The 144,179-nt window shown below is 39.3% G+C and overlaps 1 protein-coding gene across 1 annotated transcript; it reads left to right on the top strand.

Annotated features, from left to right (window-relative positions):
* Positions 1-38,243: 38,243 nt before the first annotated feature.
* LOC107194087 (protein zerknuellt 1-like) lies at positions 38,244-99,802 on the top strand. Its single transcript, XM_015583651.1, is given in 5 exon segments — positions 38,244-38,360; positions 38,363-38,537; positions 87,504-87,676; positions 98,655-98,858; positions 99,062-99,802. Coding segments are annotated over 5 exon segments (1,410 nt in total).
* The last annotated feature ends 44,377 nt before the right edge of the window (positions 99,803-144,179 follow it).

Raw genomic sequence — 144,179 nt, 5'->3', positions numbered from 1 at the left:
TAGGGCGCGCGCGCGTACACGCTCGGGGTACAGAGAAATAACAAGGATGCTCGCCATAATGAAGACCTCAAGGCGCCGCGCCTCGGCGATAATTACAGGGAGCCAACCTTACAACCTTCTAAAGGCTTAAATGTTAAACGTTATACGTCCCGGCACCACTACGGTAGCTTTTATGCCCCGGCAACGCGCTCCTCGTTCTACCTCCCCTCCAACCCACCGCGTCCCTTTCACCGTTTACCCCCGTTCCGCAGCATCCACCGCCCCAAAGCGAGATTCAAGCCTCGTGTTTCTCCGGTGGCAACTCAATGGACATATTTGGACGTCAACTTTTCACTGGATGATGGAACCAGTACTTGGTAATATGAGTTGATTGGAAGGTGGCAAGCGAAAAGAATGAGGATTCGAGTGACTGTACCCCGTAGGCCTATCTTGTCTGACGAAATTGTAGAGATAGGGCACACATACTTTGATTATTGGACGATACGGTGACATACACATTTGGATCATATAGCAAGGTGTAACGAAGGGAGCCAACGGGACATACCGAGGCTTAAATACAGTAGACTCGCGTTAAAGTAGCGCACGTTAACGTAGCGGGTAGCACACCACTATTGGTCGCCTTCTGTAACCAAAGTTCTGATCCACTTGGTGGATCGACCGAACTGCTACGAGATCCTGCGTGCCCATTGGCTCATGTTAAAGTAGCATTTCCAGGAAAAACCCGCCTCGAGAACCCCGACAGCGCTACTTTAACGCGAGTCTACTGTAGATCCCGCAGCTTGGGTCTTTAATTACGAACGTTCTGTTGGCCTCGCAATTACTCGGATGCGCTCGCAACGATCGCGCCTCTTGAAGTCAAAGCTCCTGAGGGAGGGTCCAAGGTGGTGGATAGTGTACTTCGGAATAGGATGGAACATATCGCGGAGCGAGAGCGATTCTTCGAGTAGACGATGATGATTGATCGATCGTTTAAAATGATGAATGGGAAAAGGGTGTCGTTCGGCGAGGGGATTGATAATGAGAAGGCGCTGCCACGGGGGTTGGGGGTTATTCGGGCCTCCGTACATCTTGCTTTGTTAATGAAAACCGTGATCAAAGATTTTTCTATCTTGGCAAGGGGCTTCTGGCAACCTGTAATAATTTTAGATACGGAACTTTGTGAAGATGCAGTTAAATTATAGATTCTACGCAATGGGACTTTAAAGTCTTGTTAGGAAAGTAATGTTCCATAAAGTAAGTCATTGTGGGAAATGAGTAAGGGATTTGGAAGCACATAGAAATTTTATGAAACTTAGTTTCAATCGCTTTAGGTAAAGGCTGTGTCGGAATGTCGTCATTAAACTGTGGATGTTTATGCAAATACAGATTCTTGTTAGGTAATTGAAGGAAACTAGTATTCAACATTTCTTTACCTTATCATGGGTTTTCTCAAAGTCCAAATGAAATGAACATATCATTGTGCTTCACTATATTTTTCAGTATACTGACTTTTAGATAGTCGGGTATTCTTATAATATTAGTTTCATTCGCGATAAAGCATCATAAACTGCCAACAACTGGTGTAAAATAATTTCTCACCAATATGTTGTAAATTAATCCTCGAGGATTTAAATTTTTATCATCTCATAAAATACACGTAGGATCATTAATCATCTATACTGCCCACGTTATCTAAAAAAATATTTTGTATATACTGTTTACTACTGACAAAAATTGAACACATGGAATTTAAATTTTGCAAGTTTAATTTTCTTTCAAAATAGGGTTACGACTCCAAAATCACATGAGGCAGTGTACATAGTACGTTTGGAAATGTCTTATAAATTCTTCCATTGAACTTAAATTTGTCAACCGTGTAAAAAGAATCATTCTCATTTGTCTATATAATAAAACTGTTATCCACTGGGCAGTAGGGGGTTAAAAATAAAAACTTCTTATTTCCTTACTTACTAAGATAAAAAACGACATAAAGTACATTGCAGTTAAATACGTAAGACATTACCAATTCACTATTTACAAATAAAATATACACAAAAATAACATAATCTTTACACTTTTCGATGATTAAAACCCCATGCAACGTGCCAATTTTATACCTTTGAGACCGACACGCGTCTCGCAGCTCGTGAATCCCTTCCCTAACGTTATATATTTCCAGTTTCTAACGATCGTCAAAAGCGGCTCGTCGATGGGACGTTCCGCGAGGTGCATCGGGGCGTAGAACGACGCCGTGGTTTGTAGGAAAATCATGTTCCGGGCAGGCAGGAGAAATTCGTACGGGCCGCCATATTTCAGTTAAAGCGTGCCGAGGGGGGTGGCGTTCAATGCCACCGCTCGGCGTTGCCATGGCAATTAATTACCTTCATCCCTTCCCGGGGCATAGGTACGCCTATAACGGGTGTACTGATCGCATTCGAAAGATATCCGGAATCTGTCTCGACGAGACCGAGCGCGCCCCACCCTTGCACCCCCGCAAATACGTTAATTACCGTGGCACTGTTTCCGTGGAAATTACTAATGAGATTTTCACGGCAGGCTGTAAGAAGTCTCCTAAAAATTCCGAGCTGTCCTTGTAACAACAGGATGCTACAAAAGTTACGGACTGAAATTTTTGATTCGGTGAATTATAATGAAGAATCAATTGTCTGTAGACGAATGGAGATAAATTGTCTTTAGCTGGCAAGATTTATCTAGAACACTTTTTCGATTATAGTGGGTGTAAGTGTTAATTTGGTGGAATTTATTCTCGAGAATTTGTGGAGGATTTAACCATTTAGAAAACACACCCCGTCTCAGCATACGTAAACACCAGCCTGTGTATTGCAAATTGCGATTTTTAATTTTTGATGATTATGAAGTTGAAGAGAATAAAAGCAAAATGAACTTGTAACATATTTTTGAGGGTAAAATTTCCCCAGTAATTGAATGGTAATAATTGTTCTGATTGTAACATCTTGAACTAAGTGAAGTGAATGGAAAAGTATGATTCCAAAAGCAAACAATTGGAAAAATGAAATTTATTGTAAATTAATTGCAATAAAACATTCGATTTCAAATAATCGTAGATTACGATCGTTGTGACCTCGTAAAGATTTAGGATGAAGGAAAGAGATTTCTCTGTATCTGATTCATCACCTTGTTCTGATAAGATGTTTCTGACACACCCGATATAATGCGAGCAGAGCAAATACAATCGTGGCTTTCCCCTACAGTTAGTAGCTACTGCGGATAATAGTGTAACTGATAGTAGTGGCTAACTAGAACCCTCCCTCTCGACTTTCCCGCATTCCTCTTACCATTTTCGACCTGTCCCTTCTCCTCGAGTAATTTTCGGTTTCCCAGAGCTATCATTATCGACCGAAGAAATCGTCCGCACTATCTGTCTCTGTATCTTCTTCAATTTATTCCCGAGCATCCTGTTTCTAATCGACGAAACATCTAATCCATGCAATTATCCAATATCTTCATTACAACATCCAATTAACTATTGGAGACCTACATTATAAGTACAATTATCTTTCTTATAAACGTTCGTTATTATATTAAATTCAGTCGTAAATACCATCTATACTTCTTTAATTATATTATTCTCCCTTGAAATAATTTACAATTAGTGGTAGTCTATTATGCAGGGCGATACAATCAGGAACGGATTGTAGAAGTGATTTCACTGAAGAAATGAGTTGAAAATATGGAATACAATTTTTTTCAAACCTACTTTGTGATAAAGATTAATTTGTCTAAAATAAATTTGAGTTTGTGGTATACATACATAGTCCGAAAATAAAACCACAAAATTTTGTTCCCAAGTAAAGTACACTTTGATTTCATTTTCTAGAGGCACATGAATCACAATCTTCATAACTTGACGTTTTTACATCAACAAGGAACAGGAACAGTTAACGAAAAGTTGCATAAACCGTTTTCATAAACTTTCTCGCCACTTGTCTCATCAACGATCCGCCACGGCGTCAGGGTCGCGTCTCAATAATGGCTGCGGTCTTTCACATCGTCGCGAGTAAGCGTAAAATCGTAATCCAATTTGTCTGCTGAGGCCAGAACGGACGCAGCCCAGGCCAATGAAGTCGTCGCGCACCTCCGGGCCGGACCTGAGCGTTTAATCAACATAAATTTCGCGAGGAAACCGCAGACCATCGTTCTCCCTTACGTCGACTTTTGTTCCGCTCCTCCAAAGCTTGCTCAATACTTGTCACGACATTCCTCGGGTATTTTTTAACGATTCTTTTGTGTATCACACCCCCGCCAGAAAAGCGTCGTAATATTTGTAATATAATAATACTCTGCAATAAAGTAACTTTATTGATTATTTATGTAAAAACATTGAAATTGCTTTAATCTGTTCAAACGTGTACAAATGAAAAAGTTACAGTAATGTCTCGATGAGTACGACGTACTCGGGTCCACTTCGGAGCGTTCATGGCAAAGAGGAATATTGAAAATGTTTAAAGAGTAGTAAGGATACACCTGAAATTACTTCGAATAGAATAGTCTGCAATCAAAACATGCGAAGATCATTAAAGTCTCCAACGAAATAAACGAGTACTATTTAGCAAATAAACCTGATCACATTCACTGGAAAATATTCCCAATAATTATTTACAATTAACTGTTCTAAACACACAAAGAAAACTATTACCAATCTCTAAATAACACCATCGATCGAAGTTGATTCTCCAAGTCCAGATATCGTTCCTCGTTCAATCAGAACGATCGTAAAATTTTCTTTATTTCCCCGGTCTAATTGGGTCTGTTCGAATCACTTCCAATGACGCTATTAAATAAATAATAGCCGGCTGTCGTACGAGTCGAACACCTGATTAAGAGACGGCGGTTCCGTAGAAAGAAGAGTCATTTATAGACGTGTAAAATAAAATGTTCGCGCTTCGTTGAGACCGTTCCTGCGGATAAACCAACAATAATTAATGAGAGTAATTTATAGAAGTATAATTAGAAGAATGATTTATAGAAACTCTAATTTGCAACAGGCAACGAACGGTAATTTGTACCGCGGGAAAACGTGTAAATCCGGTTCGAATGTTACAAAAAGAATTAAAAAAAGAAATACACACATACACACACGACAGCCCGGGCAAAAATAGATGTTCCACTTGTTTCGCGTGTTCGGAGCAGCCGCCGCGCGCTTTTGAACTCGATATTCAAGCGCACAACAGGTTACGGCTCTATCGTCCGCACCTACTAATTATTCAGTCATTGCTGTCCGTTCGTCGAGCGGATTTTTACGCGGCGCGCGCGCGTGAAAAATGTCCGTGGAGCGTTAAAGCGGCAAGGGTCACCGACGACTAAACACGTTGGACGTCGGGTACTTATTATCTTAATACATTGTAAATCGTACGCCACCGAGCATTGTGTTCACGTCACAAGATAGACACTTTTGGAAACTTCTTGTTGGATGCAGCAATGATTACCCCTGTGGCCTGATGCACCATATTATTGCAGAAATCAGTGCACTATACTTATTCTTAAGTAATCCTTAACTGGCGAGAGGGGGTCTGAAGAACTAATTCTTAGGATATTTTATTTTTGTTCTAGATGCTTAGGGTAAGTGTTTCAGTTACTGTGCCCATTATGACGAAGTTCAAAGTTTTTGGTTAGATAAAAAGCTTTTTTTTTATATTTTGCTCTTTGGAACATTTTTAATAAAAAGCGAAATCTCATCAAATCGTTACCACATAATTTCAATAATTATTATTACTATTTTCATACATTTTCAGTTCAATTATATTGTTAATTAAATTTTTGCTGATGGTTACGATAGGAAAGTATTTAAGTTATTGCTGTGTATTTGACGCAAGGTTTTAATTAATTTTGATATCACCGATCACCGTTGACTCCCATGGCGTGATTTGTTTAGTCACGTGCTAGTCGCTGGCAACCCCTACAAATCATTATTATTATTTATAATACCTATCTGGTTACACTTGGTTAAATTTACACTCAACTGTTCATAACTTTCACTTACTCGAGCTTTATATGCAAAATATCGTAAGTTAGAGTGCAATCAGTTACTATTACAACTAGTACAACCGTCATCGTAATTAATAGGCTGCAGGTACCGGTGTGCAGCCGGTCAATATAATGTCGAACGAAATTGCTATGAGCAAGAAGGAACTTTTAAAGTTAAGTTCGCGCGAAATAAAGCATTCTTTCGTTCGGTCGATGATAATAACACGTTCGTTGTGCACTGTGGTTAATTATGAGGATTCCGTGTAATTATACCTTCAGGTAACTTGACTGTCAGTCAATTTATGGCGCACGTAAGACTCTCTCGCCGGTGAATATTAATTGTTTTATTCGACCGACTGCAACGGTCGGGGTAATCGTGTCGAACTGCAGTATCTATGCGACCAGAATTCAAGAATTTGTTCTAAAAAGTAAACGAAAAATGATTACGACTCATCGTATGGAAAACTTTCAATTTCCAAGATAAGTGGAGATTGTTCAAAAAATTCTGTACAACAGTTTTTAAAACTTCTTCGTGACAAACTAAAATAAATAAATCTAGATCCTCCAATTCGCATAACTGAAACTGACACCGCCTATCATAAACTAAAATTTCTTTGCATATTAAGTATGATTAGCACTAAAACTATCAAAGCAGTCAAAATGACGGGTTCCAAAAATCTTCTAAAACTAACTAAAATGATATAACACCTCAATGTACGATCACTTTCGCAACTTCTGTGACAATATACAAATGAAGAAATTCATTACCTTGTAAATCTGTATAATTTCGTAAGATTTTTGCAAAATAAAGGTCACAAAATTATGTGTTCCGTACTCTGTTTAATTAATTTTTTGTCATTTTAAGGGTTGTTAGGTTTCTGCCCAACTTGGCCCAATTGTCTGTAGTTTTAGTATTATCAATTGATTTTCTTTCTACAATTAAATAAATACTTTTCAATGAACAAAGGGAAACAACGCAAGAAGAGTCAAAAGAAATACGCCACGAGCGACGCGTACACGTGCTTACGAGAATTGTCTTCGTGAGTTTGTTCGCCATCGCAAGAAATCCTGATCGTGTAACGCCAGTGGCGTCACCCGGTGTCATCCGTCTGGCTGTAAATTTCGCGGGCATTGACGTGCAAACAAATGATTTCTCGAAACTTTTCCAAGCGCGGCAAACGCGCCGACGAGGGCGGAGGACATGCGTTAAGGGACGCCGCGGCGTCGTATCAATCTAAATTACAAATTCCATTCGTACTGGTCGAGCGTGGAACGCGTTAACTTAATTTATTTGTCCTTTATTTGGCTGTCAGCCACGCCGCCAGACGTCCGCCAGTGGCGTAGAGACCGGGGCGATCCTCATTCTTAGGACACAATGCGTCGACGACGAATGCACCGCGACCTCCGAATGGCCGGGGTCCGTGAATTATGATCTTGTGCCTTTCGAGGTAGACAGGAGGTTGAATTAATTATCGTTCGCGCGATTACTCGTCCACAGTGGTCCATGAACTGATGGGAACTACTCGAAAGTTGAGGATGCTTTCGACAAAGTATGATTTTAAACGACTAGTTTATTTTGGTATCTGTGTGATTTGTAACGCGTATTCTATTGGTATTGTTCGTCTCCTATCCTAGGATACGAATAATTTCTTGATAACGAGGAGTTGAAATATATTAAGTATACAGGGTGGGCATCGAAAACGGGCTACCTGGATATCTTGGCTGTTACTGGATAGAAAAAAATGCTTTGTACTGACTTTTCTCTTTAGAATTTTGGTTTCGTACAGGCAGACTCCATTTAGAGGGTTTTCATCCGCATAAAGTCCGCGCAAATCGAGGAACGGGTGTATATCCTTGATAAGTAGACTACAGATTTTATGTATTTACAGTAAATTCGGGTGTCGAGAATTCTGTATAGCAAAAAGTTCGATAAAACACGAGGTTTCTATTTTATCTGGAGCATAAAAGATCCTTAATCCTGCTGTTCGCCTTACCTTCCCCTCACATTTATATTCTTTGAAATAAAGTTACTTGAAATGTGAAAATGATACACAAAACGTAGACGGAAAATTTGAATGCGTTGAATATTTAAAATAAATATTTCTAACATGGCACCTATTGAAACAAAATTCCTTTCAGGTCATATAGGCCTAAGGAGAATAGTAAAGGTAATAGTGTAAGAAATTTTGATAAGTATTACACTTTGTAGAAATGAAATTGAATATTAATAGTATTCGTTATAAATCAACACAAGTGGACTGTAAATACATGAAAATCTCCCAATCGTCACAGTGGAAAAGATAGAATAAATATTTTCTTAGCCTCAGTCAACTCTTTTATCTCATTACATTTTACACCCTCGTACAATTTACGAATGCACAAAATCCGACAGTCTAATCGTCAATTAAAAACGCCTTCAAACTTATCGAAATGCATTCCCGTTCTGTTTTACCTATCGACCGTAGGGACAAAGCCCCCCCAATCAGAAGTAACAAGAAATTCGATGTTGTAACGGTGATAAGCGATTGCGGGGGTTGGCCTAATTTCTACGTCGCTCCGCGTCCTCTCCGCTGTAGCGAGCTACGTAGGGATGAATAAGCGAAAACCCCAAGCAATTTCGCCGCCATAAAAGTCAAGTTCATTCCGGGGCGATAATGCTTGTAATCCAAATATAATTCTTGTCGGAGGGGGCGAAACCCGTCGAGTTAGCGCTCTCCACGGGGGTTAAAATCATCCCCCGGACTGTGGATGTGTATCCACCGCCACCATTTCGCTGGTGGCGTTGGTCTTTGTACGGCTCTCCTCCCCATCCCCCACACCCCTCCCGTACCGAAATCACAGAAGCCAACCCCTGGTTACGACCGCAAACACGCTCGCCACCCTCCGAAAAGTTAACGGGAAGTCGAAGGTTCCCGGTGGTTATTGCCGGAGACCTCTTTATCGTGGTTAACTGGATTCCACTTGGACCAAAGTTCGCCTGGACAAATTGTTTAGACCGGAGGAACGGAAATGGACTGTGGTTTTCTAACTATTTTATGGAACGTGATTTTTCTCGTTCGATTGGACGATCTTTCTCTTCGTGAAAGAGTTTTACTGGGTTCCTAAGGAATTAGAATGTTCATACATTGAATTCATGGATGCTTTAGGAATTAAATAGAGCGAGAACTTAGAAATAGGTGTGAAGTTTGGAGAGGTAGAGAGAATAGAGACTGTGAGATAGAGATGGGGAAACGTTATTCACATAAAGTTTGAATGACGAATGAAAGATGAATAAAAGTACTTTGCCATTTTCCATTGATTAAACGTGGAAATTCCATTTTTTGTAACATAATAGTTCTTCTTGCACGACTAGATACTTGGCGAACGTTTATTTAATCTTATTATCTGTGTTATCTTTAGGCTGCCGAGGGTATCCTTTTTGGTGCATGTGTTATACATATATGTATACACCAATTTTTGATAAAAAAACTCATCTTCTTTATGAAAAAGTGCCGGCAGCCTAAAGATTAGAATGACATTCTTGGTTACTGTTGCTTTTCACTGTCTACGATTCGAACAAAATGGTGCCCAACTCTGGTTTGAAAAACCTAAGGTATTGAAGTTAGAAAGTTCACGGAGAGTTTGAATCATTGACAGTTGAAAAATTTTGAAGAAAATAAGGCGTATATAGAATTCTGATGTAACTGATATTATTTGGAAAGAGCCCGATTGTTAAGGGGTATGTTATAATATAAGTTCTTTTAGCAAACAATATTTTCCACTCTAAAGAATTAAGTGATCAGCAATGTACAACCGAGTGCGATTCATTTCTATTTCGTATCATTCAGATGAAACGATCTACCATGCTCGAACTACTAGAAATCCCATCAATCACTTTTCATCTTACGCAACGTCGTTTGATCTTGTTTCTAATCATACTTTCTGTATCCAATCTGTACTGTAACCATTCATCTCTAGTCTACAGCTGTATTATTAACATCATTCACATGCACTGTACTCCATGGTTTTTACAATCATATAAAATGAAATGGTTTGATAATCACCACATCTTCCGTCCCCCTTTCGGTTGTGAGCTAAGTCTTTGCGTTTTTAGTTTCGTTAAACCTGTCAGGGTAATTAAGAATATATAGGAGATTTTCTAATGAATTATGTAATCTCCATCGTTACCTACAATTTTCCCCCTATCCATCCACCAGAATACACATTGCTCTATGAAAAAAACCTGTACTGTTCGGATCAATGACAACTCGTGCAGCATATTTAACACTACAAGTATACATTCATACAAAAAATTCTGAAATGATTACATGGAGATGATAGTTCTATGATATATATATTCTAATATCTGCTAAATGTAGAGGATATGGTAAAACTTCCCAATTTAAATCATCTACCATCTTTCAGGTGACTTCTGGAATTCGTGCTCTGTCGTACAATAGAATTACTCTTTTTCTCTGAAGAAGTGAATCTTCAAATTTCTCCAGGAACTGCATTTTTAAGTTCAATACATCACCCACCAGACCCAAATAACAACACAAGAAAATATTCATAGAACAATCCTCCATGGGTTTCCCGTAAAATCATGCAAAAATTTTGTTTAAAACCTAATAACATCTCTCATAATTTCCCGCGAGTCAACGAGCTCATCGTGTGTCGATCGATCAACCGGTGTTGTCGCAACATTTCCACGAAGCGGCGTCTCCGTTTAAACCTGGACCCGTTCTTTCATCCGCGTTGGGCACGTGACTTCGTCAACGTTTTGACAGCGTTTAACGGCCTCGTCCATTCAGTCTGTTCGGCATCTTCGAGGCCCTTTAAAGGGATGATAGATGCTTGGCACGCGACCGACACGCCCACGATGCCCAGTCCACCAACCCCCTCACCCCCTCGCCACCTTTTAACCTAGGCGGCATGGGATACGTCCGGGTATTTAGGACAATTTATCCGTACGCCTGCCTGTTAACCCCCCGGCCCGTCTGGCTGATATCAAACAATTCATATATCTCCTGGTCGACGTCCTGAAATAATAGGGAAATGAATTCGCGCGAAAGATGGAAATCGCCCGGCTAACAACGATCGATCCGGCCGCACCAGGTCTGCACCCCGGGATCATCAGTCATTAGACGCTACCCTAGAAAATGCGAACTGTCGCTAAATGGATTCTGGGAGGTCTACGGTTTTTTGTTGGTAATCGAAATTGAACCAGCTTATCCGCGAGTGGAACTGTCTGATAACTTTGGGGGGAAGTTTGTGATAATTTACATAAGGCTTCGGAGGATGAAGGGGTTTAGTAATATGTTTGCTAAAATAGAGGTGATATGTGGTGTTATTTCGTATACTACCTTGTTTCATTTTGTTATATCGCAGAATAAGAATGTTGAGTATGAAGGACGTGTGTCCTAATGAGTAACTTGTAAATTCAGGTTATTATAATGCTAATGGATGATGGATGGTCTGGACCTTTTTCGTCGATTGAATGTTTTTATTGGGAAAGTAGAAAATGTCCACTTTTGTATTTTAATAGTAAGGATGTAGAATCAATTGAGAACGACGAACTATAGAAATGTTTTGTAGTTTTCAAATATTTCATAATTGAAGTGTTAATTCAGTCAGGAAATTGTAAATTGTATGAAGCACTCAAATTTTCCGAACATATTTAAAGGCGAAAAGTTGAAAGTCGAAGGACCAATGAAGAATAATATCTAAGAATCATGTTAGAAGAGTTCCATTATTATAATTCCTATATTTAAAAATATGAATTATTCGCAGGAGTAATCTTAGATTCCTTCCTAGAAAAACTTAATCATACTGAAGGAATTAAGTAACAGTTCGAAGTAAAATTCAATTCTTTGTTAGATATGATAATATGTGTATTTATTAAAATACTTTAAACTACCCGATAAGGATTAATATCACTTTTGATTCCCAGCAGAAATTAGATCGACAGAGTGAAATGTGATCGAATTTCACGGTGTTCCATTTATGTCAAGCGAATTATCGTTTCACGTAATCGTACGAAAGCTCTCTGCTGCATTATAACCTCATTCAAGAGTCGCGGCTGCAAGATACAGCCCGGACATCCGTTAGCGGTTGAACGGTGGCTCGTAGAAGAGGAAACGTGCAGGTCCCAGCAATCCCAGAGCTAATAAATTCGCGAGGCTTTGCGCTACCTAGAGTGGACGTTAAACCAATATTCTCAGGGAAATTCGCAGACCGTTTCAATTTGTTTCTGATCCAGGCGGTTTATTCGCTTTAGGGAGGGGGGTAGTTTTCTCTGAAACACCAACGCTTAGAAGTGATCTTCAATATTTCGATACACACCTCGAGACTAGTTTAACAATTTTCCGAAATTATTAGGAACTATACAACGTATCTTGAAATTGATAGTACAACCAATAGTATTTCGGTCGAAGCGAAGCAACTAGTGTTCACGTTCATTAAATAAATTATGAGAACTCGATCGAACATTATAGAGCACAAAATTAATTATTTGTCATTCCACAGTCATCACTGAAACTTATTAAGCAATCTACTCTAATGTTAGAGGAAATAGTTACTTGCTGTTTTCCAAAACAGTCGCAGGGGTGAATCAAGGAAAAGGAAAACCGCGGGGGGTGACCGGTACTTCGGAACTAATAAATTCACGAGATTCTGCAGCGCTCGGAGGCGGAAGTTTTTTAATCGCAACGCATGAAACCGTCGTCTGCCAGAGGCAGTCGACCGTGAGACACTGCACTCTTGGGATAACCCCTGCACTGGCCCGGAGCGGTTGTCATTTTAAATCACTGCCAGCGTGCCGAACAACCCCGATTCCGTGCGAGCGTCGAGCCTCCGCAACCCCGAAAACCCTTGTCCGAGCCTCGGAATCGCCGGAATTAAATTCTCTTTTGGTTTGTCCGCGGCAAAGTGGGCTTTTTGCACGAAAAAAAGGGACACATTTCGCTGGAAGCCTCCTGAATTGTGCAATTTTTCTGCGTGATTCGAAACGTAAATCATCGCGACATAGTACCTTCCATGTTTCACGTAATCGCCAAAATGAGTCACGATTTATAGTTCGTTGGGAATGTATGAAATTTTCCTACAGAAACGAACACTATTCTCTACGATTGCTTTTTCAGCTGAAAATCGCAAGAAATGTTTCATATAAACAATTTTAACACCAGAACTACTAAAGCCATCAAAATGACTGGTTAGTCCACTGTTGTTACGTTGATTAAAATGTTATAACAATTTATTTACTTGCATCTCATTCAACTTCTATTACAGCATATAAGTAAAAAAATTGGTTAATTTATAAACTTGTATATTTTCAAAAGTTTGTCATTTTTATCGGTCCAATGGAAATATATATAAGTTTATCTTCAGTAGTTCTAGTGTTAAACAAGTCGTTTGTATAGCTTTGCTGTGTCCCTCGAGTGTACTACACCTGAAATGAAGATTACATTTCCGTATCTATCGTGCTTCTAAATATTTCTTTTTAGTATTCAACGTATTTAACTTTTATGCCCATTTTTTGTGTATTTCACATTATTTATTGGAAGTCAAGCCGCGCCTACGCAATAATATTTATAGAATAACCTTATCAGAAATTGGGTTCTGATCAGGAATTTGGTCCGTGACGGTGTTACATGGTAAAATAGAGAACCGTAGATCGTCTCACGCCTGGACAACGGCACGTCGCGCGACTTTTCTCTCGAGTAGGCAGCTCCTGTAATTAACTGTTCGCCGGCCAGGACTACCGGGCTTAATACAATAATAAGGCGAAGGTAGCCGGTGCGAATAAATTACCAGTGGATGGGCGGGTGGAGAGGGGGGTTGTATAGCTCCCACGTGCGTTGTATTTACGTGGCGCGAATGCGCGCCAGGGACGGGCGCTAATTACGAGGATGAATGAGCCGCGAATGGATGTCGTTCATCTTACTGAAAACGCAGCTTCCTCTTCCGGGGGCGACGCTGCAACACCCCTTCACCCGTACGCTACCTACCCCGTCGACTTAAGCCCAATTTGCATCTGTCGGCCGACTCGCGGATGCAATTAGATCGGAATTATCGCCGACCGTTTGTACGGGTATAATTGCAGTTAATCGCGACTGCTTTACCATGGTCGCTGGACACCTCTTCGATTTTCCCGTTAATTTCGTATGTGTTAGTTGATTCACGCGAGCGTTCGGTAATTAGTCCGATCCAAACGTTTTGCAGTTTTTTTGTTTGAGATCCAGGTGGATTTAAGTAATCTAACGACGCTTATTTGGTGGGTGTATAAGTTTTTAAAAATGAAATTATATTGTGTTTTCTTTATTTTGTGGAAAGCATTCATTTTGAAAATTTATTTTAAAACATTGATATGGCCTACGTGTAGCCTTGCTGGACGACCCTTGGTATAAAAGAAATTGCTAATATTTCCTTTTTTTTAGATATAGACTGTAATTTGACAACTAGTTTTTTATAATATTTTGTTGGAAATAATAGATAAACTGAAATTAGTAATAGTGAATGTATATGACTGAATAACACATAACAGTTGGAACGATTCTTCATGAATATCATGAAAAACAAAACGTGCGTTCACTTTACGTTTGCTTTGATTATCAAATTTGGCTTTCTGAACATTTTATACAGCAATGGCACACATATCATTTAGGCACAAGCTTTTCAATTATCTCCAGTAAAGCACTGAAATATCACAGAACCTCCACATTTACTCTAGACCATAATTTCTCTGTTAATCTTCTAGAACCTAGCAGGTATTCCGAAATTACTGTAAACACCGATAAACCTCAGGTAAAAAATCTCAACCTAGATCACCGTGCACCCAATTAACACTAAACTGAATCAAATCCAAACAACGATCCAACATATTCATTAAGTACTAAAAAGAAATCAATGGGCAGTCCCGAAGCAAGATATACCGTCCCCAGTTTCTATTTCCGTTTTATCACCGTCGAATTCGTTTAGGTTCGGCAGAGATCGAAAACGTATCTGCCGGCCAATTAACGGATTCGTTGCTCGAGCGTCATTATCACGCCGGCATAATTAATATCCTATACGGAGCGGAACGATATAGGGTGGACGGACGGTCGGACGAAGGAGAGAAAAACGATGGAAGGCGAAACAGAGATGGAAGGCCGCGCAGCTGGCACGACCGTGGCAGACTTTAAGACTCCGCTATCAAAGGAAGTGAGGTCGACCTCGAAGATCGTTAATGGCTGCTCCGCCCGGGCGTGGGACAGGGCTTTCTGTAATCGTGGATCAACGAAAACACGCCCTATTTCTGTCCCACGAAACACACGATAATAATGCCGGTCCGAGGTGAACAATGACCGTAAGCAATTTATGAATGGAATCTTCCATAAATCATCGGTTTACGACGCGGAGATAATCGTTCTACTTACTTCACGTCGGTATCTGTGGAGTCTGGTTTTACTTCATTCATGTGCCGCCTTCCGATTCTGCGTTCATTATTTCTAATCTACAATTGATAATTCCAGGCTTCCAATCTCGTGTTACTTCATTTTCTTCTTCTTTTTCTATCGGACTCGACAGATTGTTAAAGCCGAATTTACACCATTTCAATTTGTATGATCATCGCGGATGATTCTTCCATGGTGAATGTGAAATTTTTTTTCCTGAATCCGTCCAGTGGCAGGAATTTATCCACAGTTACTGTGGAAAATGAAGGAGGATTTTTATCACCTCACTGGGTTGAATTCATTTCAAATAATTTTCGTCCCTATAAGCTTTTAACGTAACCGTACTTGTAACAGCATGCACGCACACTATAAAATAGAAATTTATACTACGACCCCCGAGTTTTTGACTGTTCTAACTCCGTTTTTCAAAAAAATTTAATTAACCAATGTGGGTGCGCCCCATTGGTTCAAATACAAATCCACCATAATATAAGGACAATTAAACCCAGAAAACAATAAATATTCTTTTAAGTCCTAACTCCAAAACATTGAAAGATTTTTTTTCTTAATGGTTGTATCTCCAAATACTAACAGCAATTCAAAAATTAAGTTGAAAATACGATAAAATTTGGTTAAGTATTGTAATAAATAGCTATTCAGTAGATCTATCCTGCTTCTATAATATTAAACTTCGTAAACTCTGTTTTCGCAGTTTCGAAACCAGTGGAGATAGAACATTTAAGATCTAGAACAACGACTTGTCAGTGTCGTTTCACTACGAATGAATCATCCGTTCAATTCATCGAAAGTATACATATATTGGCTCTACTCTGTTCACTTGACGATCACTTCGAACAAAACGCGTAAGAAAACAATATTTTTCGATGAATCATCAGCGATGATTATCCAAATAAAAATACTATAAATTCGGTTTACTTACGCACCACATTTGATCCAATGCAATTTACCGAGCTCTGAATCCAAAACACCAACATCATCACTGTTATGTAGAAGCACACTCAACATCGCGAGCACTCGGTTTGTCAATTGAATAAATCCGAGTTCTCCAGATCCTCGACCAATCACTCTGAAACGTTTCCCTTTCCACTGAACCACACCAACCCTCCTATACCTGTCCCTCCCTGCCCCTATCCCTGCCATTTCGATAAACCTCCCCAATTGGCAAATTCCGCCGTGACAGAGATAACGTACGATCCCATCGTAATTTCGATAATTGCGCCGTGGCTATCTGATCGCGAGGCATGATCTTTTCCCTCGTATACCTGCGATAGGATCCGCGGAGCGAGAGAATCGCTAGGGAAGGCGACAAGGGGTAAGGGGGGGGGGGTAGCAGAAAGCCAGATGCGTCGCACGAGGCGTGTCGAATTCCCCCATGAGGCCAGGGTGGCTTCCCCCGCGCATTGCCATATTAACATAGAGATACGGCGGTCCCGATGTTGCACGGAGCTACGTCGTCGAACGATGCGCCGTGCGCCCCGTGTGTACATTCGGTCGGTTCTAATGGAGGATCGCACGTGGCGCCACGTGGCCACGGGTTAAGCAAACTATCGATTATGGGATTTCACGGTAAGCACCTATAGGATTACACCGGGCGATGAACGATAAAGCCACTGGATTTGTTGCTCTTTTACACGGAGCAAAGATCGTTGGTACAACGGTTTAATCTTGATCGGCATTTGCTTCCTTGGGTCTGTTCGAATTTCAGTCCATGCGATTCACTCGTGACCCCACGCTACCTGACTGTGCGAAAATCTGACCCTCGCTGGTTCGGGGATCGTGCTTGCTGTTCTTCACTTTGAGGACTGGTTGCGGAAAGGGATGGATATAGCTGCTTCAAAGATATAGCGTTAGCCATAAACGTGGCAGACTCTTAAACCATTAGTACTCGATCATCGAGGGCCCATTGGGTCCCACCGCACTCAGGGTCGTACGCCACTTTCAGCTTTGGGGTTCCAAGGAATAATACGAAAAGACTGGAATATTTGAAAACTATTTACGATTTTGTCAGGTTCTATCAAGAATATAAGGGCTAGGAGTATTTTAAATCTGAAATTAGTACGCTGTAAGAACTTGTTTAATTACATTAAAACGGAAAAGCCAATCTTAAATTGACGTCGTACGTCCCTGGACGACGGTCGAGCACAGTTTTTACAACTTAGGGGTATCGAATGACAGGATTAGGCTACCGAAACACATAAACTTTAGGGTCTGTCAGGTTTATGGCTAACGCTATATCTTTGAAGCAGCTATATATATTTGCTGGAAGTCCTCAGGTAGAGGTGTTAGGGGTGGTAAGGATATTTGGTGGAGGAGGGGGTGATGTTGTTGGTGTTTGGGGACAGGTAGAGTAGAGGATTAGATTGGACAGGGTGTAATAGAGTTAATACTATTTGAAGTTTGGAACCTATTAAGAGAAGGATACGATTGTTAGAGTTGCATAGTGGATAGGGTATGTATTAAGAATTATCGGTCTATTGTGTAGGTTTTATTTTATTTTACCATTCTGCTACTTATTTTCAGAACAATATACTTTAGTATTACCAGATAGCCATCGGTTTTATCGATTTTTGTTAGCGTTTCTACATTATTTCTTTTACATTATTTTTTAGTCTTTCTACATTATACATTATTTCTTTTCTACATTAAACACAGGGTGTTCTTACAAGTAAGTTCACCATAATTTTAATATATTGACAGTACAATTTAAATTCAGAATATCTTTCCGATTTTCTATGAAGTGAAAACGGTACAGGATGTTGGGGACTAATTTGAATATTGTTAAGATAGCATAGGGATTGGAATTATTGCAAAACGGATGTAGAATTTCACCAGAAATAGTATACTACTTATTGGTATCCACCACTGACGTTTCTCCAACAGGATAAATGTCTACCTGCTACTATCACCGCACCATTAAACCAATTTACCGAATGTCCACGTCTGGACAAATTGTAAAGACTCGAGGCTGAAAGGAAAGAAACTTATTGGTCTACCTAATATATGCCAGATGCCAATCTGATGCAATTGAGTCAACGTACAAAGTAAATAATATTTACCTGCACATATTATAATGTACTCATACCGTTATGAGAAATGTAACGGAAATATCTTTAACCGAGAAAGATTTTTCTCATGGTCCCGTTTTTTTCCAGAGCTAAGTAAGCCATCAGGCAACATTTCTAAATACGACTTTAATTATCCGTCTCCAATCCGGAACACCCGTCCGGGAGCAATTTTCACGGCGATTAGAATTAGACCGGCTCAGTATACCCGCTGGTAGTTCGTTCCCATGACGTAGAAATGAACCGTATTTAATCGTGTGTGCCGACGATTTGACGCGGTCGGTTCGCAAGATGGCTAAATGATTTGGGAACCACCCACTACAGCTTGCACTTTCTCATGACGTTGCGACCTGACTTCGAAGGCAACGTCGAATGCTTCCGTCACGCATGGACCTTTCTTCCCTCGTTTAATTTACCTTTATTTATTCCCGCACCTAAATTTTTTTATGCATTTGCAGTAATATCTTTAACCTTTGCACTGTATTTCGGTAAATGTGACCCAAAAAGGATATTTAATTCTTTCTAATTCTTAATTCTATATACGCTTTTAAATCAATTTTACTTGCTGGATCAATGGATAATCCAAGATTTTTTTTCTATTGAAAATATCTTCTCGAATTTTCGCTGAACAAAAATGGATCGAATTAAAATTACCACATTTCTCGATAATTCCTGAAAAGCTTCTCTGACAAAACAGAAACGTATGTAGGTAGGTATTACCTGAACACAATGTGAAAGTTAAATACAGGTGTTCTAAGTAACTATCTGGACAAAACGATCCAGAAACTGTACTCTACCAAGAAACTCTGGAACTCATCAATGATAATTATCTTGACGTTAGCTCGTACGATTGCAGAAAAATAGAAACCCAGTGACTTCAACGTTGATAAGAAACTCGCGAACATTCAGCGATCTCCGCCTCCAGGAAGCTTTCAAAGAATAAGAATACCTCATAAGAATCCTCTATCCTATTCACGGAACTGAGTTCATTCATCAGTTGCAGCCTCCGGTCACCGTTCCAAGAAACGTAGTCACGAGCAATCGACGACCAAATCAATCAATTCCACTACCATCGGTGAGGTCGTTGGCCCTCTGCGGAGTCATCAACTGGCGCATCGTGGGGCTGAAAAATCACGCAGCAGAAATACCGAAGCAGGAAGTAGAATGAAGGGAAAAAAAAAAAATGGGTCGCGAGATATTAGCTCGGTTTTCCGTTGGTTCCATGTCAGACATTGCATATCGGGGCGTCGCAAGAGGAAGAAATGGAGGATCGTCGGCGTAGGGAGGAACGAGGGACCTCAGCGGGCGATAAGGCCTTTGAATACAGCCGCAAGGTCAGCGTGGAACTGACCCCAGCATCCTGCCCGACTGAATCCGAGTTTAATGAATAACTATTGAATCCCGCCTCTATCGCCGCCAATAAGAACGGAGCAAGGAAGCCACCGTGGCGAACTGGAATTATCGGAGGAATTTTATTCACGACGGTGTCTGTTTATAGAGGATGATTTAACAACATGGGGTAGGTCAGTAATATTGTAATTCGTCATCTAGGGTGTGTTTTTGTTTTTGTAATATAAACGTGAGTAACAGTGGGTTTAGTTTTCTGAAGAGAGTGTACAACTTCCGGTTATAAGTAATAGGACACTTACTAAATATGCAGTAAATTTGTAGCAATAAGTAATATTGTTTAGGGAATATTGAAGTTCGATGGCTAACCTGAAATATACAATTTTTACGATATATCAAATTTTCTTCATACAGACCAGGTGTCCTGACACTTATTGGAGGTAGTATTACATTTAATTGTTAATATAGGGGAAAGTTGTAGGAGCATTAAATATGATCATAGATGCTCTGAACGTTTGCTCCAACTAGATTCTAACCTAAATTCATAGGTCAGTGCTGCTTACTGGCGCTTCCTATTGGTCATGAACTCTGTCAGTCAAACTACAGTAAGCGAAGTGGTTGCTATAACATGTTCACAAGATAATGATTGAGATTTCCATTCAAACTAGAAGCATGGATAGTATTCGCCAATATTTTCCTAGCTCAATATCTACTAACCATGACTTTCTATTACACTTCAACAATGATCAACACATTATGAAAAATAAGGGGCACCTTTCCTCAAACTCATCACATGCGACATATCACATGCTAACCTGCCCTTATCCGTGCATTCCCAAGCACATGCACTATCATTACTCCAAAATTGAAGACACTCCGACACTTTTTCTCCACTCCACCATCATCAACTGTACTCACCGCGCGAAACAGCTTCTTCAAAAGACCTGCTGTTACCGGAAACTTCGTCCACGATGAAATTAGCTCACCGGCAGATCAGAAATGGAAGCTAATGCCAGTGTCTCCGAGCGATCGACACTTCTCTGCAACAGATACCTTAACCTGTATAACACATTGCTGTTCGGCAGGTGTGTCACGGATCGTCGACTGGCCCGTGGAAAATGGCGGTTCTCGAATTTCACCGGGGTGCGGTGAGAAAAAAATAATAAGCTAAGGGGGTGACAGGAGGGGAGAGGGTGGGCATCCAGAGGAACGAAGGTGTAGGGTAATCTCGATGGTGCCGAGGTCTACGGTGCCATCGAGCCAAGAGAATAAGTATACATTTTATCCGTAACGTGTTCGCCATTACCCTACGACGTCGAAGCCACGGGCTAAGTAACGGCTCGTGAGGGTCGAGAACGGCCTCGTAATGCGATGTGTGTGCAGCATAAGTGGCCATCAGCCAACATAAACAATCGCCATGGTAAGTATATGGTGCGACGATACTTGGTACCTCTCTCTCTTTCGACCTACTAGTCATCATCTTTCTCCCTCCCTTTACTCCATGCCCTCCCTCCCCCGTCAGTTTCGGTCCTCTTCGTTCCGCCAGGGCAGATCGTGGAATCGTACGGGGTTCCTCGATGAATATACCTGGGCCAACCGTGTATGTATATAACCGTGGCTCCATTGGAGACGGTGGAACGTAATGGAGCCATTATCGCTGGATAACTTCATCATCGGCCATTGGCGTAGGCCGTTCATGGGGTCCACACGGTATTACTCCTCTCTTCCGTTCAGTTTCACGATCGACCAACGATACAAAACGATTGCCGGGCAGGTAGGCGTGGAAGGGGTATCTTACCGATGATGGGCATTGCGGCTGATCTTCTGTTACTTTTTTTGCCGTCCTGTACCGATATTATGGCACATATTGAAAATTCTACATAATTTAATGTGCGCCCCCTCGGTACGGGACGGATATGGGAATGGTTCTTGGAACTCCAGCGCCGTTTACGATCCGGCCCGATCCAGCGACTTAACCGTTTCTACACGCCCTGTGCGCTGGCGCTTCCATGGAAAACGGGGAGATTGTTAATGACATTTGAAAATAAGAAGAGCAAGGATCCGAAGGGATACGTTTCGGTGGCTAGATGCCTTGAGCTAGATTAATAAATTTCATTCGAGTCTCGTTTGTAAATCATAGATGAATATCTTCTTTACTTTGGTCTTGTACTTTAAATGGAGTTAGGGGATTGGGGTGAAGACGATGAATGAGATGTACGAATAACGCGGATATTTCGTTCGATAATATTTTCTGCAGAGAAGCAAACCAATAAACAAATGACTCACGGATTTATCGTTCTCTAGGCATCCTTCGACCAAACCTCCGATTATCCAATCCGTTCTTATCAGTCCCAGCAACGTTCACTAGGAAATGTCGAAACTGATTAATCCTTGGGTCTAATCGTCACGATGATTCTCTCGAATCTTTCTCCGTCTAACTTGTTTCCCGTCGAGTTTTTCCTTCTCCTGTCCAGTTCACTTAACCTCGATCTACATCGTAATTACGGTGTCATCCATCGACCGTTCGGTCGTGTTTTAATTCGCCGATACAAGAAGACGTAGCGGTCTAACCGAGACAAATTTTCGAAATCTATCAACGGGGTCCCTCGGCATTAGCATAATTTGACACTTTGCAAGTGGAACGGCAGGTGGCTCGAGACATGAGCCGGTATGAACAGTCTCACTGAACCAAGATGTGGTGCACACAAGTGCCTATCCCTCTTCCCCCTTTTCGAAAAAGTCTAGCAAGACCAGCGTTAAGAGTCGTATCGCCTCGAACAACGTCGTTCCAGCGAACGTCCACGGAGAAGATTGACCACCTTCGATGGTAATGGGGGCTTGATTACAAAGCACGCTCCACACCGGCCCAGCCCCCTGTTTATATCAATATCTCTCTTCTGCGTGCACACACACACACACACACACATACGATCAAATCGGGCGCATCGTGAACGCGGAGCACGTGTGTGCTCGCGGCCGATCGTGATCCACGGACGTGCACGCCCCGACCACGTTCACCGGAAACGCTGGATTTCATCGAGCAGCGTGAACGGGGGTATCTAGAAATCATCTAAACCCGTTTTCCCTCGGCGGTGCAATCACGATCGCGTTCGACCTGTCACGGTCCATCGCGAAGAACTTGATTATTCGAAACAGAAAAAGCATTTGATACGACGTTTCGTCTTGGATTACAAGTTGGTATTATCTTAATGATATTTTGTGCTAGGTCGTAACATATAAAATATTTGTTATTCTCAGTTCGTAAGGAACACTTTTTTGGAGTTTCTTTATTTTGTAGATTGTTTAAATTTAATCTTTTGGTGTTATTATAGTACTCCTGTTAATTTGGTAAGAAAATTCTTCGATTTGTATGAATCTAATTCAACTGATTGATTTCTCTTCTTGTTTGCGGGTCTACCTTGATTTTCAGTTTCAAGGCTCGTGTTACTACGAAAAATATAGAACCTACCCTAAAGATATATTAATATTAAGAACTGCTCGAATTTCGTGCGTATTTATTATACCGTTGCAACGAGAATACTGAAGACTTTCCAAAATCATTTCAAAGTAAAGGTACATGAAACAAAAGAGCATTGATCGACATTGAAATTTATATAAATCATACTGCAGGCAAACGATATGTTTTTTGATACAATCTAGGTGAAGAAACACGTGTTATGACCTAATATTTAATATTTTGCAGCCCATATTGTGCGATATATTGTACTCCTGTTATTCACTAGCTGAATTAATAAAATGTGCAAGCATAGCAATATTTACAAAATTATATTTTATAAATTCATGAAATTTCTAAAATGCACTCTCATAATTTCTGAGAAACGAAGTTTGAAAACAAACTGCAATTTGTGCCAACCAAAGAGTAAAATGTAGACGATGTAACAGAATACACGAAGCAAATCAAAATTTACAAAATTGTATATTATAATTTTCTGGAGTTTTTGAAATTCATTCTCATAATTTGGAATTGAGAAATGTTAAAATCCATTTTCATAATTTCGAATGTGTCAAAATTCTTGAAATAAAATTGCAGTTACCTGAAAACAAAAATTGAAATCGTCAAAATTATACACAGTAGGTACCTCACGTAAATGTTGTCACCAGTATCTCCTTCAGTAACCTAATGGATTCTTCGTGAAATCAAAATTTATAAAATAACAATTTTTCTACTCACTGTAACTGTACAATAAAGTATTCCCAAAGTTCCAAAGAGATTAGCTTAATACTGTCTTCACAATAAATTCCCAAAAATTCGTTCATTTTTAACCCCTTTACACCAGACTGCCCTTTAAACAAGGATGCAATACATTCCCATAGAAGCAACACTATCGCCGCCGTGGTGTCGACGTTCCGTCATCAATCACAATCAGACGTTGATAATGTCTTCATCAGCCAAAGCTGCAGGCGTGCACGTCTCGATCCTAGGGTTTCCGGGGTTCGATCCACTGTCTGGCGTGAAGAAACGCCCAGTGTAGCAGTCCAGAAGGACGCTGATGGTGGTTGTACTCTGAAAAATACAATCCAATCTGCGGCGGATTTCCCGCAGCTAAAGCGTTCCCGATCGACCGGTCGGTATTTTCAGCTGAAACCACCCCTTCGTCTCAGCCTTTTCTCGGGGTGCGATCGTAGACGGTGGTGCTGCTGGTGTCGCAGAAACGAGGGGTCTCCGGGCGGGAAACACTCGAGTCAGCAGAGCACAGGAACGATTGCTAGGAGACGATCGGGCCGGTGACATAAAATGTATCGGCTATTTTACTTCCCGCGTTCGTATTGGCCGAGCTGACGTTCACCGACCACATTCGACCCGTAACTTCCGATCGCGCAGCTTTTGTGTCTCGCCATTCAATATCTGTCCTGTCGTTTAGCGACACTCATCCCGTAATTCGAAATGCTTTTCGACGCTTTTAGAAGATGGGTTCTCGAGTATTCTAAAGAGATTTCAACGTACTACGTCGGTGGTCAAAGAGTCTAAACCAAAGTTTAGAGATGATGCGTCTGTTGAATTATGGTCACTGTAGAAGAAGGCGGAAATTGTTTCTGTAGGAGAGTCTGGGTTATTGCGCATGGGACTTGCGTTAATAAACGTGAACAAACGTAAAGATACTAGAGCAGTGGCACTTTATTCTAATTTGTTTTTTATGATGTTTACGTAGAAAAAAAAGCAAATACAAAATAATGAAAATACTTACGAACAGACACAAATGTACATCTGTACAAACTCTGGGAAAATAAAAATTTTGTTTGACTTCTAAGTTAGCAAGCCATTCTATACAGGCAATAGTACTCATTCCGGTGTTTGTTTTTCATGACCGAAAACAATTAACATTCGTGATTATAAAGTGAATTTCCTACTCAAAATAATTTGTACAAAATGAAGAAAAAACAAGTCGCTTTGATAAAACGTAGGTTTTGTAACTGTTCTCTCATGTAACGAAACGAAAATAAACCATAATTATGTAGTATAATGATTACGGTAGGAGAAAGTCTTTGAAAGTAGTGCAGATATTACACTTGATTAAGTAAATTAATTCTTATAATACGTAGACCACCGCTCATAAGTAGCCTGCGGATATTTGTGTGAAACCAGATCTTCTAAAGGAAGTTATCAAGACCACACCGATAATTATTATATTTCACAAAGCTCTTTAGGCTATAAATACATAAAATCCGCAGTTTACTCATAAGTATTAGGAAACCTGGTCTGTATGAAGTACATGTGATGATTCGTAAAAACGATATATTTTAGACAACGTTTATTACTACATAGTAACACGTTCTACATGGAGCTGTAATATCACCTAAACTACATTTATTTCATTCAGAAATTTCGTAATACCTTGTAAAATTTACTGCATATTTGATAAGTGTTCTAATATTTATGAATGGGAGTGTATATTTTAATCTCGCAGCTAGGAAGATTTTATTCAGCCTTTTGCAACGAGTCAGTAGTCTGGCCAACGTAATCTCAGCCATATAAAAAAAAACGTTTGGAACCAGGAACACCACCCAAATTAAAATTGTTATTTACTAGGATTAATAGCGCAATCTGATATAGCAGACAAGAAACCCATGGAACACTTCTATCAGTTATATGGCTTCCTTGCTCAAGCACGATATAGTCTCGATCGGCTAAACTATACATACATACAAACAACACTAGGAACCATTCAGTTTCACACGGTACAGTTTAATTACAGAAATCGATAAAAATTATGTTCCCAAGAGTTGAAGCAATATCGAATTGATACCTTCAGGCCTTCCAGTTCGCAATGCTCCCATCAACAACGAAACAAACCCAATAGAAAACTAAAACAGCACAAAAACCGAATGTACCATAGCCGTACCCATCTCTAAAGACCAGGACACTGACTACTGTTCCGCCGTCAAGATCAGTGATAGAAGACCGAGCACCATAAAATTAACATCCGCTCCTTCAATCACTCTCTCTAATCTCTATCACTCCTTATTACCAATGTTCCCGTCTTCCCTTCCATAATTACTCTACCTCTCCCTCCATCCATCCTCGCGCCATTTCTCGCCCGATCAAGTATCCATTCTCCCATCAATTCCAATTCCCTCGATACAACCCAGCGACGCGAATTCCAAGACTACCATTTCCATCGAACCCATGGCACAATTCCTCTCCGGGTCCCCGTCTATTTTTACCATTCCCCGTAATCACCGCGGTCAATTAACGACGAAAAGGGAGCAACAGAGAGTAAAAGGGGGAGGTGGTACGACAATACGAGGTACAGATGAAGCACTGACCACACCGATCCACTCCTCCTGGCGGCAATAACAGTCCCCGTCCAATCAGATGTCCAGAGGCAGACGGCCAAGAAGGGGGGTCCTAGGAAGCTACTCGGAGGCTCTGAAAGTCCAACGACCACAGGGACAAAACATTCTCGGCGGATAGCCGCGGCATGGAACGTATAATAAGTGTGTGATTAGCATTATTTACGGCCGGTTAACTATTAACCCATAAATCAACCGGAGGGACTACATTATTCCGGTCGGCTCGGCCGTGCTCGTGTGTGTCCGGTCGCCTCTGCTGTTGGCCACCTCCGCTTCAAGAAAATGGTACCGCACCGAGGTGTGCGGACCGTAGATCGGCCCGATAAGCTTGGATTCGTGAGTCAGTGGAACAACGAGGGAGAGGAAAGCTGGAGAAAGAAGAACGGTCAAAGGGGATGGGGGAAAGAAGGAAAGCTCGATAGAGGCTACGAGGGAGGACAGCGGAGCATCGGCCATCTTTGTGGTGATTTAGGAGGACGCGCCGGTTTCTTGCTATTATCAGTCGCTTCTTTACTCCTCTTGTCTAGTCGAAATCTCTCGCGAGTTCCAAGGTGGATTACAAGGTATCTGCTGGACAACGGCTTTGTTATCCCGAGTTCGACTGCTTCGGGTCTGGATGTTTCATGCACGATCTGGAGGATCTGATGTCAGGCCGTGTGATGGGTGTTCTGGAACGCTTTTGGTAGGTTTGGGGTGAATTACCAGGGGGTTCGAGTGAATTTTAGTTGATGGGGGTTTTGGTTGAGGAAACTGGTTCATGAGGAATTATCAACTAACAGTAATTCTACAAGATGTATAGATATTACTGTGTATTAGTTTTCACTAGAAAATTCTCCAACAAATTGAAGGTATCCTACAATTGTCGTTAATATTTAGAAATATATTTGAAATAAATATAGTTGAAAAGTAAAGAAATCATTTATCTGGTGTAAATTAGTTCGTCCTTGAAGAGGTTAAGTATTTGGTTGCAGTTTTGTATGATTGAATATATTAATAAGGGCAGGTAAAAGTAATTTCGTGAGTTATCTTTGTTTTTTTTTACCTCGCTGAATCTTTCTAAGTAATTGTATTGTATAAACACACTGTAACTGTTAATAAATATAAAGATTTACAACTTTTCTGCTTTATTATTTGTGTCCTCAATCCCGAAATCATTAATTACTTCGTTCTTTTAAAAATATTCCGATACTGGCGAATTCAGTGACACGGTGCGACAGAAATTGGAAAATAGGTCGTGATAAACCCTGGTATCGTTTCGAAAACGGGGGATTGCAAATTATTCAATGAAAAATAAAATAATTTGTTCCTGCGCGCTTTTACCCGTCTCCGAGCATTGATTGTTACTTATTGTTCCATACATCCGAGTTAAACACGACCATTAATACCGACGCGGTGCGCAATTTAATTGGAACATACTGACAGGAAAATCCGTGTGTAATATGTTCGAAAGTTCAATGATGGACACATATAGATGGCTAATTAATTTAATTACAGTACACGCCGTTAATACAGGAAAACGCGGCGGTTAATTAGTAACTATGGAACGCGTAATTTTACTTTTGAAGAGCCACGTTTGGCAAATTATCGGTATTACCATTTTTATTCAATATAACGAATCGTATCAAATACTTTCTTTGTTTCCTTAGAACGAATTTTTTTGTCGATCAACAGTGGATTATAGATTACTTTATAATGTAATATTTCTAAGAAACATGAAAACCTACTACGCTTCTGTCTGGTACTTATCACTAGACTGCGGATTTTATACTTTTATACCATAAAGAAGCTTTAAAACACAGTAACACACAAAACTATGAGTTAAATAAATTCTTTACTTTATTCTTATCTCATTAAAATTCCTGAAAGAAGAACAAACTTTCTATTTATATTCCTGTCTTTGTACATTACTTCATGCAACGATAGTTTGCATAAAAATCCACAGTCAACTTATCATGTGCTACCGATCGTTAGCCCGACTTTGTAATACCACCTATATTACACTAAAATGCTGCAATGAGCCAATATATTTAGAACCTAGCTAGGACATACAAATGTTTACTACTTCTTTGAAGTCCTCTGAAATGCTAATTGGTCATCCAACACCAGGCTCGTCATCCTCGCCCCTAAACCATCCAGAATAACGTACCCCCGCGATGCAGTGCATTTTCATCGGCTGCCCTAGCAAGGTTTCCGCACATCGTAAGCGGCCGAAGCACGCTTCTGCAGTCACCGTGGATCCCCCTAAATAAATTCCCATAAAGCAGCGCCGGTGGCTTGGTCACGTTGGCCCGGAGTCTTGGCACTTGCACCGTATCCGTTCTCTGCTCCCGTATTCGAGACACGAGATCCTGCCAGTGGTACGTCATTCGCCCTGTCGCTAATCAGAACTAACCGCCGGCACGTGACGCGAATTCAACCCCACGGGAAGGAACAAGGAAGGAACACAGGCGGGATGGAGCGACCGCGTTAAAGCTTGGTGCGGGAAGAAGGTGAAAAAAGGAACGTGGCGAAGGAAGAAACACACAGACACGTCGTTACGCCGCGGCCATCTTTGCATCTCCCTTTCACAGGCAAACCCATTTTCGCACTCCTGCTACAAGACCTCGTTCCCCTTCCGCGAACCATCAGCTAAGCCTCCTCCACCAGGGAGGTACGTTCCTTCGAGTCTCTCGCCCCCTAGCTTCCGACTGCATACTTCTTCTTCCTTGGTCTTGATCGCGACGACAATTAGACTTGCAAAGCGACCAGAGAATTCGCGGGGATTCAGCCGTTAGCGGGAACTGAGGACGGATTTCTCGTGATTCTTGGACCTGTTCGAGGATGTTCTTGGGAGATAAGGGCTGTCTGGATTTGGTTTGGTACTGAGGACATTTGTTGAAGTACTTACTGTTGGTTTAAACGTTCGAATTTGGGTATAGAAGGTAGATTTTGATGGTGATGGACATCTGTTTGTTTGCGTTTGAAGCCATTCTTCCCAGCTGCTCCTTCTGTAATATCTTTTGAAGATACTGATCATTGGAATTATTTTATGTACGTTAGAGTGTTTATTGCATTTTTAGACCTAGCTGAGGATTTTCTGGGCGTTTGCTTCTGAGGAAGTTTCTTGCTCGCGTGAGTTTGAAAATGGGAATTCGGTTACAGAAGATAGATTTTGATGGTGATGGACATCTGTTTGATCGAGTTTGGTTGCGTTTAATGCCATCCTTGTTAGTTGCTTCTTCTGCAATAACTTCTGAAGAAACTAATGGCTGAAATTTTATTAGGGAACTTATTGTATTTTTGAACCCGTTTGAGGACCTTGGGGTTTGGGATGGGAACAGATCCCCTGAAGATGGGAATCTGTTTGATCAAGTTTGGTTGCGCTTGACGTCTTGCACCTCGGTTGCCCCATTTAAAGTATCTTCCGAAGAAAGTGATTACTGAAATTATATTATGTGTATGAAAGTATATAGTGCATTTTTCGTATTAGAAGATTTATTGACTTATACAGAGTGTAACAAAAATATTGAAGGACCAATCGCAGCACGTAGTCTACGATACCGCAGGATTCGGACGGAGTTTTTCATTAATATCTCGTTAACAACGCCTCAGATAACATTTTTGCTGAGGAAAAACTTGTTTCAAACCACCTCACGAGTTTTCCATTTCTGGGTCCTCCATTTCTGTTACACCCTGTATAATCAAACATTTTTTGGTACCACAGGGGTTGCAAATGTCAAACGGCAGTTACGTCCTTTATCTTTCATGGCTATTTATGGACCCAACACTTCTAAATCATTAAAAAAGAATCATACACTGCCCCTTCAACTGTCATTTAATCTTTTTTCTATCTGCACGAAATTTCACCATAGTATGAACATCGATTAGCAGAACTCCGTACAAGTCTTAAATCTGAACACAATTTATCATTCGTTCCGCTACATGAGAAATAAATTACATAGGTTTCACACAATTAACGAACACTGACGTAACCGAACAGACACTGAAGAAAGTTCCAGAGTACAATGCAATAATTATTCGAGGCATTACATAAGTCGCGTGTCCCACAGTCGGATCAATTAGTTGTTTCTTCTCAGTACAATTGGTTCACTGTTTTCAACATAAAAAAAAAAACGATCAAATCATTTTCCAATTGGAATCGGCACGATCCACGGCGGAAGTTGAACGGGGCCACGAGAGCGTCACGATGACGAACCACGATTTAATGAACGCTACTAAACCCTGTTCTCAGCCCTGACTAGCACATCTAATCTGTCCGTGGCTTTTTTCCCCCGTTTCGCTGATCGTCCCGCTTTTCTTTTTCTCTTCTACACCAGCCGAAGACCGATAAAGACGTCAAACGTCAGTTAACGAGCGACGAGGTCGCGACCGAGCTTGCATTGAGAAATTTCAATTCATGAGCTCGTTGGAGCGAACGGTGATCCATTGATCGCGGGGTCTATTATAAATGCGATATCAGGAGTTACGTAATTACTCACGAACGACCACAATGCGATTCAGAAAACGTTTAGCTCCCAACACGATTTCGAACAATTTTATATTTACGCAAACAAATTTCATTAATTAATGTTTCAACATGATTAGGTATTTAAAAATCGGTACAGTTAAACTTTTAATAAAGTTCACCGAGGTTCGTTATTTCCTATTAACTATCGTAGAGGTCCTAATGGGGCAATCGAAATTTCTATTGGACTCCAATATTCGTAAATCAGTTCACAAAAATCGATATTTCTAGACACAACCGCGATCTACCGATCATTTACAGAAATCTTTCGATGTACGTGAAATCGACTAACCGAGGGCGGGTTGCGGTGAACGATAAAGCCTCGAAGTAATTAGCCCAATGTTTACACAGTTTAACGTTTCCCTCGTGTCTTCGGTTCTCCTCCTACACGGCTCAATTAACTTACGGCGCACTTAATTAGTCGTCCTGACTCTTGGCACGCGGCAACAGACTCGGGCATGGAGGAGGCGCTTTCGAATCGCCCAGCGCCCCGGCTAAATTTCCTCCCAGGTCTTATCTGCGAAATAATTATCTACGAGGACGGGGATGGAATTTTTATCGAACGCGACCGAATTGCGAGCGAGCCAACGAGATACACCGATTCCATTACGATCGACCGAGTTTTTTCACTCGTTCGATAAATACCTTTATTATTATTGCGATTAATATAATTTAATATAACATAAATATAATATAATATAACATAAATATAGTTAATAACAATTTTACAACAAAAATGTAAGTATAAAAAGAGTTATTGTAAATTGAAGGTACACATTACTACGTCAAATGAGTGGACTTAGTGAATCTGTTTGGTTCTTGATTTATAAGATGCAAGGTAATTAGCGTGAACGCTGAGTACTCAGACGATGTTAATCTCTTTTCACAGGCCACCATTTTGTTCCGTCTGTTCATCAAACCGTTCCAGAAGCAGTGTAGAAAAAGGATCCCGCGTGTACCGACAGAGCACGTCAAAAGGAAACCCGTAAAGTTTGCAAACTCGACGAAACGGCCGGAAGAAGACGAGGCCGGGCAGAATTAATCGGTGTGCCGGTCGCAGCGGCGACGACGATCATGTAGAGGTAATTTGTAAAATCGCGGGGGGTTCTCAAATTTGCCGGGATCTCCCGGCGAGACCAGCTGAGCCAAGCACGCCCCGGGGGAAGGGACTTATTCATAAGATTATTTCCCATTTTCGTCATGACGCCGCTGTATCGTTATTTAAGTTTTATATTAAAGCACGGCCCCGGCGCTGGCGGCCTTTTTGATGTATGGGGAGCGCGTGTCTTGCTTTCCTTCAACGGATTCGCCTAAACGTGAGATATCGTGGACGATCAATTTTTCATGGACCTCTGTTCGCTCCTCTCCTCGGAATTTCCGACCGCGGCGTCATGGAAATTCCTGTCGCCGACGCCATTTTTCTTTATTACCAGCCGCACCCGCTCCTTCTCGAAGATCTTTACATCTACATCGAACTTACGATCATTTCTCGACGACTTTTTTTTATTAAACACAGGTGAACATTCTTTTCGTGTCGTACAGTTTATGTCTGGAGGTTCGGTGATTTTTTTGTTACAGTTTTTTGGGAACTGTGAGCAGCGAAGACTTCGGACGACTTTTCATTTTCGTTAAACATTTTTTTATTAACTGTACTTACAAATTATATTCAGCTCATTTGCCTCCTAGTTGCTTACTAGTAGTTTGCCACCCACTGCCATCCTAGAACGCACATATGCGTCCTTGGTCCATGTTGTAGTTTGATATAAGAAAAACAAATTTCAGTGTCACTAAGACGCCTTCAAGCCGTCTTCAAGGCGTCATTAGGTGTTACCTGGGTATCAATTCGAAGCAACCACCATTTCCAAATTAACTTCTACCTTATTCCACATAATTCATATATTGTCCTCTCTCCACCAAGAGCACTAACTAATCACCAAAATCGTTTCCTAATAACCCCCAAACAATCACACGGAACTCCATCCACTAGCCTTCCGCTCTTTTCTCCCAACGGCGAAGAAACATCCCGCGTAAGAGTTCAAAAGGAGAAGCCCCAGTCGGCTTTAATCAAGGTCGAATCTTCATTCTCCACGTCCACGGCCGGGCTATCAAATACAATCACCGAACGTGCGGCATCTCTTTCCACTTCTCTTCGCTCTCCCACCCCCTTCGGAGGGTGCCTACACCTCTTTCCACTCTCGCAAGTCGATTCGTTCTCGCTCTCACGAATTGAATCCGTTCTTCGTGGCGGAAGGTAGGGGGACGAGGGATGCCCGTGAGAGGGGTTAGGAGGGAAGATGAAGGAGAGGAGAGAAGGTTGCCCTGGTAACGACACAGGGTTTCTCGACGGTGGTTGCCCGGGCAACCTCTAACCAGCGATCCCTAAATATGCGCCAGCGGGCCAGAAGCGTCGAGAAAGAGGGAGGTAAAAGAGGGTGAGAAGAAGAGACCGCCGCTCGAAGGAACTTGTACAGGAACGTTGCGCGTAAGGAGGGATGGGGTGGTGAGGAGGGAGATGAGGAGAGTCTGGTACTCGACACTGGTTGGGTAGAAGGAGGCCGCTGGTGGGTTGGTAACTGTTACCGCGGAAGGTGAGGAGACCCAGTTAATTACTAAAGCGTTTTAATCGTCGGCGAAGTTCCGACGGCACTCCGGGGTCTCGGCCAAAAGGGCTTCGGAGAATGCGCGCGGGCTGTCTAAATTAGGAACTCGCCAGTTTCCTCGCACCCTCCTCCGCCCCCGTGTGCGCACAGCTTCAACCACCCCACTTGGCGAAGGGGCCACGGGGTGGATGCAACGTTTCCGCGAACTTCCGAGTTTCGCCCTGTTTTAAATCTTCCGGTGAACGATTCCTTTGGATTCCCTGGATGGATTATCGAGGGGCGGGATTTCGGAAAGGATTACGATTTCTTCGAGTTCGAGTTCTGCGACTTTGTTTGGGTTTTCAGAGCCTGGCTTTGGAATGCGAAATGATGAAATGTGAGAAGATTCGGGTGAATGTAATACTGTGTGTAACTGTTTGATTGTATTGATTACTTTTTTGTAAATAATATCCTCATTTATGTGCGATTTGTTAATCGGTAATAATAGGCAAATCTTTTAATCTTCAGTTGAACGCTTTATTTTCTGTTGGTACTTTGTAGTACTTTTTATATTTTAATAAAATACTGTTATAGACTAATATGCCTGGAACCTGCTTAGGACTTAGGTCCCACGAACAGTCGTTTCGCTGGGATATTTGGTTGGTGAACCAGACTCTTGGAATATCTGGTGGTTAACAATTTTTATTTTTTATTGTTGGTATTTAGAAGTCTCTTCGTATTTTATCGATGATCGTATACCATGTTGCATTTGTTATTATACGTAGGAATATCCATCACAGATATTTTTATATTTTAAAAGTATTGTAGTGACTACACTGTGGATTTTTCTTTCTTATCCTTCATCTGGATAAAAGAGCCTCTTAGGTTCTTTTACTACTTCATAATGAAAACTATAATATTATATACAAATAATAGTATATATAATGAATAATTAAAAATTTAATGTTACTATTTTACTAAATAAACAATCTAATTTAAAGGAAGAAAACTATTTTTAAATTATTAATTTCAGTTATTCTCTACTGAAAGTCTGTTGCCCTTTTTCAATCTCTCCTAATGAAGGTTGAGTATCTTATTCAAAAGAAAATAGAAAACACGTTTATTTTATTTTGCAGAGCCCTATAGGATATAAATGCATAAAATTAAACATAATGTAATAAACATAAAAGAATATAAGCAGACATAGGGTGTGTAAAAGGTGGTGTTTGCAGAACGATTTTTCCCACTATTCTAATAACTTTTATATCTATTAGTAATGCCTCTTTATGCATTCACAAAGAGCAGACGCCCCTCGCAGATAATAGAAACGCATCTGTTCGTAGGCAAATTGACTGCAGACGCGTTTGTCAGCCGATAGCGTATCCCCAGACGAGCGCGTGCTCCTCGAGTATAAATTCTGCAAGCTCCAGCCGCCCCACAAGTAGGATACGACGAATTTTTAATTCGTGGAGACTGCAGTTCCCCCGACACGCGTATTTAGCTGCTGAGGAAACGAGTATTTAATGAATAAAACTGAAACGTAAGCATAAAGTGTATCAGAATTGTTTGTAATAATTGCACTATTTATAACTTTCTGAAAAGTAAAAGTTCTTGAAAAATACTGCAAGAAAGAAGCAGGTGATTCTGCATGCGAAAGTAATTTAAAAAGTAGGTTTCCCAATTACAAAACTCATTAAAAGAATATACTGTATCTGCTATAAATAATTATATATATTGACTGAAGTTTACACTAATATGTAAATCGATTAAAAGCATTGCGTGCCTCAAGCGTATTCAACGTTGTGTTTCTGAACTATAAAGCCTCGTATAAGAAAATTCAACTCCATCTTTTCGATTTACTATTGTAAGTACGTACAGTCATGCATTTTTCATTCTTATCCTTTATTACATCACACCCTGTATAAATGTTACTTTTGAAACAGGTAATAAAAGAAACTCACCTTCGTCGAAACTAAGGATTACTGTATGTATATGAAACATTAAATATTTCTAGAATTTACGTCCAACTCTTACTGGATTGCAAATATGGTAAACACATTGCAAGAAATCTATCCATTTTCAGAACTTTTTCTATATCAAATCATTCGATTCTTCAGTTACAGATCGTTAATCGACATATCGCGAATGAAGTATCACGTTCGCCGCAAGAAAAACTGGTGAACGAGATGTTCATTAACCGGGTACATGATACAGTATCATCGAGTAATCGTCGTGGAGGCATCGTTCTCGTCGAAATAGATGGGAGGACCGGAGTTTTCGACTCGGATAGATGGGGACACGCCGGCGAACCGGGCGGAACTCGGCGTCGCGCGCTAAATAACTTTGCTTAACAAGGTGCTGCCGCCACTGTAAAAAGATTACGTAAGCGGTAATGGCCGCCGGCTCCTCCTAAATTCGAGAACGAAGAGTTCCAGCGGAGTGCGCGAAGCCAGGAGACAGAAAGAAAGAGCGAGAAAGAGAGAGAGAGAGAGAGAGAGAGAGGGGGAAGATTGAACGGAGACAGGTAGAAAGAAGCGGAGGACAAGAATGGCGAGCGAAAGGAGAGGGGCGAGAGGGGTTCGTGGCGGGGGTTAATTTTAATTTCCTAATTTTTCCCACCCCGAGGCGCAGGTAATTTCCTCCCCAGAAGAGAATAGATGTAATTACTTAACGCCTCCGAGCTCCGAGCTCCTCTTATTAAAAGAGGATCGTGCCCTCGAGGGCTGGAGGGGTGTAACCCGATTGGTGGGGGGGGCTGGCGCGGAGTGGTGGAAGCACAACAATCGTCGTAGACCGATCGCGAAGAAAGGGAAACGTTCTCGAGCACCTTCCCTGGAATATCTTATTGTCAATAGACACTCTCACAGTATCGACATCGATTCCTCTGATCGGTGTTTCATTCGATTTTCACGAATCTGTTCCCTGTGATTTTTGTAGGACATTTAAAAATCGACGAGGATCAAGGAATCCCAAGGACAACGATATTTATTCTCCGTGGGAGCAGAGAAAATTTAACCGTCGAAGAGAAGAGTGTATATATCTCTCGTAGCTCGAGGAACCAGTGGCTAAGGTCGACAGAATCGAGAGGGTCCACAGGGCAAGGGTGATTTCACGAATGCTGTGGGGTAGGAAGGAGCCATCTTGCGGCCGGTTTCAGGGCAGCCACCAATTGATTCATCCCCACCACGGTTCCCATTACTGGAAGGCGAGGGGCGTCGATTCAATTCCGGGGCAAAAAAAACCGGCCGGCTAGGCGGGGTTCACCGCGTAATCCGTACGTCCCGATTGGCCGGGAATGGAGCGGCACCGGTGAACCCACCGCGGCGTCGACCAATCCACGCGCACTGGGTGGCGACCGAAACCAGTTTCGGCTTCGTGTACAGAGGGGAGCCGTTGACTTCGCTCTCCGGGCAGATAGTGCTGTGCCGTTGGCTCGTGCCGTAGTGGTCCTAACACTAACAGGACCTTGCCAGCAAGGAATCCCTGGAATCCGTTCGTTACCGCGGCCGAATTCGACCGCAAACCAGACCCGTCCGGTCGGCCGTGTTTCCAATCACGTCAGCTGATCAGTGTTTTCGTCGGTGACGATTGCGTAACGTACCGTCCAGGTGCTGTACGATCCAGCCAGGAAGTGTTGATTATCTAAACAGTGTTGGACCGCGGTGTTTTCGTCAATGGACAAGTTTGGTAATCTTCCTTGTTCGGTGTCCTTGTTCGAGTGTTAAAGACATTTCATCGAGAATCGATGATATCGAGATTAGTATGTGGACTGAAGATTGAGTTGATTCTGCGAACAGTTCACGAAAAATTGTATCAGTGACTGGAGTGACATTTCAGGGAGACTGTGCTTGTGTGGGAAATAAAGGACTCTTAAGACTGACCCGTGTCGACCGTGTTTAACAAAGTTTCCCTCGGCTAGCTTCAATAACTCCAGGATTTTTTTATATCGACAGAAGAATTGTCAATGTGTGCGACACTTCACGGTATTGTTGAGAATATATTTGCTACCGCCTAGGATAATAGAAACGTTTTATTCCGATTGTTACCGAAAGATTAACCCCTTGAAACCGACGAAGTTACGAGGCACACCTTCCGACGGCACCTGCGCCCAGTGGCTCCGTACGAATTCTTCCCCAGACAACCACGTGAACTTATTAATCAACCATTTTTCATCCATCAACATCGAGCTCCAATGACCGCAATTAACACAACCAGAAACACCCTACAAAAATCATGCGACTCCGTATAAAGTGAAGCTGTGGGTTAAAGAAGATGTAAATAAACATCTCAATTCGGCCTGTCGACCAGAAACTTGTTCGGGATTCCTTCCATGTCAATTCAACCAGTTCAGCCAGCTGAACCCAAGAAGATTGTGATTCTCGGCTGTCAATTCCAATGAACATAACAGACAAATAGACATCAGAGGAGTGACGTTGACAGAAGACAGGTGGAGGACTATAAATGCAAAAGAAGTGAGGCCTCTCCCGAGGAGAGACAGTTAGCCATCAAGTTGGTACCAAACATGGTCCTGGAACCAGGAGGTGGTCTGTCCTTCCCACTGCCTCCTGGTAGCGGTTCCGGTGGTTCCGGTGGTTCCTTATTGAGACCGGCCAGGCTCTTCCAGAGGGCGACACCCGTGTGGCCCAGCATCAGGCCGCAGCAGCTGCTGTCAGGTTTCTCAGTCATCATCATCCTCATCATCCGCATCCGGCGCTGGGGAACCACCCCCTGGTGCCGGCGATAACTAGCCACCATCCAGCCGCCCATCATCTTCATCACGGTGCCGATCACGCCGACGAGGATGACGAGAAGAAAGGTAGGTGCATTTCCAGGTCGGTTCACCGTTAACTCGCGCTGTCTCTAATAATCGGCACAGCTGCGAGGGGATTCGGTATCGTTGCAAGAAGGCTGCATCTGGGCCCCACTTTTGGGGTTTGTTTTGAAAAGTGTTATGGGACGGCTTTTGATCTGATCATTGATAGTTTCTTTCGGGATTAGTGACTTCACTACTTTCTTTTTTTGTTAGGTTTATTGTCTGGGAGACGATATTGAGCAGTCTTGGTTTGTGTACGTGGTTTCGAGATGTCTGTATAAGGAATTGGATGTTAAACGACTGTGAAGTTTACGATATAAGTGGAGGAGAAATTTATGTAAATATAACTTGCAAAATAAATTTATTGACCGATAGTTTGGCACTATAAAGTGCGGTTAATGTTACAGAAAGCAGTTTTGATTTGAACTCGAAGATAGTAGTAATTTTGTTGCCACATTCTTGCTGCGATATTTTGCATACTTATCGCTTCACAAGTTGCTATTTTAAGTCACGAACAATGGTCCGCTGGCTAGTTGCTGCCCCTTTGCTTATGTACAATGCGAGTTAAACTGCGTGCTACTGACATCGCTGTTTATGCCAATCCGATTAGACCCTTATTTTGGAGTATGAAAAAATAGAAAGCGTTTGTAATTTGACGTTTCGTATTTATTTTAGGTCGTTTTTAAACACGCACATGACGAATTCATGCAAAACTTAACTTCTATTGTGAGTAATATAGTGTTTAGAAAATTCGAATTGGTTAGCAATATTAGCAATAATTAAAGGAATATTAATATAGTTAATACCTTTTAAATTATAGTTTTACAATGTACTGCAGAAATCTCTATAAAGTTTCTGATAATCCATTTAATTCCCGGCTCCATAATTGTCCATAATTTAGGGATTGAATTCAACAAGCTATATTTCCAACCACTTTATATTTTTAATTAATTGTTTCCAGTATGCTTTGAACAAAATAGAATAATACCAAAGAATTAAAATAAGTATACTTCTGGGTACTCAATACCTAAGAACACTCACACGTAATTCCTTAAAATACTGTAATTCCTTCAGATACTGTATCACAATAATCACTGCACTCCTCTGAAGTCAAAATTCCAAGTTTTCTTTCATCCATCCTGCTCAAACTATCAAAATATATATTCTAAAATATTCCATACTCAAAATTTATTTGCACAAATAGTGCAATTAAATACTCAAAGACCCTGTCATGTGTACTGCTCTGATAGACGATTACACGTTGATCGTTATTACTTCCAGGATCAATACAGATCTCTGACTTATCGTCGAATATCTCGATTATGCCTCAGCCTACCACCATAATACCGACTCGAATCGCAATAGAGAGCCAAGAAACGTCGGAATACAGAACCCTAGCGTTCTTTCTTGTCCGCACAGCATCTCGTTCGAATGTATTTCGAAGATACGCCCGGAAAATGGTCTACAGGGAGCGCCGTAACACGGTCAATCATAAGATCGTTCTTGACGAGCCCCTGGGATCGCTTACAGGGTTAGCCCCAATCCGTAACGCCCTTTTTCCACCCTTCCTTCGAGCTGACGGCCTGAAATCACGTTTCGTGTACGAGATCGAGGGTGGAAATCTGTTTTTTACGTGATCCCATTCATGTCCCTAACGCTTGTTTATGCCTCGAAGGGAGTGCCACTTAACTCGGAACTTTTTATTCCTGTTGTTTTGCGGCGGACCCGTCGCGGTCTTGACCAATTCCTGCTTTTTCCACGGTCGAACTCGTTTCCTCGTTCGATCTTCATTATATTCGAAGACTTTGAGATCTTGGAACGAGATCGGCGTCACGGAAACCAGCTGATTCAACAAACTCTAGTGTTGACGAGCAACTGTTTTGGACGATTTTTAATCGTATATTTCAGGCGTGGATAATAAAAATAATGATCGTATGATTTTAGTAACACTATCGTGTATATGTGAATAACAATGAAAACGACAACAGAAAGATAATAAATTTTTGAAACAAATTTTAGTTTCTTAATTTGTTTGAGTGAGATGATACCCAAGGTTGCACTGAATATCTTTCTATCTCTTGATATTATTAAATTAACATAAATTCTTCAATTTCTTAGAAACCAACATTGAGTTTAGCCAAACATGACAATCTACTTACTGGTGCACTTATAGACACGAGTTACAGTTACTTATCTATACTATTCATGTCCTTAGGTTTCAACACACCTAACTCTTCGTGCTAAGTCTAATAGTTCTTGACACTAGTAGGTATCTACAAGCGCTTATTTTTATTCTGCAATTTTCACATACATGCTTAGTCGCCTTGTATGTACTTCAATGTATGATAATGATGTTATATTATTAATACTACTTTCACAAAAAATTATTATTTATTAGACACCGAGCTCAGTGTATTGATTCTCTTTACGTGAATCTTTAACCGAATAAGCTCCTCAAGTCAAAATTTCCTTTAAAATATCCTCTTCTCTTGTTGTTCGTTTTCATAAAACAGCTAGCGAACGTGTATACACATTCACAATCTAATTATTCTGCACCCAAACTAACAAACTCCACTTTCCTCGCTCACTATAAAATTTTCTTCATTTATTATTCGTACGCAAAACGTTAAACCAATTCCAGTCCAAAATAAAGGTAAAAAGCCCCTGACAAAGTTTCAAATCAGTAAATCGATCTATAAAAATCTGAATTTACATACAAATCTGTAGTCTAAAGGTAACTATAAAATTTCAACTGTAATCCAAAAGCTCAGATGAAGCAGCCTTTGTTCTTAATACAAATGAACATCGTCTGTTCTGAGCAGGCGTGAATATTGTCGATTCTTCTTCCCTGAATCAGCCAACAATTCCTTTCCCCAAACGAGCCGAAAGATTTTCGCGTGGGCGAACAACAAACAACCGTGGCTAATCCAGCGGCGGGCAGTCGAAACACAAAAAGAAACACGGCTAAATGAAATCCACAATTGTTCCGCGGCGCTTCCATTACACACGGCGTTTAAAATACTCCGCTTCTAATTTCGCTAATGGGGGCCAACTAGCATAGCCAACCGCACGTAACGCGGCCCGCGCGAGCGGCCAACCTGACTAATGAGTTCCGCGGGTGTTTAACGTAACAGTGTTTAAGATAAACGTGTCACGTCTGACAGACGTGAGAGATCCACGCGGCGGGTGTCCAGACTTCTTTTCCCAGGCGAACCGCCGCCATACGAGGGCATTGAGGAGTCCTGTTTTCGGTGAGTTCATTTGTCAACCAGGCAGCAAGAGCTGGTCAGTCTGGGAAGGTTTGATTGGTTTCTCAATCTGTCTTGTTCTCGTTAGATTCAGTCGTTTCAGAGACGTGGATAGTTTTCAGAAATATTTCATTGATAGGCGTACCAGTAAGTGGAGTGTAGACTGCGGATTTTTATGTAAAATAAAATTTTATAAATTAATTCTTCATGACAAGAACAGAGGTTGGAATTTCTATCTTCGCTTTAGTATGTTATTGAGCAGAGATGGGCACAATTTTATTCGAATAATACATGACAAGAAGCAGCAGTATTTAAATAATTATTTACCAAATGTCTACTCGTTCAAGAAAGAATATTATTTTATTACAATAATTCGAATTGCCACGTTGGATCATTGAAAAATGACGAAATATTTTGTTCATCTTTTATTCGTTATTTGAAACTTTTTATCTAGATAATACATTTGCCCATCTCTGTTATTGAGTTAAGGATAAAATAGAAAAGTTGTTGCATTCGATGATAGTTTTGTCTTTTATTGTATTTCACAGAACTCTAGGCTATAAATGCATACAATCCGCAGTCTTCAATGACTTCTTTCCGAAATTTAATTCTTTAAAATACAATTTACACTCATCATTTTATGAAAGTCCTACGTTACTCTCTTAGTAAGATATTTTCAATATATTTGTTGTTTCAAGGGTGCAAGAAATCAGAAGATTGTTAATCTATCATTTAAATGATTTTTACAGATCATTGATCATTTATGTATATTAGTGGACTTTTACAAGGATTTACTGGATTTTATAGCAGACGAAGATTACTTATTAATATAGTCACTCTGAACTGATCTATAAAGAATTTCATTTCATGGAATCTTAGGTTGCCTAACTGCACAAAGAAGGTATTTCCCATCACAGTTCCAATCAGTTTACTTCTCTGTGGTAGATCTATGTATAGGAACGGTCAATGACATTTCGTTACAACTCAATCCCAACTGGCATTTACTACCATTTTATTAGCGTCTCGAAAGCAACCTCTTTCGGTGCCTCTAATATTTCACAACCGTTCCACCAAATACATGTCTTTCTGAACTAAATCAGTGACCAATGGCCTGCAGCTAATAAAAATATACTTTATAAAAACATTTCAACACTTTTAATTACGACTACATCTGGACTGATGATCTGAACAAGATTCGGTAAACGTTTCGTCGCTTTCTGAACGAAGTCGCTGCTTATCTACAGAAATATTTTGTAATCTCTTCCGTCAGTCTTATCTTCGTTAAATTCATTGTTTCCTGTCGCCGATCTAGATCAACTACATACATAACTATATATGTACAGAAAATCTGTCTTTGTATATTTTTTTATTATCTCGATAGAATTCAAGTTCTGGTCTGAAAGGCAAGAACCGTTTCAATTCCGTTTTTTTCAAATGAAAAGTAAAAATACGTTTAATTGTTAACAAGTTCCCGGTGGTTAATGAATGAAAGGCTACCTAAAAAATATTCAGTATTATCAGCCGACTCCTATCGACATTTAATTAAACCAGAGTGTAATTGAAGTCCGTTCATTGATGATCGTTCTCGGTCATATTGTTGCCGCGCAATTTTATCGTTCCAGTCGATGCCTTTTATCGACGAGTCACGTGAGATTGTGTATGTTTGCGCAAATGAACTCGCCGATCTATTGCGGCCAACTAATTGCAAGAAGTTGTTCGTACTAAATAATTATATCGAGCTAATTTTTCGAAGAGATTAGACACTTATCTTGTTAATAATAATAATTTTAGGACTTCGAAGAATCTAGATTGAAAAATTCTGTTGAAACTGCTGACGAAGTTTACTTTGCGAGTCTTCTGTAGAAATGTTATAATCAGTAGATTGTGGATTTTATACATTTATCGTCAATGTGAACATGCAAAATATTACATAGTATAAAGTTTTTGAAAGGTGAGTACTAATTTTACTTTACTTTTGAACTAACAACACCTTTAATAAAGGAAGCGAGTCTCTGACAAAATCTCAAATCAGTAAATTAATCTATAAACATCTGAATTTACATAGAAATCTGCCAGTCTAATGTTTATCGTCAAATTTACACTGTAATCCAAAAGCTTAGATAGAACAGCTTTGGTTCTTAGGATCAATGAACACCTCTCTATATTGATAACATTATTTTATTACAAATATTATGTGTTGGAAAATTATTTGGGTGCAATTTACAATAAAAAATTGTAATTATGGTCGATGTATTTTTTAGAAAGAAAACCAATTAGAGACAAAACTATTTTTCAGACTTTGAAATGACAGTGTATATAACATTTATATGATTTTATTTATTTTTAAATTGTTTTAAACCAACAATTGTTCACTCCCTCAATTCTTACAATTCTCTTTCCTTTATATTCAAACAATTTTTGCGCCATTGATTAGTAATATTCATTTACTAAATATTGCCCATTCATTATGTTACATTAATTCCATTTTTCCAATTTTTAACATTGAAATCTACACATTATAAAAAGGTACATATACTATAAAATCCAATTTTCATGTGCGAAATATTTATTAATGTTATTATTAACTCCATTAATTGCATTTTTCCAATTTTTCGAATGATGATCTATACGTTATAAAAAGGTACAGATAATATAAAATCTAATTTTCATATGCTAAATATTTATTAACGTTACTGTCGAACAAAATCTTTTAAGTGTTAATTTACTGGTGCGTTTACCGTATAATGCAAATAAAATCATCCCCAGGAACAATAATCTTTAAATCCATCGAGATCTCAGTATCAAGTAGTCGTTATCTGCTAAAGTATAAAACAGTACGTGCGGAAAATTGCGTAAATTGTTACCATCTTCCCTGTTTACATATTCTCGCGACAAGCCGCGATGCGTGACGTGTATCCGGTGTAATTTTCATTAAATCCAGATCATTAAACTCGCTCGTTAATTAAGCCTACCTACTAGATACTCCGCGACGGGCACCATCTTCTTCATCAGGAATTAATATTTCGTCGAAACGTTCCAACACTTCCTCACGTTTCGACATACACTGGAATGGTAATCTTTGAGAAAACTCAATCAGCCGTTAAACGAAACGAGAAAAAAAAAAGAAGAAAAAATCAAACGAAGAAAAAAAATTATATAGGTCGCTTTAACGATCGTCATTCATTAGTAGGTACCTACGCCGAACGGAAATCTCGGCACGAAACCCGACGCTTTACGTTGGCGATTGACGCGAGTTCAATGAAGCGGTCCCCGAGCGTTTATTTCAATCGCGCGAACGTAATCCAATAATTTTCTCTTTATTAGCGATGCCCTGAGCGGCGGCGGTTAATTACGCCAAATGCATTATAGAAAATTAACGCTCGGAAGAAAGCAGCGCGCGCGGACTATGCGTCAGTGACAGGAGACTAATTAATATTCCAGGCGGGAGGAACCGAAGCGCGGATGAACCGGCGTGGAAGAAGTGTTTCGCTATTGAAACGAACGAAGATATAATCCGTCGCCCTTGTATACCCGTCGCCGCGTCCGTTCGCTGGATACGAAGGTGTTCGAATGAGAGACTACACATAATATTAAAATGGAAAATTAAATCAGCGGCCATTCCGGACCGCTGACCGTTCCCCTTTTTCTTCGCATCGCTTCGAGCTTCCAAGGCGACGTTTTACTTCGTTTCAATCTTCTCTGCGACGATATGTATTGATGGTTAAAAGGAAGATATCCACCACTTTTTTTTCGATTTTTTTTCTTCTTAGAATTAATAGAAGAAATCAGTGGAGTAGGCGATTTTAAAACTGTTTGGTTCCTGTTTTCAAAGGCGTAGCAATATTTTGTTGTGGTTGATTGTGGTTATTCTAAATAGGAGAATTGTGTTATATTTTCTTTGAGTTTGTAAGATTTCATTGTGGTTAAGGGTTGGTACTTTAGGATTGTAAATTGTTTTCTGTTAGAAGTGAAGGCTCCAGGGGACGAGGTGGTTGCATTACTAACTGCGGACTATAATAGCAAAAATAGATATTTGTTATGATTATAAAGTATCTTATTGGGTTAAGAATAAAATATAAAACTCGGTGTATCTGATGAAAGTTTCGTCTTTCATTTTATTTGACAGAGACCTTTGGCTATGAATGCATAAAATCCGCAGTCTATATACATATTGTAATTTCTCCCTGAGAGAATATAACTCGGGTCCGCTTCGGAACATTCATAGAATGGCGAAAAGGTTTTCAGCACTTCATAAATTTGTTGTTTATATTACAGATATTAACCTTGCTGTTTGCATCCGGTCTATATGATCCGAAATGAAAATCATACAGTAAATCCTCGACGAATACTCGAAGGCTCCTCAGAACTGAACATTAAATATTTCATAAACTAATGGCCATATGCAGCTGAAACAAGTATCATTCGCTCCAGAATTCCAAGCTCTATCGCTGTGCCAGACCTCATTAAGAAGCCAGGGTTACACCTGAGGACCTCTCCTTGTCAATGCCGAGGAGCCCTGGAACACTCATCGAGGATTTACTGTACTCCAATAGGTACTATGTTTTTAAATATTTTTGTTTAGTATCCAAGGTACTTAAATTTCACGCCCACTTCTTGTGTTACTTCCCATTTCTTAAGAACAAATTATTTCACAGTTAGAAATAATTTTATTCGGAAGTACCAACTACTTTCACTAGGAAAACTCAATTTTGGCAAAAATGTTACATTACCACTTCACCCATGGAAATCTTCAATTACTACAGACTTGATCCTTGTATGTCCAATTTAACATTTTCAAGGCTGTATTTCTCAGTAAATTAGATCAAAATAAATATCGTTTTAATCACATTTCAGAACAATTAAATTGCAACAAATTGCCTTCTAGATTATACTTTTTTATGCTTTACATTTAAAGGCGAGTGTCTTTTATAAATTCTCTTTTTATTAATGGATTTTTTATTGCTATTTATGGAACGTAATTTCAAGAACACGCCACGTTAGGTCTTGAAAATTAACACCTGCATGTAAATGATACCGAGATACACGCAATAATTGTTCTGTTTCTGTTAACGATGACAGCTCGTGTGCTGGGAAAAGCTAAACTGTCCCGAGTTCCCCTGGAAAGCTGAACTTGCGTCATTACCACCGCCAAAGTCGCTTGCACAATGCGTGAAACTCGGATTAAACGCGGGTCGAGCCGTTGCTCCACTGTTTTCCATTTACAACTGGAAATTCACGCGATTAACCTTCTGGTTCGCTCGTTGTGAGTTAAGCTTAATGATTTCGACATGATGTATAACTGTCGTCAATCCTCCGAAAGAGATGCAGAGTGTCAGATTTCGTTCATTATAGAGATATGTTGTAACAGAGTTTGTTGTTATAATACAACCTTAAAAATGAAAAACATGAAAAATGCTAATTACAAGTATTGACACTAGGAATTAAGATATGAAACTTTATGAAAGAATTAAAATGATTAATGGTGTAAACAGATTGCGGATGTTTATGTATTTGTAGCATCTTTTAAGTTGCAAAATGGACTGAAATTAAGATTTCAACATAGTTTAATACTATTTTATGTATTACCTTTAACTTGAAACCAGTAATCCAAATCTAATTTTTATACATCACTGTCTGAAACAGTGAATTTACTCAACTCTCTATAACTCAAATCAAATTTTATTGTTCATTAATTTGTATATACTGTTTATTACTGACCACTTGAATACATGAAACTTAAATCTTCAAATTTTACCCTTTTAATTTATTCGAAATCAATTTTCGACTTTAAGGTGGCAATGAGCAGTGCATACCGCATTTGCAATTAAGCAGCCATATTATAACTTTCAAGAAATGTTTTGAATGAAAGTGAACCAAACTTACTGTACAAAACCATCCGAAATTCAAATCCTACATTCGTAAGACCTAAGAAACGGACATTCCTAGAACATGTCAAATTCAAGTCCTCATAGCATCCATAGGACTTTCGGAACGGACTTTTCTATAACATCCAAAATTTAAGTCTTAAAAATATCCGCAGAACTTTCAGGGCGAACGTTTCTAGAACACATGAAATTTAAGTCTTACAAACCTCCTAAGGACGTTCATAATAGACGCAGGACATTCGGATATAACCTGAACATAAAACAGACGTCCGTTGGAAATACGGCGTCATCTGGGAAATAACTTCCGAATCCCAGTTACAACTTTGAAACAACTTTTTATACCCAACAATCCAATAAATCTTCTTATCAAAATCGATCTAAAAATAAAACCTATTATTCAAAAACCGTGGACTTATATTACATATCAATTAAGCGACACACAGCACCGTCGAACGTGTAAGAAGCCCGATCGCGAGTCGGACAATAAACAACATCGCACATTATTCACCCGGTCGATCATGTGTAACCGCGTAAGAGTGTGCGAGGCCATTAGATCTCCGAGACGGCTCGAAACAGCAGCTTCGTTGTTCATAAAACTTGAAACAGGCACCGACAAAAGTCTCTTTTACATAATTGCCCGGATAAGATGGTTCGCGTGCGTACGCTTTACACGATCGTTAAACTTTTTCGCCGTTCGTCGATCGTTAGAGCCTGGGCTGCGCGGCTCGAAGCCTCTCGGCCGTCGGTGAGCCGCCAGTTTTCATCCGAAGCTCTGCATCCTTAATCGTCACGATCTATCTCCTCTGATCGTCAGATTCGCGAAAATACATACGTTGCTGATGGGCCGGAACGGTGGATCGGGAGGAAACGCGCGAATGATGACCGGTTCAGCGACAAGCGAAACGATTTTCCGCGAGCTGAAGAGATAAGGGGAACAGTGTTCCGGGCGATGGAAGAAGCAAGCGTGCCACACAGGCAGATTTCGCGTGTTTATTTGGAATGTAGAACGTGTTAATTGCACCGAAATTGTGTTCCTTGTCGCTGATTGATGGGTAGGTCAGTTCTTTTTACGATTGATGACGGAGATCTTCCAATTCTGCTGTTATTTTGTACGTTTTTTACTGTACCATAAGTTAGGGTAACTTTAACACATTGCCTTGTAACAACGAGTCAGACTCGTGGTGACGATATCAGAATGGATTTAACAAACAGGAATATCATCAGTTTTCTTTGAGGCAAAGTGAAATACCAATTTATTGATATTAATATTTAACTTACAATTGCGATAGGTACACAAGTTCCTTTTGTTGTTAGAATATTATTGGTGATAAAGTAATTCCGAGGGCTGGGAAAGAGGTTAACTTGGTCAGGGTAACTTTGTACCAAGTCAGTAAATTACCAGTTTCGATGTTGTGGCTCTGGGAATTATTAAATTATGTTGATTTATGCGTGAAAATGTATTTCACGTAAAAATACTTGCAGGTGAGCTGCAAAATCGAAAATTTCCATTTTTTGGCTTTGGGACAAAATTACCCTTGTCTGAGATAAACTTACCCCAACTTATGGCATTTAAACGTTTAATTTCCAAATTAATTAAAAATTATCAAACAAATATTTTGTATATTTTGGTGTATAATACGTCTGTACGTGACAGATAGATAGATTCTTTTACTTTTGATAGAATTTTTTTTACTTTTATCAAAGTTGTATATAATAATTCCCATTAAAAAAGTGTTGTAAATTTAATACAATTAAATTTAAATTTTAATTGTATTGCGAGAAGTGTCGTCTAATACGTAGAACCATCACCCAAAACAATGTTACAAGTTATAGTCCAATATTTCAAGCGAGATTTCACTAGTGTCACCTTGTTTAATATATAAAATGCCAGCATGAATCAGTGTCATTTCGCTCTCCTGAAATAGTACACGCTTTCGACTTGTGACATTTCTCATGCTGGGGTGCGAAGTGATCGATAAAACCTGCGTGAGCTGGATTATTACACTTAGAATCGTGTAAGTAATGCGTGCAGGTGCGTATTCACTTGTCGCGTATCCTCGTATCGTATCACCGTCGTGTATCAATTTGGACGGGCAAACGTTGCATCGTTCCGTATGAAAATGTATCGTATGGTGATACGATGCGCTGATACGCAACGGAGATACGATACGAGGATACGCAACAAGTGGATACGCACCTTAAGAATCATTGGACTTGAATTATCCAATTCGAATTTGATCAACCAATGTTCAATTTTTTGGGAAACACAAGAAAATTGTAAATATTCTGTCGGATCTTCAGAGTCTGACGTAGATTTGAATTACATCTAATTTAAAATCCATGCATTAGAAAAACCTCTTTCCAATTTGATTCATCAATGTTCAATTTGCTAGAAAAGGCCTGAAAGACGTAAAGGGTTTTCGAGCAGCCCCAAACCTAGTATAAATCATTTAATTTGAACAGAACGCTGCAGGAAATGTCGGAAATTCGGTCCATCAATGTTCAATTTCTCGGAGTAAAGGCGGAAAGTCTCAGTAATCTATAAGGTCCACCGGGTCTACGGTCCCAGCAAGCTCACCGAAAGAGGATCGTCAATTTGTAGCTCTCTCTATCTCTCCCCGGTCCGATCGATTCATCTTATCCGTTGCTGTCGGCTCGCCCGACAAATCGGTAGTTTTTTGTCCACCCGTCTAATGCCTGTTCGTTCGGTCTAATCGTAAAATAATGACAGGATGCGGCGATAACGCGGTTGAATCTTAAAGAACCTGAAATCATTCGAACGACTCGAAGTTATGTCTTCTGAACGCATGTATTCCTTGAAGAAGCCTCGGTCTTCCTTTTGACGATATAGACATTAAACATGAAGACAGTCGGAACTAAATACACAATCCCAACGTGTAACTACCAGTGCGTTGAAAGAACGAGAAATAATAAGAATCGTTTGATTAAGTACAGAAGATTAATTCCAAAGTGCAACGTATCGTGGGTGATGAAGAGTTCGAATTAACGAGATTCAGGAATTAAATATACAATCCCACCGTGTAACTACCAATACGTTGAAAGACCGAAAAATAATAAGAATCGTTTGATTAAGTATAGAAGATTAATTCCAAAGTGCAAAGTATCGTGAGTCCGAATTAACGAGTTTCTGGAACTAAATATACAATCCCACCGTATAACTATCAATGTATTGAACGAACAAAAAATAATAAGAATCGTTTGATTAAATACGAAAGATTAATTCCAATGTGTAAAGAATCCTAACCGATAGATGAGTCGAATTAACGAGTTTCTGATGGATGGAGACATTAACCCAGTACTATTTCATTTCTTCATTTCCCCCGTATATTCGAACAACTCATCGCGGACTTCTCGAACACCGTCGACACGCTTTAAATCGAATTCGACTTCCCCCGAGTACAAATTCAAGGGAACGCAATTCCCATCGGAAAATCGTGGAATCCACACTCGGCGAGAAAAAACATCGGGAAGATGCTAGAGATCGCGATGGGATGACGGAAGGAGGGAGTGGGGAGGGGGGAAGGGTTGAGACGTTCCGAGGGGTCACACACAGTCGTGTGCAAGAAAAGGGACAAACAAAACGGCCACGGCTCCGGGTAATAACTTAATTTAAACTAAACTACAGTTTAATAATTCTCGGCCAGGTCGGCCGTGGAAGATGCAGCGGGCAACCAGCAATTTCAGAGCCGTCGTTAACTGCCGGTCGTTAGTCCCTTTTCAAAACTTCTTTCTTTCTCTGACCCCCCCCCTCTACACCCCCCTACCCTCCACCGTGTCGTCCCTTTCTCTCTGTCCTGTCTGTCCGTCCTCGTTCCCCAACCATCGGCTTCCAAACCACCTTCTCTTCAGCGATCCGCTTCACCTCTCCTCTTCTATCCCCGTGTTCACCTCGTGTATATCGCCAGCCGACCACGGTGTTACTACTACTACTAACGCTAATGCCGCCGCCGCTCGGTCACGGGCTAATTTTCGAGCGTGGTTTGCGTGCCACGCCGTGAATCTCGCCACGGGCCCCCAGAAACGCTGGCACCGCGACCGACAAATTGAATCGTCCTCGGCCTTCGTCGGACGAGGATTCACCTCGCGAGTCGGAGAGAGAGAGAGAGAGAAAGACTGGCGTTTTCGCCTCGGAAACTGGTAATCCACGTCGGTTCGATGTACGCGATCTCTTCTCCTTCCGAGGCAGGGATTTGTACCGGGTTTGATGCGCGCCGTTCACCTGATTCGCTGGGTTCCGCGTGTTTTCCCACGAACCCGGTCGAGAAGTGATAATTGAGCTGCTGCTGATGATTTCACGAGTGTTGTGTTTTACCGATGCGACTTTAACGTGATATTCATGATACGGGATTCCTGTGTGGGTAGCGATTGGTGTTTGGATTTCAAATTTGAAGTTATTTGATGTTTTAGGGTATTGTGGAAACTCGAATTGCTTACATGATTCGATACTTGCAAGTCTTGAATGTCATCGTAAGTTTTAGATCTTGAGTCTTTAGTCTTGAATCTTGATTAGCCTTGAATCTTGAATCGTAAGTCTTGAGTCTTGAGTCTTGAGTCTTGTGTCTTGAATCTTGAATCTTGAATCTTGAATCTTGAGCCTTGAGTCTTGACTCTTGACTCTTGAGTCTTGAGTCTTGAGTCTTGAGTCTTTAGTCTTGAGTCTTGAGTCTTCAGTCTTGAGTCTTGATTCCTGAGTCTTGATTAGCTTTGAGTCATTAAGTCTTGATTAGCTTCGAATTTTGCGTCTTGATTAGCTTTCAGACTTGAATCTTGATTAGTCTTGTACCCTGAGTCCTGATTAGCTTTGAGTCTTGAGTGTTGATTAGCGTCGAGCCTTGATTAGTCTCGAGTTTAGAGCCATTTGTACAAGGTACTTTCTAAAACCTCTTAATATCTCGAAAACATAATTATTGACTTACACCACTGATGATTTTCGAATCTCATATATTATATTCATAATCCTTTCTACAGAAATTTTCTAGTTTTATTTGAAGCAAATTTTGATTACTTAACTGAAACAGGACGGTTCTTTCTTTTTTAAAAAAACCATTTTTTTTTATAATAAATCCTCTTTCAGATGTAGATTACACGAATGTCTCTAGAAACTAATATTAATATTCTACAAGATTACGTTAAAACATATCGAACATATTTCGAGTTGCTAGAATTCTTGAATTTACAATGTTCCATTTCATGGTCTTGTTATTCAGTTATCAGCCGCGATAAATACACAGTAACACAGTTTCATAATACACATCTCCATTTTGCCCTGCAACCATGGGCCGAAACAGTCTCACTAAAACTAATTGACGTTTCGTCTCATGCACAACATTATTGACATATTTGCCTCATCACATAGACATATTTCACACATTACTGACATATTCGACTCATCTAAAAAATCTTTATCATCACGAGCCAAATAACTGTTCGGTAAGGATCGCGAAGTCCTCTTTCCACAGTACGATAAGATAAACCATTCACTGGTCCGGATGTTGTTCTCAAAATCCGTATCCACAAAAGCTGCCGCCACATTCGAAGTTCGATTAACGATATCAACGTGTTACGAAATCCCTTATCACGGCCGAGCCGGTTACACTAATAATAATTTCAAGCATACTTTACCTATCTGTCAAAATTTAAATCGTCGGCCATACTCCCCGCTGCAATAAATTCAATTCACGTACAACTCGTGGTACGCCCCCGTAGGAACTTCTCGGAACGTAACAATTCCAGCTCACGAACGTTTCCTCGAACATCCACCCGAGAAATTGGCCGAAACTGACATTAATTAAATAGTTTGAATTATGTTCGCGAAGGGTGACCAAGGGGGGTTGGTAAAGGAGCAACGGAAAAGATACGGCCGACGAACGATAAATACCTCGTATTTATATGCTCCGGCTAATTGTCTTTGATGATAAGGATCTCCCTTTTATTACTTCCTCCGCGACTTCGCCCGACTCCTCCCCCCCCTCCTGCTGTCTTCGCGGATAAACGTCTCGCGAAACGATCCCTCCGGCGGCGAAGGAACTGCTTGTCCCACATTCGTGGCCGCAAGAAACGACGTTTTCCGTGTAAACGGCACCTTCGCCGCGCGAATCGCAAAAAAAGGCAAATTGTTGCCCTGACGGAACAACCGGTTTAAGGGAAGAGATCGCGGCGAAAGGATTCACGTCGAACACCACGGACATATTCGGACGTGGTTTCAGGTTATTAGATCGCGATTTGATTCGCGCGGGGCTACGGTATTGTTTTGTAACGCGACTCGTGTCTACCACGGTGAAAACAGCCTGGTGATTTCGACGAAAGGTGTGATTTCGGTTGATTATCACTGAAACGGGAAGAGATCAATCTTCGCTGGGGAAATTGAGGGTTGCTTTTCGCTGCATCGAGCTGCGGCAGTGATAGCTGAATTTCGATCTGTTTTTTCATCGTCGATCGCCGTCGAATAGTGGACTGTAGATTGAAGTTATAAAGATTGAGATATTTCAGAGATTTCTCTAAAAAATAAGTTTTTAACTTCCACAGTAGTGAGAATTTGCGACATAATTACGATTTTTTTTACGGTGTTCCTGAGTATTTCCTTTTAACCCTTTAACGGAGGAAATTTTGTTGAAAATGTGTATCTGCGTGCGTAATTAAAATCAAGCGAAATGCGCATACTGTAAATTTCAATTAAGTTATATCAAAATTGCAAATATTTCGAGTTAGTCTATTTAAAAACCAGTAATTTTATTGTTTCAAAATTCGTTTGTATAACAAATATTATTAATACGACCTTGAAAAATTTGTTATTAGTGAACATAACATTTGTTTCAGTCCTAATTTTTCTAATTCTCTCGAACCTTGTGGATATAAAGTTTACTATAGATGTTACTTCTTAGGGTTGAAGCAGAAGATCTGCCACCTAAATGTAGATGAAGGTGTAAATATATAATATCCTTACCCAGAAAAGTAGCGTCAAAATATTATTATTCATTAATATTATTAAACATCAACAGACAAGGTCAGAAATTCATTTGCAGAATATTTAACGATTGAGAACAGTATCAAAAATAATATTGAAGGTCCCCGTGACTTCGGTATATTTCTGCGACAAACACGACGGTTTCGGTAAACTTCGAAGTCGCGGATAAACTGAAGGCAAACATTTTTCTGGGAATTTAGTTATTTCGCGTCGCGTTGATAAAGATATCAGGCGGCGATGAAAAACGCGTTCGAAACCGTTTCTAGACTGGTTTCGCGCACGATTCCTCCGCGGCGTGCCACGAGAAAGTCCGCTCGAAAGAAGCCTTTTAAAGGCTGGAAACGTTTCTTGATCGTAATTGTGGTATGACGTTTAAATTGCAGTACAGTGGCAAAATCGTAGTGCGGCGGCATGATTGCGGTACGCTCGCATGCAACTTAATAGCACGAAATTTATGACGGATCTCTACCAACTCCTCTACATTGCTCAACTCTGCCCCCCCCAACCGCCCCCAACGGGGACGTGAATTATTGCCGCGACATTTCACGTTTACAATAAATTGAATTAAAGAATTTTACGGCGGGTCGTTGGTTACCTGCTTCTCTGAAATCCAATAATTAACGACGAACATGTATACCGAGGTCTGGACGTTTAATTAGAATTTTTTATTTTATAATTGTAACATGATAAAAATATATGGAATATATCTACTGAATATACTATATATTTACTATATACAGTGGGTGATCAAATTATTATGAACAGTTCGAAGTACCACTCATTTGAAATTTGATCATGAACAGAATTAAAAATACACTTACAATAGTACCTTCTTTATTACAGAACGTATTGTTATGTTTTTACTGACATATGACAATGATTATTATTTTTGAAAAGTGCATGTATCAATATTTCGTTAAAATGGTATACTCCATTATTATTAAAGTCATAAAACACCGAATACATAAAGTATGTAATTTCTTCGTCTGTCTATAATAATTTGATTATCCACTGTAACTACTGCATAAATTTATATTTATTGTATTTAGTATATAAGTACTGAATAAATTCATATAGGAGGAAAAATTGTTTTACAAGAAATTAAATACCTACATTACTACTATTTATCAACTTCAAATTTACTTAGATACATTCATGGTAGATACAAAAAAGGTATAAAGGTTAGAATCCCAACTTTCTGTCAAATATTTGTCCAAATAAAATATCTATGGAAAGTAGGAAATAGAAAGAAATTAATACACAATAGTGAAAGAGTAAATTATTACCTCTATGTACTTGAATTACATGGGATATGGAATGGAAGATTTCGAAATGATTGTTGAATCGTGCGATAAGAATTAAGTTGAATAATAGTCACAACAAACAGGAACATTAATAACTCGACTAAGCCAGTTCTTTCACCACTTTCTGAAAGTTACTGTCTTATCCAGCATTGAAATCACCTGCACGCGACCCAAGTCCAATAAGGTTTATGACATATGTAGCGGGAGCTACATATAATATAAACAAAATAAATAATGAAATACAGTACCATAATCCTCACTTATATCAGATACTATATTAAAAGATCTGAGAAAATACATGATCTTGACATTTTAACCCCTTAAGCGCCACCTCCGTGATATTACGTTTGTGGCATACGGTCCTAAAATTTCACCTCCGTAATAATTACGTTCGGTAAAATATGACCGTCTCTTCTTTACTACCCACGTATTATATTACTACCTATTGTATTTATATTATTGTATTGCTTTATGCGAATTTTCTTGTTTTTCTTCATTTGTCTCTACATAATTTAATTCAACTTTGAGCAAACGTAGGTGGATTTTACATGTATAATTATATGATTAAACGAACGTACCTGTAAGTGAAGTTCTATCAGAATTGTATTGCGCGCCTCTTCCTCATGATCAACTTGTAGATGTTTAAAGCAGTTAGAAATAGAAAGTACAGTGAAGAATATAATGACTTGTTTTGAATCTTACTTGAATTAACACTATACTTACATATTTAAAATTGCTTTAGCAAAAACACTCTTATCCGTTACTACATTGAGATCATAAAATTTTGTAATGTTTTAGAATTTTTTGTCCAACCTGCTGTTCTACGTAACGTGTCTAAGTTTAAACCTTTCCGTTTTGTTGCTGATGTCGAGGAGTGGCGTGTTAAATGTGCTGTGAAAATGTCCGTGTTTATGCCACTTCTTGCCAACACGTCTTTTACCCAATGGCTTAAAGTCTAAGCTGATGCGGGTTTGAATGGCTCCTTACTAGTAATAAAAAGTGATTTAATTTCGTTTCGAACCTCTTTCGTTCTATGAATATAATACTCTAAGGCAAATGCAGCACATATCTTTATGTTTGTTCGATAGTGGGGTAAATCTAAAGTTGATTGGCTTCTATTTCGGCTAGTTCTCTTTATAGGATCCGGAATCTTGATATGTAATGACTCTTCATGTTTTTCAATATTTTCAGTTTTAATCAAAGAAAAAGTTTGCATTCTATGATCCGTAATTAATAACAATAGATATATGTTTTCTACTTAAATCCCTTAGAGACATTTCTTCATTACAAGGTAAGGTCGAAAAATGGTCAAGAACAATTTGTGGGTCCCAAGTAGAGTCGTAGATTTGTTATACCTTTAAATAATCTTGCAATTCTATAGTCCTGAGCCATCTTTGGTCCAACAAGTAATGAAATTCTTGATCTACAGCAATTAATTGAGTTGTGAACTGGTCCGCCTTCAAATAACTCCGTTAGAAATACTATCTAAAATAACTCATTGCCTATTAATTGTATCGAAAAACGTTTTAATGAATTCTATAGCATTTTGAAGACAATTTGATTTCATTATCTCATTTTTTTTCCAGATATCCAGGTGACCTTGATTATTCCAAGGTCAATACATCTTTTTCTTAATACTATCATGCTATAGATCGTTGAATTCGTCCTTTTATTGGCAACAACGTGATATTAATAAAAATGTATTGACTTTGAAAAAACTCAAGCTAACCTTGATATCTCAAAAAAATCAAATTTGATCAGTTTTGTTGGTTCTATCGTTAAATCATCGAAAGTATCGATCGCGTAGCCCCAGAATCTCGTTACAGATCAGGAAAACTCGCTCCATAACGATCAAAGCTTTCTAAACCGGAAACATCGCAGCTCGTTGGACGTAATTTATCGTCTCGAATTCGTTGTTTCTGGGCCTGACCCGAGTAACGAATGAACGTTCACAGAGGGAAAGTGGCCCTCACCCACGGTGCAGTCTCTCGTCGTTTCACGAATTTTCAGTCCCGATCTGGATCGTAATTTTCGCGTAATTGTACCGACCGCATGCGATCTAATAATGGCGCGTTTATCACGGGAGGCCCTCGTACATACGTAACCGAACGGATGTGAATCACCGATCATTTATCAAAACCAGCGCAGCGTCTGGATCGGCGCGACGCTGTACACCCTCGACGATCGTACGTGCAATTAGTTATTAAATTCTGATTTCTCCGGGGGATTTATCGTCGACAGTGGCGGCGAGGCACTTGGTTCATTCGAACGATTCCGTTGCTATCACGTCTACGTCGCAGTCGGTTGGAAACAATGTTTATGCGGTAATTAAATTAAAATGCTCGCCGCGATTAGATTCGAACCGGGACAGAACGTAACGTGGGAACGCGAAGGAGGGACAGTGTGGTTATTGTTGGAAAATTGTATGGAAAACAGACGGTGAGCGATCGGGAATGTTCGAGATAACTGAAATCGGTACGGAAGTGACGGAGACTTGTTTTTCTTTTTCTTTTTTTTTCTCTCGAACGTGTAGCTACGATGTAAGCTTAATGTTTCCTAGTGAAGTGCAGTTTTTTGCATTTTTGTAATCTGTATTTAGTATTTTTTCTGTAAATTATAGACTGATTCGTTAATTCGACGCAGTGGCGAAGAGTAATTACAGCGTGTGTGAATCGAACAGTATAAAATATGTAGTCTTTATGGTGTTCGGTACTTAATGAACTCCTTAATTGACGAGATAAATTATTGACTCGCAGTCTGTCGCTTGCAAAAAAGCCGGAGAAAATTTACATGAAACATCCATAGTCTCTGGTCATTAGATGATTAGAATTATATCTTCGTTAAACAGCGCGTTTAAAGCAAATTGGATTGGGAAGTTTTGATGCGATAAAACAGCAGCTGGAAATGTATACTATCCCAATGCATTGTCCGGTAATATAAAGCTAATAGTAAGTTTTACATGGTTTTTTATCTGCAACATAAATCAGCGTCACATTAAATCCTTCGGAACGATCGCGATTACGGTGCCGTGGACATAATTTGACGCAAAATAGAAAAGTGTGTCCGAGAGAATAACATCGCTCGATCAGCATACTTTTTACTCCACTCGAATTGTCTGTGAAAATGTAAATAAACGGCAATTCCCGTAAAACCCAATAGATCATCGTGAAATTTTGCCACTGGCGATTTTTTAAAATCCTGTTTCCAATACTCGAAATCATTATTTATAGAGTTTCTCCTTAGCTGTTGCGAGCGGTCGTTATGTAATGAATATTAATAAATGCTTGTGTACTTGATTATTCCTCTCCGAGGAGTTTTATTATCATCCCTTTTATTAGATGAGTTTCTCTTGATCGAGATTAAACGGATGTAAAAGCTGTCTAGACCACCATGGAATATCTATACATAACTACATCTTCGGCAAAAACTTGCAATGAAATTGATTCCCATTAGCGGCGTAAATAGGTAATAAGACCTATTGCAACGAAATCAAATAGCCAGAATGGGTTCATCTCGGTGTTAATGTATTGATATTATTAGAAATAAGGGTTTACGAAGGAAGTTTTGCTGTGAAGTTAATAAGATTATTTCAAACCTTGGAATTGGAGAGGATAATTTATAAATATCTGAATATTTGGAACACACGATTCCGAACATTGTATAATTATTACTTATGCACTAATTTAAAAATTATCTTAGAACTTAATTAGTAAATACAATTAGAGTAGAGTCTCTAGTATTCGAATACTCTAAAATCTGGACGTTCTACTGCATGAGTGTTCTGTTATCCAAACAGAAATGTCTGCCAGCCACAGATATGCCTCCCCTTGTTGCAAAATACAGTGTTTATACACTATGAATACATTCTTTTTGTTCGAACAAACTCTACGCAGTTGCATTCCGATCACAAATATTAGAAAGTTTGTCGAATATACAGTAAAAGGCATTATAAAATTGCTGAAAGTCTGGAATAAGTATTATTTTGAGGATATTAAAGCTCGATGGGCAATGTTTATCCTACTACAAAGTAATAAAAGTGGCCTGAAATGTATCATTTTTACGAAACAACACAATTTCTCCGTACACAACGGGTGTATTTATGAACAGCAGTGTATCAATGTTGAAAAATTCTCTACCAGCTCCTCTACATTGCTCAATTTATTTTTGTATTAATGTTGAAAAATTTCTGTAATTCAGCAGTAGAAAAAGTATGGGACCGAAAAATTTTCAAGGAAACTATCAATTTTCTTGATATCCACGTAAATAAATGAACTTCACTAGCTGAAAAGTGACTATTCTGTTGTCTGAACATTCCTTTACCAGAACACTCACGTCTCCCTATTAGTTCCGTCACACGTGAAGCTCTGTACTTAAACAGTATTTATCTCAAAGCATCTATCCTTCATACAAGAAACCGCCCATGTTTCGTAGACTCGACACGCGAACACCGATCTTCGTGTAGTCGATCTAAAGAAACATTACTAAACGACAAAGAGAATAAACCTTCCTGTTAAATATTAATGCTCCTTATATCATTTATTCAGGTATTAATCACAGCCGACGCAAAGTACAAACACCTAGACAAAGAACCGACGGAGCTCCTCGACGAGCATAACTCGACGTGGATTACAATTACCTGGACGACGGAACGCATAATGACCGATAAAATATGTCGCGTGTACGAGGAGACTGGACCCTGACACCGATTAATTCCAGCAGTCCGGCAGACCTTCCACCTCCGTCGCAATTAAAAACCGTTTAATTCCTAATGCAATTTGGACAGCGAATTTTATTGATACACTTGTATTTTGTTAAGGGGGTATTCTATTTTAAACCATTGAAAACATCGATTCTTTTCTGTTTTGCACTTTCTGAAAATATATGTTTTCGAAGATAGATATAGAAGATTATTATTCTTAAAAGCTTCAATTTTCGATTGGTACCAAAAAATCGCAAGTTCAACGATAAAAAATTATTGAGAAAGAAACGTTATAAAGATTTCTTTTTAACACAACACTTAGTGAACTGTAATTGATACTGAGAAGTTAATCGCTTCTTATTTAATTACGAAAAATGACTTTTCAGTAGTTTAAAATGCTTTGAAGTACTCAATGATTAATATTTTAAAGTACTTCAAAATACAGAAATGGAAAAAAATGTCCAAGTAAGTAGAAAAAACAAATATCTTAAAGGAAATTACCAAACGCATTGAAATCTAAGTTTGCATACTTTGATCAGAATATTTAATTTTATTTGATCGTTAACATATCTATTTTTCCACGTCATCATAATCTCCACAAAAAAATCTATAACCTTCTTAATAAAAATATCATTTTTTGTAGCTAAATAAGAAGTGATTAATTTTTCATTATCAACTACAGTTCCATAAGGCTCGTGTTCAAAAAAAGGTTCTATAACGTTTCTTTTTCAATGATTTTCAACTTGCCATTTTCCAGTAACAATCGAAAGTTGAAGATTTTAAGAATGTCCCGTTAAATCTTTAACTAAATTTATAATTATTAAATATTTACTCAAGCCAGACTCAGAAGAATTCATTTTCGTTGATCGTATTCGCGAGAACAATCCCCTCCGCTGAACTTACCACGCTCGTCGAACGATAAAGAGATCGACACTTTAAAACAATCGGCTGCGGGGACTCGCGTGGAGATCGCACGCAAAGACGGCGATACGACATCGCGAAATGACACGCCACGGGGTAACAACCCGTGGTTAGTAATTAGACGGGGCGAGAGAGGGTGGCCGGGCAACGCCGCTGTACACCTGCACGCGAATTCTCGTTTTTCTCGAAAGGGTCGAACGCGCGATCGTTCCCGCGAGAACGCGTGTAAGCGCGGATTCCGTGATAAGCCTCGTCGAAATTATTAATCGCGATGCCAATAAGGGATGATAGAATGCGTTCGCACGTGATAAACGCTGGCCCACGATACCGTTAGACGACGCCATTTTGCTGTATCGACAAGGGACTTGATGTTATTTTATTCTTCGATGGTGTGAAAATAATAACGTTGCAACTGGAGGTAATTTAATTTTGGAGGTATTTTATTCTTCGATGATGTGAAAATAATAGCGTTGCAACTGGAGGTAATTTCATTTTGGAGCGAAGAAATTTTACCAATAAACAATTTGTCCATGTCGATCTGTTGTCCAAAATAATCTTTCTGTTTACGTTTATTATATTGCAAAGTGACTCACAATATCGAACACTCGTAAATCTAAAAATTGATTTTACATAAAAAATAATTATTTTAGAGCCTATGTCGAGTAGACATTTTTTACTCTATTCGATAAGTATCTAAAGAGTTATACGCTTTTTTTGAACAATCTGTATAACGAAATACGTCCTACGACACGTCATATTCATGTTTGTGACAATTGTCAATCAACGTGCATATCAAGTTGTTCCAGATCAAGATGCATTGCTTATTTTCATGTTCATCCGTGTTGTTTCGTTACCTTGTTGCGCGAGAACAGAAGAATTCTTCAGGTATTTATGTGACATGCCGTCTGCGTTAGATAATTACACAGATTCAACATTGTGATAGGAAATTCGTTTTTTGCGCCCGCGCGTATAAGGCGAACGGTGTAATTTCATGATGTTTTGTTGTCCACCGGTGAGTCGGACCTTCGGTTCGAATTAAATGTATATACACACGCAAATTAGTTACATCCTTATATCGTATTTCTTCGTTTTAGCCCGGTAGATACCGTTACCTACGAGGATCCACGGTTTAAACATTAGTAGTTCCACGAACACCTCGTAAAAACCGTTTTGCTAATTAAAACATCCTCGAATTAATTCCATATAATTCAGCAATATCCTTGGGGCGATCGTCAGTAATTCCGACGACCACCGAGCACCGTACGGGAATTATTCTGCTAATTAAAATTCGCTCGAATTAATTTCACATTACTCAGTGACACCTTCGTTATACCGGGAGCGGCGTATTGATGAGAATATATGATTTCCAGTCGGACATGTGCTATTACTTGGCAATCTAGAAAGCACTCGTTAATGAGAATTCGTGAAAGAATAGTTGGTGTAGTTTTGTCGATAATTTTTTCGCTGTCATACATTTTGGAAGGAATATTGATAAATGTTTATTTGAAACTGGGTTTTAGAATCGATGCAGAACATTTACGCTGTCTTCCACCAATCTCTTGTCCCACATGCATGTAACTGTGAATGCATAGCTGGGAATTATGCAATGGTGTATGCATATAACTTATTAGGTGTACTAACAAGTAATTCACTATTTTTTGATAAATTCTGTGCTTCTATCGAGAAAAGTCAGATACTCATGTTACGTTAAATATATTTGTCGTTTTCTTTTATTATTTTATGGTATTTTGTTTGAACAAAGGGTCAGACAAGTATTCTGAATTCAAATTTGATCACAACCTTATTAGAAACATAGTAGATTATTTATTGGTGTGTCTGATATATAATAAATTCTATTCTTCAAAGGAACCCCATTTCATAGTAGGTATACCTACGCATTCTTCCTATTTCATCTCGTATGTTCCATCCTCTTCAGAAGAATTAAATTATTTCTGTCCTTAATAATTTAGTCTGCACCTATGTAATTAAGGGATACCTAGAATGGTAAAAGATGAAACGTAAGAGAAGAATGCGGTTATACTTAAGTGTCCAGATACTTTTGTACCTAAAACATTAGATATTAAAAAAAAAAACTATTAAACGACGAGAGATACAGTTAAAAAGTTGAACATTTTATTACTCCAAGAATATACACTTTCGTTCAGAATTATTAGGTTACTTTCCGAATATGAATTAATGTAGTAATGAGGCACTTCCGAATTATTGGATAATATTGATGCTAAATATTTCACAATGGTTTACCAAAATCGTACACCACTTTCAATGTTTGCGAGTGAATGGTCGGAAAGTTATTTTTAAGGTAACACATACTGCCTGGTAATTTAAAAAAAAAAATGGTGGACTACTTACACTTAATGCTTCCTGGACTCTACAGGCAAGGAATATTTATATAACTGTTCCATCAATTAAATACATACTCAATCAGAAGCGGCGTCCACACAGGTTACGTTAATTAAAATACTCATCGCGATTCGGAAACCGCGTTTAACCTGATTGATGCCCGCAGACGCGTCTCCCGTTATCACATGAGGCCAGCCTCATCCTCTCCCGCTAATCATACGTGCCAGTAATAATTATTACCATCCGTGAAACAGATCTGATCGCTCAAACACGTAAATGCGGGAACGTCGCAATTCCTTCTGATAAGCCGCTCCGCGAAACGAATCGTGCTCGAGTTCACGTTGGAATGTTCGTTTTGTTCAGAGAAAAAAAAAAATAAAAAAAGTCGGTGGGGTACGATTTCAATATTAGCCAAAGATCGAGATCTCGATCCAGATAACGTTAACATGCGCAACGAGCTACTTATCGTGATCTCGAGCGGACGGCGGCGCTGCGGCTTAATTTGTTTACATAACCGTCACTATCATTATGCGAAAATACAGCGTTACGTTATTCGTACGCTTATTAAGACTACACCGGGATATAATTTCTCCGCTTCCTCCACCGGAGATTATCGAATTTTCCTTATCGATCTAGATCAGGTCGAGATCCTGGGCCAAATTAGGTATTTTCGATATACTCTGTTCGAGTTTGATTCGGGTTTTCTGTGATACTGTGTAGACCATATCTATCGATTCACGGTTGTATCAACGTTGTTATTGGTGTGGAATAATATGTTAACCCTTGCATGAAGGATCGTGATAGCTGAGTCACTTGTGTTTTTCTGACTTGAGAAGTTCACATTTGTTTACATGAATTTGTAGAAAATAACATGAAATTTACATTTTTATTAAAATTAATTTCTCTTCATTCGTTGCATACATCTTCTTTCTTCGAAACATCGCGACATAATGAACGAGGAATCTTTTGTAACATCGTGTAAGGATTACTATGAAGCAATTGTTTGTGAAATTTTGTATTTACATAACTGGTGTTATGGTATTATTTAAACGGGACTCATTTCAGTCACAGTCATTTCATTTTATTAGGTCTACCAATAAGTAATTCAATATTTCATTTGAATAAACTGGTAACACAATTTAAATTCAAAATTTCTTCTACTATTTTTCTCTTTCACAATAGCAGCGAACATTGAAAAATAAGGACAAATGTCACTGAGACAGTACAGGTTTCTGATTTCCTCAAGAATAAATACTGAATTTGACGAAATATAGTGGATTACTTATTAGTAATCTCAAATTTCTTTTATTTTCACGAATACATTTATGTCCTATTCTTAGTGTTAAACAAGTTTGTAAATAATTATCGTAAAATGTGTAACTTTATTTTGTGCAACCCACACACCTGGTATAAATTACGTACAGATGCCTAATGGGGAGTGTTATGTGCGAAAGTCAGGAGACTTGCTTCCACCCACCAGAAAAAAATTCTAGTTACGCCAATGTTTAGGTTTCTATGGTTCTTCAGAAACATGAATATTACAAGGAAACATCGCGTTCTCAACGTACAGGAACTTCAACCACTTTCTGTCCGGCACGCCCACTCCACACCCCATTCTCATCCACATGCGATTCGTATCACCAATTTCCAACCAAGAAACTGGTGTTCCGTTGTCACGTTGCACAACAGAGATGCACCAAGGACTAAAACGAACGCAACGGAACAGATACCATTTAATGAAACCAGCCCTCGGCTGAAGCCCGTGTATAATTTTTCAACTCAGGTTCCAGCGAACGAACGTCCGTGGTTGCGCTCGCAAGCGAACAAAACAATGCTCCCGGTGTGGACTTCCTCAATTTACGGAACATCGATACGAACCAGCCGTGGTCGTGTATCGATTACCAAGCCTGTAATCGGTCCGACAATTATTACGCAACAATTCCAGACCCGCAAATTTCCATACTCTTAGAAATTGCGACGCGTCGTCGTTTCAATTAAACCCGTGGCTGGGTACCGATTTTTCAGCCGATCGAACGCACACGGGAACGCTTATCGGTGTAATTGCGTATCCGTGGCGGCCACGAACACTCTCGGCGGGCCATAATTTACAAAAATTGAGGAACCAACGAAATGGACGTGGAGCGTTGAGTCCCCCCGTTGGACGAGCGTTAAAAAGAGGATCGGGGACGACGGTTCGAACAACTCGTATCCACGTCGACTACCTATAAATCAATAACGACGAAGGCACACACAAGCCCGCTGAAAAATTTCGCACGGACGCGCGGTGTGAGTCGGTTAATTAAAATATTTTTCGTCGTTTCCGACCCGTGGGCTCGTCTGCCGGCGAACTGTGACGGTTAAGCGCCAATTAAGCCACGCCGCTCCCGGGAACCAGATCGATCTTCGATACGAGAAACACCGGCTCGGAACCAGTGATCTTCGGGGGTCTGGGTCCCGGAAGCTTCCGGTGCCGCGACGAAGGACGAAAGTGACGGTCTGGAAGTTCGGTGAAATTGTGATATTACGAGTTGGAACATGGAGATTTACGTATTTATTAATTGAATTCGAACTGTATGACTGTTTTATAGTGTTTGGAAAAATTATAAAGTGTAATAAAAATTGAATTTAGTAACTATATCTTTACACGAACATTTTGTACACGGTTTTGATTTAACACGAATTAGACAGAAAATTTCATTCACTTTTTACACGATGGACCCAAATTCTGAGAACAAAAATTTTGTGGTAGAAGTATTCAGTAAATTGGGCAATCGTTCTTCCAGCATGATCCCAATGAAGAACGAGCTGGGACGTTCCAATGTGATCTGAAATCAATGACATCATGAATTGAATGATTTGAATTGATTAATATGAAGTTAGTAAATACAATTAAAACACATACACAGGATTAATAACTGAATTCGTTCTTGAAACCAGTGAAATTTCGATACCACAAGAGACGAGTGTTAATTTTGTTCAAGAGATCACAGAAAGACTTCCACCAATGGAGCAAGATACATTTGCATAATACATTTTTATATACATGTGCAATCTTTATAAAATAAAAAGTGCAAACACGTAAGAATGATAAGATTCTACCATGAATTTTCATATGGTTTATTGTATTATTTTTGTTGATTTTTGATGTCTGGAACCAATTTTCTGTTTCCATACATGCAGTATATTTTTCTACACGAATTTTTTTGGAACATATCTACCGTGTAAAAACAAAATTGGGTGTACTGTCTTTTTTATGATAGATTGATTAATGGTCGTTTCTATAGTGGTTTCGAAGTAGTCAGTATTGATTGTATTAGACCGTGGACATCTAGGCAAATGTAGATTTTTATTAGGTGATTGACAGAACCTGGAATTCAACGGAAATTTATTTACCTTGTTATGGGTTTTCTCGAATTGAAATGATCATTTGATTAATCCTCGTGCACTGTTCAATAAATCCTACTTCCGTTACTATTCCCAGAATGAAACTCCTCCTAAGCTAAAGTCGGATTAAGGTCTTACACTTACATATCGCTTGATCGTTTATATGTAAACTACTGGCGCCACATGGAATTTTTTATTCGCCAAATGGATTAACTCTTCCAAATGCAAATAAAATAGAACTCGATGTGTGCTAAAAATACCATTTAATACAGTTCAACTTAAAGTTACGTATGCTGTACAAGAAACAGAACATTACATTGCTACATATCATAAGACAATGTTAACGAGCAATAATTAAGTAAGAAATTAATAAATGACTTAATAGTCCTGAATGGAACTTCTCAAAACAATATGGTAAATGTAGAGGTATTAATCATTTCTTACATTGCCAAGTTATATTATTTTTTTAACACAAATAACATCTCTTTGAATAATGTTGTTTTTTATTAGTCGAAGATATATTTTTCGGAAGATATGCCCGATTTTTTGCTTGTAACCGAGTTGAGTATCCTTTTAAAGTGTAAATTTGAGTGAAATTGACCCGAACAATAGACGAGAATTAAACTTTATTATATTTCTCGCAGTACTAAATTTTAGATCTAGTATTAGTATAGATGTCTACTGATTATAAAGTTGTGAACAATCGCCTCGTGACTCCCGCAAGTATGAAGGATACAATCGCTGCACAGCCAACCATTGTTCAATGAAAAGAATAATGTACGTATAAACTGATAACAAGAATGAAAAATGCGAAGGTAGTTGTTTCTTTAACGAGGCAACGGAACTACTCCATTTAACCTCTGATCGATTTGCGATTATACGATCGTTGAGGCGTTTTATAAATTCCCGTGGAAATTAGATTTTCAGATGAGCAACGTATTAGAGATTGAAACCGCGTCGATCGCAGCTCGATCAAACGAAAATTACAGGAACACGTCAAGATGCATTACGATAGAGACTAGAGAACTGGTTGGCTAAGAATGTTGTATATGAAGTGCTAATGTAAAAATCATAATTAGTATCTTCGATAGATTTCCTTGAATATTCCCGGGATAGATAAATCGTACCAGCGAGATCCATTTTAATTATACGACCGTTCTATTGAAAATAGAATTATCGTGTTTCTTTTTGCAACAGTGTACTATCCGCCGTGAATAATTGTTAGATTTTTTTCCAAAACAAGAAACCACTATGTTCGCGTCACGTAATAATTCCTCGAATGTCGAAGTGCAAGGGTATTAACGGATGCGCCAATTAAATGGACGGTGTAATTAGAGCTTAATTGTTTTTCAACCTCGTTAACGATTGGCCGATGACGGACGTCTTTTAGGATGCTGACAAGAATCGCGTGGTTGGAAGGGTTAAAATGAAGAAAAAGTTGACGTCATAGATGAGAAATAGATGAAATAAAATGAGGACTCGGTAGGAGGAGTTTTCGAGAATAAATTCTTCAAAGAGTCTTTCACAGATGAGTTTCTAATTCTGTTTAGAAAGTTTCCATGCATTTTCAGAATGTAACGTAAATTAGAGAAGGTTTCGGTGAATATTTTGGGCGGAGCAGAACTTAATATACCTGCTCATTTACATAGTTTCGTGAAGTTAATTGCGCAACACGAGATCCAGCGTTGAAGCTTCCGCCCTACTAACATCGTATCTACATTTTTGATATTCTTGTTCAAGGTTTAACGAAAACTATCATATCACGTATAGAAAATATCAGATATCCCTTTTCGTCAGTTTTTTTCAAAATTGTAAGGCGATATATTTTACCTTTGAAGTGTCTTTCAGTCTATTCACTCGGTAAAAATAGTGTACGATGTTGAAAAGTCAGTGTAATTACAAATGAAGCACTATAGATCCTCAAGGTTCAGAAAGACTGAAACTAATTTCGACAAGTGTCAGTGTATTACTTACTAGTACACCTAACAGTAGAAAATTCAAGTAAAGGAAAGTCTATCTATAATTTCCAAAATGAATATCTAGAAACTAATTTTTAAAATTGTTACAACCACGCAATTTCTTTGACACTACTAAAAGCAAAGGAAAGTATATTTATAATTTTCAAAATGAATATCTCATACTAGAGTCATTTAAATTAGGAAAAAGCTATTTCTCCTGTACCAATTTTCTGAGCACACAATAGGCGAATCAAACCAGACGAACCTTAACATTTAGAGGTCAGGATCGTTCTTTCATGACCGTATATTTTCGAGTTAGGTATATTTTAAAATTCTATACAGGGTGTCTCAGCTAACTGGATCACCTCGAATAATGACTTAATGAAAATTTTGAGGAGTAGGACTTAAATGGCATCAAAGGACACATTTTATAAGGTGCGTGCGTTTTTGTAGGTAGAGACATTTCAGAGATTTCAAGGCCACCTTGATCTTTTTTACCGGAATGACCTATTTTTTGTACCATAGATCGAGTATCAACTTCTGAGTAAAACTGTGTTACCTCCATACGTCCTAAACCTAACAGTTAACGAGATATTTACAAAATAATCACTGTATTGAAGTTGAGCATAGTAAGTCCGTACATTAAAAATTATTTTGTAAATATTATTAAAAAAATGCTTAACCGTAAAAATGAATAACCGAATTGTTCATGATCCGAGAGTTTTAGTGTGTTAAAAAAATAAACCACTCCTTTGGAGGCTGAAAATCGGCTTCCTGTCCTCGAGGGGTTAAATATCGAATTGATTCACGAGTCTACATTGAACTTAGCGTCGTGACAAGACGCAACTTCGACGGTCCTTTATCTAGTCTAGCCTTCTTCTTGCCAGTCTCCTGGAAGAGTGGCTTCCTCTTCCCATGCATTACGCCGCGCAGCCACCCCCGGAGGGGTCCCTGGCTTCTTAATGCCGGCTATAACGCAGCCAAGGATTGCACGCAAAGGTATTAATATATAATTAACCGGCCCGGTTGTAGATCGTATCTGAAAACCTCCTTATCGACCAGCAGGCTGCCGATACTGGGGCTACCCATATTATGCGAAGACCCTTTACGTGGCTTCGTACCTCGTTCGACGAGCTGTTGCACCGCTGCCGGCGTTTATTTTTCTTGTTTTACCCCCTCCCCACCTCCCTCTTGTTCCTCGCGTTCTTTCCTTTCATGCCTTTTCTTAGCCAGATACCTTTCAGCCGTCTCATTCGAGATTCTTCAATTTTTTTCGCCGACGGAACATACCGTGAATTCCAGCTCCAAAAAATGCGGAAAATTGGTCGGTATACTTTGTCGGTGATAGATCCTGTTTGGTTTTGTCACGTTCGTTGAATTATGGGAAGGATATCAGCGAACAAACGTAAAAAGTTTCGCTATTCCTTTCTGTGTTGCTGGCAATTTCTTCTTCTAATAGGTTTATTAAGAATTGGGTTGCTTTCAATAGCTCTTCTTGTAACCACTTCCTTTATAGTATCGAGTCAGACGATTGTAAACTGGACTTCAGTAAATATGTATATTGTACATTTTTTTTTTAAATCCGAGTGATGTATCATTTTGTTGATTTTTATACTTAACTTTTGGAATAAACGTACAGTTTCAATGAACATGGAACTGATTTTGCGCAATCAAAGGGTTAAATGAACTTAAAAAATTTTCATTTAACGTGGTAGAAGAACTGAGTCCTGACACTTGATAGAATTCATCTTGGATGGAAATCTTCCATTAATACTCCATTAAAATTGGAACAACCGGAATGGCGTTTATGGGTATTTAACGGTCAATCGAAGGTAGCCATTACGGAAAATTAAACAGACTGACGTTCTTCGAGCGACAACTGGCATGCACCTGTCGCCGGAGCATAGACCGCCTTTCCGTCGCGTAGTGTCGGCCGCGACGTTTTTAATTAACTCGCTTTTAATACGCGGAATTTCGCCGGTATCTTACACGATGTCGCGTGTCGTGGCACGTATTAGTTGTCGTTTGATCGTCGATAAGATTCCGATCGGTAACTCGCCGCTTTAAATCATACTATGTGAAACGCTTGTACGTACATTTTCGGGTAATAAATTTCGCTTCCGCAACTGTTTCCTTTCAGCAGTTACACTACAACATTCAGCTGATATAATGAATGTTAACAGGTGACATAGTATTTTTATATTATGGTCCCATAATTGAGTAATACGGTAGACGTTAAATATCGAGAGGAATGACCTATAAAATTGTTACAACTGCATCGTTCTTTTGACCGTGGATTGAGTTATCGTGGACTTTTCTGGCACACCGATCGCGATCTGTGAAATCTTTCAGCAGTCACGTGGTAAACTATAACATTCAGTTGATATAATGCGTGTAATAGCTGACATATTATTTTAGTACTCTAGTCATATAATTAAGTAATAGGGAAGACGTTAAATATTAAGAAGAATGACTTACAAAATTGTTACAATCACGTCATTCCCTTAGTTCTATGTTAGTTTGAGTTATGGGGGACTTTAGTAATCACTGAGAACACTGATGACATAGTATATTAATCCTGTAGTCACATAGTTTAGTAATAAGGAACATGTTAAATATCAAGAAGTATAACTTACAAAATTATTACAACCACGCCGTTCCTTTAATCTTATATTCGTTCCAATTACCATGGACTTTAGTAATCACTAGAAACACTGTAACATTCAGTTGATGCATGCAACGTAATAGATGACAGCTTATTCTAATAATGTAGTCATGTAACTGAGTAATAAGACGTTAAATATCGAGAAGAAAGAACTACAAAATTGTTACAACCACGCCGTTCCTTTAACCTTATATTCGTTCCAATTACCATGGACTTTAGTGATCACTAGAAACACTGTAACATTCAGTTGATGCATTCAACGTAATAGATGACAGCTTATTCTAATAATGTAGTCATGTAACTGAGTAATAAGACGTTAAATATCGAGAGGAACGACCTATAAAATTGTTACAATCACACCGTTCTTTTGACCATAGATCGAGTTATCGTGGGCTTCTGAGGTACACTGATCGCGATCCGTTGGACCGGATCTCTTATTACTCCCGATATTTAATTCAAGAGAGTCCGGCCAGGGGCGCGGCGCGGCTCGAGCAGAGAAAAGGGCGAGGGGAACACCTCGAGGGGTTGCTCGGAGGGTTGGTGGGGCTCGGAGAGGGGCACTGTAACCGGGCGTCAGGAGGATTGATGGCGTCTAGATGCAAATGCAGTCAGTCTGGCACGCAAGCAACGTATCCACCTACCGACGCCTTATGCCAGTTAACGCCTTACAACTTAATAATCTTGTTCGCTCTCCTCTCCCTCTTTTCGCTTGTGCCTCTCTCTCCTTCCTTCCTTTATTTGTTCCCTCTTTCTGCCTAACTCTCTTTCTCTATCCCTTTATCTCAGAATTTCTATTTTATCGTTGAATGTCCTAGGTGGAGTTTTCTTTCTGTATATTGTCTCCCGAGATTGTATCGTCTTGTTTACCTGCTACACTTTCCATTTTGATTTTATCACCTTACTTCTCATTTTCTTGGAATATTACATGTCTTGTACTTTGGAAATCCTGAACTTTTGGTGCACCACTTGAACTCGTGTTCACTCTATTTTGTTTTGGTTCCACTGTTGATTGTTGTGTCATGATTGGATTGTTGATTTTATGCATTTGTAGCCGATAGGACTCTGTGAAACTCGATAAAAGATAAAACTTTCATCGGATGCAACGGGTTCGCTATTTTATCTTGAACCCAATGAGATGCTTGACAGAAGAAAAGAAATTCCGGTATGCATTTGCTCTTTATGAAGTACTTTAGAAAACGTCATTTTGCGTTGACATCAACAATCTAATCGTGATTTGAGAACAGCTTTAGACAATCTATATGTTTGTCAGTTATTAGGGAAATAGAGGAAGGGAAACTGTAGAAATTCTACATATTTTGCAGTTCACAAGGCAGCCTTAATCTCTTCAAATTATATTCTTTAATTCTATTCTTCAATTAATTCTATTATATACCAAATCAAAGCCAATTTAAATAGAATAATGTATCCCCATATAGACGTAATATGAAAAAATCACTACAAAAAGGTTGAATATGTTGAAAACATATTGTTTAAGGGATATTATAGCTCAATAAGTAACTCATACTAATATCGAATAATATAAGCAGTACAGTACGTATACTCTGTATCCAAACAATATCCAAACATTAATGTTGGAAAATTTACTATCAACTAATTGAGTAACTATAAAAGTGCTCTAGAAAACGAAGTTCACTACTAGATCATCATTCTTTTATGTTTTTAATGCTATATTTTTTATACACAGCTGTCTATTTCTATTTTTGCTTCGTTTTCCCTAGCAATCCCTTACCGTACCTTCATCTTTCATTTCTCTGTCTATCCAATCGCTTGAAACTCGTTCCGTCCGCTCCTTTACACGATACACGCTTTATCACTCTCTCGCACCGGTTAAATTACTTTATTAATCCTGCTTTCTCGGGATACCCCTACGGCGGGTCTCTCGGAAACTAGAACGGTTCCAGTGATGGAGCCCCGACGGGAAAGTGGAGAAATGATCTAATGGACGGTGGATCCTTCAGTTCGTTAAACACCCCGGCAATTGAGTTTATATTAATGTTTCGGCAGATTCGAGATATCGCGACCTGTTTGTGTATACGAGCAGTATAAGGTGGACGTGGTAGGAAATTAATTGTCCGCCACTAGGTGAACACGGCGACGTCGCGTCGAGTAGCCCGTAATTAAAACGTTCCCTCGTAAAGGGCCCTGAAGAGAAAGTCGTTTCCCGTCGAAACGTCGCGATATTTCATAGGATTTCGTATTAATTCGTCGATCGTGGCCGAACAATTTTTTCATTTTTATTACTATCTGTTTATCCGCTTTGACGGTTTGATGACTCTTCAGGTATGCATAATCGTCTTGATTGCATTTGGTGAAAAGTTTAACGAATAAATTGTTCCGGAACAGATATGGAATTTCACGAGAAATAGTGGACTACTTATTGGCAGCTAGTATACATACGTTAACATAACGAAAACTAGTCGAGAAAATGGTAATTATTATTTAGCTATCTGTTCCCTAGTGTTCGTTAATATACTACACCATCTCTACTATGCAAAAGGAGGTAAAGAGGTAAAAAAACACTTAGAACTTTAACTTCATTGTCATAACATCTGAAAATAATCGTAAATCACAAATATCTTTTGTCTCTTATTTTTTCTGTAAGACTTATTGATTTTAAATTCTGAAATACTCAATGTCACACATCGTTTCTTATATAACGCTGCAGATAATAAACATACGATACAAAGTAACGATAAAATAGACTTAGACATCGTTTTGAAAATTGAACAGAAAAGTTTCCTAATGGAAATTCTTAACAAAAAGTAAAGTAGAAACGGACTGAAAATTAATAATGATCCACCGAGAGTCCAAAAAAAGCAACGTACACTGGGAAACGTGCAACACACCTGTCACACCTGACCACTTAATGGGTTTCAAACGTCTTGAATAACACAGAACGATCTCTAACCTGTTATTTCTCATTGTAAATCAGTCTTATGGGGCGGCATTTAGGGGGAACTAGCCCAGTACACGAGAAAGAAGTCTCGTGTGCACGGGTCACCGTGGAAATTCGTGTTGCATCCCTTTTCTGGGCAGAAAGTGGCAGTCTCGGGGGTGCCAGAACGTCGTTCCTAACGCTAATGACGTCGTTGACTCTCACTTAACAAGAGACTACCCTCTAAATGGAGGGGTTGCGTCCTGCAGGCGAACCGGTCCGTCGGTGCTCGCCAACCCGGTGATTACGAAACTCGAATTCACTTCTAAATTACATCCGTCGTAAATGCTGTTAAAGTACGTGCAACCGCGTCCACCTTGCGGGACTGCGAGCCAGAAGCTGACCGCGAATTTTCGTCGAATCGATTTTATTCGCTGGCCCCTTTTTCGCTTCCGTACACGCCACCTCGAAGCCGTCTCGCTTGTAGCCACCGACGGTACACGGACAATTAGCTTTCCTTATCGTTTCCATTAACAAAATATTTATAAACTGTTCTTGAATTGTAGTCGTAACATACATATCCATTTCTTGATAAACTCTGCACTGAGCCATTGTTATACAATAACTCATACATTTTTTCAGATACTTCTGAAATAACACTTAGGTATAGAAGCTTTTATGTAGTTTCTATTTACTAATTCTTTTGACCGTTACTTTCATCATTTTTCTGTGAAAAAGTATTTTTAATTTTGAAATAAATTTGGTATTTTTAATTTTGAAATAAAATTGGTATTTTGGTAGATAATTTGGCAAATTGAAATGACTGCTTGAATCACTTGTATTAACATCTGGTGTATACTAAATATTAACAAAAATATATTTACAGTAGAACGCCGATTAATGGAAACTATCAAATACAGATTATTGTAACACAGAACGAGTGGATGAAAATGATATTGATTCATCTATTTTTATTGGTACATGAATGTGTGGATCGCCAGGATTAATTACTCGAGAAACCGTTCGTCAGAATGAATTTGTATCTCTGTAAAAGATTTTGGCATTTTCTTGTATCCAACGTACTCTTATACAGGTTATAATCCATGTTTAAGACAATGCTTGGCCTGACCTTTCCTAGTGCCTCAAAGGAGATTATATTTCGTTGTTTATCCAATGAAAGTCCAGTGCTACAATAGTAGATCCTAATTCCCAGAACAATGTCAGACCCTCTGTCAAACTAAGAGTGGTTTTTTCATCGAAAGGACAAAAAGTAAAATATGTTGTTCATTAATTTTTCGACAAACAAAACTTCCTCGATTACTTTAAAATCGTTCATTGGTTCTTAAACAGGTCCTGTGTTTCTCAAATCACATAGTAATTCCAAACTCTCTGTATATCAAGAAACAAATGGTTTCTGGGTCATTTGGTTCCCTAGTGTCGTAAATTACCAGACAAAACAATAAATTATGAATATCCAGAGAAACACCGCTTTGTAATACCATCGTGCACGTTCACCGTATTCAATCTAAATGGAAGTGAAAGGATTATTTTTCAAGTTACAAGTAGACGATTAGATCGTTCGTTTGGCGAACTGGCTTCGCGAAGGCCGATAAATCTCCGTGAATTCTGACCAGAAGCATCGTCGCGCATTCACCGCTTGATCGTCCATCCGCGCCGATCGTTTTCTCGAGCTTTGGTTCGCGGTCGACAGGGATGTGGGGCCAGGATCGGCAGAAAATTGAGATTTCATATCGCGGATAAAAGTACACCGGCCACAGGGTCTATCTCTTAATGAAAGAACGCGATCGGCTGTCTGTTACCGGGGGACGTAACATGCAATTAAACTGTAATTAACCAGGAGGCCGAATACACGATGCGCGTGGAATATATTTTTTTTTTCTTTCATCCGTGGCACGTTTTACGATGCTGCCGTGCCTTGACACCTTCATAATGACATTAAACTTAATAGCCCGGCTCCCATTTTCCAAGCCCCGTACATTGTGCAGGCTTGGTGGCTTGGAAACGAGACGATCTTTAATTAAAATATTTTAATCGAAGACCAGCCTCCCGTTGCTGTCTAACGCCCAAGGACAATTGATGGATTTTTAGCGAAGTTTGTTTCAAGAGTACACGCTCCGTTTTGGGTATTGTTTTGTTTAGAGATACTTGGAAAAGACGCGGGTGATTGTCAATTTTTGGACAAAACAGAACTCTTTGGGGACGTATTTATTATGACAAGGGAAGTAGTTTTTTTCTTTAGCTGTGTTTATTTCAAATGTTTTTTTTTATTTACGCTTTTAACGTTGCTTTAATGGCCAAGGTTATTGGCAACGCGGTACATTTATTTATACTGTTTGGGTAGGGATCTTGTATATATTTCTTTCTGTTCGTTGGTTACTATTATAATACATTGAGTCATAGGTTCTGGTATAGTTTTGCGATCTGTAGGAATTGAGTGAGGTTTGATAGATATTCATCAGACTTATGGACAGTTGTTGTATCTTTAGGTAATTTTGAGATTCTTCTAGCACGGTCGTACTTTATGCATTCTAGTAATATATGACTAATCGGTGTTTTACATTGGTCGCATATTGGTGGTTCCTGATTGGTTAGTAAATCTGAGTGTGTTAAAGCAGTGTGGCTTGAATGAAAAAAAAAAACTAAACGTTCACACGTGTATGCCAGTGTCCTTCAAGAGGTTAATGCATTTTATCACTATCCTACTCAGTGCAAAGTCGTGCTATCGGTTATTCTTTATTTTTGTGTAGAAATTACTTCCTGCTTCGTTATTATTCCAGTTCATGTATTTACGTATGCAATCAGAGGAATGACTTCATGTAAGACACTAGTGAAATTTATTAATTCTTCAGGTTACGACATCTATATTTTTTTCACTTCATTTGTTTTTATTTCCGTATTGAATTTCTGTATTTTTCGGAGGATATAGCGTATAATTGTATCCGTAATCACAGAGTGCATGCAGAAATAACTTTACTGTCAGCTCAAGAATATAGACGTCTTCTTTTAGAAAGTCTTGAATTGCGTGAAATCTGCAAAGACACATTCGAACAAATGCTTTCTGACTCACGTGACGCGATAATAATGGGTATAGGCAAAATCCAGAGGTGCAACGCTTTTAACAATGGAACGGAATTGATCGTGCTACATACTTGGATTTCGCGAAGAGTGATAATTTTCCCTTTACGTTCGCGAAATAAATATTTCGACGCTCGTGAAAGACGGTTCGCTTATACAAACGTCTAAGTATAACTGTTATTATGGTTAATGCGTCTTTTGAAATGTGAGCTAATTCTTATAATTTCGTCCAGCCACTTTAGAGTACATTTGCGGCATCGAAACTACACATTTTCATTATTATTAAGGGTGTCAGTGGATAATCCACTATTTTCCTAATATGTAAATGGTTAACTTCAATTTCAATATACCATTTCAGTGCTGAACTTTCTAAAAAGTTAAATGGAATATTCATAAATAATGTCGAATATTTCTAATAAATAATATGTACATTTATTACGTTCTTCAAAGTAAATATTGAATTTTACAGAAAAACGGTATCCACTCCTTGGTGTACCTATAATTGTGCATTATATTATGACTAGAAAATTGAAATTTATCTTCTACAGTAGTAAAAATTCAATGTAAATATTTTTCCTCGAGTTTACAGACGTTATATAAAATAGCCAATACGTGCTCATTTTGTTTTATGTTTTTCATGGAATTATCTTATAAAAGTAGGAACAATTCTTAATTTTCTATGTAATTCGAGGAACTATTTACGTGCATTAATCAATCCCACATCTCATGTTCCTAAAGGCACATGACCACGCGAACGTTCGATGCGTTGAAATCACCGGTTGCACGGACCCAGGAAGCCGATACGGGATGCCGCATAAATACGCAAAAGTGTTCACCAATTCAGGCGGGTACACGATGCAATCTCGGTTTAATTTGCGAATCATTTTTCGGCGTGTATATACGTGTAAAACGTCGGCCATTACTAAACGCCAGCGGTCATCTTATTTTGTATGGATACTTCCGCGATTATTATTAATCTACCCTCTAAGAAATTTGTGTCTTGCAGAAACAGATAAAATTAGCGATTCTTTAAAATTTTTAAAACTTTAAATTCTTTAAATTTTATATCCTCACACTGTCCACTTCGATGGTTTCTTTTAATTAACTGGTGAAGTGGAAATCTTATTTCTTATTATAATACTGGATTGCGAATGTTTATGTATTTATAGCACCTTTTAACATGGAAATACAGTAAAATAACGATGTTAATAAGGTTTGATGCTATCTATGTTCTATTATTAATGTATTAAATCCTCTAGTTCAAAATTCAAAATTCTACTCCGTTGTAATTTCGAGTATTAGAATCTGAAATTTTTACTTTTTAGTAACAGAATCTGAAAGTTTTACTGCACACAAATCTTATTATTTATTACACAAATACTTGTCTTGCATTCTCATGGAAGAAAACATCGACATAAACAAGCATATTTATTTAGGGAACTCTTAGAATTGAAATAAAGCATCATTAAAATACTTATGGAGTTCCTGAAGTCCCACTTCACCAGTTAAGGATTAACCATTAATATATTCAGCATTTTGAGCCCGTACGTTTAGTAATTTTCAAAATAATCCTTCAGTTTTCTAAAGCACAAGTCCAAGCATTACACAAGAAGCTTTTACCATCACTACCACCAACTTTTAACTACCTAATCGATTAAGTTAAATGCACAAACCGAATCGTCGTTCGTTAATAACGCAACAACTGTACACTACAAAGTATACACTTTACAAATTTTCCACCATTAACTCGCACTCACCCAGCACAGTTCCCACCACATACGCACACGTCAGTATTCACCTCAAAACACAAAACAGACTAAAATGGAACGGCTATCACCGGGTACAATATAGCAAAACACAGTTACATACCCTCGCTGTTATTACAATCTTCCTATCGCGGCGGTCGTAAAGATAATACTAATGAGACAGTGCGGCTCAAAAATTACAAAGCGTCGCGGTACGCAAAAACCGGAATGAACGAACGCGCCGCCCAATACGGACTGACCGCCAATTCCTCCCGGTTCCTGGCCAATTCGAGGACTCCTGTTCGGCTTTACGTTTCCAACGCGGGGTTCGGAACTATAGGACGTCTGTGTGTCGAGAAAAAGAACAAAATAAAAGGGCGCCGCGAAGGGTCGCGTGCGTCGTTAGGGGGCCCAACATGGCCGGAACGTATCATCATGCAATTACGCCACGCGGGGCCTGGTCGTCGCGAATCCGCCATGGACCGCCGTAAACGCTCACAAACGCGCCGATCGGCTGCGTCCCCAACCATAATAATCGATCCCCGGATCCTCCGACCGTGACGTACGTGGTGTACAGATCCCGACGTTTTTTTTTTTTCGACAATTTCGCGAACCCGCACCGACGCGATATCGGGAACAATTAGAAAGCATTATTCTGTTGCGTACGAGCGAGAGAAGTGCCCGAGAGTGTTGCGGAAAGTGGTTGAAAATCACGCACGGTAACCTGTAATTGGCATTCCGATGAGAAGTTTCGACATTAATCGTGGTTGAAACACTCGCGGAAGAGTGCAGGCTTGGATTACGATTTTTTTGTGGCCGAGGGCTGTCGAATTTTCGGGGACTCCCTTGGTTGAAAAGCGAGAGGATTTTTTGTACTGCTGTATTTTTTGTAATCTTTAAAAATTGAGATTTATTTTAAATAAAATTAAATAACATTTAATCGTAACGAAATTGAAGGCTCAGAACGGGGCCCACTGGAACGTGGGGCCCCGGGCTACAGCCCCCCTTAGACCCACCTTGATTCGGCGCTGGATGAGTGTAATAGGAATTAAAGGTTTGTGTTCATTTGTATTTGTTGTCTTCTACAATTGTCTACCTATTTTAATCTGCAGATTTCCTAATATTTTTTTTTTAAGAAATTGAAAATTTTTTGCTAGTGACATTTTTTCTGCAGGGCTTCAACGTGTTGAGTGCCATTTTAACCTTGTATATGTCACAGTAAAAGCTTGAAGTTTAGTAAATGTATACACTTACTAGTCAATGTTAGTAAAAGTATAAACTTTGTTCCTTGTGAATACATTTACTAACTAGATTAGTAAGTGCATACATTGACTAGGAAATGTATACATTTATTGAATTAACGCTTTTATTGGTTACAGTATATATTAATATACAAACGATTTGCTTGCGTATGAGTTGAATCGAAATTAATTTCGAAGAAGATCTGGTCTACGATTCAATTACATCAAACGTAGATTCAAATTACATTCGTCTTCAAGTCAATTGGAATTGATTAATTGAACTCCTTTAATATTTTATCACTGTTTATTACTTATTTCCGATAACTGTAATCGAACAATTTTGTTTGGACTTAACAGTTGTTGGTTCTGTAGTAATAGTTGTTACGCTAGAATAAACAAAATTTTCACGTAACTACGCTTCAATTTACACTCACTGCTATTAAACGCTGTTGAATTAATTATTAACGATTTCAAAACAGCGTTAACACACCTACAAAGAATATATTAGGACTAGCCTATTCAAATTACAGCGGACACATCTTTGATTTTATGCATCCTCCGTCGCTCATCTCTGAAACTTGCAAAATAGTCCTCAATTATCTGTCCCGGCGTACAGTAATTTGCGAACATTTAAGATGCCTATGGTGTAATTCGGTTTGTTAACGTCTAAAGAGAAGGAGTGTCTCGCCGTGGCTACAAATTACTAAGTCGCGTGAAGGGATCGTTCAAAGTAATTGTAAGCTATCGGTTTAAGTGTCTCCAAATCGAGTGTTGGGCCCGTTTTTTTTTCTTTTTTGTGCCATTTCATGGTTCCCCGTATCGGGCCCCAGAAACCGGTGATTCATATTCATGGCTTTATTCACATGGAATCAGCCATTTTCCCCGTTCTTCGACGTTTACATCGCTCTCGGAACGAAGACATATTCCGAACGGTTTGACGGCCACGCCGGAAATTGCTTCTCGCGTGCAGTGACAATTAGCTATAAACACCGTCTCGAAAGGCGTTCTTCTTGCCCGTCCGACGGAAAATACGGATTCCAGTGAACGAATCGTCGTTCTATCGTAATAAATTATCTGTCCTATTAAAAAATTATATCGGCGCCGTGCGTGATTTGTATTCATAATCCGTCACGAGGTGAGCAACTAGTCGTTACCAGGTGCTCGATGTTTCATACCTATAGGTGTTACGGTTTTCTTACGGTCTCGTCGGTACGTTGGTTTCTTCGTGATCCAAAATGGCGTCCAACAGTTCCTGCGACTATTTTATCGCCTGGACTGCAGAGGTTTATGCAAATTAACAATTGCAGAAATTAATACAGTTGAACCTTGATTATCCGAATACTCATTTTAAAGTTTAATCCTGCGTTCTGTTATCCGAACTTCTATGTAGGGCAAATACATTTTTCAAATGGATTCCTGTTAACAATGTCCACACGTGTACATATTATATAATAAATAGCGAGTTTTTGTTTTTACCAATGTGCATAATCAAAATTAGACATACTTTTATGTTCTGTAGTATGTAGTAGTTTCAATATGCTAGCGACAGTTTATATATAATCAATATTCAATTTCATTAAAATTTTCTTTTACTTTGCTATAAGTGCATAAATATCCGCTGTATAGTTATTATTTACCTGGCATTTTTGTTATCGAAACCGTTAATATTCAGTGGAAATTTGCTGTGCTCTTGGTTTCATTTGTTAACGCTAGATGGTCGTGTTTGCGTTGTGAGTGTGGTAAACAACAAAAATGGAAATTTTATTTTTAGACTGGTGTCTCGGAATTTTGGTTATTGAACACGATAGCGATCTGTTTTCAATAATAGTCACGCCGCAAATGGTATTCTGCATTTTTGTATTATGCAAATGGGCGGATTAGTACGGACACAAAGAGTGAACGATAATTTCAATGTGCTGTGACTTCCTCGAAAATAACTGAAGTTTGTTTTTTTAACGAAGAAACGCGTTATCCTTGAGTGTGACAGTTATTCAAGCTTCTAGATTGATGTAGAAATCGCCAGCTTCTTTGAGAAAGAAAAATTGAAATTTTATATGAGAAGTAATAACAAAACCTCGAACATTTAACTTGTTTAAAGGAACAGCATTTTATATAGACATTAACGCGGTGAAAAAATATACGAACTGATTATTAATGACTATTATTTGTAGTTGATGCAACGTTGCTCGTCGCTGAAAAAGCGATCAAAGAACGCCCGTAATAACAATGACGATCACATTGGCTGGGTTCTTAAAACAATCTTTAATTATAGAAATTAACGCATAGCAATTTATTTCGCATTTATCATAATCAGTACTCATCAGGTCGGCGCCAACTTAAGTGAGCATCTACAGTACCAAATACCGTATTATAGCAGCGCCCTCAGAAGATTATCTATATAAATCTGTACATATAGAGGCTGTTACAGAAATAATTGTCTAGACTTTTGAAGTTCATTCCACTCTGGAAGGTTCTGTAATCAGGAAACAATAGATTAATTCAATTTTTAAAAAAATGCTAGGTGAATCAGATAACTTGTCCATTTCCATCATTTTCCTTATTACTGAATTACTACACTGTTTCTTTCCTATTCTGGTTGACACAATGTTGGAGGTCGTTCAAGAATACAACGCTTATACTATGAGTATCGAATCAAATTCAAATGCTTCCACAAAATGTTACAAAATTAGAATCAAGAAAAATTAAATTAACCCCTAAGAGACTTATTGTCCGAAGAATAACATAAAAACTTGATTAATTCGGTATATCTTTTGGACAGGAAATCCATAATATAGCTTGAATAAATTTAAAAAAAAAGTACATAATATTATCGACTTGATAGGAATTCTGGAATGTACCATACATTACAAAAATATGTATATTGATCGCTCTGCTAATAACAAAGATTCCTTCGTTCTTCGGCGATCATTAGTAAATGACACACAGATAATCCTCGAAGAAACATTACTTTTGGCTCAAACACGACACACCGAACCAGCTGCCATTTGTTCCAACGTTGGTCGTCCGATTTACGCGGCTCCGTCGAGATCACGTATCTCTGTACTCTCATCGGAGCCTTCTTGTCCAATTAAAATTAACCAATCGAGGATAATGTCCGCGAATCGGCCGTGTCGTCGTCGACATGGTGGGGGGAGGGTAGAAAAGAAATCATCTGGCCGCGCATTAATCAGCGTAATTAGACGCTATTTATCCGGCGGTTACCTCTGTCTCTCCCCTCTGCCGTCCTTCTCCACGAGTCGACCAATTGAGACCACGATGGGTATCGATCGGTCTGCTCATTATTGATAATCTATACTCCATAATAACCGACCGATCCAGCTGTGCCACGGTGGCAGCTTGAAGGATTATCGTTGTCCGATAAACGGCCGGTTCTGCCTTCCGTACCTTTGAAATTTGGTTTTTCTTTATAAGGAATTGCGTAGTATAGGTTATTACTTGACGTTGAAAATAAAGTGACATGGTATATAGCGTTTTTATGTTCATATGTGAGAAGATATTGAAACATCCTTTGGAATAGGTGGACATATGTAGGCTGCCGTTTTGGAATTTATTGCCTTGTGTGTTATATTTATTATTAGTTAATAGTTCTAGAATTTCTAGAACCTCATTATTCATGAGTTAGATTGTATTAGAATTTATTCTAGTGAATGTTCAAGGATATTTTGGTAACTGTTTAATTTTATTCTTCAGTTTATGGTGATATTGAGGGTTTATAATTTGAACTGTGACAAACGTTCGCTGGTTTTATGGGAGGTGATTCAATATCTATTGTACTGGAATCTTATGAAAGTTTATCCACTTAATTATAGCGAATATCTAGTAGTTCTGAGTTTTTATCATATAAGGTTAGGTAGAAAAATGAGGATTATTTTTCTTGGCATTTTCGATCGTCAATTTTCTCCTCTTTCTTGCCATCGAACAATAGATACTTACTAAATACAGCATGGCATTACTATAGAATCACCCTAAAATTTTCAACCCTTATGTACTCTAATTAAAATAAAAACGAACCACTCTTTTCCTAGGGAATGTAATCTATCCTTTTCTGGAGAAACGTAATTTCCCATTACGATTTCTGACATTGCATACTTTGTTATTATTTTAATCGCAATACATAAGAATTGAAAATTTTGGGGTGGTTTTATAGTTATACCATGCAGTGTATATACGGTAATATCCATCAAACTGTATTTAATATAATAATAAAATTATTTTCGAAGTCGATCAAACATCATTCAGAATCTAGCACAGTAAATAAAAAATTAAAACAAAATACCCTTACAGAAATTCATATAGGTACAGCTTCGTTTTGCTATCATAGTAACTATTTATGTACCTAAAAAAATATATCGACATTCATTTTCTCTAAAAAGACCAAGAAACAATAGTTTGACTGTGTTTATTAAAAAAATAGATATAGTTGTTTAGCTTTCTAGACGCCAAACTTTCTTTTGGATCGAAGTGCAGAATATTATCATTTGATAAACGATTCGAGGACGTCATTATTGTTGGATAAAATAGGAGATAGCGTTACGGAAGCGACGATTACGGTACAGCCGGATCATTGTGTCCGATCGTGTCACGGTTCAGACGCGGAATTAAACGAATGATTATCATCGTGTCAGGTTCATTATGCGGTGACTGGATGGATCGAGACGAGAGTGACTTCCTTCGGACGCGAAGGAAACGTATATCCAGCGACAAAAATGATTGATTCGACCACATCCGAGCCGGACATGTAAAATTGTTTAACATAAATTATTTAAGCCCCACTAGTTGTATCATCTATCAGATTTGATAGCCGTTTCCGATAATAATACCGTGTCCGTGAGGAAAACAAAAATCTTTCCATTAAAACGTGAAATTCACGAAACGAACGTTCCAAAAACAAATCAATTAATTTTAAAAAGAATTCCAGATAATTTATCTTTCAGAAAATTAAATTTTAACCAGTGTGAAAAGTGACTATTAATTAATTACTCTATTTGTAATCTATATTTTCTATTATTAAATCAAGTTAATCATTAATATTCATACTGCCAGCAAATCGTCCGCAAAAAAATTCGCGTTCAACTCGTAAGATGATTTATCAATTTCCGTCCCCAATATCGTTGTAATCGAGTAGAATCACGAAAGGAAATTAAATCTGCATAGAGGGGAGCTAAGGATCTCTATTTTCCCCGGCGAAATTCTCGATCCTCGGAAATGTCTCATCTGGTGTTATTTCACGTCGCTATTCAGATAACGGTCGTCTCTATTGCGGAGTCAATCATAATTGCCGATCTTTTTTCAATTCCGCTGTCCCGTATTAGCATACGTATCGGTGCCTGTTCCGCGAACGAGTCTGCCAAAACAATCGTGGATCCGCAGATTCTTGTCTCAGATACCGTGAAGGGGATGGAGGGGGGCGGAGAGTAGACGACGGCCCTCATAAAATCACTGAAATTCCATGTTTATTCAATATGCCGGGATTCAGTTTCCTAGTCTTATCTACGATGAGACGATTGGAGGGGACTGAATGATACCGTGCCTCGAACAATTTTGCGGCGATAAGCATTCGATCTCCGCGTGTGCTTCTGCTTTTATGCGGGAACTGGTCCCATGTGTGTGTGTATGCAATTGCGGCTTGTATCTTCTAAAGGAATCGATAAACTGAATTCATCAGTCATGAATAATTCACTTCGATGGCTATTTCACGAAAATTTATCAATTTGTTATATCGTAACATTGAAGAATAAGTTGGTGGATATTTTCGTTTAAAATCGTGACTGGAATTGATAGTTAACGTGAAATGATGGTTAATATGATTGCTAAATATTAGGATACCTGGTTTTAATAAATGTAAGGAATTTTCAGGATTTATCCAGATGGTGGAGTAATGTGGAAAGAGCTGCAGGTGGAAAAAATTGGCTTTGTTCAAATGATCTGGAGAATACCAGAAAAATCCTTACATAAAAATTATTATTTCGAACCACCCTTTTATTACTCTATATTAGCGTAAGTGTTGTCCATCGAGGTTTAACATCCCTCAAAGAATATTTATTTCAGCCCTTCGACAATTTTTCGTAATAGACAAGTGTCCTAATACTTATGAACGATAATGTATTTCTTATTGTCAATTTTGAATACCACGAACACGGGATCGTGGATGTGTACGGAAATTTATGAAACCGTAACTGAAATAGAAATTCGTGTTCTTTTCTTAATTAGTAAAAAATATGTACATGATTTAACATGATTGAAACACAATGAAGGAAAGACTTCGGGAAATATATATAATGTACATACCGTGTTCCTTAATTTAATTAATTCCTTAGTAGCTGAAAATAAAATTCCTCTTTGATTCCGATTTTTAGAAAGTAGTCTGCAGGAATTTGAATCTGTACAAAAATCCGTAATGTTTTCCGAATTGTTAATTGAAACAGTAGAAACCGTCACATTGGTTTTAAACGAACATTTGCCGAATCTTTGAAAACTTTTTCGATACTTTTCTCGCCGAAAGAATGCTGATTGAATTTTTTGCCCAAGCGGGGAGGACTTAAACGCGTTTATTATTGCAGGCTGCGACGGGGAATCGGACGAAGGTGGGAGCAAGAGACGAAGGAGCAGGACCAACTTTAATAGTTGGCAATTGGAGGAATTGGAACGGGCATTTCTCGCGAGCCATTATCCTGATGTCTTTATGCGGGAAGCGCTGGCGCTGAGGCTCGAGTTGAAAGAGGGCCGCGTCGCCGTGAGTATAATACACTTTTTTTTCCTTGTTCATGATCTTAAAAGTCCCCGAGAAGCGAAATTACGAGCATAATCCTTTCGCCGTTTCAAACGAAAGAAAGAGTATTAGCGTCTACGTGAAGGAAAAAAAATATTGTAAAGTGAATAAACACCATACCAAACATTTCAAGAACACGTCTGAATTATTTACTGAATTACAACAAAGATTAGGAAGAATGTACGCACTTTATATTGAATATAACCATATTTAAGCAATTGACTTTTTTTTTAACCTCAGAAATATCGGTAAATATAGTTATTAATATCTGTTATAAATTTTAACCCCTCCTAGGTTCACACGCGTTAATATTCTAATAAGAAAAAGAAAATAAATGTAACTGTAGTTCATTTCACATACAGGCCTTGCCAAACAAATATTAGGTATAATAAAAAGAAACAATATTATGTATTCTTTTTAACATTTTGACTGCCAAGTCACCCATATGTGTTTGACACTATTTAAGTTTAGAACTAAGAGCAGAATTTTCTGGTAAGATGCTGAATAGATTCAATTGAAACTTAAAAGATTCGAGAAGATTCAAGAAATAATCACTGTAACAAATCTAATTTTCGAAGTTTAGATTTCATTAAAATATATTCATTTGACTATGCTAGAACTTTTATAGATGTTGATCGATCCATGTATTAATATAAGGGTGAAAATAAGTACCTTGATTTATTTGTCACTATAGATACACTGGAATTAACAGTAGAACCACTAATGTTGAATATACCTACACTAAACTAAATAATTGTACAATACATCGATATGTATAATATTTAAGTTCAGAACTAAGAGCAGAACTTTCTGGTAAGATACTGAATAAATTATAATTAAAACTTAAGAGGTCAAAGAAATTGTAGTAATAGTCACTTTAACAAATCTAATGAGTGTAATAATAATTGAGTTACAGAATGATATTCAATTCTAACAAACGAACAGTATTACAAACGACAGAATATTCATAATCGTTTTCAATCACCACGTCGCGACACATGTAATTATCTACTCCCGTTCCACAATCTCACCCCAAAAAAAGTGATGTAAGCACAAAAAAGAGAGCACTTTTATTACCGGCCGATTTCACATTCGGTGTAGCTTTTATCTGACGTCCCGAGATCGGTCTGGCCGATAGTCGGGGAATTTATAGCGACTTCGTCGTCATTTTTCGAGGGGTTGATGCCCGACAGACGTCGGGGGTGGCTCGGGTCCCGGAGCCTCCGGCCTCCGTAGCCACTCTCCCGGGGGTAGTTAGTCCATCTGCTCGGTTCTGAGTGCGGTTACCTTAGTAGAGGCCGAACTGTCCCGGTTCGAATGTGTTCGGGGGTAGTAAACTGAAGAAGATCTATCTCGGGGGGTTGGTGTGCCTCCGACTACCGTGTCCATTTGAATAATGAAGAGAATTTTATGCGGACATCATTCCTTTCCTCGTGGTTTTTTTCTCCCCCGAATGGGGGAGGAATTTCTAATGAAATTTCGAGAACCTCGGGATTTCTCCGTGCAACGTAGCGAATTTTTATTTTATGAATTTCAAGAAGAAAATACATATTCGCTACGGAAGTCATTATGACGTTCGTGCAATTTTTAACTGTCTGTTACTTCTACTTTGGAATCGAAATCGTGACAGGTGAAAGAACTAATAATTACTGGACGATATTTAAAGCTGTAATAAATAATGAAAATCCGTATAAACTTCATGGCTACATTTTATTCGAGATAGTTTTCCATATAATCACCTCGCGAATTATCGATTCACACCGATTCCATGCGTTGGAGTAATTTGTCAACGGGCAGGAAATCGATTTCGCGGGGAAAACGCTTTGAACGTTATCGCGAGTACCAGCGGTTTTTCCCTCTTAAACCGTGGTACCGCGCCCTCGTCATGTATATTTCACGGAATGAAATAAATGTAAGTGATATTATTCTTAATTTATTCGCCCGGAAGCTTTGATCCACTGATAATTCGGCGCCCCACGCGAATCCTTTTCGCGTGAAAGTTCTGCGATCCCGCGTATGTACACACTCGTGATACGCTCGTTCTAAGACTAAACTTTCCATGACTGGCTGCCATTCTTCATGTAATCACCGATGTTTTGCTCCTAATTGACAGGCCATATTTTTAAAGTTACATAGTCGGTGGTGTTTCCATTAAACGCTCGGTTGTTTTCGTTCTTGGGTGGTTCTGCCGCGAATATCAAGGCGAAGTCGATCCTTCATTTCATAAGAAACGCTGCTTTTTGTCGTATTTTATCAACTTTATACACTATATACGATCAGAGTAATTAACCCTTTGCCATACGATTTCTTTTACGATTTCACTGGCAAGAATTACTTTATCGTTAATATTTTCCGAGACAGAAAAGGAATTCTATTCTTATATCAAGTGTTACATTTATTCTAATCCATAAATGTTAACACCAGCGACACAGTATTTGACGTCGACCTAAAGAAAACAAATAATATATATGTTTACTAAATTCACTTTGAAATCGTTATCACGTGTCTGACTCGACATTGTAAGGCAAGGGGTTAATAGATATAAGAAAGATTAATTTATGATTAAAAAAATGTGATTTTGTATCTTTTTCTATTTGACTTAATAGCAGCTTTTCATTGACAGATTTCTCGTGTCTGGATGGAATATTAAAATCGAACTTAGCTTCTGAAAAGAGATCGTAAATGATACGTTGGATCTATGACTGTAGCCGGTCATAAAAATGTGAAAAGACTCGGCGACACCCTTTTCGGTCTTTCGAAACCGAACACACCAGACACTGGAACATGACATGATGGTGTCCTTCAATGGGGCCTACGAGTGGTGGACCCTCAATTTCACGGCCGATCGAGCACGAGGCTACCCTCATATTCTCTCCTCGCGATAAGATATTTATATTTATGTGCTTAGACACGCTTCAGGTGCCATGTGCCCGGCGCATATTGCTCACATCGAACCGATACGATCTCGGTTACCGAGCATCCTTTCATGTGAATATCATATAAAATACAGCTTCCTCAATTGCAACAACGTGATTAAGTAATATTCCAAACAATTAGGACGCCGACTGGATATTCTGAAACCGAGCAAGTAGACTATGTCTCGAAAAAATTATTAGGAGGTTATCTTTTTGTAAATATTCAACAGTGTTCATTAAACGCGATGGAACGCTAAACAGAATCACATTAAGACATGAAAATACTGTACACTCTGTAACAATCTACTCTTTAATATGTAGATAAACGAAAAACTATTTTACCATAATATGAATAAAAAAACGGGCAATTCTTGTAAAATGACTCCTTTAATCGAACGCATTACCATAATATAACAAATTAAATGGAATTAATGGGATAAAAGTTTAAAACACCGAAACAACTCTATTAAAAGAATAATTACCCGATACCCATGCAACGGCGACCGTCGCGTCATCGCATATTCATTATTTCTTTCTCATAAAGTTATTTTTACAAACAAAAACTGCCCCTTCATATCGAACTAATTAATTATTCCGCTATGCAATTTCAAGAATATTCAAGTTCTGCATATGTACGGAAATTTATAATTCTACAAATTAATTTACGGAAACCAGACGGAAGTTCTAATCTGCCTCATTCAATAACAGTTTCATTCAACTGAAAATAAAAAGGAAACTTCGTTAGTACTTGCTAAATCATTCTTATGAACGTGATCTGTATGTTAATACAAGCAGTAACTGTTAAATACAATTAATTTAACACAGAGAACCGCCACACCCGTCAAAATTACGGATTGCCGATTTCTCATTTTACGATTATTGAAATTATAATAGTGCTTTTGGCGGAATTTATGCTAGCTTTTAATTTACTATACACTTTATGTTATATATATATGCACATACCCACAAACGTAATATGAAGTACAATTTAGCATAATATAGTATATCATATTTTATGGTTCCACACACTTAAGGTCGCAGTAATTGAAGCATCTACTCTACTAAAATTTGAAATCGATATTAAAAAACCTAACAAAAATAAAGCTACATATCCAAACACAGTAACTTCCTTGTTCACTACGGTACATGTTCAAAATATAGAGCTTAGAATTCAAAATTATATTATGTACGACCAACTGTATATTACTATAATTATAAAATTTAATTATAAAATTTAATTTTAATAGTATATTACTATAAATTTAAAATTTAATTCAGTACACATTCAATACCCTAATCTTAATTAAAAATGTTTCACACGATTGCGTTCGATACAAGCGTGAAACGCCAAGGTGTACGCGACACGTTAAACCAGGCGTTGAAATCACCGCGCAAAACCGTAGCTCCACGCGCTGGCTACAGCAGCCGTGTTCCACGATCACCAATAAATGGGATCTCTGTTCCCAGCGCGGGGCGAAAAAGCGAGCGACCTTGGTGACAGGGGCGATCCGTAGATAACCCTGCTGGTGGTGACACGATGTCACGCAGCCGGTGCGTCTTCTCGAAGGGTCGAGATCCAGGGGTAGCCGTCAGATTAGATAGTTGATCCCCATGACAGATAACCCCGTACGGAGCACGGATGCTGGCAACGGCTCTTAAAAAATATTGTCACGCCGAGATAAACCGATGACACGGTCCGGCACGGGCAACTGGAAGCCCAAAAAGGAGTCTGAGAAGCCGTCTTAAGGGGAGGTGCCTGGTGTAAACAGTTAAAAATGAACGAATTTCTGGGATATATTGTGAAGAAAGTAACATATCAATCTCTTTGAAACTTTGATAATACCTTGTTGTAGAATTAAACTGAATATAAAAATTTTTATTTTCAAGGCAAATTCATAAATATTATTTGTATAAGGACTTATTTACAGCCAGTAAAACAGGTGTTTCATGCCGGGGCATGTAACTAAAAAAATATTGAACCAACTGTCTAAGCCTTGCATGTATATATACTTTAACATCTTATTCACAGCATGAACCGATTTTGAAGTTGGAAAATTCGAAATTGAAAAAATGATGACATTAAAAAAAATGTTACTTTTTTCCAAGTGAAAAATGCTAAGGAAATATGATTTATTGAAATAATAACGTTATAAATGTAGGTGCATGCCGTGAATTAGGCCCGTTTGTGTCATCACTCTCTGTAAAAAATAGGAAAAATTCGTTAAAAATTCCGACTTTCATGAAGATGTTGAAAACACTGTTAGTGAACGATGACGTCACCGAAGAGGATTCCTTTGATAATTGCCTCATTTATATTTTGGTTGCTTGAGCTAATTTTCATTCTGGACCACTGTGGATCGTGGTGGTGTTAGTTAACTTTATTCATTAGTCTGGAAACGTAGTTATTGTATTATGATTAGATTGAGGCGTTCGTGAGATTGTGTGTGATGCAGTAATATGGAATATTCAATACAAAGGAAGTCTTTAATTTACTTTCAACCTGAGAAAATTCATAAGGCAGGAAATTAATTTGTGTTAACACCTGGCCCCTGCGAATTCTGCTACATAGTGACTGTGTATGAAGGTCCGCAGTCTATAATAGTTATAATTATACTGCGGGTTTTATGCATATATAGAATATTTAATAAGCTAAATTTCAGTTTAATAGAAAGTTGCAGATAATTTATTCAGGGTTGCTTTTTTATATCAAACCCACTGGAACCCTTAACATGGTAAATCAATTTTTTTTTGCATCATGTTTCCAGAAAATATTCGGTATTTGTATAAACACCCGCAGCCTATTTACAGTTTGTGAACCATTCCATCAACTCCATTAATAAACATTGATCACGTTGCGTAATAAGAGGGTTCTATAAATAAATATTCTTCTTCCTTCTTATATGAATTCATATAATTAAGTAAAAAGCATACTGTGGTTAAATCAACCATAATCCATTTACAGATTCCTCTCGATTATCGTCCGCCGGGACAATAATCTTGTAGGGAGAAATGCTTCAGACCCTCGTAAATTCGTTTTTCGTTCAAAGCTCAAGCCTCGACAACAAAAGCAAAGGGGCAACAAAGTATGCGCTTGACAGGTTCCATGTCCCACCCTTCTCAATGGTGGGGATAACACTTGGACAATAATCGTGTAGAACAAACCAGACGATAATCGAGATGAGTCTGTATGTAGATGCCCTGTACACACATTGATTTTCCGTTAATAGGATATAATTTTATGAGATAGGGCTTACAAACGTTTATGTATGTTCTAAAATTATAGAATTCACCAATATCATCTTAATTTCGGTGAAGAAAAATGCTGTCGTACTTTTCGCCACGTGTTTACACAAACTGTATTTTAACAATTATTTAACCGTTAATTTATTATTAAATTAAAACCAAGTATTTAACAATATTTTAACAATAACTTCTCCTCAATAGAATATATTTTTACAAGCACTAAGTCAACAATCGTAACTATTCTCTGTAAATAGCAACGTTGCTAATAGTATTTCATCGTCTTCGGTGAAGAAAAACGCCTTTCCACCTTCCGTCGCGACGTTTACACGAACAATGTATACTTAAAAAAATGACACAATAAATCTTCATTTTAAACCCACGATGAACACACGAAACCGGGCGGAATTCTCGTTCTGATATTTACACGGAACGCGGCATCGTGAGAGTGCGCCATTTTCTCGTCCACCATGATCTCTTCCGTTTATATTCAAATGAACCACCATGTTCCGTGCTCGTTAATCGTCGATCGTTGCACGCGTCGTTCGACGATCTCGCGGTATCATTAACATATTCACCGAAAACTGCCGAACAACCTGTCCCCCGGTGTATATACGCGTCGCATCTACGTCACGAAACCATCGTACGAAGAGGTAGCACGCAAGGCGAAACGAAATGGAGCCAGGATATTCTTTAAAAATCAATTGCATGGAAAACGACAAGTGGCCCCTCTTTATTTTCTCTTCGTGTTCTTTTACGACCTGCCGTTCAGAACTGGTCCTCTTTGATCCTCTTTATTAACGTTGCCGTGTGCTTGGTGTCGATTCCGCCGTTGGCAGAACAATTTCAATAACGATCGTACCATTTTTACTACCTCGATTCGACGTCACTTTAATTCCACCCGTTTGATCTAACCAACGACATATGATTGAGGAATCGTCGATGAAGTTACGCTCCAAAGACGGTTTTTGCGTCCAGGACATAAACAGGAAGTTATTGTAGTCCTGGATGCTTTCTTGTGTCAGTATTTTATGATCTATTGTCGTCCCGTCAGGAATACCGATTGGTCGGAACGTTTTATGTTAGTGTTAATGCTCGGTGTATTGGATTGAAGAGTGTGTCATAAACTGGAGGAGACTGAATACTAATCGGGATAATGATACGGTGATTATACCAATGACAAAGCTTGTTAAAGAATTTATAAGGTGATAAATCGTGACCGGTGATTTTATCGGGAACGTCACATTTGATTGTGATTAATGATTGTTATGTAATATAGGAATCGATCACTGTTGGTGAAGCGTCTAAATAACATACTATCTGTAGTTAAATTACGGACATACTTTACATTTTTTTTATTTATTCTGAAATCTAACGATTGCTTGTGAGCAATTTTGATGGTCGAATTTCTATAAACTACATTGTTCATGAAATCCTAAAATAATGGAAGTAGCCTGATTTTTTGTATTAATTGAAGGTTGCTGAACACGATGCTGATTTAATTTTTCCACTATGTACATGTCACGAAGTCTAGCTTTTTCGATATAAAGTTAGAGCAGTTTGACTATTTTCTAGAATTATTCATTAGTTCAATTTTTCTGACTGTATTTCTATCGTATGTAATAAATAGGAATACAAAGAGTAATGTATTTAAGTAAACTATAAATGTAGGATGTAAACAATATCATAAATATTTTGAATAATTTCGATGACTAATTGGCTTGTCATAAATCACGATCGTCCCAACATCTATTTTGTTGACATTCGCATCTTCTCTATCTTACACACACACACATAGAATGTTACATACAATCTCTATTTCATAATTATCGCACTTTCTGTTTCTATAGCAAAAATTTAACAGTTAAATTACCTATTATATTCAAAGGTAGGAACGACATGCTTTTTATAGCTCCATATGTACAATTAAATTAAGTTAATTCAATCATTAATTAAAAATCAAGTAAATCAGACCAAGTACACTCCATCATTTTAGATTATTCCAAATTTTGTTAGAGTAGAAGTTTGTGCTACTTCAACTATGGTTGTATCGGATATTCGTGACGAAAAACGAACGGCTGCATCGTATTTTCTCAGGGTCCGAGAAGCGCCCGCATTTAAAGTGCTTTTTTCCCTGTCCGTTTGGAAAATTTTATGGTCACTATAATCAAGAAACAAACGTGCATGCAAGCGCTTTACACGAAGAAAAAAACATGTTACACTTTTAGTCCGGGCTGGTGATAATCGGTATCGGTAGATCAGCTTGTTAGCAGCTATCAGTCGGCGATAATGTCTACCGAATAGGGGTAACAATGTGGATGCAACCTTTCCCATGCTGCAACTTAATCATGTATTGCAGCTGTCGATCATTATAATTTTTCCTCCGATTTTCTAATAACTATTGAACAACTGCAACACTCGCAATTTATACATATATTTGCTCGTGTCGTTACCATACTGCGGGTACCGCGATATATACATGAATTTTTCGTAAAACTTTTAACGGTTTCGTTTTGTATTTTTCGCTGGTCAGAAGTTATTCAGATTCCCTTGATTACGAACTAACATTTCATTTGCCGTGTAATGTGTCGTATCTAGATTTATCGTTGCGTTAGTGGAAAAATATGCTTAGTCCGCCGAGTATATTTAATCACGGGTTGCGTATCCGAATAAAATTGAATGATGAACGCGCCACGTCTAATTAATACTGTTTATTATTTGTTGGCGATAACATTTAATCGATGATGAACTCGGGGCTGTGACTTATTGCGACGATCTTAGACTGACTCAAGATTTCACGATATTTCAATGCCAATAGGTTCTATAGAAATTCTCTATGTTTTTCGAAAATTCAAGATTATTTGAATACAATTCCTTAATTACTAGAATACAATCCCTCAAACGTTTCTGTCATCCTAAATTTTCATTCTTTAATCCTTGTGCGGTGTTCAGGTTAATTTGGCCCAAACTCCGACTTTAATTTTTAATTATGTTCTTTAGCAGAGAAACTTGTAAATTAATTTAACACAAGTAGTCTACATATATAACGATCAAACGATCTCTAACTATATTTCCTTAAAGAGGTGCCTGGCGTAAAAATGAACGAATCTTTGAGAATTTATTGCAAAGAAAGTATTAAACCAATCTCTTTGAAACATTGAGAATATCTTATTGGAAAATTAAACCGAGTACAAACATTTTTAATTTCACGACAAATTCATAAATATTGGTGAGAAGCATATCCTCTAAAATTTGCATCGCAGCATGAACCTATTTTGAAGTTAAAACATGCAAAATTGAAAAAATGATATTTTTTTTTAAAAATGTTACTAAAACTCTATAAATGTAAAAAACTACTTATAAATGTAGGTTCATGCCGTGAAGAAGATACATTCCTCGGCGCGGAACACCTTCTTTTGCTCACCGACTGCACATAAATCCGTATAACTATAATATTTAAAAATTTCTCACGAAAATAAGAATTTTTGTATTTAGTTTAATTATACAATAAAGTATTCTCAAGGTTTCAAAGAGATCGGTTTAATAATGTCTTCGCAAGAAATTCCCCTAAATCGATTTTAGTTTAAACCAGATTTAATTGAGGGAATGTAACCATTCATCGAACAATGAACAAGGTTTTTACCTCGAATGACTTTCATTATCCCCTCAATCAACTGAAAATTCGTCTACCCAAAGGAACACGTAAACTGACCGTCGTGCAGCTCACAATGAAAATTAAATAGTCCCAGGGTACATTCTATTTCCGTGCAATGGAACACGCTGCCTGATAAAGTAATTTACACCCCCCACCTTCCTAAGAATGTTTCTTTCGAAGTTCCATCAAACTCGGCTAGTTTCGTCTGAAAAATGGCCAACTCTGTGCACAAGCAATTTCATCTCTCTCTCTCTCTCACTCTCTATCTCTCTGATTCGATCTCATTTCGCCCGGAAGGCAAAAAGTAAACAGCAGAAGAAAACGAAGCAACTGTAAGAGCACGTGACGTGACGAAGGTATTGCAAGGGGTTGGTGTGTGGATCTATTGATCTGTAGCTCGCGTGTGAACAGCGCCGCACACCGGCCTCAAGCCACAACTAATGTCTTCATCCTTTTCAACCACCTTTTCAACCCTCCCCCATCCCGTTTTACCTCGTTCCTTCGTACGTACGCTCGCCCTTAGCCGACCGCCGCAGAAATTCACGCCGGCTCTAAATCGTGCTTCACGCCACGAGCGTTCACGCGAGCACGGGGGTAAAGTGTTGAGACTGTCCATGAATCAAGACACTCCAGGGGGTCGTTGGTCCTTCCGCGTGGGGTAGGTTCCTTCGCGTAATTCCGATGTTTAACCGTCGCGACCGTGCCGCCCCTCGAAGTGGTTTTAATTATTCGAAGTAAAGGGACTTGGGGTAATTGGTGATTCCTGAAATGACGAGGATACGTAGAATTTCTCTCGTTTCTATTTATATAACGTCGAGAAGATTGTCCGTATTTAAATATTGATAAGTAGGTTTTAAAAGTGCATAATTAATGACAGTGAATGATCATAAAAGATTGGTAGAACTTCCATTTTGTAGTAACAGAATCAGAAATGTCAAAGGACAAGTGATAATTGATATTTTAATTACTTTAAAACTGGAGAATTTTTCCTGTTTGTTTCTGTCGGGTCAATAATTATGAAATTAATCTCGAGGAATTTACGAATGATAATTCTTTGGAGAATCCGAAAACATTGACTAATATCCAATGTATTCTAAAACATAATTGAACTGTTTGATTCGGTTGTTTCCAGGTGTGGTTCCAGAACAGAAGAGCAAAATGGAGGAAGAAGGAGCACACGAAGAAGGGTCCAGGCAGGCCGGCGCACAACGCTCACCCCCAGAGCTGTAGCGGGGAGCCGATTCCGCCGGAAGAACTGAGAAGAAAGGAGCGAGAAAGGCGGCAGAAGAAGTTGTTAAAGGCTCTCGAACGACAGCAGAGGAAGTTGGCCGCGAAGGTAACATTCAGAGCTCATAGCAACCGAAAACTATCTATCACCTGATACAATTATTTTAAAGTTACTTTAACATGAATAATTCATATACTAGTCAGCAGAGTCTAAACTTTCCAATCCTAATCACACTTTAGCTCTGTCGCCTCACCAAACTCGCAAACCGAGCCGAAAGTATCATACCGAAAAGCGCGTCCTTCTGTTTCCAGGGCATCACAGTCGACCTGTCAACGCTCAGAGCCGAGTGGGAGTCGCGAAGCGCCGCTGCCTCTGGTGGGAGCTCTCTGAACGGCACCTTGGGTAGCTCGTTCGGCCACCTGAGCAACAACAACGAGAGCAGCAGCGTGTCAGGGTCCGGGAACGACGCGAACGAGGAGATCGACGTCGTGGGCGGGCTGGATTCCTGCAGCGAGAGCGGCAGCGAGAGGGTCGATTCGGCGGCTGACGGTTCGGCAGATGGAGAGTGTTACCCAAGACTGTCCAGTGTGACCGGGGACCAGAACGATCACCGAAGAAACGTGAACCAGATTGCCAGCAACCACCAGAACCCTAACTCCAGCCTAAGCCTAGACCACCTGAACCACCAGCAGGGTATCCGTCATTGGGGATTGAGCCTCCTGGAAAGAAGGAGGGAGCTAGTGAACATTAGCAACGCGAGCGGAACGCGTCAAACAACGAACAACAACAGCAACCCGGAGAGGACATCGGTTAAGCAACAGATCAAAGAGGAAGAGGTTCAAAGCAGTAGCATAGATCTATCCGTGAAAGGCAGGGAAGAGAGGAAGAGGCTGAACCCGTTCTCGATCGACAGCCTACTAGGCAATAATCGAACCAGCACACCTGGGATCCACAACGAATACAGAGCCTCGACGCCGACATTGTCGAACGGAAGGGGGTCCAGCAGCCCAACGTCACCGATCTCGGTGCCCACTTCACCATCCACGACGTAGTCATCCTAGAAAACCGACTGCTGAGTCCACGAGGAACGCTAAGGACAAGTTGGTGAACGGTTTGATCGACAACGAAGTGATGGGCCAGTCACGAACACTTATCGAGAACAACGAGACGGTTCAGAGGATCAGGAGACACTTTTAGAGTAGCATCGTAGTATCGCTGGAGGGATCAGAGGTTCTAGGTAATTGGACAGACGAGAGGATCACGTTTGGTGATTACTGTGTTTAGGGGGATGGATTCTGAGTATGATTAGGTACTAATTGCAAATTTGTAGCTCTCCGATTTTACGGATTCGTGGTCGCGATCGGTAAGATTCCTCTGGGATGATCCTGCGAATTAGTGACAGCTCGAAGAATGGGACGAGCTCGCTGACTGAATAGAGGATGGCTTATATCAGTTTCGACATATCTGCATCGAGTGCGTGTAGCGATCATGTTGTCTGTCCCGCGTGTTCGATTCCCTTCTTTGTCCCCGGTAGAAACGAGAATGTGCAATAAACACGAACGGGTTACCCTTTTACGTTCGTTGAACCCTTAATCCATCCGTCGATCGGTTCTGGACATGATTCGTTAAATGCACGGTCGACGATCGACGGATGGTCTAAGAGAGCGTGTGCGAGTGAGACAGACTGCGGCGCGTGTATTTAATGTAAATAGCTCGGAAGTATGAACGGATTCGTATTTCTTTTTTCTTTTTTTTTTTTTATTTAATTCTTGTAGCCGATACCCCAGTGTTCGTCGAGTTCGCGGATATTATTTAAAGCAATAGAGATTTCGCCTGGCACACACACGTGTACATAGAAAGTAAAAAGATCTTTAGGTAGTTGCTGATGAAATAAAGGCGTGGTACAAAAAAAAAAAAAAAAGAAAAGAGACAGCTGATCCGGGATCTCCTCGTTTTCTGTTGCGCGTGCATTTGTGAGGAACGAGATCGATAAGGGAATGAGAGAAAGAGAGAGTGGGAATGTTATGAGATGCCATAAAATCTGGGATGCGAGACAGTATCTACCGTATATTCATTTCAAATATATTAATTTATTCTCAAGACTACATGGTGTTGTTACGTTATCTTGATCCGGCGCCAGATCCTCTTTTATTCCTTTCCATTATTATATTATTGCATCCCTCGAACAGTGAGTATACTGAATCGTGCTATTACAGTTTCTTCCTTGCTTTTCTATGGAAGTGAAAATCCAATGGATTCATTTTATAACTCGAAAATTTTTACTTTTGCAAGTTGTCATTTTTTTGATGGCAAATTGTAAAATGTTCTTACAATTAATAATTATATCCTTCTACGTAATTGGATTTTATTTTGATTCTTCTGTACAGCATATTCTTATGAATATAAATACGAAGGTAAGTGTTATGTACATATGTTTTCATATTAACGCTGTTATGAATACGAAATTGTTCCATAAGTGAGAAATAGTATGATATTAAAGTAAATATGCTATGAAAATCCTTTTAACAGTTTTTGCGACAAATAATGAATTTATTTTTACCCATTACTTTCTCTGAATTAAAACAACTGAATACAGTAAGGACTCGATGAGAGTTGGAGAGGAAGTTCCTCGTGAGAGTTTCTACTTCATCCTCACCACTGGGGTGGGGAGGCCGTGAAATCTGTCAAGCGCATAATTTGTTGTTCCCTGTTTTTCTTGCCGTGGGTCGGACTTCGGACAAACAATAGAATTGTGAGGTGTTGAAATTATTCTTACTGTACAGTCTTTACTGTAGTTGTGTAATTACAGTTACTTGAATGATAGACAGCATTCCTATTTAATTATCGTATAAATTTTATCATAATGATTTTTAGTAACTATTTGCAATCGTCAATATTCATATTTATTACTACTAAATATGTGTTAACACTTGATAGTAGGGATTTAAATATGGTATAAGTCATAAATATTTCTTGACCACGCGGAATTTATTCGCCAGACCACAACATTTTATTTAGCTTTTAATTCTTTGTTAGACCTTGAGCCTTAAAATTCCTGGAATTAGAGAGCAGGTACTCGGGTATACATTCTCTAGCATGCATAGGGTTTCGTCGATGAAAACAATGACCGAGGTCACGCTGCCATTCCGAAAACGAATAGAATACCTTCTAATTCAGTTGTACGGTGATCGGCGCCATGATTACATCGTTTCGTGTTCTAACGTCCGAATCAGAAAAAATTTCAATCGGAATTCTTTCGCAATTTTTTTATGCGATTAAAATAATATTGCCGGATGTAGTTTACATTCGATTACGAGTTTAATATGTTACCGTGTCAAAAACCGAAAGCAACCTTGTCGTAATTAATAAAAAATCTGACAAATCGTTAATCTTCTATGACGTAAATTATCGCTGCATATTAATTTCTAATAGAATAATTGTGTATTAGTTTCTTTAATCTGAAAGTAATCGATCACTCATGTTTTTCTATTAAAAAACAAAATCGTTCTGTGATCTTCGATATCGAGATTTTGTTCTGCATCGGTGCACAACTGAATTCCGATGTAGGCCGATAATTCTCTTTTATATTCCCCTCGTTTATTTCGCGATTCGATTTGCCGTGTAAGTTCCCTTGTTAATAACTGCGATAAGTGAAAAGTGTGATAACAGTGTGCTAAAACAATGAAGAAAATACGATTGCGAGACATCTGGGGTTTGCAGAAGCTTTCGACACGTAAGTAATATTCTGTTTTCTTTTATCTTGATTTCGTGCAACAGACATTTTGTGAATACTTTCTCATTAAATCATTACTCATAGCATTCATGTATGCTAAAAAGTAATATAGTTTCCAGTACTCGAATTAGTGTCACTATTCACTTTAAGTATTGACGTGGCTATATCTAGCTGCTGTATAACTTCGCTCTTTTTTAATATTTTATATAACGTGTTTATATGTTTCCTATGTTATTTTTGGAATTTCTTGATAAATTTTGTTCTTCAAGTGCTCAATTGTGGTCGGTTTCTTAAGTATCATTAAATAAAAATATTTGGAGTGGTTAAATCAGCAGAACAAGGACACGAATCAGTCACCATTTTTTCACATAGGAGGAAATATTTCCTTGAAAATTGCAATGTGTTCATTCGAATATGCATTACATCGATAACCACTTTTTGCCCTATCAGCCATAGTGAGAAAAAAGGTTCTGAACTTTAAATTACACGAACAACAGTGTCAGTAGGTTACCCGAAAGTAATATCTCGAAAACCAGAGGAGATAATTGCAAACTTCTAATGGACGAGGTTTGCGGTTTAGTATATAGAATAATATGGTACTAACAAATTCTCCAAAATATAATTTGTTTATACCAAAAAAATTTCGTATCGATGAAGAGTAGAAATATTTGATACAGGAACATGTAAAATGTCATTTTTTTAAAAGTAGTCGACTTAAATCACTCTGGGTTTGGGGTTCAGGTATAAATAATATTATTCGAAAACATTCGACACGTCCCATGCGTTACTTGACCCAAACGAGAAAGTAAATACATGGATCTTGACCGCATCGGAGACTAAAATTATAATTGATCACTATAGATAACGGGAGGGGGCATCGAACGCGTCGCAGAAAATATTTGCGGCAGCTCGAGATCAAACGAGGCGTCCGTTCGACGTTCCTCGTATCCCCCAGTTAAAGATTTAAATAGTCCCTGACACGCGCGGTTAATTACGCATTTATCGCCTTCAGCCGCGTAAGTCGGCGGTGATTTATAGTGCCTCGGATCGCGGACTGTCTCTGTTCGCCGCGCCGCCATGACTGATCTCGCGATCGCTCACCCACGACCCGATCGCCGCGTGAAAGCTCGCGTTTATTTTAAAATCCGCCCACGACCACCAAGTCATCGAAGGATCCTTTGTTCGTTAGGTCGCGAATTTTCTAGCGAATCGTCCTCGTGTAGGAATTAATAAGGGTAAAATTGGTACTCTCAAAACGCATTGAATATCGATACCCCCCACGCAATCTTTGCTTGACATTATATTATTGTTAATGAATTCGAGACAGCCATGGACGATTCGAGTCGTTCCAGATGTTAATTGGATTCGTTAGAATAAGCAGGATTAGGTAAACGAGGAAAGATTGATAAATAAGAATATTATTAGAGCGTGGTTGATGTGTTTTAATACACTTTACATATTTTGAATTTTTCTGCAACTCCTTGGTATATTATAAATTAGTATTACGATGTAGATTTGCATTTATTTTCTGTTAAAATTCATGAACGTGAAAGGAAAATAGGATGGTAGATCTGAAATGAAAATATAAATAGAAACCAACCTATTGTAATTCTGTTGGAAAGAATATTCAAAATTTTTTATAGGAGTTTCCAATCGGTTGAAAATGTTAATTAAGGCATTTAAAGTTTCCTGTATTCTAGGATTTATTAATTCACGGGATATTAACTACGGCTTCGAATCTATTAATAGGAAAGGAAAAGTTAGTATTTCCAGACAAGTAGTCGAAATCTAATTGGAATGAAACTGAGTGGGTGATGGAAACTTAATTAGTCCACCTTCAATCGAGGCTTAACCTATCAATTATACAATTTTATGTATTTTATGAAGTACTTAGAGAAAGGACCAATAAAAGAAAATCGTGAAAGCAGAATAGAAAGCTACGGCTCGATGTAAATCGTATCTCCCTGTCTCATTATTTGGTCGCCACGAATCACATTATTTTGAAACTAAATATCGAAAGTGGATTGCACGGTTGGAAAAGTTGCTGGTATACAATTTCAAACAGTTTCTGAAAATATTCTTCAATATTATTTCAATGAAATTTCTTTCCAGTTTCGAGAGAAATGTATTCTGGGATCAGAATGAAACGATTACAAGCTACGCTTATCCAATAAAATTGTACGCCAGAAACGAACAAAGACTTTGCACGTTTGTAAATTCACAAAATAGGAAGAATAATGGAGTCATGGGGCGTCCCCATAAAACAAATACCCGCGACGCGTATGAATACGCGATATGAATATGCATACAGAATGATATATCAGCTTCCCGTTGTCGTACATCAAATTTACATAGAAACCGCGCGATCTGTTAATTTTATATATGGCACTCCAATTTAGATTACTTTCGGTCGCGTATTTTTATCGCGGATTTTTCCGCGAATTTTGTTATTTTCTTTCTCTTTTTTCTTTTTTTTTTTTGCATAACAGCGGCACGTGAAAGTTTCATGGAGCTGCGATGCCATTATCGTCCACGGGAAAACGGATATTTATTTCCACGCATCTGCTCGTGACGTCGATTATAACGGGCAGATTTTTTAATGAATATTTATGAATTTAATTTGCAGTTTTCGATTGGGTCGACTGCAAACGCTGGACGTATTTCCGTCGAGAAATGAAATTGATAACACGCGTGGTGCTTGAAAAATGAAAGAATGGCGATTGCTCGTTTAGAAATTAACTATTGGTGAATTTTAATGCCTTCTGTGTGATTATGAAAATAATCGAAAGAGTAGTTTTATTCTTTTCCATAAACAGAGAAACTCTGCAATTTTGTTGATTACTTCATTTGCATAATTTTTACGTTATTTTATGTGCCGCAAGTCTGCTGTATATCATACCAATAGGTTTAACATATGTTTCGTTAATTGTTTCATAGTCAGTGAACAGAAACGAGTAGACTTTCTTTAAAAACTCGCATAAACAATACCCATTACATGTTCTGTCTTGCTAACGATTTCATAAATTCGTCCATTAATCTTCTATATACTAATTGCACAATAGCTGCAGTGTATTACATTAATTGCAGCAATTGTTTTCCTAATTATCTGAGAATTCTTTGGACAAGAACAAACACTTTTTAGTCAAAAAGTTGCATGATTACTATGCATCAGACGTCGTGCTCTGTTAAGTTTGCAGTTTCCAGTTATTTCAATTATCTTTTGTAAACTTCGAGCGTTAATAGTCATACTTTACTCATAATATCATATCATTTATTTTTTGTTAATTAGTAAAATTTTTAATTACCGTATAATGGTATGATTTATTATAAAATCTATTCCAGTTCGATTCAGGGTAATTGCTCATTAGGAACATTTTGGGTTCGTCACATATTAGCTTTTTAAGAGCTGTTAGCTGTCTCAAATGTAATATCATTTGTAATTACATGAGTATACATCTTTGGTCGATCCTTGCTCGATCCTTGGATAATTTTTTATCCATCTTGGTTCGATGTGCAATCAGTCTTTGGTCTATCTTCGATCGATCTTTGGTCGATCTTTGATCACGTCATTAATCGCTCCCTGGTCACGTTATTAATCGATCTTTGAAAGATCTTTTTTCTATATTTAGTCGATCTTTGGTCAATACATCGTCGTTCCTTAGCCGATCTCTGGATACCATTCGATCGATATCTACTCAATATCGACACTAGCTTATAATAATTACTCGTCGTTATATTAATAATTGTCCTTATCAATTGGCTAAGAAATTAAAATACTTAACGAAGAACCACTATATTCAAATAACTCCTCGACAATAGCAAATTACAGGCAGATGTTTAACCTACCATTTCTCAGTGGTATCATAAATATCTTCTGAATATCCATTCCTTACGTACAACCATTCATTAACGTCCATTAATATTCATCTCTTCAATACAGAATTATTCCGCACTTTCCATTCACCAATTAACACAAGATCCATATGTCCCAAACATTCTTCATTCCATTCCCACAATGACAAAATAATCCACAATAAAAGAGTATCTGATATCTCAATGCTTCCATTCTGAAATTAACAATTATTCAGGCACCCAAAGGCGCTAATCTCATGCTGTTTAACCCTAAAACTACCAAACCATCAGTGACAGATTTCTCGTTTCACAATTACTAAAATCATAAGGATTTTTAATATATTATACATAGGATCTTTAATATATTATACACTTTATATCATACTATAGTATGCTAAATTGTATCATTACATATTACGCATAATGTTATATTATGCAATTTAATTTAGTATACATTCAACGGTGGTAATTTTAATGTCGAACACAGAACCTCGACTGTCTAAATTGTTTTACTGTCTTCAAATCCTGCGAATCTGGATTTTTATTGGTTCTTCATGTTTTCAGTTGCGAAATTCAAGTATTCGCTCCAAAAAAAAAAAAGAAATGAAAGAAGCATGTCTGTTTAATATCGACACATCCGACTTCAAAATATCAAGACAAAACATATATTAGTCTCATAATTTTTAAATAACGATTTATGTGTCTGAGTGTTGCAGGGTTACTGAAATTAATTCTTGTTTTCTTATTACGAACCGTTATTCGTTGGTACCAAAGCTGGACCCCAGAGCCAGAGTGTATTAAATCATGCTTAGAGGACAACGAGTCAAAGGTGCGAAAACCTTGTAACTTCGGAACCGTTCGGTAAGGATTGATCAAAAAACAATCGCTACTTTCGAACTATAGAATGGATTTAAGACAAGTATCTATATATAGAAATGGTGAACTTTACATTAATTCCCTATCTGATGAACTTTACACTGTTTTAAAAATATGAACTCAATATCATTTTTAGACTCCAATGCACCTACAATTAAAAACTAGAAAACTTAAAAAGAAATAATTTTTCGTACCAGAAATAGTGAAATATTCGATACAGGAAACATGTAAAACATCATTTTCTAAAAAACTAGATTTAATACACTCAAACTCAGGGGTTAAGAAATATCTTCTTCTACATCCTAACAACTCACACAAAATTAATTCAGCGTGTGAGGTTAAAACAATCACACTGAGAACTTTGCGTCGCAACGAACAGTTTCCACGATTTCGCTCTCCCCTCGATCGACTTTCATCGACGATTGTTTCCTTAATTGTTTCGCGGTCATCAGCTTTGTTTGTCGGGTATTCATGAATTACAACGATAATAATATTATCTATCGTCGAGGGGCCAGGGAGGGGTTCATGCGTTTCATTAATGCCCCACGATGGGCACAGCGGGGGTGTAAGGGGTTAAAACAAGAGGGTGAAAAAAAAGGGGTGGGGGGAACACTGGTTATCGCGTCGCGGACAGCGAATTGTACCCGCTGATCGCGGGCTAATTTATGCGATGGTCGATTCCGTTTCATTCTCACGCGACCGATTGCGCGACTTTTCTTTTCTATAATAACATTTAAATGGCGGAAGCGCGGCCGTAAAATGGTAATTCACGAGCGGCTACCACCGAGCCAGACAATGGGACGCCCATAAATCACTTACACCGCGTGATTACGTGTTTCTGCAAAGCTCTCTCTCTCTCTCTCACTTTGAACAGAGATATTAAGCGCTTGCAGGTTTTTCCGTTTTCTGATTATTCCATTAGAGGAATGAACAGCGGCTTGGTAACGCGTAACACAGGAGCGGTTAATTAGAACTCAGTGAGCTTATTATGAAGATATAACGTTGTACATGTTTGTAGATGGTTTCTAGGGGCGGTGCCTTGAGGAAAAGAAAAGCGGAATGGATAAACAAGGGAATGGACCGGATTCGCTGGTAGTACGGAATGTGTGTTCGGTGGGAAATTACGGTACGTAGACAGAACAATGGGAAAAATAGTGAGATATACGGTAATGGAAATATTTATTGCACCATTAGAATAGTAAACACGTTATCAGTTATATTTTGATTATTGTTAGTATTGGGATAATTAATTTGAACAGATATTTATTGGAAAATGTGCAGCTTACTGTCTTGGGGAAAAATCAGTTGGATAGAAATCATTTTATCAATCGTATTACTGTCAAAATTGTGCGTATCATATATTGGGGTAACTTTGACTTAATCAGGGTAACTTTGTCCCAAGTCAGAAAATCATCATCTTCGATTATATAACTCTGATAATTTACATTAAGTTGATTTTTACGTGAAAAGGTACTTCATGTAAAAATACCCGCAGAAGACCTGCAAAGTCCCAAATTACCATTTTATGACTCTGGGTCATAGTTACTCCTGTATGAGTCAAAGTTACCCCAATTTACGATACTACGTAAATAAGGGTGTTGCAATAAATGTTTCTTAATTTCAGTTATGTCCAGTAACAACATTATTATTTTAATATTACTGATAATAATATATAATGTTACAACTGGTACAGAATATTATGAACGACTTGTGACAGTAAAATGTCCATATCTGTCGCTTCAGCGAATTTTAAGTTACATGAACAGGCTAAAACAAAGTTTAATTAGCAATGAAAATATATTTTGATCGGTACATGAAGCTAGTACATGAAACATTCACAATACTATGGTTCGATAAATGAATTAATTGCCCCTCGATTGATAACATATATCGTGTCGAGTAAGTATTCAATTATTCCACGTAATCTCCTCCTACCCGTCGCAATTTATATCACTTTTCAATTATTATTTAGGACTAAGAAAAAGTTCTAATAAGACAATAGAGAATCAAAAAATATTTGAAATATGAAGGATTAAGTAGTCGCGAACAAAGCACGTACGAATTAAATTTTTATGAAACCGCACCAACAAAGTTGCAATTTGACTCGTGCTCACTCGTGATTTATAGTATTTTGAAGCAATGAGAATGAAACGCCTATAAACGCACCTATCTAACCAGAGGGAAGAGGGGGGAGGGTTTCATGGAAACGTGGACACTTGTTGAAGCAGGGATTCATTCTTTGTTAATAATGCAGGCGAAAGAGCGGCAGAATAATAATGATATAGTCTTGACTCACGCGCTGTCGTCGTCGCGTGGCGAACAATGACCGGCGTATAAATCATAGACGAGGCATGGCATTGCGTGTGTTGTTATTATCGTTCGGGAACAATTTGTATACAACGGCGCGCTCGAATCGCCTGTAAAAATGTTCTCGTTGTGGGCTTCGTCGAATAAATACGGTCTCATTAATTTCGAGTCGGCGAGGGACGTGGATGTGTTAGTACCCCACGTATCAGACGGAAAGAAAATGCCTGGAAATGAAACAATTACGGTGCAATTAACTCTTCAATGTTACATCAATTAGAGGGGCAAGCTTTACCTGTAATGCAAGCTGAGATATTTGAATTTAATAACATTTACATTAGACCAAGTCTGGATGAATTCTTTATTTCTTTTAAACTTAAGAATGTAAACAATTTTAGGGGCTGTGTTTGAACAACCATTCATTTGTGCTTTGCGTTTAAATAAAAATATTTCGATAATTCTAAAAAAAAACAGCGTTCTTTATAATTTAAAATGACACATCTTAGTGGAAGACCCTTTATTTCTGTATACCATAATCACAGGGAACGCAGAAAATACTTAAAATTCATTGAAGACCCTAGACTTCGTAAAATCTGCTCAAGACAAAGTAACTTCGAAACCAAAGATGACTTCACCACTGCACTGTCTCAATTAGCAGATTTCGCGGAATTAAAACTTCCTATCAGTTTATGCAAAAGAGCACGTCGTACTCAGTAATTTACCAAAAGCAACCCTCAATTCGCAACACTCCGTGGCGAACTGCAACGAATCTACCTACACCTTCGACTCAAGATCCGAGATATTCATCGTACCGTTGCAACATTTACGCCCGGCCCCAATGTTGCACACAGTGAGGAACACGAGCCAGAGGAAGGAGAGAAGGACGGAAGAGACGAGGAAGGAGGAGGTAGCCGATTCGAGGATTGACCGGTAATTGAGTCCTCAGCCGGACGAGGGTAGAAAGCAACGGGCCCTGCAAAGCGGTGTTCCTCACGCGACTAATAATATTAACCGCATACCTACGGTCCCCGCACAATGGCCTTTTGTTGCCCGGTTCAGACGTTCCGCGTGAACGTGTGTTGCACACGCGTGGACAGACGCAATCTCCAATGCGTAAATTAACGGAGGGACGACTTATTGTCCCAGCATGTTGCAACATCGTGCTATTTCACGTAACTTATCATTTATCTCCTCTGGGTCTTCGTGGCTTTGTCAGCGCACTTTCAGATCCTATATTAGAGAATTTAGAGTTCAGGGATTTCATGGTTTGGAACGATAACCCGAAATTGGATAAGGCTGAATGTTTGGATACAAAAGCATTTAAAATATTACAAGCCCAGGCATCCAGAATGTTTGGACTGGGAGCAATTAAGATATTTCGAGTCCAGACATTCAGAATGTATGGACCGGGAGCAATTAAGATATTTCGAGTCCAGACATTCTGAATGTTTGGACTGGGAGTAATTGAAATATTTCGAGTTCAGACATTCAGAATGTTTGGACTGGGAGCAATTAGGATATTCCGAGTCCAGACATTCAGAATGTTTCGACTGGGAGCAATTAAAATATTTCGAGTTCAGACATTCAGAATGTTTGGACTGGGAGCAATTAAAATATTTCGAGCCCAGACATTCAGAATGTTTGGACTGGGAGTAATTGAAATATTTCGAGTCCAGACATTCAGAATATTTGGACTGGGAGTAATTGAAATATTTCGAGTCCAGACATTCAGAATGTTTGAACTGGGAGCAATTAAGATATTTCAAGTTCAGACACCCGGAATATTTGGACTTAGGAAAATAAGATATTCCAGGTCCAAACATTCAGCCCTATCCCATGTTGAGTCACCAGTCTAAACTATCATGCTTCATATAACAATAAAGACAATTAAGATGTTTCAATTTGTTTGATATTTGAAGATAAAATTTACTCAGAATATTGAATAGAATGTGTAGGTAGGTAATTTCTGTTCTTGAAAATGCGAGAATACGATTAAATCTGAGGCACATTTAATTCTTCCATAGCCATACGGAAATGTTGAATTATAGAGGGAAAATTAAATGAATTCAGTGACCTGTAGTTTTTTTTAAACAATTCACACTGCGAAGTCGAGATTTTCGTTCCACACTGTAAGATTCTTTCCTTGGTTCCACTTATACCTTTGTCTTCGTAGTAACTATCTTTTATTCATTAATTCCCTTGCTGTTATCGTCGGATACGAACGTAGTCATTTAGAGCTGCTCCCTTTCATGTTCCGACTCTGTAATTATAAGTGTATCTCGGTTGATACTGTCAATTTATGCATGTGGCTCAGTGCCGAAGTAGACGAAATGCGCATAATCACCGAAGTTCATTCGAAGCACATTTATTCTTGACTTTTGTAGATTAAATATTAATCATCACCTATATTCCTATTTGCACTATAATCTTTTTCTTCGACCATGCATATTTGGGGCAGTGCAACTTTCAACTGCAGAAAAACTTTTAACTACAAATGTCGGTGACTCGTCCACTAAAATTTGATGTATTCGGGAATCAAGTACTCTTGAACACTTAGAGAATCTAGAATTAGAAAGAAAGCTATGCATTTCACTGCAACATAAAATTGTGTTGAATATACAGTGTAGTCCATTTAAATAGGGCCACCTAAATACCTCCTAACACTTCCAATTGTGATGATACAAAAAATATTTTACACACAATTTGAATAGTATCAAAGGACCAATAAGTTGCAAAAATAATTTATTCGAACTATATATTTCAAATTCCTTATCCTGTTTATGTAGGTGCACAGATATTTTTTGCCTCATTCCTATAAATTATCCACTAATTCAAGGTTTCTCCTCGATTATGCGTAATTCCGCGCAGCCTCAGTGTATAGTATCAACCGTCTTCGCGCTTACTCGGCAATTTTTGAATTTAATAGTGTGCTGCAACGCGATTTCTTAATTAGCCTCCACCAGTCGGTTTCGACGAAAATTCTGAAAAAAACTTCGCCGCAGCGTTACCAGGGACGACTCTTCCCCGGCAATTTACATACGAACTTCATTAATATGTATGCGTTAATGCTCGCCAGCCAACGGAATACGAAACAATTAGAAATGGTTAGAGCCTGTGTAACACGCACTCGGTAGGTCAGCGTGTTAACTAATTACCAGTTAATCGCCGCGGCGGCGGGACTGGCTTCCCTCTTCTTTCCACCTTTCCCGATTACTGGCGTGAATCACGAACGCAATTAGCCACTCTAGGCTAGATTTTCCCGAAACGCAGGTGAAACGACCACTTCGAAGCTTTTCCCTCTTCGAGAATGGAACACATTGAACGAGTCAGGCTTGTTGACTCCGCTCGCGACGTGCAAAGTGACCGTCATTTCCTCTATTAAATGATATCCATCAACGATGATGGCGCAAAGTTCTCGTGAATATACAAGAGGCTCAAAGTCAAGCCTATGTTTATAAATTCAAACCTAATTTTCATTACTATTAGATGTACCAATAAGTAACTGCAATTACTTATTGGTACACTTAATATGGCTATTTCTTAACTCTCTGTTGTTACACTGGGTCAAATAGACCTAGAATTTTACTTTGAAAATGGTACTACTGACGCCATATAGTAGTAATTTCAGGTATCCTAAGCAAACTTTTTTTAGAAATTTGTTTTTCTTTAACAATTTTTTTAAGCGTGATGAAACCTTCAATGTTCATTTTTAACTATGCAAATGTAATCTACAATGCTCATACTTCATCTCAGAAATTTTTGTAACTTAATTTAACAAATAGTTTTTAAACAACGGCTGATTAAATATTGACTTGGGTAAAATTGACTCAGTACGACAACTATGTTTGAAAAAGGTGTGATTAAATTTGAATTAAAAATTTATTAATCAATAATTTTAAAAAATTGTGAATTACTTATTGGTACAAAACATCTCATAATTATAAAACTATCTTGAAATCTTCGGTTCCTGCATTTCGCACTTAAAATTCAATTAAATAAAGTGTATTACATATTGCAGCATATTAAAAAATAATATTTCACTGCAAAGAGAAATATTATACATTCGTGCACGTGCAAGTTTCATAATTGTTTGACACAAAGATAGGCAAATTCATTATGTAACTAAACCTGTTTCGAATAACGAATAAAAAACAAAAACTAGGTACTTCGCCATTTATGAGCGAGTTAACGTGGAAATTCAAATCTTTATAATGAAATAATATTTCATATTTAAACGAGTATATATTTGACAAATAATTATTTACTTTTACCATGGTATACCTGATAAAAAAATTTTCGATCGGACTGCTAATAACAGAGTAATCTCTACGATTCGTGGTTCACCCTGTATTTCCTCCACGTAAGTCTGAATGTTTCTCTGCCACTTCCTTTTATTTGTCAATTTGTATCATGGAAAGAGTTCAGAGAATTCTCTGGAAGTTTCTGTTTTTCGAAATCATAGACCCTGTCGAACGAATCGATGCCCGCAATTATATCGTGCCCGTCACCTGGTCCTGCCTCCATTCCGTGTAGAAAATCGCACGAAAGTGAGACGACAGTTGTTAAGGATTCCGATGGCTTCCGAGGAGTACGAGTGTAAATTATTCGCTCGGATCTCGATTAGAGGCCGGCCAACCACCTGCCGGATTCACGCACCAAGACTGCCAGGTATTAATAATCCAGGGATTTATGAGATCAGCGATCGCTTCGTTAGGGTGACGACTTCATTGTCGATCGGATCGTAAGTATCGTTCTTCCATATTCCCTCGTCATTATATCAATATCGTGAACGACTTCGCCCTCTGATGCTGGCCCCTTGTACCCGTTGTTTTACGACAGTTGTCTGATTGTCAAGCTGTGTGTCGCGTCGGTTGGAGTTGTTAATCCTTATACGAGTGTATTCGAATTTCCATGATTGGTATTTTAGTGGAGAATAGTTCGTAAGTTCTTCGGAAATATTTTTAAACGCAGTGGTAGAATCTTTAGGAAAAGAAAATATGGTGGTAGATCGTAAGGAAAAAGGAGCATTCTTTGTCTCCTTGTATCTTTGAATTTTCGATAGGGGTACAGTAAATCCTCAATGAGTGCTCGAAGGCTCTTCGGTGTTAACAAGCAGAGCTCTCCAGGTGTAACACTGACTTTTTAACAACGACTATAATAGAGCTTGGAATACTGAAGCCAATGATATTTTTTTCGGCAGCATATGGCCATTAGTCTATGAAATGTGTAATGTTCAGGTGTCGAGGATCGTTACAACACTCATTCAGGATTTACTGTACTTGGGTCTATTTGTACGAGAATCTTCAAAAGTCTCAACCAATTCTTTAAAGAAGGTGGCTGTAAACAGTCGATTTAAGAAGGCTATGAATAAAGAATGATGAAGTCTAAAGTAGATTACGTAAAAAGTGATGAACATTGAATTCTTTAAACATCAAACAACTCTTTATAAAAGCAGTTCCAAATAATTTCAGCACCATAAGTAAGAGTAGCTTCCATATCAGCCAGGGTAACATTGTCCCAAGTCAGAAACGATAATTTCCATCTTTGCTGCTCTGTAAACAATTAATATCTTTTTACGTAAAACTATCTGCAAAAGAGCTACAAACCTCGAAAATGATCATAGTCTGACTTTGGGACAAAGTATACCTCTGACTGATTGTGAGTCAGAGTTACTCCAACTGACGGTGCTTCACACTTTGATGAAATCCATCGATTTCCAATAATTCGCGACCACTCTCGTCCCAGAAGCGTTCATCTCCACTTTCCAGTTAACTATTACATAGATTCCTCACACGGGCAGTCTCCATAACGATGCCAATTCGAACACCACAAGCAACAAAAGATAAACCATGTTTCCAAGCAAGAAGACAGAGACGAAATATTATCGAAGACCCCAGTACCAATTAGTAGCCGGGTTCCGTTTAAAATATAGAAACCGATCGATCTCGCGACTCCGATGTCCAACTGCTTGGACTCCTTCAGACACCAACCAACCCCGCAGATTAATGACGCTGATTAGTTACAATCAACAAGCACTTCCGCCGCTGACCACTGCCGGCGATATACATTTGACCATGGTTGATAGAGGGTCCAAGCACAGCGGACACTGTTAACCGGCCATCAGCTTAAAGCCCGGTAATCTTATTCTTTGCAGAAACGACCGCGTTATAATTCAATCTGCGGGACAGTCTAATCCTGCACAGCCTCGTTCCGGCTCGCGGTTTCAGACGCCAGGATCATCGATCCTCCGTGGACTGGCTAGACGAAGTCAGAGACGAATATAGAAAGAGAACGAAACTAAACGAAACGAAAACGATCGCGACCACACCGAATCTCTACGAAGAGAGTGAGAGAGACTGTATTCAAGCCTCGTTATCTGCTGTGGTATCCGCGGCCAGAAGGAAAGGCAAGAGTCTGCGAGAGCCACGGATGAATCCTCGCGGACAAGGTGTAAGTCGATCGAGTTCTCGATCCAATAGATCAGGGGCGGCAGATTCCTTGCCAGTTATTACAAAGGGTCGGAGGTCGATCGCTCGCATAAACCATTTAGCTCTCGATCGACTATCGATACCGATATTTCCCAGAGGTATCGGTTATCTGCTCGCTCGATCTTCGTCCGACAAGGCCCAGTGTTTCTTTTCCCTCTTGCTCTCGACGGTGTTTTTCTCGCCCCCCCCCCTCTCCATTCTTCTTCGTCCCAAACGAGCCCCACCCACGCCGGACCAGATTAAATGCTGCCTGGGCCTGGCCTTCTTTCTTTCGCTTCCCCGCCGCCCCCGTCTCGATCGTCCTTCCCTCTCTATGGGTACGTTTTATAGGATATCGAGCGTGGCCTCCTCTGTCGTACGAAGGACGCCGCAAACTAGCAATTTGGTCTAAATTAATATAGCCACGGTGTAGATCGCGGTGATAGATAAGATCGTGACCCGTACGATTCTCTCGGGGGAGATTCTTTTCGGGGGAGGAGCGCGAAGATCGGTTGGAATAATCGAATCGGGTCGTTTACTCGATTGACCCGGTGCTCGCGAGCGTTCGAGATTGATCCTGGAGGTGAGTTGCACTGGAAAAAAGGAGCGAGAGACGAATATATTCAGATGGTTTTGTATATTGTTTAATTTAATTTAAATTGATTTAAAGAGTGAAAACCGTTTTTTACAATATGTGATTAAAATGTTCTGATAGACTAATACAACGAATTATCGAATCGAGTTTAGGTGAGATATAACATTAATAAGAATAAAAATAAAATAGATATAAACAATATATTGGTGCTTAACCTAATATTAGGAATAACTGTTCTACCCTATCGTAGGAAACATTATGTAATTCGGACCTAAAATTATTTATGCTAGGTGCGAAAACATTAATTATATTGTATTGAAGTTAGTAGTGTCGTTGACTGTTATTCATGCGTTTCATTGTAGATTTTATAACAGCGTTAATAACAGGTGCAACTGATTAATCTACTAACAAATAGCTTAGGTACTATTTGTCTTAGTAAATTGATAACGTAATGAAAGATCCGAAAGTTTTGCAGTCAATTATTTTTTTTTAATTATAAAGAATATTGAAGAATGATGACGAATATTAGTGAAATGACACAGGGTTCGATTTAATTGAATAAAACAGACTTGAATGAAAGAATGTTGTGTTACTTATTAATAAAGTATTTGCAGTCATTACTTTCACCACTGTCAATTCAAACTATTCACTGATATAATATGTTTCTGGTTAATCCGTGTTTTTATAAATGCGTCTATAGAAATATTATTTAAATGTGTTTGTTTAAACATGTATTTCATATGAAAGTAAGAATTTATCATCTAATCCATTAGAAGAAAATCGCTTCTCTGGGAACTTGGGAACAGTACGTTGTGATACAATATATTTTTTGTTAAGCATTAAAAAATTTGCAATAGAATAGAAACTAAGACAATATCCTCGGATTCTGAATAGTGCAGCACGACTTTCTTATCACGAATCAAAAGGATAATCGTGATGCAATCCTATGAGTGAATATAGAAGACTCGATAAATTCTATTTTTTGTTTAATTGCACACTTTGTATCTTGCAATCCAGTCATCATTAATCATTTTCGTAAAGAGTATTATCGTCCATGATTTAAAAACTATAGTACACATTCTTCTCGTTTTTTCTTGAAGAATAATTAAATTAAAAGTTCGTTAGTGTCCATTGAGACATCACATAAATTTCTTTAATAATTACAGAATTCTTTTGACATACCTCAGTGGAAGAGATGCGAATTTCATTTGGAATTTCCGATCGTAGTTCGCGTGAGGCAAATATTGTATTGAATTAACGTCCGCCACGTATACATGCAGCATTTTTTCCCGTCGATATGACCGGCTCGAATTAGGTTTTTGCGTAATGATACTATAAACAGTAGCTGTTCTTGGAAATTACGATTCTTATGCATCAGCAGGTGCCGGGTATAATTGAGTGATAGTCTGCTGCCGGTTACCGCTTTCTACCGCGATCATGCAAACGAGAAAAATGATGATTGTGTACATTTCATGACATCATTTTTCTAGATGATACGCCGGAGGCAGTGTTCCTTATTAAATGTGTCTCGAAGCGATGTGATATTCAACAGATTCGTCATTTGCATAATGCAGAACGTTTTTTCCCCCTGACTCGATGTCTTGTTCATTTATAAATGTCACCTGTAATCATACATGAAGTTCCAGATCCGTATAAAATAATTACTGTGAGATGAAAGTGAGAGTCAAGGATATCATATCTGCAAATAAAATCACTGTCAATTAATTAATACGTAATATATTGTTCTCCATACATAGCCTTTTTTAAAGTAACCAGGTTAGCTTTAAGGTATGTTCCTGTTAGTTTAAAATTCTTTTTCTAGAAGATTACAAAACTTTAAGTACTCTCGATAAAGGTGTTTCGTTTAACCCTTTCGATGCTATGGACGTGTTTACACATTTGATAAATAGTAGGAGTGCCATGAACAGTAAAATAGCCACACCGAAAGGGTTAAAGGACTCTTTTCAGAAGAAGCAAACAGACTTATGTAACTTCTGTAACAATCGATGACCTTCAAATAACCTTGAAAATAGAATTAAAAAAAAAGTTCGTTTACATCATGATTTCTTTTACATATTTTCTCGTATTCTGAATCCTAACAGAGATATTTAGGTGCTCTGTTTCTCGTGAATCACCCTTTATACACCACAAGATGGTTGAATCATCAGACTTATATCTCATGCGTATGTATTTGGAAACAAGTATCACTTTGTTGTTTTATCACTTCTTGGCATTATTTCATTAATTCATTGCATTAGGACATTAGTAAATAGACGTCAACAGCTTCGGAACGATATCCCCCAAAAGAAGCATTATTAGGTAAGAACGATGCCAATGGAGGTAACACTCATTTCTAGACACATTAAATACACACACACATTGAATAAAACCCTCGCCCTTCAAAATCACCCAAGGCAAATTATTCTACAATTTCATGGTCCAAAGTAATAACAGTTCAAATATCGTCAATTTTTTGGTAAAAATTTCGCAACCCCTCAATTTCACCGACCACTGAATACGCACACAGTCAAGGGTTAACGATCCAAATCAACGGAAGCGGACGGTCCAGATTCGCGGGCATTCCGAGAAACGAAAAACCGTCAGGAATTAGCAGGTGTCGGACCTAATTGGCCGGCCATCCGGGATCACTAGGGAAGACGTTCGTTCGCGGAATCAGCGCGCAACGGCGAGAAGAGTTTATCCCCGGCGCGTTGCGCGTAGCAACGACTTAATACGCGGGTTCCGGAGCCTGGTTTCTCGAACAGGAGCCCAGCGATACGCGGATCGATTTATGCACGGTTACACGCATAATGGGAACCCGCGTACGTGATCCCCGTGTATGCCAACGTGTGCAGCCCCGGTCGTTTTTATGGGCTGCGTCACATATTGAAAAGCCGCGGATGGGAGCCCTAGCGAAGATGGGAGATAAAAAATTAATAGCCCGCTTTTGGCAACGGACTACCTCGAACCCGTGCAGGAACAGATTTTTATTAGGAAATTTTCGACGAAGATGCCAGATATCCGTGCCAGCCAACCACTTCTCCGTTGATCCTGCTCCTGCTGGCCTCCACCTCCCCTCATCCCTCGTTCCATGCCTTTGGATCCCCCTTCGCTCTTGGGTTGGATCCCCCGGACCCCACAGGCGGCTCGTTGGAATTCACTTTTCTGCAAAAATCGATTCCCGATAGCGGAGTACGATACGGATCTCTTCGCAGAGCTACGCTGGTTTTCCGCGGGAGAAATTAAATTGTTTTCCGGGGATTTTAGTTTGACACTGGGAGGATCGAGGAAGAGATGTTTTACTCGGTAGATAGGGGGACTGGTCTTGGATAAGGGTTTTCTGCGTAGCTGTTTTGATGATATCGGGAATGTTTCTAGGCAATACGAGTACTCGAATATTTTCGGGAGTGAAAAACATTGGTCTCGGGACTGGAAGATGTGATATGTGGGAGAGGAATAAGTGCAAGAGGGTTTTCGAAGCAATTTTAATGATATCGAATATTTTCGGGAGTGAGAAATATTGGGTCAGGGAGTTGAAGATGTGACGCTTGAACGAGGAATGTAGTAAATCTTTGATGAGTGTTCGAAGGCTCCTCAGGACAGAACATTAAATATTTTATAAAATAATGACCGTATGCGGCTGAAACAAATATCATTGGCTTCAGAATTTCAAGGTCTATTACTATGCTAAACCTCATTAAAAAGTCAGTGTTACATCTGGAAACTTGTACTTGTCAAAAAAGTACACATAGATCAACACCTGGGAGAATGATTAATATTTCATTTGTAACCTTCCAAAATATTAGTCATATTAATTCGTCAATACAATAGCCACTTTGACAAATAAGAAACCTGTTCAATTTTAATCGAATTAAGAATTGAAATGTGAATGCATCTAATTACAAGTTACATTTCCATATTCAGTAATGAATTAATTTTGACAAGAATACGTTGAGACATTCAAGTAATTGAGAACTGACTCACTACATCGTTAAGATCCGTTCTTACTCGCTGAAACCGTTGGAGGTTCCTTAATATCATCAAGTTTCAGGGTAAATGGAACCAGGAGAACCGGCCTGTGTGTCATGGTTGCCGCCAAATATCTGGTTTACCCACACAGGTCATCGACACTCTCGATCAATTAATTTTTCTGGGGGAAACCGATCTACTTGTCTCCCTGGTCTTGTACCGATCGACGATAAGGATCTTTCGCCGATAGTCACGCACATCTCGGCCCGGATAAAACAAGACGCTAATTTATTTCATGGGTCGTCCTCGAAAGCTTCGAGACACGTGGCATACGTGGGTGTGTTTTCTGTATATACACGATTTGCAAACATTATCCTCACCAATTCAGTATTAATATTTAATAATAGAATAAGTGCAGAATTTTGTCGTGTTATCTTCAAATTAAATCAAAGTTGGCGAATAAACTCACGAAATTGACGTATAAATTGGATCAGAGACGGCTAGCATATTTACTTCACTAGATTAGGTTCAAAATTGCAAGAGGCAAGAAAGTTATAGTATTAACGATAAGCAAACAATATTTGCACTTAATTGCTACCTTGGAAATGCACGAGTCACCACTTTGAGCATGCAGTGTTAGTATTAGCTTTATGCAAAAATAATGGTCGACCTTTTATAGAAAATTTTTCATTAATATTGACGGTTTGCTACAGTGCTCACATAGTTCCCGTTATTTTTTATACCTTGTTTGTGACTTCTGTGGCAAAAACTGAAGACCCGTTCAATAATTTAAAGTAAATCTCCAATAGTAACGTACTAATTTCACTTTGGAGTAACAATACCTCACGCAAACATATAAACATGAACAAAGTTTACATACAAATAGTGTCTGGCACATCAACACTTCGAGTGCACAGATCCCAAAGTTCTTAAAAACGCACATTAGGAACAAGTATCCTAAACTGTATAAATCTGCTAACCTATGAATTCTCCGAAAAAAGATGTACAGGCATTTTTTGAACTTTAATGTTTGTACTTTCAGGTAGAATAAAAACGTGGCTCGGATGAAGAATGTTCCGAAAAATTCAGATCAGACATGGGACTGGGGTGTTTCACCGCAATATACTCGAAGTATTAATAATGAACTTCAGCGTGAACTTTTCTCTACCGTGAGCCGACGAAGTCGACCATCAGGTGAGTCATCGAAGCAATAGTTCGTGAAATACGATAACTTCGCGCAACTCGATGCAAACTGACCGTTCGTAACGAGAACATATTACCCACGCCATAGGTCTCGTATAGCAACAACAGGGAATATTTTTCGTGTCGGGCACGGAATCCCTCGAACAAAGTGGAACCACTTGGCGGGGCCCTGGCCAGTCTCTCCCTTTTGCCTCTCGGTCAACGTTCTTAAACAATCGGTTCTGTTCGCGGCAATATCGTCGATAAGTATCTCGAGACGGCTCTCCCGAGCCATGAGCTACGATCTACGTAGTGGTATGTGGTACTTTGATGGCGGCCAGCCAGAAGTAAATCTAAGGTTTACGAGGCAGTACCGCCTCTTACTAGCACCTCCTCGAGCACTCCCCAAAGTTCCACGGGGCGAGGAAACGAGACAGAGAGATAGAGAAAGAGCGTGCTCGTTGCTTGGCCGCTCATAATTCTCATAATAAATCGCCTCGAACAACTGACGCCCGCTTTGCAAAGGGATCACCGACGAGAAGGGAGGAGGATCCGAGGCATACGGACCGGGAAACAATGGGTCGCGCACGGTGATCGTGAAACAATCGTAGCTGAGGAACGTTGTAATAACTCGCGATCTTCCCTTCGAGCACGTCCAAGACGCGAAAGAAGCCGTGGCTCTCATTAATTTCTGTAATTACCGGGCTCTCTGCATGGCTCGAGCTGAGCACGGAAGTCGTAGGTTTCAGGGTTAAACGTATGCGAACGGTTGAATGGGAAATGCGATTTTAATTGAATCGTGTACTATTGCTGGAGTGCTTATTGTTTCGGCTTGAGTTCTTGGGGACCGAGTAATTGTCTCGTTTAATTATTTCTCAGACTTGGCCGGTTAATGTCTTGTCCAATCTAGTAATACTAGCTGTAATAGAATAATTTTTAGTTCTTTGTTCCATACTGACAAGGGCTAGATCACAATGACCCTAAATTTATACTTTATAGTACAAGAGAACCTCCTGTATCCGCACTAATAGCGAGATATAAGTGTTCGGATAACAGAACAATCACTGCTCTGATACTAAACTGCATTTGATTTAAATAGACATCAAGAAAATTTATAGTTTGTCTAATAGGGGCAGATTGCTGAATTTGGAACATTGGCCACTACTTTAACCTGTCATTTGTAAGCAATTTACGCTGTATGGTAGACAATCGGTGTATGATCGTGGGTTAAAAACTGTCCCATCTTTTGCTCAGCTTTTTATGCATGGTGGGATATATTTTAACCCACCTCGAAAAGTTGAAGTTACTCATAGTCATGCAATTTAATATTCTATCTTTATATAATTCTTCTTGTATTAAACAAAATTCTGTGCAACTAGGGTTTTTATTTTCTTGAAAATCGTGTGCTTCAAAGAGTTAACTAACTTAGTATACGAGCAAAACATATTGTTTATCATACAGTGCAAAGTGCTGACTTATGACAAGGTACAGTAATAGCCGAACCTAGGTGAAGGTTCAAATTCGGCAACATTCCCCTATTTATGGATCCCATATCTTTTAATCTCCTAGATAATAGAAATTTACCAACATCCGTAATTGCGTAGAATTCGATCGAACAGAAGGAAATGTGCATTGTATCTGAGCATTGAATATTTGTAGCAGTAGAAAAGTATATGTTGCTGGGAGACAGTCGGTTCGGACAGTGTAACCTTCGAAAAGTAAAACATTGGAACATTAAGTATCCACATAATGGGTTTTCAGATATGAAAGACTCTACTGTATCTTAACAATTTAAATTAATTTCTATATATCCACAGAATGAATTAAATAGCCTACTTATCGTCAGCAAAAAAACTTTACAGAATAATATCACGACAGGCGATTCCCACAGGAAACCAGTTCCACACTCATGAACCCACCTCGAAGTTCGGAACCTTCTAATCGAATCCATACGATATATTCCAAGAATCTAGAATATCCCCGGAAAGTAGTAGTTACCTGAGATTCACCGGGAACTACAGCACGGGAGCTTCTTGTACCTCCGCGACATTGTATCCTTCCATTGTACGCGGTTAATTCGAACAACCCCCAATTTCCGGAAAGTGGGATACACGTCGATGGAACGTAGTCGACAGCTGTTGGATGCAACCGTGGTCCTTTTTAATTGAAAAAAAGGCGTTCCGTCGGAGGCTGGAGGTCCAATTTGTTCGATTATCCCGAGTCGAGGTTGCAGGAGCGACGAGGACCAAGAGAATGTTGAAGAGCGGAGGTTTTTTCGGGACCAAAAATTGGTTTTTAATGCGGGGTTCGTCGCTTTCTTCTGGCCAGAGGGGCCCCCTGTCGGTAATAACTATATTATCGAGCCCTATGACCACGCGCTTCACCATTATACAGGTTTCGCGTTTGCTATAGAGCGGTTTATGGGAGCTCGCTCGGGGAGAAGGATCGCTCGATAGAGGGAGAGAGAGAGATAGAGGGAGAAAGAGGGTGTTACAATGTGTATCGAGTAAAAATATTAGTATATAATTTCCGATGGAAACTCGACGACCCCACCGACCCATTTTGCAAGACTCGGTTATCTCGATCCCTGGTAAACAATTATGATCTTTGGAATACACAGGCGAACGATTTTTAATTAATCTCCATTCGATCATATGAATCGGTCCCGTCGTGGATGGGTTTTGAATGTGGGACCAGTTTTTGAATGGTACAGCAATTTTGTGGATGTATTATGTTGCTCGAGAAGTGGTCCATGGAAGAATCATACATTATACTAGATTAGGTGCTCATGGAAATTAATTATTTGTCAAATTAAACTGTGAAAAATGGAAATTTGTATGAACATCGACAGATTAATTATGAAATTCAGGGAACTTTCATACTTGTCTTTAAATGAATAACACTATTTCGATTTCTAATTTAAAAAAAAAAAAAATGTTTAGTAAATCAATGATACAACGGTTAATACAGTCTTCGATGAATTGATTTCACCTTTGAAGTATTATTTCCGAGAGTTATTTAAATCTAAATGGTGAACCAATGTCGGACTGTTGGAGTTTTTCCCCGAAGTCTTGATGAATCTGCCACTGTACGCCACTAAATCAAACCAGTCGGAGTTGCCTAAGGGGAAGCAGGTCTAATAGAATTCGGTCAATTATCCCGTGCAGATGACACGGCTCCCGGTTACCTATTTCTATTACATGTATTATTATAAGTATTCTACGGAACGACGGCCAATTACGTGCAGGGCTATTGTAAAAACGGACCTCCCTCGTTATTACGGACCTACCGGCGTCGACCAGCGAATTTCTGTCTAACGTCCTTTAAAACCGAGCTCACATACCAGTATTTCAAATGTACTGAACATTAATTGTTTCCACGAGGAAAGCTAACCTATAACGTATAATTGTAATTTGGGTTCTGTTAATTTTTAAATATTCCTGTGACTCCAGTAATTTATAAATAATTAAGTGTTAATTTTGGAGAGAAGAAATGTTATCATTAAACGGTTTTCATTTCAATTTGTCCATGTAAAATTTCTGTCCAAAGTAATCCTGGCTATGTTTCGAATTTATTTATTCTGTTCCATTAAAAATAAAGTTCTAGATGATTAAAAGATATTATTCCCAAAAAGTACAATAGATGTAGCTACTTACTTATACTAGCTTTTCAATCGCAAATTTTGTTGAGTAATATAATATGATTAAAGAGAGATTTAAGATTATTGTACCAAATTTTTTGTAGACCCTTCTTTCCAGAGCTCTCAAGGTCACCTTCAGTTTTTTATGGAGGAACCTATAATTTTTTACGCCCATCTTATACCTACTGAGAGGAAGTCGACAAGCATCATAACAAATAATTTTGTTCCTTCTAGATCAAAGACACATTAAGAAAATATTATTTACCTTAATTAAAACAATGTTAAAAATGATGTCCACGAGTTGGAACATACTCACGTAAACGGTCAAGAAACGACTGCTTAGTTCTATTTATTTCGTACAATAATCTTATAAATACTTATCTTCCAAAAATAATTCTATTTATGGCAATAGAATAATCTAAGCTGATTAAGTTTTATGGTCCACCCTGTATATCCACCTCTGGGTAAATGAATCTGTTTTCACATCATCTTGAAAACCAGCGACTTTAATGTCGGACGATTTTAGTTACCAGTAGAATGAGATCGCATTGGTCAGACAATACGTTCAGCTGCGACATTAGATACTTTCAAATTCCATCGATCCATTACACAACTAGACAGTGCACTACCTTCGAAGCAATTTATTCACTCACCCTCTAAAACACTACCTTTTTGTATCGAACCATCCGACATCAACAAGAATTCACTAATTTCCAAATTCTTTTCGAGTAACATTCAATATTTCAAAATTAAGAATTCACCAATTTCCACATCACCTTCGCCTAATTTTCAATATTTGCAATTTCTAAAGGCATCACGTCATTGAATCGGTTCACACGACAGAAGGCTGCGATCGGTAAATATCGATGCCAGTCGTCGAGAATAGCGGTGCGTATCTCCAGCGATCGAAAACCGAGCGTAGGCCGCGTCCAGTTACGTCATTTCCTAGCGGAACAACGCGCCCGGTCGGGCGACCACCGGTAAATTTCTATTAACGGCGCGGCGTTCGAAACAATTGGCCATTAAATCGAACGGTCCCGCGGTAGATAATAACTGGCAATAATCGGCCGGGGCCACCGGTTAGCTTCGACGCTGCTGGGACCCTCCGCTCGGCCGGTTCGGTATACCGAAACAAGCCGAGCATCGGTAATGAGAGGCCAATTAGAACACCCCGCCGATGGAATTATCCCCCGACGGTTCGAAATTCAAACTGGCTGCCGTGAGCGTTCCTCCTAATGCCCCCGAGACACGCGAGAAATAGAGAGAGATAGGGACACAGCGGTTGAAGGAAGAACAAAGAGAGAGGGAAACAAACCATCAGGCTTGTTCCTTCTCTGTTTCATGCGCCTGGGCACACCGGACACTGCGAAATCGTGTCCACGATCGACGTTCCTCGCGTTACTCCCGCTTCTTCTTACCCTGCTTCGGACGACTCTTTCGGGCAGCTACAGTGGGTGTAAAAAGTATTCGTATATGCTTTAAAACGGAACAGTATTTTAAAATTCGTCCGAATGACTTGAGTTTTTTGTGAAGTTAGAGACATTAATTTACTAAATGATGTGAAAAAAAAACATTTGAAAAAGTTGCAATTGGTCCGTATCGCGAAGAAAATATTAATGGTCGTGTTTTACAACTTTTTAATCCGAGGCTATAATGAAAATTTAATATATAAATACCGAAGATTTATGTTAGTTATATACATGTTGAAAATTTCATCGAAATCAGTTAACGTTGCTACGAGATACAAATGATTAGAAATGTTTAAAATCGCAGTTTTTCCCGATTTTCGATTTACAACTGTAGTAAATCTAACAATTCTCACATCTTTTTATGTCTGTCGCTCGTTTCTGTATTAACCGATTTCAATGACAGTTTCAGTATGTACATAACTAACGTAAATCTTCGATATGTATTTATTAAATTTTCATTATAGCCTCGGATTAAAAAGTTATAAAACACGACCTTTAATATTTTCTTCGCGATTCGGACCAATTGCAACTTTTTCAAATGTTTTTTTTTCACATCATTTAGTAAATTAATGTCTCTAAGTTCACAATAAAACTCAAGTCATTTGGACCAATTTTAAAAGAGTTGTTCTGTTTTAAATAGCGTACGAATACTTTTTACACTCACTGTATGTTTTATGATCCTGGGCACCGTGAAATTGCATCCGCTTTGACGAAATCGGCCACTTCTTCGGGATAGTTAGACAAGTTACCATAGACGTATGTCGGCCACTTAATTTTTATAGTCAGATAAGTTACAATAGATGTATAATATCTAAACCAGTAGTGGTTATTAAGGCTCTCTTCGCTCTTTCAATAATCCATATAAATTTAATAGTTTAATAAATTCAGATTGTTTTTCGCTAGGAAATCCATCGTTTCGTATGAACCTGCCTAATGGACGGACTCCTTATTACATAATGCAACCGCAAACCGGTACCGAGCGCCGGATTATGGAAATTGATGTGGGAATACGCGGACAGGCTATTACCACGGTCGAGTGATAATAATCGCGGCGAAAGGTTAAGCCGCGTGTATCTGTCGATCGTTAAAAGGCGCCGTGGTCGATATTGTTTCGAGATACCGGGCGACAGGACCGGTAGCCCGAGTGACCGAACGAGAAATCGAAGGTTGTTGAAGGAAAAGAGAGCCTCGTTACGGCCGGTCCGCTCAATTTGCACCCGTGTATAATTAACTGGGGCATGAAAAACGGCCAGCCACGCGCTATCGTGCCCAGGGACCACGGGAGATTTATAGTTATTAATTTTATAATAGACTCATCAACCGGGCTCTCGTGTGACGTTGTCGCCGTCGCATGGTCGAGGCGTTATCGTTCAACGAAAAATAATTTCCCTTTAGTACGGTTCAGATCACGGAGCTATTTTGTGTAGATAGGATATGAAACTTTCTAATGCTACATTTATTATTTTGTTAGTTTTAATTTTCCAGGTGTTGCATATATTTTAATGGGAAGTTAATTGTTATAAGAATTTCACGAAGTCTTGAGTGTAAGATGTTAAATTTTGGTTTTAACATTTTTAAGTGAAAAATGTAGTTGATATTGATACATTCAAATGGGATTGATATTTTCATTGCCCGAATTCAATCATATATTAATGAGTCGCGTATTTGAGTGGATATCGGAAAATTTCGTGGCAGCTTCAGGGTAATTAATAATTACTGGATTTATTATTAATTGGTGTCAGGTAATATAATGAAGGGACTTGCAGGTCGTGCTAACATTGGAGTCATTAATTGAAATTGTAATTTGTAATTTAATATATATATTTAATATAAAATTAATTGCGAAAGTAATTGAGACGAATGTAGGGATCCTGATGATTCAATATTTCCTCGTATCGAATGAAATTCGAGGGAAATGTAATTAGACAAAATTCTGTATCACGTTGGTAGAAATATAGAATAATAACTGCTAAATATACTACAGTGTACAGAATACCTGTACAATTAAATTTGAACAGAGAGTTACCAAGAAATAAATGTTTCAAGTTGTTTATGTACATAACTTCTCGGAAGAAAAGTAATATTCTTCTTTCAGCCATCATTTCAGAGTCACTTCATCGTTTAGTCATTCGAATAATTGAATTTTATGCATCGAAACCACGATGTCATAGCTGTGAGTTACAGAATGTGACAGAAAGTGTGTGCGCGTAAATCATTTCACTCCACAAATTCCAATTTTCATCAAAAATAGAGGACCACTTATTCGCCTACATAACAACATTAACCTAATTCGATGGCAACTGTATATTTATCAGATTAAGTTATAACTAATTTCCATTTTTCTTTTTAAATTCATTCTTCTTTGAGACAATTTTCACTTAATAATCATTGTTATTAAACAGTTTTCATATGTGGAAAATAATAATTATTCAATCCAATATTCATTGACCAAACTGTTACAGTGATATTTCCTGGAAAAACGTGAGAAATAAGAAAACGTAGTTATACTTTTAAATCACGTCGTTTTACTACAATGTAGTAATATTTGGTAATTAAATAAACTTCAGACTCTAGAAAGTTGCAAATTGTATTGTCCACTATGATTTTGTCGCTCCCTCCGTCAAGAACGACGTGCAAACAAGAAAGGTAGACCAAAGTGGGAAACACAATCTAATTTCGTGTCCACGAATAACGTTGCGAAACGAGATTCTCCGTGACATTTAAAAAAAAAAAAAGGGTGATAAATCACCGCCGCGAAGGGAGCCCTCTCTCCTTCAGGAATATTATTACGCGTCAAGGGAATGAATTAAACCGTGATAATAAAATTCCTAGATTTTGCTCGGTTAATTATTTCGATCACGACTTGATTCAACTTATCACTCCGTTGATCCAAGAACTATAAGACAACGATCTTATAAATGTAATAGAACAGTTTACTACGCGACGATAATTATTCGACGCATCGGTTTCAAATCAGACCCAACTGTGACTAATTAGATGCCGAAGAACTATCAAAGACGCAATGAACGCAACACGGCCTACTGTAAACATAAATTATTTTCACAAAGATGAGTGGACTATAATTCATCGATTTTTCGAAGCGGTCCCCGAGATAGGCGAAGCCGTTTCACTCAAGTCGGTAATCATCGGGCAATTACTCGTCAGTTAAGTTTCCCACAAATCATGCGCGACCGGCGACAAAGGTGTGCGTTGCACTTAATAATCGCCCAACATCACGCAAATTGTTGCAAATATTTCAGTTATTATGAATCACTTCGAGGTTAATGGTGGTGGAAATTTTTTAACGAATCCATGGTCTTTAAGTTGCTTTTTTATATTCAGGGAAGGATGATTTACATTTCACATTGAAGGGTGGATATTACAGATAATCATTCAGAAAATAATTGCGTTCCGAATATGAAGTAATATCGAGTGATGTATAGTTAAGTGGCAGTTCTAACAATATCTTCTGACAATCGATTCCCATAAATTGTTATTCAATTAACTATGCAGGTATGGATTTTAGAATATCTGAATTGCTTTAAACGAAATAGTGTAAATTCTCAAGGAAAGAGTCACGTGTTAAAAAGTGTAGTCAAATGTGTGTCAAAAGTACCATTCAGGTCTAATGCATTGCAAAACAACGCCGAAGATCTCTAATTGAATATTCTTAGACAATCGCTTATTTTTGTATACAATCTAAAAATGATGACTTCACTTTCCTCTATTACTGTCGATTAATTCAACCTCTTCCATTTCAGAGCAATTCCATTCCATACAAATTAAAATTTCCACCGAACAATACCATCTTAAACGTAAAATTGTCCAAATCAGAAAAGATTGGCGAATCGGTGCGCCAATTTCTACATGAAAAATCGCCTTAACGCCGAGGCCCGGCGAAAGAGGGATGGCCAGGCACACTGTCGGTCGGTTTTAGTAATTCCCAGGCAATCGGGCTCGACGTTTTAGCCTAACGAGATCGCGGACCGGGCTCAAGACAAATGATAAGGCTGTGTTCGATCGAATTTATCAAAGAAATAATAAAGAGGAGTATATCCTCGGCGTGTCCGCCATTCCGGGGCAAGCGCACGGAAAAGGTGTGAACTCTTTAAGCCGAGGTGTCGGCTCGTCAGCAGTCAGGAAGGTGTTGGGGGCCACGATCATTTATTATCCCGAGATTGAATTTCTCCTCGGCTCGACCAGCGCCTCGGTTTAATTAAAATATCGTTATGGGTAGGCGTGGATTCGTGCCGCCGTATAGCGTTTCGCCCCTCGTCTCCTTCCATTTTCGAAAGGCATCCGCGGTTAAACGAGTAACCGGGGAGAAGAAACACAGCGGACGAGACGATGGAAAAGCACGAGCTTCCGTTAGCCGTCCCCCTGCGTTCAATGGAGTCGAGACATTCGAACTTTTATTTCACTGGCAGCCGATAGAAAATCGAACGTTTCGTTATATTTTCTCGAAGCGTTTCACTGTTGATCGTTTCAACTTTCAACTGTAGGTAAATTAACAGATTCACCGACGTGGTGGTCACCGGTGACCGTCGTGTAATACGATTTTAAATGTTAAATAATACAATCCATGGGAAATCAGCAAAAGTAGGCTCCACGGTGAACGTTTTAACGGATAGAAATTTAATTTCAGTTTTATAGTAAACTTCAGCGTTTAATGACAGTATAAATTTTATATTATGAGGGGTGTGTCTTGAGTTATTGCTTCCACTTTAAGTTTCATATACAATGTATAGGGTGTATCAGAAACTTGTAACTTGGCAGTAAATTTCATTTCGGAAAGAAAGTTCTAGGAAACCCATGTGCAATATATTTTAAAATACTGTTTTCATATGGTATTGTTAGAGAGGTTACTGCATTTAGGAACGTGTAGAATGACTTTATTCGCGACGTGATTGGAGTACTAATAATAATAATCCTGAACATTCACCTGAAAACCAGAAAAGGATAGATTATATTCCCTAGAGAAAAAAAGTGGTTCGTTTATCCCTTAACAGTACAAAAATTTTAGGGTGGTTTAATAGTTATGCCACGAAGTGTATAAGATTAGAAACTTCAGACGGTTTTATAGCTTTGAAAAGCAGTGTGATTTGTGTTCTTCGGAACGATAGAAATATCCTGTTGCTCGAATTAAAAACAATTCGTCCATGTTGTTCCTTTTTCTTGACGCTTCGGAATCCATATCATTGATGGTCGATTTCACGGAGCACTTCGAGCGTACGCTGGGTGTCGTGATCGTTCCCAGAAGGATTCGCAATTAAACCAGGAGATCGCATTTCGATACACAGGGCCGTTTCTCTTGGTGCACATACAATCAGCATAAGCAATCGTCTGCCCGCGAATTCGAATTGAGAATATCGGTCCGTCGACCTGGAGAAAAATAACACATTGTGTTACGGGGCGAGTATCCCTCGTAAATATTCGAACGTTACACGCGCCGCGGGTCCGTTCATGTCTTAATTACCATTCAAATTAGTTTCGATTATTATTTAAATAATTCTTTTAGTCGCATTCGCTTCCCTTGCAGGCACACCCCATTTTCGAGCAATCTGACTCGAATCTTTCGACATCGAGCATACCGAACGAATTAATCCTTTTGTGTATTCTGCTTACTCACAAGTAATAAATGTTATGATTGCTTAATTGTCATGATTAATGAATACGTATAAATTAACGTACTTAAAAGTAAACCGATCACGGAGAGAGAAACGATGTTGTTGCGATGGTCTGATTAACGTAAAGAAGGATATATTAACTCCAGTAAACAGTGTAATAAAAAAACCGTGGCGTGCAAGCTTCCCAACAATCCCATTTATTAATTACCGTCTACCCTTAATGTAACCCGACGTTTACCTTCAGACACGGATTCTAAATGAAATTAAAGGTCTAGCAACGTAGGCACAATGATTAGAGGCCGTGTCCGTACCCCGTCATCTCGCAGCTTGTCAGTGTATCGAACACTGCTTCTCCCATCTTCGCACCGGCAACAATTTAATCAAAATCCCCTCGGTGAATATCTTAATATCAGCTCGGTTTCAACGAAGTTAAAAAAGAGGTCAGACGAAAGAACGGTTCTCTCCCATCCCACCCTCTGGGCTTCCATGTTTTTCAATCGGGCGATTCCAGCATCGAGTCGCCCGAGACGTGATCCTAATATATTAGCCCCGGGTCCCCGTTGGAATCTGGATCATCATTCAGGCCCCCGGATTCCCATTAGAGGGAAGCAGGTCTTCGATCGGTCGGCGCGTTTGCCGAAAGTATTTCGCGCCTACCGAGTCTCAGGGCCGGGCGCGGCTTTAATTAAAAATTAATCGGCGTAAATTAATTTAAATGCAAAAAGTGGGACCCCGTTCCTCTCTCTCTCCGGCGAGGCCCCGAGGGGGTGGAGCACCGCTGCCTCGAGGGGGCGGGGCCACTGAGTTAGGCGATCGTTACGGTGCCCGCGCGAACGATAATCGAAAAGCCCGGGCGATTCGAAACAAAAGAGTTGAGATCGGGACTTGGAGGGGGGCCTTATGGTGGGAGCAAAGAACGAGAGAGAGAAAGAGCGCGCTCCGTGTGCTTCGAACCACCTCTCAAACTGGTTCAGCTTCGATCGTTAATACCTCGTTATCGCTTGGGTCAGGGATCGAAGTATATCGATCACTTTTCGATCGCAGGACCGATAATGCGGATCGATCCCCGCACCGTTATGGCTGAGAAACGGTGGGCCGATTATCTGTCAACCGATCGTTTAACGAAAGTGGAGAATCTTCGGAGGCTGTGTCAGTCGTCCGTGATTGGGTGTGTACTAATGAATTGTGGGAGTACGCCTCTTCAAGGTTATTGGAAACTTGGTTTATAATTCGGTCAGATTGCTTGGTGATCACGAGAGTTTGATTGAGTGATTATGGAGTTTTCTGGTGATGAGGATTTTCTGTTAAATTCGAGCAAATGAATGTAATGAATTCAGCTAATTCTGGGTGACCTTCGAATTTGATTGGAACTAAATAAAGTGTGAGTATTGTTGACTATCAGTTATTTCTAGTGAAAGTTCAGTATTTGATACTTGCATAAATAGAATGAAGAGGTTTCTGTATTTCTGGAATATCTACCGTGTTATACAAGGATAAGCTGTACCAAAAAACTGTAACATTGAAGAAGTAGAAGTTCCTTAGAATTAATTATAAAGAAGGGAACTGAAATCTGTATCACACTAATACGAGGGGTACGAAAGAAAAAAAGAGAAATAGAATCCAAACATATCAGTGATAAAGCACCATCCAGCTCTTCCATTCTTTCCGTACCTAACAAAAACAAGATTCATTGACTCAACCTCAATAAAAATAGTCCAATTGCCTCTCAATCTCAGAATCTGACAGGAGAATAGGGGGCAATACCATAGCAGGAGTGTCGAACGCACCTTCTCCGATCCACAAAAGCCTAGATAACAAAGCGACCGGAAAAAAAAGGGGATACCTATTTTCACTCAGTCATCTCGAGGATGAAATCACATCATCATTCCTCCAAACAGCCGGCTAGGTGTACAGAATCGCCACGGAACGACACAGCTACCGCTCGCCGCAATTTACCGCGTTATTATTAACCATTACACATCCTCGAATCAAATTGGATCCTTGAAACCGAACAGAGATGGAACCTTAAGCAGCTCGAATTAAGTTAATCACGCGTCCGCCTCTTTCCCGGCTGGGCCCAACAACCGTCCCCAGCATCAGTAGCCCTGGCTCCACGGTGAACACGATTCGTCCGGCCGATGAACACGGACCCCGTCCAGATATTGAATCTTAATCCACGTGGGGCTACAACGCAAATCGGCCCCGATCATCGCGAGAACGCGGTTTGATTCGAAAAATTAACTTCCAGCGGGATAACGAGATCTCAATTACTGGACAACTACCGACAGGTTCTCGTAATTTCCCGCCGATAATTTCTGAGCGACGCCACGTTATCATGGAGTCGTCGAAGGAAACATAGTGACCGATAGTCCAGGTGGATTTCGATCGCGATATAATTCGGAGAACCGACGGAAAATCGTCTCGCGTTTACGCAGACTGGTTACTAATTTGACCAGCGGGAGATTCGAGTAACGGTTATTAGGGCAGGGATCGCCATTCGTGATAGATCAATTTAGAGTTGATGAATGGGCCAGGAGATGTACGCAATCGTTTAGGTGTTTGGGTTATGGCGTTGATGGGAGAATTCAGAGTTTTTGCTACCGTTGAGCAATGGCGATACAGAGATGATTGAACGAGATTCGATGGTAGTCTAAGCTAGGTAGTTTGGCAATGTAGGTCTGTTGATGATAGCTTGGAACTCTAGAATGAAGAAAGTCTTGGGATTTCGTTGTATATCAGACCTAGTCCAGGAATTTTAACCTTAGAGGAGAGTCCAGGGTTTTTGCTAATTTTGGGCAAATCTCAAAGCGAAGACTTCGTAGTTGGATGAAGTTCAATCCTGGTCTATACTAGATACTTCAGAAATAGGCTTGGTGGTTACAACCTAGGACACCAGAGTGAAGATTGTTTAAGGATTCTGTTGTATGTCACACCTAGTCCAGGAATTTTAACCTTAGAAGAGAGTCCAGGGTTTTTGCTAATGTTGGGCAAATCTCAAAGCGAAGACTTCGTGATTGGATGACGTTCAATCCTGGTCTATACTAGATACTTCAGAAATAGGCTTGGTGGTTACAACCTAGGACACCAGAGTGAAGAGTGTTTGAGGATTCTGTTGTCTGTCACACCTAGTGGCATTTTTACCTTTTATGAATCGAACATTTCGACAGTGCAAGTACATGTACTAATTTTCATTCCGAGTAAGTGCTCTACCAGCAATAAATTTGTATATTTTCTAAGTATATCCAAATTCTTATACCCAGTTTGGGAATCTTATAGTACTTTTGAAGACGCAAGTCTAAGCTATTCAATTCCCCTATGTTTCACTTTCCCGCCGGTGAATTCATCGCCAGAATTTCTCGGTAGCCGAAATAAAGCGGCGCCGCTCCATCATTCCAAAGTGCGCCCTCTCGTTCGCGTAATCTCGGTTGCCCTGCGAATCGGAAAGAATTCCCGGGGCCGTAAATGTCGGGATGCAGCTCTGATCTCTGTATCGGGCCAGTAAAAGTTGCGCGGCGAGTATCTAAAAGTTGAAACGTCGAGGCGAATAACGCCTTGGCTTCCCCTCTCGCGAGAGGCAGCCGCGCGGCGTTCATAAAACGGCCGTAAAACACTAAACGGCTGTAAAGCTGCCGCCCCGAAACGCTCGCGCGCGAGCACCGCGTTGTCTATAGGGCTGTGTTGTTGCTGTTGCCGCGAGAGCTGGCATCGCCCTCTTCCTTTGCGGTTCGGCCCGAATAGATACACGGGCCCCTCGGCGTTAAATCACCGGTCAGCCACGCCCTCGGTGTCCTTCCTCATCACAGGGCCCGTTTCGCGGCTCCTCACGAATCCTTCGGGATGGACAAGACGGTCCTCTACTCCGCTAGTTACACTTTAATAGTTCCGTAGATTGATTTAGAAGTGAATTTATGTGGAGGTGGCGAGATGCAGGGTGGTTCCGCTAGAAATTCCGAGTTGAAGGAAATAATTGATACTTTCTGGGGATTTTCCTGAGGACGTTCCTCCGATTCTGAAGAAACGTATCCTCAAATGTTAGCTATTACTGCTCTGCAATTGGTTGCAATTCATACCTAATCCTTTGTAGCCCAAATGGGTTCGATCGTGTATCGTCTATTCATCCGAGTTAGCCTTCGAGAACAATAACTTTAACCATAAGGCACTTACTTAATAGACACCTAAATTTTATTGAGTATAGAATCTGGGCAAATAGCTCAATCACAATCTGATGCCGACCCCTAGAATTGAAACTGCCCAACCAGGTGCACTCTTACAACGAGCTAGGATTAGACGCATGTTTCCTACAATATCTAGACTAGCCAATCGCGACTGGGACTACAAAGAAGCATCGACGTAACAAGATCCATAGACAAGATACCAACTTCATCACCGATATCTATTCACAGTACCAGGTGCCCAGGAACACACAATAAAGACACTATCGAATCATCGCCGTCCATTCAAACAAAACCCAACACTGTCTAACTGAATGAACATTAACAAGTTCCGGCCATGGATCGTCGAGAACCCGTGTTGTACACGCGAGCACGAGGTTAAACTCGTGGCTGGTTTCCAACTCGAACAAGGAATTTAGTGACTGGTCTCCGGTCCGACAACCAATCATCCGGAGAACGGTGGGAGGAAGGGCGAAGGAGGCCAAGAACGTAATCTTACGTATCAATTAGCCTCATGGTCCGAGGGGCTTACCCCCCGCGGGCCTTTGACCGTGCGCCGCTTCGTCTTCGAGGTGTGAGAACCGAGACACAGAGCGGTACAGACGTTTTACAACGTCTTCATCGGGCCGGGCCTGTCCCTCTGGCTGTCTCTCTCGTTTCCGTTCGCGTGGACGAGGACGGACAGGGGGAACGGGGAACGCATCTGGACAGGTAAAAGAGGGCCCCCGGGCTCGCGGGTTCCATCGGAACCAATAGCCGATACCTTGACAAGTCATTCCCAGCAGTGGGTGGAAGTTTTGGTAGCTAATAGCCTGGTGTAATTTAGCGCGTTGATTGGAATTCACTCGGCGTTTGTTCCTAGATCCTTGGCCGGGTGTTTATTAGCCGACCCATGCTACGTTGCGCGCCGTTGCTCGTTAACGAGGTTGCCTTTGGTTGTGTTCGGTGTTTTGACGGTGAGTTCACGACTGTGAGGGTTTCCTTGCTGTTGATAAACTGGGGGTGCCTTCTTTTGTTTTGATTGCATTTTGCGGTGGTTTATGTGGGATCTTTCTTTGGGGTCTTTGAACAAAGTGAATTTTAGGGAACCTTGTTGCTAGATCATTCGATATAAATTCATTTTATTGAAACTTACGCCAATTCGGAAGATCTAGTATTTTTTACAATAAAGGTCACAAAGCGAGGAAAATGTATAATCATTTCTTAAAAATTTCCATGGTGCATGGTAATGAAAACCAGTCTTCCTTCAATAAGAGCACAAATACTTATCAGGGATAGGGTAATTCAACTCTTCAGAATAGTTATTCGTTTATTAGAATTGATCAGAATAATTAAGATGCACTTTCTCTAAAAATACGAAGAATTAAAGGTTAGAGGTCTATAGATAAATCCTCAAAATTGCATTTCAGAAATATTATACAGAAGGAAGACTTTCCGGAAAAATCTATTATCAAAATATCGTTGGTTATAGTGGACAGAAAGATGTGCTGTCGTCGATTAATATTGAATATATTGGTGAAGGAAAATTATAGAGCGCAAAACATCAGAATTGATAACACCAAAGGCCCCCAAAATGTTTTCTGTCCGCAGACTCTGCTCCTATTGACAGCGATGAACGAAGTGGAACGCTTGATTGAAACGGACACGATAATTTTCGTTCCGTTCCCATTGGAAAATTGAACGGTGCTCGTCGAAAACGTGGATCCGCCACGCATCGCTCCGGGCACGGAATAATACCTAGTCACACGCGTTCAGCCGCGGTCAAGTCCTGGACTCGAAATTACCGGTTTCGGTGAACCGAGTGTCCAGTCCGCTCGACCAGAGCCGAGCTAATCTAAGGGGCGTAGTTACGTCAGGTGTTCGATTCTCGCGATGCAAATTCCGTCCCGTGAACTTGGTCGAAATTCCTTTGTGTCGGATTCTAATTTCGACTATGATTCCATGCTAACTTATTATTCGCTACGAGACATTCTAAAAACTGTTATTTTAATTCATTTGAAATTTTTTCATTTACCAAATTTTTAATGATAAGTATCTTACCAACTCAGTTGAAATGATTATAGTAAATGAAGTAATATAAATTCTTTGCTTTCAGAGAATCGAGTTCTGATTTTATTAAGAAATAGTGGGTTATTTTTTGTAAAGGAAAGGTGTCCAGTCTGAACTATAGGAGAAATATACACAGAATTAGAGGAAGTGGTCCAAACACTGGTTAGGGTCTTACATTAGATAGTTGAAATTACATAAGGCTCCTGTTAGGTGCATTAACCTAGTGGAAATAGTATGAAACTACGACTCGAGAAAAATAGGAAATTATTTTAATTCGGTATCATAAAGCAAACATGTTTTAGATATACTGAAATGTTACATCTGAAAAATCTTGAACAAGTTTAGCTATAAGTATTGAGTTTAAAGTGCTAGTCCATATTTAGACTACTTCCCCTATTAGAGAAGACGAAATCACACATTTGTATCACGAATTACTAGTCCAAGTAAAAGTAACAATCAAGAATTGAAGAATTATTTACTTCCAACCGGCGGCTTCAGTACCCAGTTTAGAACAACTCCTCAAAGATTATCGCATTCATTCGAAAACCCCCAATTTTTCATAGGAAGACCTAAAATTGATTATAATAAACATGAAATAATTACAGTGAGCATAATGTAAGGAAAACTTTTAAATAGTTTTCAATTTTCAAATAACATTCAATTAACGTTCAAACTTCATCGTATTCAGTATCAGTAATGGACTCCGGCAAACTTAGCGAAACTCACGAAAACCGCTTCGTAACGTTCAGTCCAGTTGCACAGTTCCCGAAATCGTTTCGAGATGAGTGTTCTCCTCCTGGGTATTTTTTTTTGAGGTGCGTGGCGAAGAATACCGGCTGGAAGACGATTCAGCCGGATGGATTAGGTACCCAAGGCCCCCCGTAGCTACACGTGGGCCCCTTTTCGGTGGGTGTTAAGTAATACATTATGTGGCCAACACCTGGCACTGCGTGCGGACGGCCGCATAAAGCTCTGATCCTTTCGGCGGAGCGAAAACGATCGGGACTTGTTAACACTCCCGGAAACAACGTGGCCAGACATCGGACAAACATCTCATTCAGCCGCCAGATCGAATTTCAAGATTGTCTGCATCTGATACTCTCTTCTCTCAAATCGCGTTGATTAATTCTTACGATTCTTAATTAATGAACAATTACAAGAATCGCAGCTTGAGTCGTAACAGCCAGTTACATTTTTTAACTTGACCAGATTGGTGTTGCACATTTGACCCGATTTTGCATGTTAATTGCAGCGACAATAATTTTATTATATATTTCAATTATTACGAGAAATATCACACAATGGGGTTTAATACTTTATTAACTAGTTCTAAAGTATTTTTAACCTGTAGAGGAAGCCTACTATTGGGCTCCAGAGGTGTCGCTTATTTTTCGTTGTATAACACTATGTTGAATATATAAAAATTATAACTCTGAAATATACAAAATCATGAAAAGCCTGCCCGTCCTCTGCAGGGTAACATAAATTTCATTGTGAGTCAGAACTGAGTATTCGACCATTCGTGCGCTTAGATGTTCCAGTGCTCGATGGTTAAATTAAGTAAAAGGTTTCCCAGCGTGTAAGAAAACATTACCAACATAATTTACAGTTGCATAGTTGATTGATAGTTCCCTGGTAATCTTTCATTCCACACTTCAAGGCTTCTCAAGAATTTGATCACCGCGAAAGGACCTTTCTAAAGTAACCCGACGAATCTCCAAAGTCTACCATCCACTACCAAATTAATTTCGACAGGGTATTAAGTGTTTATCTAGTACAACCCTCACCTCATTCATTGATACTCAAAATTGTAACATAATCGATACGAAACTTCGTGCACAATTCAACCAGCCTGCTCCATACAGACCCTAAAACGTCCCCGCATTCCAGTGCGAAAGGATGCGCGATCAATCCTGAGGAAAGAGGAGGAACAGACACCGGTGTGGGGGGGGGGGAACACAGAGGGCCGACAACATTTAGAATCGGCCTTATTGCGGGCCCACAAGGCGCAGTTAACGAATTCAGATGGGGCACGTTCACACCTCCGGCTGATTAGGCCGAGCATAATTTTCTCTGTCCGGCCTGTTGGCTCGGACAGCAGGGCCGTAGGTCGTCCGTGGAGTCCCCCAAGAGCCGGCCAGCCTCGAGAGAGGCCCCCGAGGTGTGGTGGGGGAAACCGAGCGTACCATCCGGTGGGGGAACGGGGAGGAGCGGCGGGGACAGTTGGAGGGGGAGAATAGTGGCGTAGAAGGTGTCGGGCTCTTCCCGGCTGCCCCCCACCCTTCATCCTCTGGTCGTCCCACCCCTTCTACGTTGGCCTCGCGGCGCACCTACCGGACCCTTCCTTTTGTACCCCCGGCCCCGACTGGCCAGTCCTTTCTTCCTTTCTTCCTCCACGCTTCGCCGCTCTCTGACGTTCTCCTCTTCCCTCGAACACACGTCGCTGCCTTTTTTTCTTCCTCTTCTTCACCGCCGCGGGATCGTAAGGTGTATATACGACTCTCTCGCTCAGACTTCGATACTTTCTCCTCGTTTCGCCCCACGGCTCGGCCTCGCACCTAATAGAATACGTAATTTGAATTTTTGAATTACACCGGGGCCCATATATGCCCACGGACGAACCGTGAAGGAGGGGGGGCAGCTTGAAAATAGAGAAGCGCGGCTCGGCGACAGACGAGAGGCCGCTCGATAAATTTATGAAGTTTATGGGGAGACCCTCTAGAGGCTGCCGCAATGTCTACCCCTAGAGACGTTTCGAATCATGGTCAGATTCCCGGGAAATCCTTTTTGCACCCGGGTTATAATCGATGGTTCGATGGCACGGCCCCAAGATGAATCGAATTTCAATTTTGCTGGGCCCGGGGTTCGTTGTTTTTTGGGATCGACCGGATCGCGCGCTGGGAAGGCGGGATTTACTTCGAGCGCGGTTTCATGTGTTGCCGAGAGGCGAGCTTGCGATTGCGCGATGATCTGGTTGATTAACACGCGTTCCGTGGACATTGAATGATCACGTGCTCATGATTATTTGGTCGATGCGTGTAAAATGTGGGTTTTCTGTATTTCGAATTTTGTGGGTTATTAATGAAGTGTTATTCCACTATTTGTTAGATTGTGTTTTATTGGAGTGGAGAAGGACACATAGAAAATGTAATTTGGGAGTTTACTAAAATCAACGTTATTTAAATTTTGAAGGTAACAACAAAAGTGAGGTGTCAAGATTTGGTCAAAATGGTACGAAAGTTTAAGGAATTAAAACTTGCGTTTGCATTAGATGAATGTTTGTAAAATTATTTAATATGCCATTATTAAAGCGATGATATCTGTCTTTAAAATATTAATTTTTATACTAAAACGGATGGTTCTACTGTGCAACTTAATTGACAATGAAGAAGTCAGTTTTTATAAAATTCATTTGGGTGGAGTGGAATTACTGTTTTTGAAGGAACAAAGAACCAGAGGAACTCGGACTAATTTCAACAGATACACCTGGTTGCTCTAATGAACCGTGAAGAAATTACCGGAGGCCGTTGATCTCGTATGACGAAAAAGCCCGTAAATCTTTTGCTCGTATAATAATTTAATAACGGACTCGTATTGGTATGTGAGACCGACACCTTATTTAGGCGACGGTTAGGGTCCTCGGCTGTCTTCTTATGTCCATAAATAATCATTCCCGGATTAAGAGGAACCGGCACTCGTGGAATCCGTGTATTAAATCGGGCCATGGATCCGGAAATTTGGGTTTCTGGCTGCCACTTTGAGGGATCCCGCTTTTAAACTCCGACGAGAAACGCGTAATAGTCGCTTAATTTCTTTCGGTCGCCCCTTGATACGTGATTTATGGGTGGAGGAATGGTTCTGTTTTGAATACGTGCTGATTAAACTCACGGAGAGCCCGCGATTATATTGGTCGATGCGTGTGTTTTTAACATTCGAAAAAATATTCGGCTACGTTTGAAGATTCTTAAACGTTTTTTCCCCAATATTAAATGTTTAGAATTTATTTTTGAAGAAGAAGAGATTGAAAAACGTAGATAATTCGGTATTCGTCTTCGAAGAAATTGTAATTGTCATGATTGTTCTTCGTGCATACAGAAAATCATATGTAAGAACTGTAATTCATATGATTCAACAAAATCATCGTACTCACCTGTTCAGTTTATTTGATACCGTAAGTTTACGTACGGTTGAATGATAAGTTACTCAGAATAGGTTCTAGATTCTTCGGAGAACCGTTCGTGGCGCAAAGCAATATGAAGAAACAGAAGTGCGTCAGGAGTGTTAACTGGAAAATGATTGACGATGTTCCTTGCAGCAAGAAACGAATGCACGTCCGACCAAATTCGTAATGACGAATAATTCCTTACAGATACGGAAAAAGAATGTGGGTCATTAACAACGCTAAAAAATCCATTCAACCAAGAAACAAAAAAATTCCCTACAACAATCCAAGATTCAGCAGTATCTCTCCCTAGAATCTAATGCACTAGCAGATGCTCGTGAACCCACCAATTGGGACCTTTTTCGACAACCTTCCCCAAAGCAGCTTTTCTCAATCATTCCCGTCAATCGTCTTAAACGATCTCCAAAAGCAAGACTACCCAGCCTTGTCGAAATCAACCCATTCGCCAGCAATCGATATCAATAGTCCTCACCAGCAACCAGATCGCAACATAGTGGACATCTTTTCGGGCCGAGTGTCCTCCTCGAGCCGCCAGAGACTCATTGGCGGATCGGGTTTTGCGTTAGCCGCGGGACCAGGCCATAAACGAACGAGAGCCGAGTCGCAGAATGCCCAAGGTGGACGAGGAAGGGAGAACCGGAGGATGAGAAACGAGATTAAGAAGAAGAAGAAGAGGAAGACGAGGAGGACGTGGAAGACAAAGAAGAAGGGGGAAAAGAAGGAAGAGGACGCGGCAGCTGTTGGCCAAATTAAGTGATCATCTCGTCATCATCAGTGAAGCCGCCACGAAAAGAGGGGGGGAGAGGGGGCAGAGAACGAAAGAGGCTCTCTCTCGTGGTTGCGCTACGAGTTCCACCGGCGATGCCACGTTGCCGCCGCCGTCGCCGCGCCACGTTGCTGCTGAAGCAATACGGCCCCGTAAAATTAGCATCGGCGGATCGTAAAGGATGCCTCGGAGAGGAAAAAGATAACGCGCGCGCCAACCACGGATTGGACGTTGTCAGCGGGAGTAAGAGAAAGGCCTGAGAAACCGCGGTGACCGTTGGGAAGGGAGGAGCATCGAGAGGGAACACACTGGGCCCCAAGATGGGCCCAGCCGCGAAGCGATACGACCGGCTTCGAGCCGAGACATGTCCCTGGACGGATTTAATAAGCGCGACCGATAATCGGCGTATTTACGAGCTGCTGCGCCCCAGAAGTCCCCGGGATCGAAATTAAATTATTGTCATAATAAAGATGGCCGCTCCGCGACGCCGCGACGCCCAATCGTGTTACCACTCTGTGCGGGGCTAGGCGTGTGCGTGTCCAGTT

This window comes from Dufourea novaeangliae, unplaced genomic scaffold, assembly GCF_001272555.1.
Source record: "Dufourea novaeangliae isolate 0120121106 unplaced genomic scaffold, ASM127255v1 scaffold21, whole genome shotgun sequence".
NCBI lineage: Eukaryota > Metazoa > Arthropoda > Insecta > Hymenoptera > Halictidae > Dufourea > Dufourea novaeangliae.
This window is presented reverse-complemented; position numbering and strand designations above follow the sequence as displayed.